Raw genomic sequence first — 121,896 nt, 5'->3', positions numbered from 1 at the left:
AAATATATTTTGGTAGATAGGGAAGCATAAGCACAGCATTGCTCTAGAACAGCTAAATTATTTTTCAGCCTCCTATGGAAACCTGAAAAAAAGCTTGCTGCTTGAAAGAGGTGTTATGCCTGTCCATGCTCCATTGCACCTGTACCAAGTCATTTTTTAAAAAATATAAAGATCCAACACATCTTTCTTAAGATCTCATGTTATATTCAATAAACAAAGATCTGCTTCTACATCAAATACTATAGAATGGAGGTTAGGAAACATATGAAAGCATATTGTGAGAATAGGAGCACAACATAGATTATTATTTTCAGTATAAATGCCAAGTTTCTTAGAACATCATAAAGATGCTCTATTTCTGAAATAATATTCACCACTGCTTTAAGAGTCATGCAAGTTGACTCATTAAAGCAGCTGCATCTTTTTTTAGGCTCACCTATGAGCTTGGAAAAAATGAATAGTGGCAGTAATTAATAGTTGTAGAAGATCATTTTCTGAAATATCAGGATGCTAAATACTGGTTCATCATGTACAGGCTATGGCTATGCAAACTTTGAAAACAATTCAGAAGGAATGTTCATCATACCACTACTATTAATTACTGCCACCATTCCTTTTTTCAACCTCATAGGTGAGCCTTAAAAAAAAGATGCAGCTGCTTTAATGAGTCAACTTACATGACTTAAAGCAGTGGTGTCTTTTTCAGACTTTCAGAAATCTGAGAAAAAGATATGAAAGTTTTAAGCGGAAACAGAGAGGAACTGTATTTCTACTCACACAAGCTCTGCAATATTTCTTCCAAAGTGGTTTTGGCATATATGGTTAATATCAATATAGAATCTATACCTAAATAGAATCTTCCTATGTTGTTAGGCAGTACTCTCCAAACAGTTTGGACAATAACTCCTATAATCTCTGATTACTCATGATAATTGTCCAAAATGCTGGCATTTACTTGAGTCCATATCCTAACTCTTTTTTTAAAAAAACAAGTTTTATTATGTCCTTTACTCTAATGCTTTGATTAAATGTTTACTTCCAACATAGGAATATATTCAGTCTAAGCATTCTTTTTAAAAACAAACAATCGAAAAAGACTTGAATATCTAGATGTGAGGATATGTTTCCTATTCAAGGACAAATACTAAAAGACTGGAATAAATGTAATTCTATATATTGTATTGCAAAGAGACAGGAGATAACTGGTATTGTGTATAGATAACTATTCAGCTATAATATTTTGCTGCATTAGTACCTTTTAATTTTTTTTTAAACTTATACTGTGAGAATTAAAATGGCAATACCTGAAAATGGCAAGTGCAACCAGCCAATGAAAATCTTGCACTGTTTTCATATGTTTTTATCCGTGGCCTGTCAGACTCCTGAATGCAACATAACATCATAAATATGTAGTATGATAGACTTGCAGGGCCAGCACAACATTTTCATAGTGGTGCAATATATTATGATGTAATATTATGCACATATATGTATAGATAGAGGATTGTGTGTTGTTAGTATGATTTATTGGATTAGGGATTTTCTTTCTTTCACTGTGAGTTATTGATATGTATTTATGTTGGGGGAGTGCACGAAGGGAGGCTCAGCCAATCTCATTGTACACATGTTGTGCATTGACAATAAAGGTTGAATTGAATATGTGTTGCATGCACTGCACACAGGTAGAAGAGGGCAGGGTTTTGATTACCTACGGTAGTTGTACCTCTTCCCATTTTGAAGCAGTGGCTGTTACTATCAATGTTCCTGATGCTTGACAGACATTGTTTCTGAAGCAACACTAATAGCAGGAATTAAATATTTAAAATCTCAAATTAATTCACATTGTAATGTAACTATGACAAAGATTAGCAACTAGAGACTTTAGGGCTAAATCTGCCCTCTTTGCCTTTTCCCAGTTGTCAAATAATGAGAAATCAGTTGAGAGTGGTAAGTGCTGCCTGTGACAAGTGTAGAACTAACTGGTGACTAATTGTTTCTATTATTTTGCTAATCTGCCATCATTCAACTTTTTTCCCAGCATGCACAGTGAAGCTCTATTGTTGTACAGATCAAATCCTAAGTGCGCTTTTTTCTGTTGCACGACTAACAGCAAGGCGACATATTTTACTGTTGTGGATCTATAGGAAATGGAGAAATGTAGCCATAAATATTCTTTTCAGTTTATAACACCTCTGGGATATAGGATGCTAAATGTATAACTGACAGAACATGCTATCAATTATTCCAACATGTTAAAAAAAGAGATATGTAATTATGCAAATTTATTTAATGTTTTTTTTATTTCATGCACTGAACTGAAATAGAATGATGGCTTATCATCAAAATAATTGCCTATGCAATTAAAAGGTATTTGTGCAGTTTAGAGTTCAAAGAATTATAATCTAAAAATATTTTAGTTCTCAGGATTGTGAACAGCAGTTAGAAAACAGGATGATGAAATCTGAGCAATGAGTTAGTAAATTTAAATAGTAATTTTGTGGGAACGTTTTCAAGCAGCCAAAAGCATAGTAGTTGTTCTCTGCTCTAGCTGGAGAGTTCTCTTCCTGCCCAAAATGAGTGCCAAATTTATTATTTTGTGGTTAATATTATCTGCAGCTGCTCTGGAATCTGCTAATGCAGCTAATTGCAAACTTTTAAAATTGTTTTACAATATGTGATTAGTTATTCAGATTGTGGCACTTACTTTTAATAAATGAATTAACTTATTTGCCTTTGCTCTCAATTTTAAACACTGTACTTTGTGGCCATCTGCTAGCAGTTCAACCAGTCTTACTGCAGTGGATTTCCCTTTCTCCTATTCCAGGACACGAGTCAGAAAAAAAATAATTCTAGTCAGGTAAACAAAAATTAGTCTTAGCCCTTAGAATGCTCTTTTCAAATTGAGAGTCAGAGGACTGGAGTTATAAATGCCCTGTCCTACTCTGGAAGAGTCACTGAATATCTGAAGCCCTCTTGTTTGTAGACATAAAAAGGGAAAATAGGCAGGCATTATTCAACTATGCTGTACATGAACAATTAAAGACATTCTGGTTTCCAGTCTTCTAGCCAAATTAGTTCAAGAGCTTTGGACTGATCCAATGGCTTACTACTACTTCTTGTCTCCTTAATTAGCACAATCAGAATAAATGATCTCAAATAAATAACAAAGAAATAGTCTTACAGATGCAGAACTTGTGCAGGAATAGAATTCAATATTAGGAAAATGGACTGCCACGATACTGAGGTCTGAATTATTAATTATTGGCTGGCTTGCTTCTGTTTCATTTTTGTGCATGGCACAAGTTACAGTAAAAATTTGTCATTCCCTTTGAAAAAAAGCAGGTATAAAGTGCTCCGCAGAGGGTGTAGAAAAATAGGATAGAAAAATCTGTTCCAATTATTCTGGTAAATTTTAAATATAGCAACAATAACAATGGTAAAAGAAGAGAAATTAGTTCTCTCCATTCTCAAAATATCTGCCAAAGCTTTTAAGTACAAAAACAATAATATACTTATGAAAATTCAAAACACTATGTACAATTGTGTTCCATAAGATTCCAGTAAGATAATTTTATTATTACTTCTGTTAAAGATTTGCTTTCCTTTTTTCTTTATTATCTATCACACAATATTTTTTTCTCTCTTGCAACACCTGATTTTAGCACTTCCTTCTAAATTTTACTGAGAGTTACTGACACCTCATCCACAAATAGATCGCTCATTGTCCATAGGGCAATCAATATTCCCAATGAACTGTGTTTTCAAAAAAATAGGAAAAGCTAAACATTCTGTCAAGTTATAACTGGTAGTTTGCAAAATTCTTCACCACTTGAGTGATGATTCTTTCATGATTCACTTCTGAATGAGTAAGTGACAAGAAGCAGCAACTGGCAGAAGAGTATTATTCAAACAATACAATTTTTCAGGAAGCCACAGGTTCAAATTAAAAGTTGGCTCTCAAGTAGGTTGTGAATTTTGAATAAGTCTCTCCATTCTAGTTTTAAGGAAAGTAATCATAACTTGGGCTCAGGCTTTAAATTTACAAAATTCTATTTTGTAAGTGGTTAATCAGAACAGTCGCCCTCAGTATTTTTTTCAACTTTCATCACTTTTAATTATATCTGCAGCATCCATTTCCAGCAAGGACTCACCTGCTTATTAAGAATCACCCCCTTGATCAAAAGTGACATTTTCGGAGTCCATGCTTACCACATTGTTAACCTCAGTTTCTTTTACTTCTAAGGAAACTAGCAGAGGGGGTGCCTCAATGTTTAAAGATTCTGTATGCAACATGCATTCTTGAGTTTCAACAGAACAGCTCAAGAAGGGTGATATCTCTGTTTCCCTCTGGACAGATTGCAGAAGGGACAATTCTGCTTCCTGAGAATCTGCTTTAATACATTGTCCCATTTGAGAATGATCTTCTTTTGGAAAAGAATGGAGAGAGGAAAATTCTTCTCTTATCTGGTCAGGTTGTTCACCTTCAGCATGCTCTGTTTGTGACTTCTGTTCTTCAGACACAACATCATGGGGTGAAGGGTCTATTTTACTCTGGTCAGATTGATCGCTTTCAGTAGATGGCGCTGTTTGAGACTGGTCATATGTACCATCGTTCTTTTCATCTGGGTGTGTGATGTTTGGCTCTGTATTCAACTCTTCTCTTGAGATATCACTGGGACTCTGTTTTTCAGACGTTTCAGAAGCATCCTGATGAATTATGATGTTTGTTTCCCCAGAGCTACTTACTAGATTTGTATCATCTGCTTTTACAGTGGGAGAAAAGGGCTTCTGCAAATCACCTGTTTGATGGTCCTCTTTACTCTTTTCTTGTACTTCTTCCTTTGGGTTTGACATTCCACACTCCTGTAAATCTTGCTCTTTGTTTGTAGACTGTTCATATTCTTTCAGTTCAACAGTCAAGGTCAACAAATTTCTAATTTCATTCACATCGTCATGAATTGGAAGCTCTTCTTCTTCTGCTGTTCCTTTATTTTGTTTTATTGTGATTTCACTGGCATTTGTGATTGGAAAGACTCCCTCTACAACAGTAAGTATTTTTGGACAAGATTCACTGCCACCAAAATCTGAAATTATTATCCCCTCTTCTTCTGTCTTCCTAGCCTCATCACATTCCTCTTCTTGATGCAGTTTTTCTGTTAAGAAAACTTCATAACTTCCAAGGCCAGCATCTGATTCATCCATCAAATTGGGGGCTGGTCCTCTAGCTGGGCTAGCCTGTGCTGATTCTACAGGAGTTTTTAGATCACTCAAACTGGACACGCTTTCAGAAGGCAGGTTTATTTCCTCATACAGATTATGTTTCTTCAGATGGACTGCTTCTTTTATCACTAAGCAAGAGATGGACAGAAAAAAACAAACAGAGAAAAGATATTCAGCCATAGAATAAGAGCACAGAAACATGTTGAGAACAAGGCAATATTATCTTGGAAGAACTAAATGGAGGAAGAGTCTCTTCTAAAATCATCCATAAAGTTAATAAAGCACCTTCCTCAATCCTGTATCCCCAAATGTATTAGTCTTCAACTCTGACAATGCCCAGTGAAGGTATAGATAATATATTTTGATTTTTCAACCCTGTTTTAAACCTATTGGTTTTTTGGAAGAATCCAAAGACTGCTGAATGAAAAAAGATCAAGGTAAAACTTAAAACTCCTTGAATTAATCAGTTCATTTTTATACTTGCCAAGACAGATTAATATGAATCTCAGAAGAAACAAAGTTACCTTTTAAGGATTCATCAAGCAATGTTTGAAACAATATTTCTTCATAGACATTTTCAACTTGTATCAAACTGTTATATTCAGCAAAGATGTACTGTTCATACTCCTGAAGCATCTACACAACAAGATACAATTTAAAGTAATAATGGCTAATTAGAAAATAACACATTTACAGGAAAAATAATAAACTCTAATATAAGTGAGGTTTATTAGAATATCTGAGAGTAAAGGTGTCTTAATCTATCTCTGCAACAAGATGAATTTCACTGGGAACTGCCACAAGTAAGATCCTCAGACACTGGAAAGACAATGTGGTTTGCAAAAATATTATGAGTACAGGATATTGGTAATTTCTTCATTTACTAGGAAAACAGATAGATTCTTAATTTTTTTTTCTAATCACTCTTTGATGCACCAAGAATGTGGCTATCAATTTTCTAAATGGGTAAAATTTTATCCAAATTGATTTAAAAAATCATGCAGCCTTTTGCAAACTGCCCTCCTCTTTCTCAAGCTCTGAGAACTCATTGCAAGAAGATGTTACAAATACTATGTACATGTTTCTGTCTTTCCATCTGTTTTTAAAATATCTCACTCTTACATATATCTGTTTCTTAACAGAATGTCCATAAGAAGAACTGCATGAATTAATTTTTCAAGTAAACATAACACATGCTTTATACACGGGATTATATAAATTCTAACTCATTTTTATACCGTTTCCCTGAAAATAAGACCTCTCCTGAAAATAAGACCTCCCCTGCAAATAAACCCTCCCCCAAAATAAGCCCTCCCCCGAAAATAAGCCCTCCCTGAAAATATTTAACCGCATGCACAGCCAGTCCCTGCCATTTCCTCTGGTTAGGGTTGGGGAGACAAAGCTGGAAATCAGGTAAGATGGCAAGAGGATCCCCATCTCTCTCCATGTGCCCCAAAATAATAAGACCTCCCTGAAAATAAAGCCAAGCTTTATTATTTTGGGGTTCAAAAAAAAATATAAGACAGGGTCTTATTTTCGGGAAACATGGTAGGTGTAATATGCAAGGAGTTCTTTGCAACACCTTATCATTTTGCCCAAAGTAACTTTTAATTATCTTTTAATATTTCAGAAGAATACAGATCCTCTCCAAGGTCCCCTTCAATTCTTGTATCTTATGATTTGTTCTAAAATGAGAATATAATCATATCCTGCACCCAATATATTCCTTGGGCTGTAAAAAAAAAAAAGACTAGCTTTTTTATTATAACCTTGGAGTTTTAGGAAGAGAGCTAGGTTTAAGAAAAACTTGTCATATGTAATCTAGATCTGTGAAAATCAACAGGATTTAAACGAATTGGCCCTAAGAATAACTAAGGCCAATTCCAACTTATTGTTACTGTCTTGTCTCTATTATTTCATTTCCACAGACTTTAAAATTAAAGAACCATTCCCTGCTGACATTATTAGCATTTTCGTTTTGATTTCCAAATCCTTTTGAGTCATATATGTCAGTATATTAACCTACCGGTTTACATGTTGAAGCCAATGTCCGCTGCAGTGTGGGCAGAGTGATCTGGATCAAGATATCCTGAAATATCCTCTTCCGGATAGTACTGCTGTCATAATCATATTGCTGCCATATAAATTGTGTAAAAAGAAGAATCAGGTGTGAGATTTTGGAGAGCCAAACACCTACTTCCCAACTTCCTCCCCTGCTAATGTACACTAAAATCAAGCATCAAGCCAATAACTATCTCTATTCCTTCATATTTATCTGTAGGATCAGAGCCAAATTTGATGTCATCTTTTTTATAAATATATAATTTTTACTAAGGAAGTTTTCAACAGAATAAAAACAGTGCTGCAATTTAAAAATCGGAAGATAAAAAAAAATAAAGAAGTAATAATGAGAGAAATAGAAAAGAAAGATAAAGAAAAAGAAAAAGAAAGGAAAGTTACAAAGATCTTAAGAAGGTAGGAAGTTGCTTCTTTGTAGCAAAATTGGAATAAACTTATTTATTCCTAGTGTGTTTATTCGTTAATTTATTCATTCATTTATTCTCAATATTAGATCCAACTAGATATATGGTATTGTATCAACAATAAAATACACACATGCCTTTTATGTCATCATTCTAAAATGTGCCTCTATGGGTGTCTGGGTTACAGTTCCCAGAATCCCCAGCACATCTAAATACATCAGGTTAGTGAACTGTCAGCCCTACAAGGGTAGAACCAGACCAGGCAATAACTCAGTGGAAAATTCACAGTTACTTTTACTAAGATTGGCTATAGTAATGTAAAACTGCAAGTCTGATTATGCTCCCTCTATTGTTTTAGGGAAGTCTCTGCAATGTTTGCACACACTTTCTACAAATCCCAAACTTTATCTTTGTTTTCTCCCTTTCTTTCGCACTATAACATTTCCCCTTTTCTTCTTCAAATCCATTCTCTTTATCTCTACATCAGTTCAAATTTGACTAATCTTGAAAATCTTAGGAAAGATGGAAATGGCTAAGTACTTCAGTGGGGAAACCATTAGGAAATATCAGAATTATAGATTGGGAAGTTTTAAAAAATGCAAAAAAACCAGTGGGAAACTATTTCTGTATTATTGCCAAGAACATTACATGGACTTGTCCGTTAAGACCTCCAAGAATCAAGTTTGATTTCAACAAGACTTTTTATTTTATACAGTGGCTTTCTAAAAAGCAGATTTCTATTTAGTGACAACTTGGTTTGCTCTGAACTCCATATCCAAAATTCTGTATTTCAGCCAACCTCTACCAGGACACTCTGGAGTGTATTTAAGCTTATCAACAGATATGAAGGGGAATTGGAAAAATAGTCATCTGACCTTCCATAGTGTAGCATAGGATGGAAATTCAAAGGCATACATATATATACTTTCTATATTTGCTGCTCACTTTGTCAATTCTCTCAATTATTTTTGGTAAAAGTGACATTAGGCCCATGTTGCACACATATATATGATAGTATATGTCCATTCAGGATTGAATTAGAAGTCAGACTTCTAATTATTCAGAAAGTCAACTTCAGATATACTAGTTAATGCAACTCAGACTCCATATAGAAATACATTTAAATAGGATGTAATGCATATTTTGCCTAGCAAGAACAAACCCAAGTTTCCCCTTCCTTCAGTAAGTCCTTAATGATTTCAAAATGGTAGCTGTTCTACTTTTTATTTGTCTCAATTTCCAAATTTCAATTTTCAACTTCTTCCCCTTTTAGATGTATCATTAAATTTATTTTCTCACAAAAGCAGCACTACTCAAACAGGTCTACTGTGTTTTTAATATATTATCATGATCACCATAATAATAACTTTTATTTGCGGTCACAGACCAAAATACAAGTATAATTGCAAAAGAACATGGCGAAAGTAACATCATAAACAGTTGGCTATCATGATCACCATTCTCTCTATCAACACAACACAGATTAAAGACATACTATTACAAATATGTGATATTTTACATCCAGACAATTCAAATAATTATCTGTATTTTTCATTAACAGAAATACGGAGAAAATACCTTGTTTGGCATTTGGATTTTATAATGAACATTATAACCCAACATTCCTACTTTGAGAACAAGCAAAAGAAATAAATACTTCACCTTAAGAACACGAAGTTTGACTTTTTCTATGGCTGTTGCCATTTTGGTGATGTCTTTGGAGTGATTTAAACCCAGTAGCTGCTCAAATGTATATACTGCATTTTCCAGAATCTAAAAACAGATAAAAAATAGTTGCCTTATTTACTTTCTTGCAGAGGTCCATCTGCCACTCAGTTTTTTCTCTTTGTCAACGTCTAGTTACTTTATTTGTACATTGAAATATTTATTTACAAGACATGTTGGCAATGTTTTTTCTTCTTATTGCAAATATCTTTGTCTTTATGAATTATTCCATGAATTGGTTTGTACACAAAGTTATAATGCAGGGTTTTTTTTTGTTTATGTTAGTACATTATATGAACCCAACCCATGTATTAGATATTTTACATCATGCTCAAGAAACTGTGGTTTAGCATAATCCACAACCCATGGTTTATATCATCAGAACCTTGCAAATGGGAGTGAATCTACCTGTCAGCGTTCCAGAACAACCCAACTTCATGACTATGTGATTCAGAGATTTGATTTAAGGGGTCTTATATCTCTAAAGGGAGTTCTAACTTGCATTTGGAAATCCAAATCATTAGAAATCAAGAAAGGGGTAACCAAGTATTGGTTGGCAAGTAATCCAAACCAATATTAAACTCCTCAGAAGATCGGCCTGCATATTGCTGATGGTCAAAGTATATATGAATCCTTATCATACCTCCTGCATTACATTATGTGTCCTCTGAATAACCAAGTCAATGTTGTGGAATTTGAAGCGGGTCTTGAGATCCTGAAGTTGCTCTTGAAGAAAATTGACTTTTAGATAGCAAGGCTCCATTTTGACAGAGTCGTGCGGCAGGTTCATCAGGTGATTCACATTCTGTCAGAAACACAAATTGGGAAGGAAGTAGATTTTCCAGTAGTGGTACATTTACTATCCCTATAAGGGCCTGGTGGCTCAGCAGACTGATAGCATTGTGATTAACACCAGCTGTCTGCAATTACTGTAAGTTCGAATCTCACCAGGCTCAAGGTTGACTCAGCCTTCCATCCTTTCTAAGATAGGTAAATTTAGGACCCAGTTTGTGGGGGCAATAAGCTGACTTTGTATAAATGTACAAACGTATGAAGGCTATTGCTTAATGCATTGTAAGCCGCCCTGAGGCTCCGAAGAAGGGCGGCATATAAATCAGATTAAAAAAAAAATTCAAAAATTAGAAGGTTGTATAACCTGGTAGTTACACAATTACAGCAGCCCTTGGTGTCATATGGTAAATGAGAAAGGTTTCTGGAGTTCTGCTGGCATTCCTCAGTAAAAAGGAATGATTAAGTTATCATGGAAGGAAAGGGAAGGCAATTCTTTCCAAAGGCAATTCCTGAATTGTATCCTCGTGTTACATGGTTGACTAGTGTCTTCTGCTGTGCTGCAGTTTATCTATATTATCTATATATTATCTACATCTAAAAATTACCTATATTTTTTGTAGGCTGTTTTGTACAATATTTTTTTTCCTTTCAAACATGTTGTTTCTGAGATTTTATGGGGAATTTGATTGTTTAACAATAAACAAAAATATGGCAAGTCCAGGTTATGGAATGTAGTTTACCAACTTTTATAATCCTGCTCTATACATTTCGGGTGAGACAGGTTCTTATTTTTAATGTAAAGATAGAAACTAAGAGGTACCCCAAAAGGGGGTGAAAATTTAGGTGCGTCTTATACACCGAATGTAGCCCTGCCCACCCACTGGCTCCCCCCACTTTTTGGCCTCTGCCTCCCAGCAATTACCTCCTTGCAAGCAAACAGCAAGAAAAAACAGCCCCATTCAGCTTCAGCATAGGCTAATTAGCACAAGTTGATTAGATCGGCCTCCTGACTCTCAGCTGATTTGCTCTCAGCTGTTTTGGGCAGGCTCTTTTGCAAGCTCTTGTTTTGCAAGCTCTTTGCTTGCTGCAAAGAGTGCTGGAGCAGATTTTTTTTTTCCTAGCTAAAACGAAACTGAAAGTAAAACAGGCTCTGCTGCAATGTGACAAATGAGGCAGGGAGAGAGATTTCTTTTTCTTTTTGCTCACCAAAAAAGGTAGGTGCAAACAATGGGAAATTTAGAGCAAAAGAGGAGAGTTCAAAATTTTAAAACACAAAAGAAAAAAAGGTATATTTAACTAGGGAATTATAATAATTGAGATGATATTAATTGTATATTGTGTTGAAAGCAGAAATGGTTAAGTTATAGTTTGGAGGAATATATGGGGAAAATTATTTGGTTTATTATTATTGGTAAATATAATTAATTGATTTGTAAGAAATTGGATTGCATGGAAATAATTGGAATATTCATGTTCATATTGATTAATATACAAAAAAGATAGTTATAACTGATTTATATAAAAATGTTGAATTTGTATTAAACAATTGTAATATTAAATAATTAATCAATGTGAGGATGGATATAAAAATAGATGACAATTGGAAGGGGTATAATATAGAATAGAAGGGAAAAATTGAATTTGATTAAGATTAGAGATGAGGATGAAGAGTAATATTGGTTTTTTAAAAAAATAGATGAGGAATAAATGTGGCAAAAAGGAAATATAGAAATTGTAAATTTAATTGAAATGACTAAACACTGTTTAAATTTGTGAACCAGCCAAATACGCTGTTCAGAGAAAATACATTGTATGTTTGTATGTGTGCTTGTCTAAAAAATTAAAAAAAAAACTTAAAAAAACAACAACAACCAAAAAAGGTAGGTGAGTCTTATACTCCGGTGCATCTTATACTCTGAAAAATAAGGTAGTTATTTGCCAAAGGCAAGAGTATGGGCTCTCACTCAGACTTGGAAACAACTGACCAAGATAAAACTATTATGCCTCAGAGGATAAACTGAAGGCTGATGACCCCAAGTGACTCCCATCCATGCAGAAGGCAAACAATTTAGCATCCTGGCTTCCTTACCTCATTTAGTGTTGCAACATCATTTGTTGCTTGAAAGGTTTGGCTGATTGCATTGACTTCCTTTTCAAACAGCAGACAGACTTCGGTGAATCCAGAGCTCACTGGCCCCATGAGTTCCTCTAGTACAGAAGCTAAAAAGGGCTGAATACTTTCACTGCAACAGATCTGGATAGGTTCAGTTATGCTCCCTGAAGATTTAAGATAAACCTGAGATGAACTCTAAGAAGGAAGAAGACTTTAAACAAAAAATGCCATCTTATATAATTTATTACACGTAGTCCACCCTTACTGTCTGTGCATTCAGCAAACATTTGGATTTACAACAGCACTGAAAAAGTAGATTTAGAACTAGTCTTCAAACTTTTAGCATCTCTGTTAAACACCTATCACCAGTTGGATTGCAGGACTGGGACTACTTATGTATGCTTGTAGACATCATATTGTAGAAATGCAAAATTTATGAGTTGATGCATTTTACATACTAGCATACCACTTAAATGAAAAACATAACAATGGGACTATTTCACTGTTAGAGAATACAAGTACAGTATAAAACTACCAGGTTAAATATGTTTAATGCAATGATGCCTCCCTACTATGCAATTACATTTCAGAATTAAGAAAATATATTTTCTTTATAAAGCTGAAAGCAGCTGGTCATTTCAACAGACTCCTGATACAGAATAAATTGCGCCAGATGAGCCCAGTTTGCATGTCATATTAGAATGCAGTATTGGAAAAACTGATAGTATCAGAATCTAACCAGTTCTATCATTGTGCAAGCTTTTTTTACTTGAATTAGAAATAATTATTTTTTGATTAATTGATTGATTGATTGTGTGTGAATGTTTTCAACTCCCAGTGACCACACAGGGAGTTTTTCTCCGTGGTGATCTACCCATAACCTGCTCTTTCAGGTTTCCAACAGTGTGCTCTTTGCCACTGTGTCCATCCACATAGCTAATATTCTTCTCTTTCCTTCTACCTTTCCCAGGATTAGAGACTTTTCCAGAACCTGGATCTTTGCATAATGTGTCCGAAATATAATAATTAAAGTCTGGTTATTTGTACTCAAATGACAACTTTGAGTCGATTTGTTCAGAGGTCCTTTGATTTGTTTTCTTGGTTGTCCACACTATTCTCAGAAGTCTTTTCCAATACAAAAGTTCAAAAGCATGTATACTCTTCTATCCTTCTTCTTTAAAGTCCGACTTTCATTTCTATAGAGGACAGGTCCCCAACCCCCGGTCCGTGGACTGGCACCGGTCTGCGGCATGCCAGCAATCAGGCCGCGCAAACAAGAGAAGCCCCATTCATGGGATGCAGGCAGCACACAAAACCATGTCCCTCCAGTCCGCAGAAAAACCTCTCTCCATGGAATCAGTCCCTGATGCCCAAAAGGTTGGAGGCGCTGCCATAGAGTATCACAGGGAGTATCACAGATTCTGATCTTCACAGTATAGACCAATTTTTCTCAACCTTGGCAGCTCACAGATGTGTGGACTCCAACTCATAGAATTCCCCAAGTAGCCTGGGGGTTGGAATCCACCCAAATGAAAGCTACCAAGGTTGAAAACACTGGTATAGTGTTTGACATCCCAGTATTTGACATTTTTCCAAGGCCTTCATGACTGCTCCACAAAGTGTTAGTCTGCGGTATATTTCTTGACCATATTGTCAAGAAATACTGGTATCATTAAAACAGCTACAAATGTTGGGTTTCAGTCATCGTAGAGATACTCCATAGCAGGTAACTAAAACCTTTTTAATGATATTACAATATGATAATTAATTATTTGTAATTCAAACTAATAAAGTTTGCTCAGTAATGGAATTGATTTGCAGATTCTGCTACTATGAAATTTTCCAATATTCTGACAAGACATGCAACCAGGGTAGATTTGATTTAAATCAACTCGATTTAAATCACGACTTAAATCATAATTTAAATCAACTTGATTTAAATCATATTTTTAAAGAGCAACTGTCATCTCTGTCCCGCAGCAGCTCCTCCTCTGACCTGCTGTTGACTCACCAACAGTCCCAATTCAGTCCCTGAATATATAGCCTCATGCTACATAACTAAGCTCCATTTCATGCTGAATAAACTAAATTATTATGTATCTTAAATAGAAAACTATCTTTAGATATTTTTACTCAAAAAGCATTTTATTAAAATAAATTTGATAAAAATAAAAAAATTCAATTTAAATAAAAAACATCTGATTTTTTATTTTTTTAAAAAAACCATTGATTTTCATGCAACCCGATTTATACTTTTTTAAGAAAAAAAGCCCTAATTGTTCAATGAGGCTAGTCTTGATAAATGTGCACAGAACTGCAGGCCAAAACTGGAAGTGCTATTGATCATCTTCATTTGTACTATACTGTTTATAGTTTTGTTTTGTTTTTTGCTTTTTAACAAAATAGAATTAGATCATCTACAACAGTGATGGCTAACCTTTTTGCCATCGCGTGCCAGGAGCGCAGGGGGGAGGAAGGGGGGGTCACGCAACATGTGCCCACACCCATAATTCTATGCGCCCCGCCCCCACACATGTGCGAGCAACCCCCTGCTCTCCCCCTGCTCCAGGCACGTGATGGCATATGCCTTTCCTTTCCAGAGCCTTCTTAGGAGCTTGGGGAGGGCAAAAACGGCCTTCCCCACCCCCCTGGAGGCCCTCCGGAGGCCAGAAATGGCCCGTTTGCCAACTTCCGGTAGGACCGGAAGGCCCGAAAATCACCTGGCGCTGAGCTAGCATGCCCACCATTATGCCACCTGTGGCACACATACCATAGGTTTGCCATCACGGATCTACAATATTAATCATGCATTTGTTGCGTCCACTTAAACAGGGATTTCCAATTCTTTCCATCTCAAAAGAAACATGCAATGTGAACATATTATGAAATAAGCTTAGGCCCATGCCATATAAATGTAGATATCCTCAAAAGGGGCAAAAATAAAAAAGTCTGAATTAATTTTCTCTTAGCCATATGCAAATTAGTATTGTCAACTGATACTGTGATTAATAGATGTAAAAAGGAAAAATACAAAATGCTGATTGTGTGACATTCAATTTACCATTTATTTTCGCAGCCAGAAAGTCTTTCGAATTCACAATCTGGTCTATATTTGAACGAATAGTTCCCTCTAGTCCTAGAGTGACCTCTTTGCATTCTTCTTTCAGAGCACGTAAACCTTCTGATACCTGATCAAGTACCAAATAGTATGTTTCTTCTAGAATCTATAACAAAAAGAATGAATGAAATTATTTACCAGCTATACAAACCAGCTCCAAACCAGCTTCATGAATTAACAATGAAGTTAATGAATGTCTTGTAATTAATGTATTATATATATAAATATGTAAAGTAGAGAGTCACATATTTTGTTAATACAGGTAGTCTTCAACTTTTGACCATAATTGAGCCCATTTCTGTTGCTAAGCGAGACATTTGTTAAGTGAATTTTGCCCCATTTTACAACCTTTTTTTTCCCACAGTTGTTAATTGAATCATGGCAGTGATTCAGTTAGTAACATGGTTGTTCAGTGAATCTGGCTTCCCCATTGACTTTGCTTGACAGAAGATTGCAAAAGGTGATCACATGACCCCGGGGCTCTGCCTAGCATCTGAATTTTGATCATGTGACCATGGGGATGCTGCAACGATCGTAAGTCTTAACACTCATAAGTCACTTTTTCAGTGCTGTTACAACTTCGAATGGTGACTAAATGAACTGTTGTAAATTGAGGACTACCTATAATCTTTGTCTCTCAGTGGCTATTTCCAGCTGCAACACCTCTTGATAGATACTAGGTTCCAGATTAAAGAAAGAACAAATGGTTTGGAAATATTTAGTGAAAAGAAGTCTGAGTTTTGCCATTTGCTAGCAAGGAACATCTTAGAGGAGTGATGGTTTTAATGTTTTCAGCTAATTATATTTATAAATAAACTGCTTAAATTGAAACATACTATTTTTAAAAAAAAGAAGGTAACATCAATCTTTGAAATATTCTACTTTTCAAAAATTTGAAAACAGTCTCCTTTTTTTTCAGCTCAAGACCTATTAACTTCATATACACATCCACATTGAAAAGAAGTGGTTGTTATCAACTTATGGAGTTTTTTTTTTTTTTTAAAGAACTTCCTGATCAGGAAATATAATATAGTACTTACACCAAACCATGCCCGCTTTCTGTCATTTCTTTTTCCTTTCATTTTAGGGAGCACCATGCTCTGAAGGCTAGATAGAAGCTCCTCCATCACAAGGTTGCTAAGAATCTGGAAAGAGATAAAATTTAATAATCTTTTCTTTAGCCTCAAAAGCACAGAAATTGGTTTGACCTGAGAATGGTTGAGATGAACATCCTTTTCATAAAAATATTTCCATAAAGAATGGATTTCTGTCAAAAAGAATGGAAGACTTTTCATAAAAGTTTTCTATTCCCACACTTCCTGATGTGTAATTACCTGATTTTCATTTCCTATAATCATTTCCGACAGTCCATAATGGCCTTTCTCCTGACGGAAAAACTGGACAGCTTCTAAAAATGCTTGACTTTCAAAGGAAGGCTGTTTGAAAGGATCTGAAAGACACAAGAAACAACCAATTTGGATAAATAAATGTGATGTTGGTTTTCTTTTTCATAGTGTTTTAATGAAAATAAAAACCTTGAATGCTTCTTTAGCTAATCATTCTGGATAGCCGTAGCAAAAGCACTTAGATTTATATACCACTTTACAGTGTTTTACAGTCCTGTTTAAGCTGTTTACAGAGTCAGCATATTGCCCCCCAGCAATCTGGGTCCTCATTTTACCGACCTCGGAAGAATGGAAGGCTGAATCAACCTTGAGCCGGTCATGTTCAAACTCCAAACTGTGGGCAGAGTCAGCCTGCAATACTGCATTCTAACCACTGCGCCACCAGGGTTGCTATCTGGAGTGGAGTTTTTTGCAGTTACTTGTTTTTTCAGTTGCTAGATGAGAAATAATTTTGATAGGCAAAGTCTATTATGAAACCAACCAGACAAGTAATGTACCAGCTCAGCCTTGGCATCTTGCACCCATGTTTAACTTGTCATTTGTGTGTGAGAGCATTCCTCTAACATCTTCTCTAAGACGTTTTTTTGTTCTAGGAAAGCTTTAGGAGCAAAAGCCTCACAGCATGCCAGATCAAAAGGATCCTGATATTAATATATCATTTAATTGACTTTCATTAGATTTGAAATTTATTATTTTAATTGTACAACCACACAGATAAAAAAAAACTTTCTGACTACCTGGACCAGAAATCAACATAGATATCTTTAATTTGACCACTATATAGCTGTTAACCTCCAAAAACTCCTCACCAAAGTAATGGAATAATTCTAATAATATAAGAAGAAGAATGCATTCTAGACAGCATGTACATTTCAATGTAAGCAAGTGTAAGTTGATACAAGTTGGCACAGAAATCCAAAATTTCATTTATTTATAAGATCTAGTTATGGCAGTGAGTGACTAGGAGCTTTTCCACATTGTTTGAATCCTACACATAAACTGGTTGCAAATGAAGTCGATGGAACAAACCCTTTCTGAATTTCAACTCCTTCCTCTATTTTGGTGATATTCTCGTGAAGGCTTGCTACTGTACAGTTTGTGCTTCAACCAGGAAGGTTCTAATTCTTTCTGAAACTAGAACGTGAAACTTGAGAGAACTCTGGTCAATTTCATCCAGTGTCTTTTTTTAAAAGAAACCATCCTTTCTCTGCTGACCTCTTTAAAAAAATAATAAACGTGATTTCACTGATCTGCTATTAAACCTATAAAAAGAAAGGGGAGGGGGATTCTGCCTTTCGGAGCAAGTAGTCCAGCAAAATGGCCACCAAATGCAGAGAATGGGTTCTGGAAAGCATGCCTGCCAGAGTACACATTAGCCAATTTGAAAGGAGGCCTTTGTTGAGGATGGAATGAGGTTGAGCAGGTGGACTGGATTGTCCCACTTGAATTGTAGAGGAGGATCCTTTTGTTGCAAAACCAGAAAATTCAGGTGACTATCACCATCCCGGAAGAATAGGGACATGTAAAAGATGACATCATCCATCCCTTTGCTCTCCAAATAGTAATGAAGCTCAAGCTCATGCTGAGGGAAGCAGGAAGTACAGATCAGCCTCTAGAAAAAGATCTTAGGGTCAAAGTGGACAACTCAATTATTTCATGCTTGGAAGCCTTAAGAAAAGGAGTGAAAATATAATTGTTAATACTGCACAAATCTATGATAAGAACACATTTCAGAGTGTTGTGTAGCTGCGCTTAAACATATTCTGTAAAATATATCTGCACGTTTACATGAAAGGGCAATCAAAATGATTAAGGAGTTTCAGCTCCCTACAGAGAAAGATTATTTCACTTAGCACGAAGGAAGATAAGGGAAGATCTGATAAAAGCATATAAAAACATGAAAGAGAAAGAAAATGTGACTAAAGAACATTGATTATTCTCTGACAGTGCTAGGACTTCAGTTCATGCCTTGAAACTTATGCAGAAAGAACTACTTTGCTTACTAGCAGAAGGAACCACTTTTTCCTAAAGTGCACAGTTGAACTGTAGAATTTGATAGCGACGGTTCTGATAATAGAAATTTGGATAATTTTTAAAAGGGTCTAGACACATTTGTGAAGAATGAGGCTACAGTAGCTACTAATTCTGATATTGGTTATTCATTGCCTCTTCTATCAGAGGTAGTGTGCCATGAATACTATAAAAAGAAAGTAGGAGAAGACTATCATATCCATTGTTAAATCCTGCGAGGCAGACACACTCATGAAAAAGTATCACATGGATTTCTGAAAAGGGTAAAATACAGAAGTTTGACAGCCGGCTTTAGAAATTCTTAGATTAATGTACATATAGCATAAATAATCCCAAATTTCTTTGTCACATTTCTTTTCTTCCTGAGTTGAGATGTCTTTTTTGCAATGATGCAGTTTCCATCTCCAATTAGCTATGGGAAAGAACAGGGATGTCCCACATGGCTCCCACTATATTGCCAGTAGAACTGTTAAGCAAATATGAGATTTAAGTCTTATTTCTGGGCTCTGCATTTCCACAAACATATAGCAAACACTTGGTGTTTGATGCTGAAGAGGAGAATGGAATGGAATTGATACACACACATACACACATATGTACATATATACATATAGATGTCCTTGTCTTATAACCACAATTGACCCCAAAATTTCTGTTGTTAAGTAAGAGTGTTGTGAGTTTTATCCCATGTTATGACTTTTCTTCCCACAGTTGTTAAATGAATCATTGCAGTTGATGTTAGTAACTTAGTTGTTAAATGAATCTGGCTTCCCCATTGACTATGCTTGTCAGAAGGTCGCAAAAGGTAGGTGTTCATATGACCCAGGACACTGCAACTGTCATAAATACAAGTCAGTTGCCAAGCATCCGAATTTAGATCATGTGATCATGCAGATGCTGCAAAGGTTGAAACTACAGAAAATGGTCATAGGTCACGTAAGTTTACTAAGTGAACTGTTGTAATTCAAGGACTACCTGTATTAGGTTCGGGAGGGGCGGGGATGGCTGGAAGCTTCCACCAAAAGCAGAAAAGAAGTCAGATGAAGACCCAGAAGATTTAATCATTGCAGTGGTAGGACTAACATATTTTCAAATTGAATTGTGATGCTCATTCCTAACAAGGACCATTTGTGGAGTGCTGGTATCTGAATGCAAAGAAGATACAACATGCTCATCCCTTCTGCCTTAGTCACTGTCATTGTAATGGGTCTTGTCGCGCATCCACATGCTTTCAGAGATAGGAGTAGCACCCTTTCTGAATCCTAAAATGGCAGGGGGCCCGGGATAAAGAAAAGTAGCTTAGTTAGAGAATATCATTGTTCACTCTCTGGGTATTATGGCAGATTCTAAACACTAGCAGAGCCAAAGATTCTTTTTACTTCCTAAAGGTTCCAAAGGAAACTGATTTGAAATGTTATGAGGCTCATAGTCTCAAAGGCCAAAAATATCAATTTTGTCAAGGCCAATAGAATCATCAATGACTAGATTCACTTGTAACTTTGGGTAATCAGAATGAATAAAGGTATTCAAAATGCCTATTATAATATCACTAAAATGAAGGAGTTTTTGTTTTAGTTTTTCTGTAAAAATAGACTAGCAAGCATTTGGCAATATAGTATTTTTGGAATAGCCCTTACCAATTGGGAATTCATTCTGTCACCACTGAATTTAATCCAAACAATCTTCCATAACATTATTCTCTACCTCTTCTAAAAATTGGAATAAGATCCTAAAACTAATCTTTGGAATAACAAAACATGATTATTTATTGTTTTCATTAACTGATTCTAATAACCAGGGAACGACTAAAATTTATTAGCTTTGCCTGCTATATAGCACAACATAATGACATCATCATTCCACAGGGATGAGACAATTATACTTTTTCTTTTTTTGGGAACAAACTATTAGCTTGATACAGTACAATGCTAGTAAACATGAGACTATTTTGTGGATTGTGGCATCTGAACCAGAACTAAGCATATTATCTGCAGATTAATGAAAAAATTAGCTACTGAAGAATAAAAAAGGATCCTGGTATCAGAGTTTGTTTCAATTTATGGCTTGAGAGATACCATGATCCTAAACTCCTATACCATGACCCTAAAGTTTGCTCATGATTTAGTGTGACTCTTTTAACATGTTATAATTAAGTGATAATTCTGCTGCATATTTGAAAGTCTCTATTGTAAAAGCAAGAACTTTTAGACAGCTTAAAGGTTCCCAAGGGGATTTTCCTAGGATGTCTCATCAAGCAAGGTAATCAACTGATACGGTACATTAATGAGATTTCTCTCAGAGACACTGAACGTCTTCTATTTGTTTTTGGTAGTAGAACAGTATTTTTTCTGTACAAAATCCATATGGATAAGCGAGGGATCTTTATTTATAATGAAAGTGAAGTATTCATGATCTTTTCTTTGCACTAATACAGAAGGGGTTTGCCTCTATTTCTATAATTATTGTTGCCCTACTTTCCAGTCTAGTCTACAATCCTAGCATTTTTTGGTGAAATTTCAAGTACTAAGCAGACCCTGCTTAAGATATTTTTAGTATCAGCCAAAGTTGTCTAGAGGCTGCCACTGCTGTAACAAGGATAAAGATTCCCTTGAATCAAGCTTAACGTTGGTAACTACATTTACGAACTTTTCTTGCCAGCTTTGTGGAAGTAATCCCCCTGGATTGTTCAAGACATTTTTGACTTTCCAGTCTAGCCCACAAGCTCTGGAATTCCTGGATTCCTGCATTCAAACATGCATAAATATATCCCAGGTATCCAAAATAAATCTAATTCTCTCACAGATATGTGAGAAGCGATTATTGTAATATATAAGATGTTGATCGTTATGAACGCTTTTGTGTTGCAAAATCTTTCTTGGAGACCATTTTCACAATGTAAATAGACAAATGAGCAGGAGAATCATGTGGTCTTATCTTCAGCATGAATCCAAGCACACAAGAAATAATAGATATATAATGCAAACTTAAGAAATTTTTCATTTGGTTTCATTCCGCTTTGGTTTCTTTCCAGCTACGAAAGACAAGAGATTTGAAGATGAAAGTAAAAGTCAGAAACTTGAATTCAATATTACTGTAGCTTTCATGGTAATTACCTTAGTAACCTTCTGAATTGCTCACTCACACATATCAGGGAGGTTTTTTGGAGCAACTTTGTTACTGTCCTTTTCAGTGGGAGACCAAGATTTCAAAACAATCACCTGTAGAGGTGACTGCAAAATCACCAAAAATTATTTTTTAAAAAATCCTTCAGATGTGTCAATCTACTGGAAGGGACCACCTTAATATCCTGCATTTCAGTAAAGTTTCTAAATTTCAGCAGATCCAAGTCATGCCAATTATGGATCCTATCTATACCCAAATCTTTGCTCTACCATTTAGTATAAAAACTATATCAGCATGCAAACTGCTGAATGAGTAAAATCAGATAGCAAATGGGACAATGCATTGCATATAGATTTAATTCTCTCCAACACAAGAAGCCAAGAGAATCCCTTCATTATGCCTAAGATCACTCTGGCTAGGTCAGGAAGGGAAGTATTTGTTTGTGAAAGAGAAGAACAACAAAGATGATTAGGGGACTGGAAGCTAAAACTTATGAAGAACGATTGCAGAAGTGGATATGTCTAGTTTAATGAAAAGAAGGACTAGGGGAGACATGATAGCAGTGTTCCAATATCTCAGGGGCTGCCACAAAGAAAAGGGAGCCAACCTATTCTCCAAAGCAGGACAAGAAGTAATGGATGGAAACTAATCAAGGAGAGAAACAACCTAGAACTAAGGAGAAATTCCCTGACCATTAGAACAATTAAACAGTGGAATGACTTGTCTTCAGAAGTTGTGGGTGCTCCAACACTGGAAGTTTTCAAGAATAGCTATTTGTCTGAAATGGTATTGGGTTTCCTGCTTGAGCAGGGGTTTGGACTAGGAGACCTCCAAGGTGCCTTCCAATTCTGTTATTCTGTTTTCCTGTTAAGTCCAGTACACTCCGCATTTTATCTTGAACAGAGACTGATCAGGGAACCCAAACAAGATCACCCATTGTAATATCAGTTCCCCTCCAAAATCCTGCTCTTCTTTTCCACCTTCTCTCTTCTGATTTACAGAACATTCAAAAAATTAGATCTTCCTTTTGGTTTTTGTTTCATCTTAGCTCAGTATGATATAGTCAAGTTTACTTTCTTATGTCTTTTCTGGTAACTAATTAATCTTTCAGAGGCTGGGTTTCATTTTTAAGCACTTGATCAGCCAACACTAAAAGCATTAACCTTAAAACTAAATGGCAAAACAGTCATGCAATGCTTTCCAGCTTTACAAATGTCAAAACACAATGCAAACATCACAGAGGAAGCAGTGGTGCAACCTGTTGGGCAACTTGCAAGTAAGAAGGAAAACTTCAATCCATGTCTGTGTAACCTAAACCCAGATGCTTAGACAAATAGACATAGAAAACACTGGGCTTTCTGTCTAGGTCTCTCTTCCACAAATGAACCACTGTGTGAAATAATAAGCCCGGAGTTAAAAAAAATAAGCCTTGCTCTGCTCTGCTGTTTATTTATCACATGGAAATCTGGATGACAGTCTGTGGGTGTGCAGATCCATTTTTCCTGCTCTTCAGCCTCTCATTTTCCAAAATGCTACAAGAGAAGAAAGGACTGGGTTATCCAATAGATTGGAGTGTCCAATTACTACACTCCTGCAGTAGTGAGAACATTATTTCCTCCATTGTATATAGAAAGATCATTGCAAAACTCAGAGCTTCCTGAAATAGAAGAGGAAATGTTTTTGGGTCCATGAACCTACTCCCATAATTCTGGAGAAATAAGAGCTATGAGCTGGCATTTAAACATACAACTATCTATTAGTCTTCTTTGCTTCTCAGCAAACGATGCCAATGTTGCAATTACTCCTGTTCTTTATTCTGTCTGCCCTCCCCTTTTTATTACTAGTTCCCTCTGAATAAGAATCAGGACGTCCAGTAAAAGTATATCAAATTTCCATATTCTTGGCTTTAGGAAATCTAGAGTAATAGGATAGTTAACTAGTTATCAGTTAGTTTTAATCACTAGTTTTAATAGAATAGTCTAAAGGGTCATAGCAACAATTAGAGATAATTATTTATGTTGGAGCAGATTTGGACATTTTCAGATGGTAGGAGTGATGATAAAATGACTTCTGTATCTTATTAAGTCATGAAATTGCTACTCTAGCCAGTTCCAGAAAACAAATCAGTTTGTTATCTCCAGCCCAGAGGCTGGTGCTTTGCTTCACAGCATCCAATTTAATTTTATGATTAAAGAACATTGAAAAAAAGATAGTCAGGGACATAGATTCTTATTGGCACCAACAAGCCATGTATTTATAAGTTGCCTATTCAGGATGAAGATGTATCAGGTCACTTTCATACTGGGCAACACAAACTGTGCTTTAACTCTCTAGTTGACAAGTGTCAAACCCATGGCATCATGTTGCCATCACGTGACATTTCATAGCATTTTCCCCTTTGTGGAGCTGGGGTGAGTGTGGCCTGCGTGTGACACGTCCGGCCCATGGGCCACCAGTTTGACACCCCTGAATAGTTGCTCTGAAATCAAGGGAAGAAGTGACAAAAGACAAATAAACTCAGTTAAAAGAGACAGATATGATGAATCACCAAACCTATGCACTGCAATTTCAGGTTACACAGTCCATCTTTGGAGGAACAGCATCAACTGGAATGGGATCCATCCACGCACCTCTCACATAGCAAAAAGGAGATGAAGTGCCTCAACTATACAACAGAACAACCATTCCTTCCTCTCTTAGTCAATGTGCTTGCAGGAGTATCAATGCCCCGCAAATATTAAACAATTTGTTATCTTTTAAATACTATTTATAAAAGTCCAATGCATTTCCCATGGACTATCCAGTGATATTTGCAACAGACACTTAAAATATTTGTTATGATTTCCATACTATAAATAAAAAAGTGGAAACGGATTTAGCTGCTTCACAGCACTTAATACAAGCAAAATTTGAATTTCTAATTTGGAGCTTAGTCCTCATGCTATACTAGCTTCTTAAACAGTCTGTCCCCCCCCACTTTTCTTTTTAATCAAACTTTGGTAGTCAACTCATTTTTGTGCTTAAATCATGTAAACTAGAACCATAAGCTATAAAAGGAAACAAGAAGATTAATTGTATTTCATAGCTCTGGCCCACAGGCTTTGTTGCTTCCATGTATGATGCCATGAATTTTTCTTGTGCTTCTTGGAGTTCAACCTATAGGACGGTATCCTTGTATTTAAACTTTGTAAATTAAAGACATCATCTGGCTTTCCAAAGATAAAATTAGAATCCTAATTTGTCCTGTGCAATTAGATTGGAAAGGGAGCACAGTGGCTCACGTGGTTGGGTTGGAGATTAACAAGCCCACATTCGAGACTTGAGTGCTGCTGCATAGTGGGGTGAACTCCCATCATTCGCTCCAGCTCCTTGCATGGACATGAAAGGAGCCCCCACAGGTGTCTCTCAGGCAATGGTGATGTCATTGGCTAATCTTTCAACCCAAAAGCACCTTGAATAGTTCCTATGACATGAACAGGATGATTAGGGAGAATTATTCGAAATTTTAAGATTTTTGTACTCTGAAGAGTCCTGTTAGGAAAACTGGGAATCAAGAATACTGTGTTTTTTTTTAAACAAAATCAATGTTTTATTCTCGTAGAGGGAAGTTTTTTAAAAAAGTAGGAGAAACTATGGAGTATTCAGCAAAGGATGCAAACTCCAGTTATGTACATACATTTATAAAAGATTATTTTAGTTGAGAATCCAGCTGCATTATAGGAAGTCTTGGCTGCAATCATTTCCCCGTTTTTTACTTTTAATGTTGGAGAATTCTATAGTGTTCTGAGATTTAATTTTGAATAGCAGCTTTGTGGTTCAGCATCTGACTACAGTTTGTTAACCTGGAAGGCTGATTAAGAGCAGATTTTTGGAGAGTTTGATTTTTTTTTTTTAAAGAAGCTTCAATGAGTATCATCTATTGTTAAGAAGAGCTGACTTGCTTAAGAATGCAAAGAACCAAGACTCAGAAGTTTCCTTAGCCACATCATGTGATAGAAAAGCTGCTAACCACCAACAGAAATTAGATGAGGTCACTTCCAAACAGGATACAGGCCTGTATTCATATGCTGTATTTATAGCCACTGAAAAATTGCATACTTCATATGCAGAGTTACACATTATTGAATACAAATGTTTCAGATTTTGATATTTGCATGAACACTTTCTAATAATTTGCAATAAGTGCTGCCTAATTTCTATCCTGGAATTTTCCAAAACCTGGTGCCCAAAGTAATAAATATGAATGCATTTTAGGAATTAAATCTTTTAGTTCTACAATTTCAAGGGCCCAAGGATGATAACAACCAAATGTATCATAGAAATCTCTCCAAGAATAAATCCAAGAATAAATCCCGAAGTGAATATTTCACTGTTTCCTCTTGAGATAAAGCATCTGAAGAATTTTAGTCACAATGAAAGAGAAGTTTAGCAAAATTTCTCAAGAGAAGAAATACAATTCCATGAATAGCTTTTACCTCTGAAGAATTGGTACAGCATCTTTAAAATGCTCTAGAAATTCTAATGTTAACGTATCTAACAAATTATTTAATTTTAGATTTTTATCCTGTCTGTCTTCAATCTCTCAAGATGATAATAGAAGGCACCTTCAGTTTTTCCTCACACAACTGGCCTAAGAGAAAGTATTTGTCTAAAGTCCAATGAGCTCTGAGGGTTGAAATTGGCCTTGGATTTTGGTTTCTCTAATCTTAATTCAACTGCACCATACTAATTCTCCAGTCAATGCTCACAAAAAGTCTGTAGGTATGTATAGCACCACGTACTGTAGTATTTGGAAGAATGACTTGAACCAAAGGTTAACTGAATTAATCAAGTAAACAGAAACTCCACACTAAAATAATGCATACTTACAGAGCACATAAAAACCTACTTCTTCCGCATATGCAATAAATGAACTTTTATGCCTCTAGTACAGGTAGTCCTCAACATATGACCACAACTGAGCCCATAATTTCTGTTGTTAAGTGAAACATTTGTTTTTTCATCCCGTTTTATGACCTTTCTTGCCACAGTGGTGAAGTGAATCACTGCAGTTATTACATCCGTTGTTAAGTGAATCTGGCTTCCCTATTGACTTTTCTGGTCAGAAGGTCGTGAAAAAGAATCACATGACCCCAGGTTGCTAGGCAACTATAATAAATATGAATCAGTTGCCAAATCTGAATCTTGATCATATGACCATGGGGATGCTGCAACCATCGTGTGAAAAACGGTCATAAATCACTTTTTTCAATACCATGCATTGTAACTTTGAATGGTCACTAAACAAACTGTTGTAAATTGAGGACTATCTGTATTTTTTTGCAGATAAGAAGCATGCATGAAGAATGATAGCCATGGGTGCTGGAAATTTCAGTTGACATTAGCCATTCTTCTTTATTATTAAATTTATATGCCGCCCATCTAGCTGTTCATTATGTTCACTCCTGCATATAATATAAGGATTTATAGCCCAACCTGATCTATTGTGAATATGCTACTGCACATGATCTGTTTATTCTCACTTTGTTCCTCCATTCATGCAGGTGGACAAAATTAACCAAAAAGGGAGATCTTATTTGGGGATCTGACTTTAGAGATCTTTACTTTTTGCTTATGTGCAATCTTAATCTGTTTAGGAACAAAAACCTACATGCCAAATATAGATGCCACATTGAACCTTCGTTTTCACATTATGCCATCTGAAATCCATTGATTCCAGATATGACCAATCCATGCCATGCTATATGCACTTCCCATTTTTCTGGGGAAATAATATCATATATCCTTGCCATTACTAGATTCTGGTTATAATTTCAAACATTTCAGCCAACACATTAATAAGAAGTAGGTCTGGGAGGAAATCTAATCTTCTGCTATTGTGAAGAACTTTTTCACCTTTCACTTTCAGAAACACTACAATATTGATATGCAACATGACTGAGCTATAATGGGAATGTTTTGAGCAAAAGCAAAGCTGACCTTCAGCCTAATTATTTCCTACAGTCTTAACAAATTTTGAACTTGTTCTTATCAAATCATATCAAATTTAACTTGCTTAGAATTATCAGACTGGCATATAAAACTACAATGCCTCTCAAGGGAACACAAGCTATAACAGGAGGGCTGGGGGTGTTAGCTGCAATGTGTCTATACTTGCTACAGATAACTGTTTAGCTTTTAAATAGACTTAAGATTTTATTGGTGTTATTTTCCTGAGGTAGCATATCAGCCTTACTAGGTTCACCAGACAGGAAACGCAACCAGATGAGCTAATTCTATTTTATTGTTAAGTTACATTAGCAGAATCTTGTAAATCTGAAACACAATTCTCTATCTCACCCCAAGCTCCTTTACAAAACTAGGGAGGGTATCTTCTAAATTCCTTGCCCCACCCACATTCCTGTTGCAGGCTCAACTGACTTCTCTCCTGGCTGCATCTTTTTGCCTTGTCTCCCAAGGTCCACCTCATACATAACCATCCTGAGGTAATTGATGCCAGAAAAGGAAATCAGTCAAGGCACTGCCATCTTGTTGCTAGATTCCATACCAATCTTCAGTTAAAAACATATTGCAATGAACTTCCTTCCTCAAAACAAGATCACATGATTAGGTATGCTGAAATGTCACTTTGTGCAACAAATATATCATAAAAAGCAAAACAAAAGGCACCTAAAAACATCTAGCCCAGAAAATCTTTAATTCAATGTATCCAAATGTTTAATAAGTAAGAGAACTTTCTAGAGTATGGTAGTTCCACCCTTCTGACAAGAAGAAGTAAGAAGAGGAAGAGAAGGGGCAAACATTTCAGGAAAGAAATCCAAAACTGTTCAAAGATTGAAAACACTACTTTGTTCATTTTGCAAATACCCTATTGTCCTCCAAACTGATGGTTTGGAATTCAATTTAAAACAGAAACTACCAAGAGGATTGCACGCCTGGAATCAGTTCTGCCTTTTGAGCAAACTAAAGCATTACTGAAGATCTAGAGTCACAGAAGATTCACAGCGTGCCAGGAAAAACTGAGCCCTTCTATTACTTTCCCAGGACAAAACAAAAGGTATTAGACTCCACACAGATGATTTTATTACCGAGGTTTTGAGAAATGAATAAGAGAATTATAAGCCATGAAATGGAAAACTTTCCCTTTAAGAATGCTTTACAGGAAATTGACTTCAGCTGACTGCTTTACCAAACATGTTCCCTGAAGCTTACAGATTCAATGGTTTGCAAAATGCCAGATCATGTGTTCCTCCTGTGGGATTTGCAGCACCATATGTAGACTTGGACTTAATCTTCCTTAACCTTTTGGTGCCAAATACACTGTATATTTCACAGTTCTGCTTACAGAACTGTAGCTTGGAAGGAAAGGGCCTCATTCATGAAGAGGGAAGATAAAAGTGGTAAAGGAAAATATTCTGGTTACCACTCCTGAATATCAGGCCTCGAGATTTTTAAAGCATGTTTTGGCCTGCCATGGAGGCCAAAATTTACATCCAAAATTTAAATCATTTACATCCTGACACTGACCATGGAGTGAGGGTTACTCCTTACACTACCAGTTCCTTCCACCAATTCCACTAGAATTGTGATGTTTTGAAAATCAGTCAATACTTGATAGACATTTCAAAATACAAATGAAATCATCTCAACGCTGAAACTTGAGTGTGTTACCCTTTTGCCATATGTTGATGACAGAATGCACTGTGACTGAGATCATCTCAGTTTTATGTTCCAGTCTGGGTTTCCCAGTTGGTTTTTAAAAGGGCTCAGAAAGAATAGTGTTTAGCTATTTGCCACCACTTATTCCCCATTTGCCTACACAAACTAAGAGAGGCTTCCTCAAGCCAGAAAGAAAGAAGTTGAAACAGCTAAATACACATTTTCCCTTTGCCTGGAGAAGTGTAAGTTTAGCCATTTCAACTTGCTCCCCTTTTTTCCTACACAGGCAAAATGGGAGAAATTTAATCAAATGGCTTAATGCACACTGTATTATTCTGCAAATCCTCCTGATTGAAAAAAGATGGAAAAAACTTTCTTAAAAGCTGAATGGTCAGGGAACAAATCAATCCAGGCATTTTTTAAGAGATATGGCTAATTTCTCTGCATGAGAAAAACAGGAGTCACATATTCTCTGTCAACAAGTACAGCAGGCTTTTTCTGGGGAGTTTTAACATAACTGTTACGCAAATTTCAAATGCATATGAAAATTGTTAAAGGACAATAGTTGGCATTTTTTTCTCCTTTCTGCTCTTTTGTGATATGCAGTATATCTGTATGTAATTTAGGAAATTAAAAGCATATCGGGCTTTCTGAATAAGAGTATTCTACGTTTCAACATAATGTTCAGAAGTAGCCATAGCATTTGGAGGTCTCATCAGAATGACAAACCATTGTGATGTCACAGTGCAAACTCTACTGCTTCTCCAGTATCACCTCTTTCTGGCAAATCTTATGCTCTGAAGAGCCAATAAGTAAGAAATGAGAAAGTATTTTCTCTAATGTTAACAAAGTTAGTGTAATTCACTTTGTCAGGTTGGACTTTTGAAGCTCCAAACTACACTCTCATAGCAACTCTACAACTCTCTTTCCTGTATGGCTAGGCAAAATGACAGGGTAAGGAAATAAATTATAGGATTCCTAACCCAGCTTTTGCCTTCTTGATGTCTGACTGAATTACCAGCCAAGTTCTCCCCACAATATATAGGATGATTTTCCTAATGTCAACACAGTTGGTTTCTCCATCCAGCACCCACTAGCTGATGCTTAAAGAGATAAGAGTGTATATAACATGAAACCATATCTCTCTCATTTAGAAGTTGTTGGGTCAACTCTAAGCATGTCATTACTTACCAGGGTAATACAAGAGAAAGGTAGATTGTAATTTTGCTACAAGGATTGGTTAGCAACCAATGGTCAAACTGATTTTTTTTCCTGAAAGGCAGAACAATAGCAAAATTATCAGATTATGTCTGCTAGACTCACCATGATTTAAGTGCCTGATACAATCATTCAACATGGTGCTGAATTTCTTCTGAGCTTCTGAATCCGGAAAACAGTAATAACTATGTCTAAGGAAAGGCTGCCACAGGTAGACTGGAAATTCCTTTGGAGGGACAACAAAGGCCTGGGTATTCTCTTTTTCACTGGAACCTTAAAAATATGCATACATTTATGTTTTTAGTCATTCCATCAGGTTTACATATAATTATAGACAAATTTCCAGTAGACATGTAATCTTGCCTTAACATTTGTGCCACCAATGCTTAGTTTTCATTGTAACTCTATGTGCTCTGGACACCACCCAGGTTGTAGCATCAGCCTATCTGAGCATTCCAGTGAACAGATTCCTTAGTCTGGACTCACAATTACCCAGATTCAGAATGTATAAGTTATGTGCATCAGATGAGCAGTTATATAAATTTAATGCATGCATGCATGCATACATGCATATCATCCCTAATCTATGTAATTTGTCTCTGGCATCAGGATTGTGCCTCTGTGCCTGTTTTCTTGACTATTAGTTTTTACTTGACTTTGATTATGACTCTGTCTCTTACTTACTTTGCTTCTATTCAGCTTCCATTGTTGCTCTGGGTTTTGAGTTGATATGACTCAAACTATATGTACATTTCAGGACAACTATAGAATAATACTTTACAGTGTAAGATAGGCAAACTTATTAAATGTATGCCTTTAAACTATGTGTAACTCTTTATAATAATTAATTTATAATATAATAATATATTGTTTATAAACTAATATATAAGTATATAAATTAAATTTATAAAGACAATGCAACACTTGAAAGAGAACATCAATTAATACGCAAAGTAATATAAAATATAAAGAATAGGCTATACCTTACCATTAGGTTCTGGAAAATGCTTATCAGATAGTGTGTTATATTCTTCCCCTGTAATTAGCACTTTGCCTCCAATAGGGAGAATGCAAGTTTTTGAACTTACTCCTTTCTGGAATGCCTAGAATTAAGAAAAATTAGTAAATATTTTCTTTTTTAAAAAAGCACCCTCAACTTATAAAGTGGCTGCTAAAAATAAATAAGAAAATGTGAACAACACTTTAAATTTCAAAATCCAGAATGGGAGGTAATTCAGTTATTCTGTTAAATGTTCTAACTAACCACATACCTCATTTACCGCACCCTGACTTAAAATTTCCATTTATCTATTTTTTTTAAACTGGCATTTTCTCTTCCAATAAGATTCTAGGATTCTATTGGAAGATAGGATCATTTATCAAACATTAATATAATAGTATATGTAAAATAAAATAAATTGGACAAGTAGTATGTATAACATTTATTATACATTAAATATGAAATCAAGTAATAGAATTGAACTATTTTTTTTTGTATGGTATAGATTTTTTTCCCTTAAAAGTAAATAATGATGATGATGATGATGATGATGATGAAGGGTCTCTTTGATACAATATTGTAAGACCTTCTCCTGATCAATATCATTAATTTAAAAACTAGATCTGTGATGGCGAACCTATGGCACATGTGCCACAGGTGGCACACGTAGGCCTCTCTGTCGGCAGGTGAGCCCTCGCCCCAGCTGAGCTGTATATACATCCAACAGGAACAGGAAGTGCCTCACAGGAGCAGATAGGGGTTAATCCTAGAGAGGCAGGAAATGCATCACTGAACAATGGAGATGAATGCTAGAGAGGAATAAAGCTGCATACAAGGCAGACATAACACCTGTAACAGTGTAGGCATGCAGGGGGGGAGCACAGGGGGATGCAGCGCACCCCTCTGCCCCTTTTTTGGTCACAGAAGGCTTCAGGGAGGCCTGCTGGCCCCAAAATGGGTTGCGGGGGGGTTGCGTGCACATACACAGGGGGCAGGGGAGCTTGTGGGGGGGGGGGGTGGCATGTGTGCATGCGTGTGCACGCTTTCGGCATGCAAGGACAAAAAGGTTAGCCATCACTGAGCTAGATAATGAAGCGGCCAGAATGCAACTCTGCTTGATGCTTTGAAAAGTGGAAATAGGATTCATTGGGTTGTGCAAGCATTTCACAGGTATAAAAATATTTTTATTTAGCATCATTATCAAATAGAGGATCATTTGATCTTCAGTAAAAGTCAGTAAATGAGGCTGATTGTCTCTTTAGCCTCTCTAGGGAAAGTGAATCATTAATTATACCTTTCGAGTCTCACTAAATGAAATTTCTATTGTTCTCCCTTCCCCCACTCCTATCCTCTAGCCTATAAATCAATCTCCATTCTTCACCCTGCTAATGTTGTCATGTTATTGGCCTCCCAGATTGGTGTCCTAACTGGGCTTCTGCAACATGCTGAACACGGAGCTGCCCTCAAAAACTGTTCAGAAGCTTCAGCTGGTGCAAAATGCAGTGGTACAGGCAGTCATGGATGTCTGTCATACAGCACATGTACCATCTCTGCTCTGCAAAGTGCATTGGTGGCTAGTATGCTTCCAGATTTAATGCAAGGTGCTGGTCTTCATGACTTGGGACTGGGTTAGTTATAAGACTGTCTCTCCCTGGTTGTATCTACCTGTCTTATAGATCTGACAGGAGATGAATGCTCCTGGTCCCGTCAGGGAATGTCATCTGAAGAGACTCTTTTCTGTTGTGGCCCCTGTCCTCTGGAACATCATTCCCATGGAGATCAGACTTACCCCAACCCTACTGACTTTTTGTAAAGCCTTGAAGACTTGGTTTTATCATTGAGCCCTGGGCCCTGATGATGCAAGTGAAGCCATTTCTTGGTTTTATTTACTGTTGTGAATTCACTATTGCTATTGGTTGTTTTTCCTCAGCTGCTATTTATAGTTTTCTTATATTGTTTTTATTCTGTTTTAGGTATCATTAGCTGCCCAGATTCATGTAGGCTTAAGGTGAAGCCCATGTGCATTAGTATCTTATTTTCAAGATGAAAAGCTGGAAAGTAACCATTCCAAAATTAAAATATTGTATTCATCATCATATTAATTATGGAAACAATTAAATAATGAAATAAAGTCTTTTAAACATCTACGCATTAACTGGAAGATTCTACCACAGAAATATCAAATTTATGACCTCCCAGGATGGCACAACACTCTGCTAATCACCAATGGTAACTTCGTGACTTTCAGTAATCTTGCTTACCTACAGTTGTCTGATTCTGAAAACATCTATCTCTAAACACATACTGAGAATACATCAAGCTACAAAGTGGAAAAGAATGCAGACAAATGGGATAGTTTTATGGAAAAGACTGATGTCTTTTGGATGTGTTGATTTCTCAAAGGCACAAAGGAAATCCGAGACACAAGGAGGATTGGAAAATGGCAATACTCATATACAGTACATGTTCTTGGAGCAGACTTGAGATCTGGATAAAAAGACAACCACTTTAGAATACCAACATCTTAAAATGTTTTTTTTTTTAATGGAAAATAATCTATTATAAACTGCCATTTTGTTTTATCCTCTTTATTTTTAAGGTTGTCTATAAATGTTCTTGAAGAACAGAAATCATGGATGGCTATAGACCAAGGCTTTTAAGGGAAGCATGTCCAACTTCCCGGGTGGGGGAAGGGGGAGACATCAATGTGGGTTGATAGAAAATCTCCAGAGTGGACTTCACTAATGAATTGGCAAAGCACCTCAATTCCCATTTTGTCAATGTGTAAATTAGTATTTCATTTTACACATCTTCCTATAATATGCTCTGAGAGTTAAAAATGTGCTCAGTGGCTCAGAAAAGTATGGTCATTCACTAGTTTTGATTTCAGAATAGAACCCAACAGATCAGCAGTGCTAAACCTCATGAGTGTGTTAGCACTTAATAAATCAACAGATTACCTCTTTGCTTTCAAAGCTTTCCACAGCGTAATTATTTTTAATTACTATGTATCTCTCTTTCCATTTCTTCAGGTCTTCAGCAAAATGTGATACCTCTCCTTCATAAAGGACTGTGCTGGATGATCCAGGTGGCTGTAGAAAAATGACACCAAGAAACAGAATGAGCTTCTTGCAAGCATTATGTTCCTTTTCTTTTGTAAAATGGGGGAAAGGATCTAGCACCTTGGAAAGATTGGTGTAGAACTTCAAAGCACAGATATGAACGTATGAGATTTTTCATGCTACTACAAGAAGATTACAGTATACTGTGTCTGAGGCCTGTATCCTCAAATTCAGCTTTCAAATGAACCCTGAATGTTCTGCTTTCAATATTCACTTGAGAAGAAAAGGACTTAGAAACAAAATCAATTTAAAGTATTTATTTACCAGTAGCTAGTTAGTTAATTCATTAAATTTATTAGCCGTCCAACTCCAATAAACTCTTGGATTGTTTCACAATGAAGCCTATTTTTAAATTTTTGTTTTCTCTACCCTATCCATGCTGATACTTTTTGCTCAGGAATCTAGGTATTTTCATCTATTGTGATTTAACAGAGTTCTTGGGAAGCATAACATGTGTTTCTATTTGTGTGTGGAAATACAAATATGGTATTTTAGGCTCTTGTGAAATAGCTGCAACTCAAAGAGGATAACAGTACTCATACATTAAACCATGATTTCCGCAATACTGGTTGATTAAATAAACCAAATCTAGATAAATTGGCATCTTGACTAAGGCATAAATTATCATTCACATGTCAAAATCATTTTGCATAAAGGGCACAAAGGTGAAACCAAATGAAATCACATTCTGGCTTATCTTGATATGTGAACTAGACTACAAATGAGGGCATGAGCAGCCAGTAACTTTCACAGCCGACTGGAACCTTCAAACACAGTTAGCCAGATTGTGATATAACAACAACTACAAAGAGTCTGAATTATGGAGGGTAGGAAGGAATTACTAGTGCATCTGAATAATTGAAACATGCACAACAAAGATATGGCCAATGCTAATGGTATGTGGGGATGATCTTGGGAGAATGAGCAAAGAGATGAAGCCAAGGAAATGGTCAGGTAAAAGACAGCTTAGCCTGCAGCAGGAAAGTAGCTGGGGCAAATAATTCAGAAGGGACTCTCCTGAGTTTCATAGGCTGTAAAGAGGGACAGGAAAAGAAATGTATTTTGAGACTTATGAGACTATGTTTATGTAACTTTACGATAGAGTAGAATTAGCTCATCTGGCTGTGTTTCCTGTCTAGACCACCTTGCAAGACTGACACCAACTGCCTAAAGCATGGGGTGGAAACATCAAAAGACAACAACAATAACAATAATAACAACAACAATAACAACAACAACCCAGGAGATGCCAGAGTTGAAGAAAAAGAACTGGAAAAAAATCACAAAATATCGTGACCTGTCCATTGAAACTACATGGCTATGGATGAAACATGTAACAGTGATACCCACTGTCATCGGGGCACTCGGTACCATGTCCAAGAATTTTATAAAACACATCAAGAAATTGCAGCTTCCTGCAATAACACCAGCAGAAGTGCAAAAAACTGTGCTACTCGGAACATCATACATCTTAAGAAGAGTTTCATGTTTAATGAATAAAAGTGATGATGATGATAATAATAATAACAACAACAATAATAATAATACTTGTTACCTTTATTTTTAAGAATTGAGACTGCAGATCTCTGTTTTGTTCCAGCTCATTCTGAATGTGCTTGCAGAAGGATATGGCATATTGGCGCTTATAGTGTGGGCTGAAGTTTCTGATCACCGCTTCAGTCTTTCCTGAAAAGGCATGTTAAATATAGCATATTTAGGCTCCATTTTGCTTAGGCTTCACAAGGGCATGAGGCCCATCCCCAGATTTTTAGAAAACATTTTCTGCAAAAGGACTATAGAACTACAGTGGTACCTCGGTACTTATTATTAATTGGTTCTGGAAAGTGCAATGAGTACCAAAAACGATGGGTACCAAACACATTTTTCCCTTAAGGAATAAGGCAGTGAGTCACAAGGCACCCGACACTGTCAAGTTTTAGCTTGTGCGTTGAGTATCAAACGATGAGTATTGGGAGAAAATGTTAACTCCAAATGTGTTCAGTACCAAATTAAATGAGTTTCAAAGTACCACTTTACATGTATCTGTACTGAGAATAATAATAATAATAATAATAATAATAATAATAATAATAATAATAATAATAATAATAATAATAATAATAATAATAATTTTATTTCTATACCGCCCTTCTCCCGAAGGACTCAGGGCGGTGTACAGCCAATTTAAAAACACAAGACACAACAATGATTAAAAATTAAAATAATTAAATAGATTTGGCCGATTTAAAACCCCAAAAATTTAAAATACCCCAATTTAAAATTATTATGTTGATAGCCCGGCCTGGCGGAACAACAGGGTCTTCAATGTGCAGCGAAACACCCGGAGGTCGGAGATCCTACATATTTCCGGGGGCAGTTCATTCCACAGGGTTGGGGCTCCCACAGAGAAGGCCCTCCCCCTGGGTGTCGCCAGCCGATATAACTTGGCTGATGGCACCCTGAGGAGACCCTCTCTGTGGGAGCGGACTGGTCGGTGGGAGGCTATTGGTGGCAGAAGACGGTCTCGAAGGTACCCGGGTCCTATGCCATGGAGCGCTTTAAAGAGAAGCAATATAAGATTCTATTATGAATGCTAATATTTCCTGACAAATAGCCTTTTGTTTTAACTGACTTAATCCTGATTCTGGCCTTAAAAACATAATGAGACAGGATAAGAAATCTCCTTATTTTTGTACCAGTGTATTTGATTAGTTGCAGAGGCAGATAACGGTCCTTAAGCATAACACTTTTACTTATCTGATTCCAGGTGACAAGCAGTTACAAATCGATTTCCCTCCCGCTTCTAAAAAGAGAAGTACTATAGCTATTGAGAATCTGTGTGGTATAGAACTCAATTTGGGATTCAAACAGGAGAAACCATGGTTATAGAAGCCCCATGGGGAACTTTGACCAATCATGTTCTCTCAGTCCAGCCTTGCTCACATTATTGATTTATTTCAAGCATGCATATAGTTGCCCCATTCAAACAATGCAACTCTGAATAGCATGCAGTAAATTGGTAAATAACAATATCCCAGGAACAAAATATCACCAATTATAAATAAATATAACAAGTAATTAACAATCAGGGATTCGAATTTATCATACCCTTCTGTGTACGAACTCTATTCATCTTGACCCAAAAGAAACAGCCAACTTTTCATTGCTTTTCTACAGGTTTCACGCTGTATGTATAATCTGAGTTTACAGTAGTAGGAAATCAGATTTAGGGTAGGAATATCATATATGTAACTCTATATATCTCTCTCTATAAAAAATGAGTCTTCTTGTTGGGACATGAAGTTTGTACAAGGAATGGAAACATCCATAAAATTGACCTTCCCTGTTGCAGTTGAAATATTTCCTATTACTGTAATCTCTCAGATTTGATTTCCTACTACTATAATCTCTCAGATTTTTAAATAATAAACACCAAAGAAAACATTACGAGAACTCTCCATGTCTTGAAAATAGGTGTATTTCTATGCATGGACTGACTGTACTTGATCTGCACAAATACAGCAAGACATAATAGCCAATTAAAGGTTTGTTACACCAGAATATCTTGATGCAAAAATGTCTGAGGAGCAAACTTCTATAGAAACAATCGATAGAAGCAATCTTTTTAATTCCATATATATTTTAAAAGATTGGAGAAATGAACTCTTCCCACCCCACACCCCAACCCCCTGTGCCCCCTTACTTGCACATTTCCAAATTTGGTCTTGAATCTCTGGCATGCATATTGCAGTTGTTTAAGGTGAACTGCAGCCAAGTTTTTCAATTAATGTGCTTGACTTCTCTGCTTGTCCCCAGCTGGGGAGGGAAAGGAAAGCCAAGAACTAAAGGAGGCAAAGATCTCCTTGGAAATCTTGGGAGAGGCGTGACATGGTTCCCAAAGACAGGGTCCAGACTGTCATCTCCAGATGCAACTGAATTACACATGCCATGGTTTTTAAGCTCTCAAACAAGAACCTTCCTAAATGGTAGAGCAATTATTCTTTTACAAAGCACACGCCTATGGAATTCTTGTTCTCATATTGCTCTATTTCTCAAGTAGCATCCCAAACAAATGTTACGGTATCCCTGAGCGCTGCAAAATACCAAGAGGGTAAAGGCCTAAAATGCAGACAGAATTTTATTGCTTGTGGTCAAGGATCAGCTTGCCTTCCCACTTCTGCATATAAGAGCGATCGTGCTGGTTTTGGCTGAAACCCAGTGAGCTGAGCATTCGATATCAATCAATGGCCAGCAAAAGATAGTCAGAAAGTTTCCAAAATTAGAGAAGAGGACTGTAAAGGATTATTGCACTAGAACCGTGATACAGGTAGTCCTTGACTTACAATAGTTTACCTAGTAATCATTTGAAATTACATGGCAGTGAAAAAATGACCGTTTTTCATACGTATGAGGGTTGCAGCATCCCCATGGTCACATGATCAAAATTCAGACACTTGACAACTGACTCGTATTTATGACGGTTGCAGTGTCCTAGAGTTACAAGATCACCTTTTGCAACCTTCTGGCAAGCAAAGTCAATAGGAAAGCCAGATTCACTTAACAACCGTGTTACTGAATAACAGCTGCAGTGATTTCTTGCCACAGTTAATGACTGTGGCACGAAAGGTCATAAAATGGGGCAAAATTCACTTAAGTGTTTCGCTTAGCAATAGAAATTTGGGGCTCAATTGTGATCGTAAATCAAGGACTATCTGAAGTCTATACATCATGATTCAAGTGCAGTAACCCGTGATCATTTTCTGAACCAGAGAAAAGTTATCAAGTTCAACTCTAACTGATGCAAATCTTCTGTGAGACTCATCAGGATGTAAAAGCCAGGATTTATAGTCATATGCATACACAAAGTGTCTGTTAAATATCTTGCTGTATGGTCATTGTGAGGCCCTTCCTAGGGTTGACATTTCAACATTTCCATTCCTTGGAAATATCCTAAAGCTAATCCAATTGTTTCTTGCTATTTTTTCCCCTTAATCTTAAAACAATGCATATAAACTGAGATACATACATCCTGTACTTTTCTGGCACTGAATGAAATCAATCCGCTGCAATATATGATAATATGGAATAAAACACCCTGCTCATTCAAACCTATTTTCTTACCTCTTTAAAAAAATGGTTATTCAAATGTAAAGCAACACTGCAGCTGCATTTTTGTTGTGTGTTCCTAAACTAAGCTTTGTTAGCTTTCTGTGAGACAAATTATAGAATAAACTACAGACATTGGAGTTTATTCAATGAATCGTGGTTAAACAAGCGACAGCTTAGTAGGTCAGTCATTTAAAACAAGAAGTTGCAGTTGCTGTCTAAGTTCAGAACTTCATACTGCACTGAAATTCTAAACTGATTTCCCATTCCCCACTGACTCACTAGGATATGCATGAAACACACATCTGGGCTCTGATTTTTATTAAATGCAAACTCACCACCCTTTCCTTTTTGTCATGCACACTAGACTGGAAATTCTCCATGTTTAGCAATATCTCACAAGGGTAAAAAATGTTGCTTCTCTGACAGGGTGAAAAAGCAAATTTTGCAGGTTCAGTGAAAACAGTAAATCTAGATTTCCTCCAGTTTTTTTCAAGGCTTTAAGCAGCAAACCCCAAAATTATAGTCTTCAGAAAACCCATAGACTATTTCAACCCTTCAATATTGGAGGGTGAAGGAGTTCTTTGAATAATTAAAACAGTAGTACTCAAGCCTAGAAGTTTTCTCCAGTTTTGAATGTTAGAGTTTTACTAAATTTTTAGGGACTTGGAACCTTTGGGCAAACTAGATAATAATTTTGTTTGCTAGAGAGAAAACTGGGTCCTTGAACTTAAATATTTGCATGGTAATTATTTACTCTATTGCTAAATTTAAGTCTTTGCAACATTAACAATGATTTTTATTGCTACAGCAACTGTTCACCCACAGCGTTATGTGAACATGGAATAACAATACCTGCATTAATTCACCAGTGCACATATAATGGGCATTATATGAAAATCACTTTTAAACAACTCCCTTTGATGGCTGTCATCAATCCAGGGTACATAGAAGTCTCGGTGGTACCCAGAAAACATAGATGGTAGCAAGAGATGCCCTATTGTTTAAAAAATAAAATGGTCAAACTTTTATGTGATTCTTAATATGAGAGGGTTCTGCTTTTAATCTTAATTAAAATTTAATTTTTGATTTTTAAAAATTGAAAACTTCATTTTTAATTTTGTTTTATACAATTAAATTTATCTGCTCTGAGCTTTGCTCTCTGCTGCAATTTTTCAAGACTTGCACAAAGCAGGAACTAATTTTGACAGTGTTCCTACTTTGTTTTTCAAAGTTTACCATTGGCAGTTATCCTAACAGAATTATTAGTTTTACACATGGGATGGACATATCAACACTTCATTTATCATTTTATATGTCATAAAAGTTAGAAAACAGTACAAAAATAAGTATGATCTGTTTGGGTGCTGCCAATGTCCACTTTTAAAAATTCATTCGGCATGATACTTATTCTCAGTCTTGTTAGTAAGGAGGAAGACTACTCTTGCAATCAGTTAAACATTAAAATGTTTAATTCATATCTCAGATCTTGGTTGAAGACCACAGTAATAGTAAATCTAAACAGAACTATGAAATTGGAATGGACATTGTGCAAACAGTTGGATAGATAAGCTTAATTTGTTTCTTACTAGATCAATTGCAATTATTTGCATTTGTAAAGACATCTGTTTTCTGTTTATACATAAGTGTTTATAGTTCCGCATTTCCATATTTTCTAAAAATACTTTACACTTTTTCAACCAAAACCTAAATTTCAAATATCTTACATTTCCCCAGTCCTTTGTAAAAATGGAGAAACCACTTGAAAGAAAATGGAGTTCTATGTCAGGCAAATTGTGAATCAATGTGATTAAAATGGGATCTTGGTCTTCAACCACTAAAAATAAAAATAAAGGAAGAAATTACATGTTGCTTGTTTAGCTCATGTAAACGACTATTGTCTTTTTTATTTTTTAGAATTTTAGTTCTCTCTTCACCTTTTGTAATGGTTGAGCAGCCATTGATAGATATTTAATTTTGAGCAAAGTTGCATTAAAATTGTACCGTAAGTTTCTCAATTTGGTTTGCCCTCTTAGAGAAAGTTCATATGGTTGGCTGCAGAAGGTAGACATTAACTCTGATGATTTAACTCTGATAAGCAGTACTGAGGCAGCATGCGTATTTTGGTAGCTAATGACATAAGGACTGCCCATCTCTGGTTTGCTTAGCGTGATACATAAACCTGGTTCCCTAATTTGTTTATCTTATTTACTTGTTTGTACAATTTCTATGGGCGCCCATCTCAGTTAATGACACTTGTTCTGGCATTTACCGTAGTATCTGTTAGCTCCTTTGTTCTCAGCTTGCAGCTCTTGATATGTTTCAACTTGAAGGATATGTTTGGAGTTATTAAGTAGCATTTAGTTTTATATTGGCCTAGATATGATTACAGTCTTAAGGATTCTGAGTGAAGCTTGTTTTAGAGTTGTCCGCAACTGCATATAAGTATAGTTGCATACCTAAACTGTGAAGGGGTTGAGGGATTAGCATAAATTGCAGATGGCTGCAGATGGGCTGACATACACACCTCCCAAATCCCAACTGTAGGTTGCGCAGAAGAATTCATCTTGCATGCTGATTGGTTGATCCAACTTCCTTTCTGTTTGAGTGTCCCCTAGCCAGAATGCTACATTTGCAGAAATATGAATGGAACAGCTATTTAACTGTCCCCAAATGACAGACCTATGTTCCCTGATGTTCATTACCAGGGAATTCTGCTTGACCCTTTACTGTCACATACTCCAAAAGCTAGAAATAGGGCTTAATAAATCTTATTATATAAATTATGTCTCATGGTACCACTGGAGGACATTTGCAACAGTCTGTTTTCTTAGGCTGTTATTTTCAACATTCTGGATATTTCACGTTAACAAAATGTACTAAGGAAAAAAATTGTAATAATCATAAATGATAGAGCTTTAGACTTTTTACATTCCGCTGTTATTGTAACAGGAAAACAGCCTTAGCCACAACAGCTGGAAAAGTCATTGGGGTGGGGGTGGGGATTTGTTTTGAGGGAGAATCAGACTGGCTTGCATATTTCCATTCTCATATAGTAAATTAAAATAGTGATTGCAGATAGAATTCTATCCTAATTCTAAAAACATGTCAGGCAAAGCATCTGAGGAAGTTAAAATTAGATCTAAGTTGATATATCAACTGAAGAGTAGTTTACTCTTGTTTTCATGTCTACAACAGAAATTGAAAACTAGCCAATCACTAGTCCATCTGAAATTTAAATAATATTGTGTCAGGAAAATGAAGGCCAATACACAACGTGTAGCTTTTTTGTCCTCTGACATTTCTTTTAACAATTACAACCTGATTTTTTCTTAATTAGATAGAACTAAAACTATCCTAGTAGCAATTCAGTGTGTCTTTTTTGGGTTATCACAATTTTCTAAAAGTGTATAATGTGTGGGGGGGATTTAAAGCATAGCACTACCAGATTGAAGGATCTGCTAAACTGCTCTGTCAGGTTCCTCTAGTAATTCTTTCTTTCAAGAGCACCTCCATTTGCTTTGACACAAATACTTCCAGTGGTTCCAATGGCTTATTCTAATTATCACACTGACCAATACTGCTGCTTTTAAAAATTAAATGTTAAATCAAAGGATGCATTCCACATCATAACTAGTTTAGCTCTTACTGTTGTCATTCAGTCGCTAAGTCATATCCGACTCCATGGACCATAACATGCCAGGATCCCCTATTGTCCACTATTTCTTAGCTCTTGTACTGCTATACAACAACGTACGTTTCCAAAATTTTAGTGGCCTGGCCACACTAGGCATGTACCAGTATTTGTTTTGGGTTTAGCAGTAAGAATAGTATGTGCATGTGCATTCCTTTATTTTGCAAATATGGGATTGGTGCTTCCTACATATTCTAGAATAACAAATTTAGATTGATTCTTATATTAGTGACATAGTTAGAATGGATGGCTTTCATTTGGCTGCTCCATAATAAATTTCAATGCAGAAAAATGGGATCAAAAGTTCTTTTGAATCTGAAAATACTATAACTAATGCCATTTCCTAGGGCATAGCCCTTGTTAAGCAGTTGGACGCTTTTCTATCAATGCAACTAACACCTGCTAATGTTGAATCTTACAGGAAAAACAGAGCATTTCAGTTGACCACATTTCCTGTTACTAAAATATAAGGCACGCAAAGAGGAAAGCAAGACCTTAATCCTTTTTAGACTGCTTGACTAAGACTTTACTCAAGTTACCGAATAACAATTTTAACTCATAAGGGTGTATTTCAGCTTGTTTACATTTTGAACCAACTTGTATCCAAGCACAGTTTTTGAAATGATTCATGGTCAATATGGTTAGGGCATATATGAAAACACGTCCATTTCCCTTCATACAGCTAGGCAACCAAAAGAAACAGGAAGAAAACAACAATATAAAAGGAATATATATCTAGAGAATAAATTCATGACCTCCACACTTTCTGAAGCCATTCTGGTTGATGTGGAATGGAAGCATTTAGTCTTACATTGATTCTTTTGCATCAGAGGTTATCAGCGTGGTACCTAGGACACTCCTAGACAAGGTTTCAGGATAAATAAAAATTAATTTAAAATTAAAAAGCTAAAATCTTAAGATGATAAATCACCTAAGATTTCATCATGCTTGCATGCCAATTCACATTAGAATGCCACTTTGTAAAGTTCCAGAACCAGAGGGGCTGAAAACTCAAAGACTGCTCAATCTTGCCAGGGTTCAATTGAAGCCTGTGGTTCCCCATCCAGCTGCTCACAGCTTCTAGATACTAGTATAGGATGTCTACAGGGTCACTTAATTTACCAGTGGCGCAGATGTACAAATGAGTATAATCAGCATAGTGATGTTGCCTCACCCCATGGCAATGGATGAGCTCACCCAGCACCCTCATATTGATGTTGTATAAGAAAGGGGAAAACACTAACCCTGTGGCACTTCACATAGTAGAGAGAGGGTGGGAACTCACCTTCCCAATCACCACTGACTGGAACTGACCCTATAGAAAGGAGGTCGCACAATACTCTGCTAGCACCTCCAATCCTCTAAATCAGTCCAGAAGGATACTGTGCTATAGAAAACTTCCAAGAGGTCAATTAAAGGAAAGATAGATACCATTATCCCAGAGCCACTATCTTGTTCATGCCATAGTTCATCCAAAAACATGACCAATGTCATTTTCATATCATATTCAGGTCTACATCCGAACTGAAAAAAATCCAGTTAATCCGCTTCACGCAAGGCCCTCTGTGTTGTAGCTCCATTACCTGAGCCTGTGACATCGGCAGGAGAGGACTCTGAGAGTGAAGGAGAGGAGTTGGCAAGGCCTCCCTCTCCAGGACCCTCCTCTCTGGCAATGCCTTCGGTGTCCGCCGAAGGGCAAGAGATAGGGCCGGGGCCAAGCACGTCCATGCAGCCACAGATGGACAGTGATGAGGGTAATGAGTCTTGGCTGGATCCACGCCAGCGTCGCAGAGATAAGCGCGCGAACAGAAGAAAAGGCGTGCCCGAGATTAGGCTGAGTCACTGGACCACACCCCACAGGATATAAAAGGGAGCGTGGTGGCCAGTCAAACCTTGTGACGAACAAAGCTGAAAGCTTCCACGCCATTCTGCATTGCTGGACTTTTGCTATAGACTTTGCTGGATTATCTCTGGACTAGATTGACTCTGTAATTATTGAGCTGTTTCTTCTGATGTACCAGAAGTGGGGAGAAGTTATCTCTCCTCTTTGTAAATAATAAACTCTTGGCAGGCAGCCACTAGGTTGTTGCCAAGTTCTGTTATCATAAGGAAAAGGATTTTGCCGGCTGGTTTGGTCTTTAACTCTTGAACGTCTGTTGGTGTGTGTGCGTGAGGTTGGGGACAGAACACTCTGAAGTTGCTGCACAACCACCTTCTTAATCACCTTCTCCCAAAAGTGGAGGTCAGATACTGGATGAAAGTTGTCCAGAATCATGAGGTCAGCAATTACTTTTTGAGAAGCAGGTGAGCCAAAATCTCCTTAAGAACGAACAACCCCTCACTTAGAGAAGAAATCACCACTGCTAGAACTTATCCTCATGAAATTCCCTGGCTGCCTTCACAAGCCAAGAAGGTCATGAATCAAGAGCCCCAGCGAGTTTGGATGTTTAAGGCTGCATGTTTCTTACTTACATTGAATGTGTTGGAACAGGGTGTAGAACCACTGAGTTTAACAGATCTACTCTGTTAAAATCAATTGTCTATTCCCCAATGTTTGCTATAGAATATATTCATGCGCCACAACAAACAGGAGTGGTACGTAAGGGATGTGTCCTCTAGGATTTCCAAAGGCCAGGGGAAAGAATACCAGGTCTCAAATGACTTCCATGCAATATGGCACATGCAGATCTTCAGGCTTTCTGTATCTGCACAATGGGAAGCTCTTAAGAGAATGAGCTCAATTTAAGGGTTTTCTAACACATATTGTGGCTTACAGTAAAATGTAAACTCAACCACTTTGACTTATTTACTGAATGGTTGCTTAGCATGATGTGTTAATCCAGTTTTTTAGTTCCCTATTTTGTGGACTTTGAATGCAACATTTCAATTTTCTGTTGTTATCCACCTAAAATAAAGGACAAATCTGTTCCTCCTAAAATCTGTTCCTCCTTAGCTAAACCTAACAATAGTTAAGTTTACCATAATTTTACAGATCTGGTATTTTTACAACATTCCCCAGCAATCTATGTACCCTGTAAAATGACATCATTTAATTACAGTAGACATCATTAAAAGAGCTGGTTAAAATCAGGCTATCATAACTATGTGTTGCATTCAACCACAATTCTCAAAATGTTTACTTATCAAATCAAATTTTTACAGTTTTCAGCAGATGTTTATTCACAAGATGTATTGTATTCCAATGAAATCAGTAGGGTGAATTTCATCTAATTTGATTTCTAGTGGATAGGCCTGTCTAGTCAATAAATAAGTTATATGAACTTCTGTGACTTTTTGGAATTGTTCCTGTAATATTATCACATTGAATGATGACAGACAGACACCAATCACCATGAAAGTGTGCATTTATTTGTTAAAGATCCCATCTTACTCCAGGAACTCAAGGCAGTTTATACTAGGGGTTCCCTTTTTTCAGTCCTCACAAAAGTAATCTTATAAAATAGAATAGAATAGAATAGAATAGAATAGAATAGAATAGAATAGAATAGAATAGAATAGAATAGAATAGAATAGAATAGAATAGAACAGAATTTTTTAAATTGGCCAAATGTGATTGGACACACAAGGAATTTGTCTTGGTGCATATGTTCTCAGTGTACATAAAAGAAAAGATACAGTTGGACCTACTTATTTTCAATCAAAGTCCTTAATCATTACTCTTTACACGCTCTGATTTATTAAGACATTAATAAAAAGACTGCATGCTTCTGCAGGATAAGGGATCCTATTTATTTAAAGCAAAATAGTTTGGCATATGCAAATGTATGCAAGCTCTATCTTCTCCATCCTAATGGAGTGCATCTACTAAAGGCCTTAAACTCACTTCAAATCAGTAGACTAAGTAGGTAAACCATGTCTTCTATCATTAGTCCTGCACACTATTTTGCAAATCTGGATATAATTGTAGAAAACAATATTGTGTGTGGCTTTTTAAAAATGCCATATTCTACACGGGAGATGGGAAATGTCTGGCCTACAAGGTAATTTTCTCACCTTCTGACCAGGTACTGATTTTGATTAAGGCAAGATATCTATTTGGTTGAGAGGGAAGAAAACAACCTATAGGAGACAGATATTCCACGTCTAAACAGGTTTACATCCTGTTTTCTGTTTTGCAGCTAATATCCTGGCCATAACCATTAATACTCTGTAAAGAATTCTGAAGATACCAAATACAACTATGAGGAGCATGAGGGACTCCATAATATCAACTTCAAATGCCAACTCTGAGACCCATTTGAGTGAATGGATTAACATGTTGCTTCCTTAGAACCAACTTGTTTCAGAAGAATCAATCCATTCGAAGCCAGCTATTCCTCTATGTCTGCATGGGCTGGATCTTCCCATACTGTTATTATTTTGCAAACAACCACAACTGGAGTCATCACATATAATGGGAAAGCAAAACACAAGCAATGGAAACAGTGCTGCAGAGACAGATCGCCTTGGGGTTATCTTTGCCTGCTTTAGGACAGGACTAGTAGATGCAAAGCTATAACTGAACCTTAGTTTGGGTTAGGATGACATGCTAACCATAGTTAAAGTAACCAGACCAGGGGTGGGTTCTACTTACCCTACCAGTTTGCAACGGAGCCGCACGCACTTCTGTGCATGCGTAGAAGCTTTCTGATGATGTCAGGGTTGGTGGGTGGAGCCTCCCACCGGTTTTACTACCGGTTCTATAGAACCGGTCTGAACCGGGGATAACCCAACACTGAATCAGACTTATAACCACCACCACCTTTTATCAATTCTGCCTCAGGTGCTTCTCCTTAAACGTCATTTGATCCATGGCCTGAGGGCAGACTTTACAGTAAACGAACTATATAAAATGGTTTACTTTGGGATGCAGATAAACAAGTCAGTTATTTCTGAACCTCTCAATTTAAGACTTGGGTGTTAATAGACTGTCCTCAATGCGACTATCAATTAAGGGTTAATCTGCTATTTGTAGTTCAATCAATCAGAATAGAGCAGGAAGTGATTTTGGAGGTAAGTGAGTCAGTGGGGAATGGGAAATCAGTTTAGAATTTCAGTGCAGTATGAAGTTCTGAATTTAGCAAGCAACTGCAACTTCTTGTTTTAAATGACTGACCTACTAAGTTGTCGCTTGTTTAACCACGATTCACTGAATAAACTCCAATGGCTGTAGTTTATTCTATAATTTGTTTCACAAAAAGCTAACAAAACTTAGTTTAGGAACACACAACATAAATGCAGCTACAGTGTTGCTTTACATTCGAATAACCATTTTTTTAAAGAGGTAAGACCAACCCCCTGCTCAGGCAGGAGACTGTATACCATTTCAGACAATTGACTGTCTAGTCTCTTCTTAAAAACCTCCAGTGATGAAGCAGCCACAACTTCTGAAGCTAAGCTGTTCCACTGGTTAATTGATCTCACTATTAGGAAGTTTCTCCTTAATTCCAGGTTGCTTCTCTCCTTGATTAGTTTCCATCCATTGTTTCTTGTCCTGCTCTCTGGTGCTTTGGAAAATAAATTGATCCCCCTCTCAAGCCTCTCAAATACTGGAATACTAGACTAGTCCTTCTTTTTTCTAGACTAGCCAAAACCAAATCCTGCAAACGTCCTTCATATGTTTTAATCTCCAGGCCTTTAATCATCTTAGTTGCTCTTCTTTGCACTTTTTCCAAAATCTCAATATCTTTTTTGTAATATGGTGACCAAAACTGGATGCAGAATCCCAGATGTGGTCTTACTAAGGCTTTATAAAGCGGTACTAATATTTCATGTGATTTTTATTCTATGCCTCTGTTTATACAACTAAGGATTGTATTAGTTTTCTTGACTGCTGCCACGTACTGCTGACTCATGTTTAACCTGCAATTTCTGCAGGTTCGAATCTCGCCAGGCTCAAGGTTGACTCAGCCTTCCATCCTTTCTAAGGTAGGTAAATTGAGGACCCAGTTTGTGGGGGCAATAAACTGACTTTGTATAAATATACAAAAGGATGAAGGCTATTGCTTAACGCATTGTAAGCCGCCCTGAGTCTCCGGAGAAGGGCGGCATATAAATCAAATTTAAAAAAAAAAAAAATTTATTGTCCACTGGAAGTCCAAGGTCCCTCTCACAATTTCTCTTTCTGAGCCAGGTTTCACCTAATCTGTACTTGTATCCTTGCTTTTCTCCACATTTTCATTTTGTTGGATAGGACCCATTGTTCAAGTCTGTCAAGAACTTTTTGGATCCTGAGCTTGTCTTCTGAGCTGTTGGCTATTCCTGCCAGTTTAGTGTCATCTGCAAATTTGATGAGTTCTCCTTTTATTAATCATTTATGAAGATATTGAAGAGTACTGGGCCTAAAATGGAAACTTGTGGTACCCCACTACTTTTTTTTATTATTTAATTTATATGCCCTTCTCCGGAGACTCAGGGCGGCTTACAATGTGCTCAGCAATAGCCTTCATCCTTTTGTATATTTATACAAAGTCAGCTTATTGCCCCCACAAATGGGTCCTCAATTTACCTACCTTAGAAAGGATGGAAGGCTGAGTCAACCTTGAGCCTTGGCGAGATTCGAACCTGCAGTAATTGCAGGCAGCTGGTCTTAATAACCAGCTTAATAACAGGGTGCCTTAGACCACTGTACTACCAAAGCTCTCTTTACTTACTTCCCTCCATGTAGATGTAGTACCATTAAGAACTACTCATTGAATACGGTTTGTCAGTCAGTTACAAATTCATCTGGTGGTGATACTGTCTATCCCACATTTTTCTAGCTTACCAAGAAATAGGATGTGGTCTACTTTGTCAAATGCCTTGCTGAAGTCTAAATATACTATGTCCACAGCATTTCACTGGCCTACTAATTTAGTTACTTTGTCAAAGAATGAAATAAAATAGTTTAAGTTCTTTTTTTTTTTTTAATAATTTTTATTAATAATAAAAAGAAAAAACAAAACCAACATAAATACATTGAAACAACATACAAAACGAACAAACATCAATTCAGTCCAATGACTGACTCTTAGAAGTTACTACAACGGTGGGTTATTTTTCATATTTCTATTTGTATCAATATCTACAGTCACCTGTTTACTTGGTTATATATGTATATATATAATTGACTCCTTATTTACTTCTATGCATTTCTATTGAATAGTCGAAAATAGTTTAAGTTCATAGCTTCAGTCCAATTACAGCAGAGGCTGAATTCCCAGCAGCATGATTCTGATCATAATTTACAGAGTTACCTAAATTGAACAGCCTTGACATGAGAATAGACCATTTCTAAATATATTTTTAGTGATGATGGGCTTGTGAGGCTGCATAATTCAGACCAACCTCTCAACCCAAAGCATCCTACACATATTAACATTAAGTATTCTTGTAAATTCAATCATTTTTCCACTTCTACCAATGCACAGTATGATTTCATAAAACTTTTAACATATAACATGTGTTAAGCTGCAATAATGTTATCCTATTCTATTTTTAAGTCAATTTGCCAACATTGCTTTTTCTGATAGTCAGACTTTTTTTTGTTCATTGTACTGAATATGTGAATTCAGTTATATCACAGCTTCCTAATACTAATTTACATATATTTCTTTGGAGTCACATCCATTCAATATTATGGATGGTATAATTCTGATTTTCTCAAAACAAAATATTGGAATTTAATGCAATTGTTCCATTAAAATTTCAGAGCCAATCAACCCCGCAATTATAATAGAACTTATAATTCTATTTTGAATTTCTTTTGACTTCTTCAGAATAAGTTAATTATTATTTATTTACTTGTTTAGGATTATAGGCGATTTCAATAAGCAGTTGATAATCTCAAGGACAGCCTTAAAAGCATGATTTCTAAAATAAATAATGTTGTAAGTTAAAATTCCTCACATGAAGAAAAACTTTGGTTTGCAGGGTTTCTCCTCATCCCAGATGCATCCATTGATTTTCAAACTGCATTAAAAAAAAATGTCTTCGCTTTGCAAATCTTATTTAACAATCCCCGGAAAGTTTACTTTTTTCTATGAAACACTGTGGATAGTAACAATTAAAAGAGAAGTTGAAAACCTTTGCTTCTGCTTCTTATCCAATATTTATCCAGAAAAGGAACTTTCTGCTTAAATTTGGCAGCAGAAGACCAAGCAGAATAAAGACAGTCCATTTCTGCTAGATTTATGTAATTTCTTTTGATAATTTTCTGCAGATACAACATTCAGAAGAGATGTATCTTAAAACAGGTCTTCAAACTTGGCAACTTTAAGACTTGTGGACTTCAACTTCCAGAATTCTCCAGGCAGCTATGCTATGCTGGCTGGAGAATTCTGAGAGTTGAAGTCCACAAGTCTTAAAGTTGCCAAGTTTGGGGACCCCTGTCTTAAAAGAATGGAAAATTGCTTCTCCCTACCCTAGCATTTTATCTGCTGTTATAATTTAAGGATTATGGTTTCCTCCAAAGTCTAAATTACAGAAGAGTTACAGCTTGCCCCAGAAAGTTTTCTGATAATACATGAATAAGATCAGATACACTGGGGGTTTTTTCTGTCAGCAAACAAACTTCTCCTTTCTGTAATATAGAATGCTGCTAGTGTAATTTTTTTAAAAATAGAATCATTGTGAAGGGGCAATCGGCTTGGAGACCAAGTCAGCCTTTGTGTTTCACACAGATACACATTAATGTACAATCAGAAATCCCAGTGTCAAAGCAGAGACAGGTACAGATAGGTACAATCCTGGAACAGGACTGATTTTTCTATTCAGGAGAGGAAGACATAAAATATGTTAAAAACAAAATAAAGCTGTTAAAGACAGTACGTTTTAATTTCTCTAAATTCCGTTGAATCCCTGTTGATTAAATGAAAACCAATCACTTCTGCAATGCAAGTCTATGAATAGTTTCAGCAGCAGACCCAAAGGTGTGCTTTTTCAGGAGGCGACTGGATTTACTTATTTTTTCTTTGAAGATGTTTCGCTTCTCATCCAAAAAGCTTCTTCAGCTCTGACAGGATAGTGGGGAATCGAAGGAGCTCCTGTCAGAGCTGAAGAAGCTTCTTGGATGAGAAGCAAAACGTCTTCAAAGAAAAAGAAAGAAAGTCCTGTTGTCTCATGAAAAAGCACCTTTGGGACAACCAGGACCTGGATGACTGAGAATCTTTACAGACTTTCAGCAACAGAGTGAAACTCATTGCTGTCCAGAGAAATTTTTCTAGTGCTCTCAGCCATGATGTGATCTCTCCAGTTTTGGTTTAAGATTTTGTGCAAATCCAGGCAGTGTGGTCTGTAAAACAATTCAATTTAACATGTTGTGTGAAGCTGTCAGTTATAGGTTAATAAATGATGGCTAAACAATGGCTTAGCTCCATGCGTGAACCCAACGTAACAGGATTTCAGGCACCACCTGCTCAGACTTTTGACACTGTCCATGGAAGCATCCCTCACTTTTCTTTCCAGTAAATAGAAGCAGCACGTGGAAAGGAAGGATTGACTATAGAAGAAATGAGCTTAAAGATACTAATACGGGAAAGCTGAATTGTGGGGGAAGGGGAGGGAGAGTTCTGAAAGGTGCCTAAAGGTAAGAATCAGTTTTGTATTAGACAGATGTAAAAACTATATTTCCACCAGCATGTAATAATGAGACATGACTACCATTTTTTTAAATTTGTCTGGTTTCGCAAATATTTGAGGACTTCATATTATACATTATTCTTCACTATCATATATATATATATATATATATATATATATATATATATATATATATATATATATATATATATATATATATATATATATATATATATATATATATATATATATATATATATATATGAAATTCAGAATACCAAGACAAACTCAGCTCTCAATCAAAGCTGAAAAGGCACAATGTGTTACACACATCAGAAGGCAGAAAGATGTGATCAAGATGTTTTCCACTACAGACCTTTGCTTCATGGATTTTCACCATTGGAATTATACAACAAGAGATCCAACCGGTGGATTAAGAGATCATTTACCAAACCGGGTATCCTGGGAAAATATTATTTCTTACATGAATATACATGGATTTACTTAGAATGAAGTGGTGCTAATTTCAGATCCTATTCCAAGCACCCATTTAAAAGCAAGCACAAATTGTGTGTGACTGATTTCTGTGCATACAGTAGATTATAAAGATTGGCACCTTCTCCAGATTTCAGATAACCCTCTTCACCATCTGGAGTCTACAGACAACAGAGCTCTGCTTTTGATGGCCAAAATACTTGACATTTCTTTCAATGTTCAGCTTTGTGCCTTGCCAAAATTATGCAATAACACATCCCTTTACCTACAGGCAAAATAACCTGGAACTCATCTGAACAGCGCTACAGACATTTTAAAGAAATAGATCACATAATCTGGTGACAATTTAGGAGTCCTGAAGGTCAGAATGTATTTCAAGGGGCCTCCTTTATTTTCTTAGTCACAACATATGAAGCTTAGATGTGTAAAGTGAAAAATATACTTAAGTGTTCTTTGCATTGTGGGGTATGGATCTATGCAAGGCATGAATATCTCTACAAATGCCTTCACTAGTATTTTGTACTCTTCAATGACTATTGACTGAATTGACATGCTTTGATCATAAATTGTTGGGACACACCCAGTAACTCAGGAGGAGGACTCAAATGGGGATTAGCCTTGAATCATTGAGCAGCCACAAGAGATCCAGGACTGACACCCCCAAAGCTCCATGGAACATCTGTTCCCAAGGGAAGGCAAGCAGCCTTGGGAGATTCCTGTATTATAGGCAGAATACAATGAAATAGTCATCTTAAACTGTGGATCTGGTTCCTTGCTCCTGACACAAATCTATCCCTATACTACAGGTTCTATTCAGAACAATTACATATGAGGAAAAACTAAATGTATTTATTACAGCCCTGAGGACAGATAGAAATAAGGTATTGAATAGAAGTACTACATTCCTTAATACATACAATATGTGCATTATACAGTATGTGTATAAATATATGTACATACGTATAAAAACGGAAAACTATTCTCACTATGACTTCATTTTATCTCTTATGAACTGACTGACGTTCAGCTATATCAGCCAATTAGTTGCTGAAAACATCTATTTTCCTATCGGTACATTGTAGGCCAAAGTCAGTCAGAGTACAAGTATCGTTGTCCATTAATTTAATAATGACTAGCAGGTAGAAAGACACAATTTAGAAAGGTTAAGCAGTTTTGGACTGGGCGAAACATGGGTTAATAATACTATTTAAATCCAATGAATATAAAGAGATTGCTGTGGAATAGAAGTTAATTCAATGGGGCCTAAACATAGAGATTTAAATAGCTGTAAAAATCACCCCTAAAATGGACTTTAATCTATTAAATATGATCTGTGCAAGAGTTTATCTTTCCCCTGTCCTGATCTCTCTGCCTACACATTTGTATCATTACCCTACCAACATTGGAACAGGAACAAAATGATACAATAAAATACTAAAAGGAAGACTTCAGGTTGGTTCCTAAAAATTCTATTTGCCAGCCTAAAACTGTAGCAATCAAAAAAGTCTTTGTCTAGGACAAAAATACTGAATATAAAATGTAGGTTTAGGAAAAGCATTTCCTCTTTTTTTTTTTTTTTTTGTACAAATCAAGCTTTGACACCCCATAATTATAAAACAATGCTTACAAATAAGATTTTAGAATCCTGAAGCATTATTAACAATTGTCAAATAATATTACATTGTGCTGAATAGGCACATGACCCTGTAATGACTCCTCCAAAGCAGTATATATTATAACTATATCTGTGCAAAATAAGAAATTATTCAACTCTCCCCTTTTTACATACGCTAATTGATATAAGTGGCATAATTGATATAATAGAGGTATGCAAGAAAAGATGAGAAGTCCTATTGTATTCGGATGTCTTCCAGAGTCTTCAGCAAGGTATTTCTAATAGTGGTGAATACAGTAGCTGAGGGTTGAGTTTTAGGGTTCTTGGAATTTCCGAACTTGATTCTTTTCTTGCAGACATTACATGACTAGGCTATGGAACATCTTTAGTGCCTCATCAGACATTCCTACCCTGGTCATAAAACATCTGCAAGAAAAACAAACTCAGATAACACCAAGAACCCAAGAGATAGGAGCCTAAATAACATCTAATGAACTAAGGAGAAATTTCCTGACGGTTAATCAGCAGAATGTGCCTCCAGAAATTGTGGGTGCTCCAACACTGAAGGTTTTTAAGAAGAGATTGGACAACCATTTGTTTGAAATTGTTTAGGATTTCTTGCTTGAGCAGGGGGTTGGTCTAGAAGACCTCCAAGGTCCCTTCCAACTCTGTATTCTGTTATTCTTACACAATTTCTCTTCACAACTTCTCCAAGCAGCTAACAGAGTTACCTTTAAATATGGAGCATTTCTATAGCTAGTGTGGATAATTACTGGCGGTACAACTATTACTAGCATTTATGTCTGATTCTTTTCTAAATCCACTAAAATTAAATTTCATCATATCTATCTTCACACCATCGTTTCTTATAATTCTTTGTGTCCTTTTTTCCTTCCCTGAACTAAGAAGTTTGAAAAACAAATTATTTGCTTTGTTTTTTATGGAGGAAACTAATTATTTTAATTGGTTTTTTCCCCCCAATTGCAGTACACTCTTATCTTGGGACAATCAGAGCTGCTGTACACAATGTTTCAAATAGAAGCAAAGATTTAAATTGTATATTTCAGTTTCTATTGTTTTTAACCCTGTTCTTCATATTTTTTTTGCATGGAATTTATCTTTTTATCAAAGATATTTTGGTTTTTTTTTTAAACAAGCCTGCTTGGCATCAAAGTCTTTTTCCTGGCAGTCAGACCTGACAAAGGTAGGATTTTAGCCTTGCAATTTGCATCATTTCTTACTTGTCTGCATTAAATAATTGACCCCTCTCCTTTTAAAAATCTCACTCCAAATCCTTTGAAAAAAGTGACTTATGACCCTTTTTCACACTTATGACCTTTGCAGCATCCCCATGGTTGTGAGATCAAAATTCAAATGCTTGGCAACTGACTCGCATTTATGACAGTTGCAGTTTCCGGGATCATGTGATCACCTTTTGTGATATTCTGACAAAGTCAATAGGGAAGCCAGATTCACTTAACAGCCATGTTACTAACTTAACAACTGCAGTGACTCAGGTAACAACTGTAGAAAGAAAGGCCATAAAATAGAGCAAAACTCACTTAACTGTCTCATTTAGCCACAGAAATTTTGGGCTCAACTGTGATCATAAATCAAGGATTACCTGTAATTCTAAAACGTAAGAATAAAAGGAGTGTTATCTTTCACATATGCATCTCCATATATACAAACATCTCTTTCAGCAACTAGGCAGGGAACCAACATAAACTTCTGCCTGTTTTTTGGTAACAGCTATTTCATGAAAGGCCTTGCCAAAGGAGATCTTCCAGACTCAATCTTAGAAAATTAGTTTGGTATCCCTATCTAGAATTAATTGTGCAATAATAGTTTCAAGTGCTTTTGTTTTTTAGTTTAGCATGCTCTGCTGGAATTGTAGCAGAATTTATTGCGTAGAGGTTACACCTCTATGTTCTTTATGGACCTGACATAATTTATGAGAATGTCAGTTCTTTAAAGCGATCTGAGTTTCAGCAAATCAATCTCTCAGTGGGATTCATTCAGTTCACCTGTCTTTTAGTAACAGAGGCTCCAACTCTAACATTATGTCATCGAATAATTTATAGTAATATGCACCATCCTTATTTGAACTCCTGGACTAGAGATATAAAGCTATATTTTATCTTATTAGATTCATCTAACTCAATAATCATAGGAGAGACTCCGTGTTTCTACTCTGTGGGTTTACACAATACTTATAAAGCTAGGTGCATTGCATACAGAGGGGGTAAAAAGTACAGTGACCTACAAGTTCAATTCCCAATAGAATAATTTGAACCACATAAAATCTAATACTAAGTATAATGGCTTGCTTGTCTCAATAAAGTCACAGGATATAAATCAAGAAGAAACGGTGTTTCTGCCACTCCTGATTTTTTTGCTCTAAAGTTATGAGTTTGCTCAAACTCTTTGACTAATTAGGAGCATATCTGAGGGCTTTGGTGAGGGCATCCAGAGCCACTTAAGATCTTTCTTCCTCTCCTTTTTGCTTCTCCCAATATGTTTATGTTATGTGGGATACTTTTACAAATGATATCAACCTAAGGAGCAGATTCATCTAAGTCAATAATTAACAAGAGTCCTGTAGATTTGGAATCTAGACAAAAGTTTCTAAAATCACCTTTGAAAAGTTCAGGAACTTTATTATATGACTGACTTTATTATATGACTGACAGCCCTTCTTCTCTCAGGAAATCACAAGCAAATTGTTCATCCCAGCTGAAGAAGCTTCTTGGATGAGAAGAGAAATTTCTTCAAAGAAAAACTAGAAAATGCAATTGCCTCTTGAAAAAAAAAAAAGCACCTTTGGGACAAGCATGACCTGGATGGCTGAGAATCTCCATAGACATTAAGCAATTTCTTCCTTCATGGGGAGAATATGACAAATGAGAGCTATATCCCCCCCCCATATATTATCTAGCAAAATTCCCATTCTCCTCTTTTCCCCCAGCTGTTACAGCCTCTAAATATTCTTTCCCACTTTAGCAGCTTCCAGAAAAAACAGCAGCCCTCTTCCCAGTTAACCAACTCTACTTTCTATTGTTCTCTCCGAGCAAATCCTTAAAATACAACGTGTGACCCATTCTGTACTGTACTGACAACTACCAGTACAGAACTCCCTAATCTAATGCTTTAGGAGTGCACAGGACTCCTACACGTGGCTCGCCTCCGTTGGGCAGGCAGCGCTCAGCCCTTAAGTCACATGTCCGGGGTGACTTGAAGCAAACCCCCACCAAGTTCAAAGAGAATTACCCGCAAGTTTAGGCGCCTCAGCCGCCACGTAGGCTGTTAGTAACGGATTTCAGTTTTCGTGCCCTTCGCATAAGAAAACGAGGGGCGACAGCTGTTCGGTTGAATGGCAAATGATGTCTTACAACTTTATCTCGCGGCGACCGACCTTAGGTGGCTGTGCGTAAAAACGCGCTGTGCGTTCTTCTCGGCGCGCAGCACTGAAAACGCTTCGCAAGTTTGCAGGCGATCCCCGTTAGCGCCCAGTGGCACAAGGCCCGCGTTCCCAAACACGGAGCGACAGCTTCGCAAACTTTCCCCGCGGGTCACCCCTTGCTAGCCAAAACAGACCCCGTCGTCGTCCTCCCCACCCCCCGGCCCACGAGGGCGCTCGCCCCTTTTCCCGACCGCTTGGCCAAGCTCCTTCTCTCTCTCTCTCGACTTTGGCATCGGACTCGCCCGCGCAAACGCGCGCCAAGTGAAGGGGACACTCGGCGCCGTACCTCGGATGTAGGTGCACTTGCTGTCGTCCAGCAAACTGGAGCTCGATCCGCCCATCCCGCCGGCGATCGGAGCGGCTGAAGGGGAAAGGAACTGATGCGCGGCTGAGCGAAGGGAGCTGGAAGCAGGATGGGTTCGAATCCAACCTTTCCTCTCCGCGCTCCGCTCTCGCTCTCGCCCTCAGGCGCTCCTCTCTGTCTCCCCCTCTGCAGCTCAAGTGCAAAACTTCCTCCAGCCCCAGGCACCGCCCGATCAGGCGCCTCCTTCCCCGCTCCTCCTGGCAGCGGGTCAGGCCGCCGAAAGCGCCCCGGTTCCGAGGGAACGAATCCTCGCTCGGAGCAAACGAAAAGCAGAAACCAGCTTTCTTCTGGATTCCTAACTCCAGCTCCCACTTCTCTGCCTTGTTCTGCAAACTGCTGAACTGAAGTCAGGGCCCTCTTGATAGATGCCGAAGGGGCGGGCAGAGGTCTTGTGTTACCGGTACTTCCATCGCCAGCCAGCGAGAGATAAACAGAAGCGGCTGGTCTTGACATTCCCATTAAAAGAAGACCGGTTGGCGATGGAGCGTCGGGAGATCAGCTGAGCTCTCAACAGGAAGATCAACTCAGCTGCTTCAAACCTCACATCTAACCTGTATGAGAAAGACCTTTCTCTCGTGGCTTTTCTGCCTAAAGCAATGGTCTTTTGGCCTCCTAAGGTAGCTTGGCCCATATTCTTCTAAGCATGAAGATTGTTGGAGTGGGGTGGGGTCTGAAGGGCCCCAGCACTGATGATGTTATTTAGTTTGCCCAGTGAAAGAAAACAACCAAACTCAAAGAGCACCAAGAATCTCTGATTAGCAGCCTTAGAATTTTACCTTCATAAATTTGAAGGAGCCCCTGAGATTCTCTAGCCTAACCCCTCCTCTCAGCCAGAACCCCAGTTTTTCTGACTGAGGGCTCTCAATCTTTACATTATGACAATCAGAGTTGAAGGGGAGAGTGAACTCTCACTTACTGGCTGGGCTCTAAAACTGCTCCTCTTTTTAGCATGCAGTTCCTCTTGTTCAGCCAGAATCACCTCTCCTGTAACTGAATTCATTTTTCCAGGTTGGATACTCTGGAATAAGAGTGAGCAGATCCTAAGCTTAGGATCTTGGGTAACATCTTTCAGTTATTGGAAGAGTGCTGCATCCTGCCCTTCTCCACTAAGAGATTGTGTTAGTTGGAAAAGGTGCTTCCAGACACCTCCTGATTTTCGGCTCTTCTCCTTGTCTTCCCTCAAGGCTAAGAGCAGCTGCTTTGATCTCTTCCTTGGCTTCATTGCCCTTCTCTCAAATTGATGCAGATTGTGTGCAATTTCTTGTTCAAGTGTAGTGCCTGCAAGAGGATCAGGCACTTGTGTTGGGATCTCCTCAAAACTAAAGGCTCACTTCTTGAGATTCTTATGGATCCACTGGCCTTCTTCCCATGATGATCATCCTGCTGACTCAGATTCAGTTTGCAACTGACTGCTATTTTGAGGTTATTTTAATAAATATTTTAATTTTTATTGTTATGATCTAAATATAAAATACAAATAGAAATTAAAATAGTGGGTAAAAGGATAAGATGAAAAGCAAAAAAGAGCATAGAGAGGAAAAGAGGAAGAAATAAAAAGAGCAGTTAACTTCCATCTTTTTTTGATGCAGTAAATTATATACTGGTAATAAAATTATAATCTCAACTTTTTATTACGTGCATACATACACAAACACACACACACATGTCACTTCTGTAACAACTATTTACTTAATCATCCAAACCCAAAGTTAGAATATTATGTTTATCTCTTTCGCTCAGAAAGTCCAGAAGCAGTTTCCAAGTGGAAACAAAGCCAGTTCCATTCTTTCATTTAATCAATGTTGTTAACTTTTCCATTTCCACCAGTTCCATCAATTTCTCAATGTATTCTTCCATTCTGGGAGTTGATGCCTCTTTCCATTTTTGTGGGCTTAAAATTCTCACTGCAATCAGCATATATGATAACAAAGTTCCATTTCCCCCACTATTCCTTGTACAACAGTCCTAAGAGAAAACAATATGGTTTCTATTGTATACTTATTCTAAAAAAATTCTGGATTGAAGCATAAATCTGGTCCCCATATTTCTTTGCCTTGTCACAAATCATCCACATATGATAAAAAGTACTTTGTTTACAAGTACATTTCTTTACAATTATATTTCCAACAGACTTTTGAAACACCTTTATATATCTTTGACAATTAGGCAACATAAAATGCCAACAGTACGTCATTTTATACAAACACACTATAAATATTTTATAATTACGTTATAATTCAACCTAAATTTCCAACAGATCATTTTCATCACTATTCTTTTCAAGTTTTATCTTTCGTTCTTCTTACAGTGCATCACTAATGAAATTATCATGTTAAAGATATGATTATATGTAATAAATTAATTACTATCACTAATTTATTATAATCAATGACCAGTATACATATATTAAAAAGTACAAATGAAACCTTAATGATGGAACTACATTGTAGCTCCCATCTGTAGCTCTCATTGTTCTTATTCAAAATGCCATAGTTCAGGGGTGTCAAACTTGCGACGACACATCGTCACATGACGTATTGCAACTTTTTTCTCCTTCACTAAAACTGGGGTGGGTGTGGCCAGTGCGTGATGCATCTGGCCCTCCGGCTGCAAGTTTGACACCCCGGCCATAATTTGTCAAATCCAAATTGCTAAACATCAGATATTTTTGTCCCAAAGGTTATTTTTCAAAAGACAACTGGATTTTCTTGTTTTTTCTTTCTGTTTTGCTTGTCATCCAGAAGCTTTTTCAGTTCAGTTCAGTTCAACTGAAGAAGCGTCTTGGATGAAAAGCAAAAAAACCAAGAAAGTCCAGTTGCCTATTGAAAAAGCACCTTTCAGATAACCATGACCTGGATGACTAAGAATGTCCATAGATATCAGATATTTTTCTACTGAATTTTATTTATGCACCACTCTCTATTGAGAAATGACAAAGAGATTGATGACAATTGTTATCAATCTGTTCCCAGTTCTTTGAGGAACATCAAAAATTATTTGAGTATAGCTTAAAGAATTTTTTCCACTTAATTATACTTCATTTGAAGTTTTTAGAACAGAACAGAACAGAATAGAATAACAGAGTTGGAAAGGACCTTGGAGGTCTTCTAGTCTATAACCCTGGGAAAAATACTGATAAAACAGAGGAAAAAGTGGAAATAAATAACACCTGGAGTACTGCCATGCTATCTACTGCTCTATACTTATCTATTTCATGACTACTGGAGCTCTAATGGTGAGAACATGGAAGACATCTAAATAAAGTGACTTTCAAATACAGGAGTTATAATTGAATTTATAGAATGGACTTAAGAAGACATTTGGAAATCTTCCTGGATTACCTAAAAAAAACTAATTGACTAACTGTGGGACATAAAGAATTATAATTACTATATTCCCTGAGGAGCAACATCAGGATTGAGTAAATGGTTTCCAGATCGACCTTCTGAGGTCAAAGATAATTGAGACTCTGGGGCGGTGATAGACCATTGACAGATTACTGAGCAATATTTGGACTTATCAAAAGAAGACAAGATGTTTCAGCAGGGGTAAATAAGTGGGTTGCAAAAAGAAATGGTGTCGATGTTTCAAAGCATTTATGATATTATGATAAGGAATCATAGGGAGATAAAGGATCTAATGAATAACATAGGTGGGAAGCTAGAAAGTGTTCAAAAAGGAATAATGAACAATGATCAAAAAGCCCAGGAAAGAGAGGAGATAATAGAAAGACCAGGGGAAAAGATAGAACAGACAAATCAACAAACATAGATTTATATATTCTATTCACCAGTAGGTGGCGCCTTCAGCTTAACTTTCAACATTGCACAAAATCTGACAGGTTCCGTTGCTATTTATTCAAACAAATAATTAAAATTAAGACAAGTAATTCCAGCATTTTAAAATGCCTTATTGCCAATAAAAATTAGAAATCCAATCTTTCTATGTTTTGCATTCTCCTCTTAGAATCTTTTTTTCCGGATCTGTGATTTTTCTGTCTGTAATTGTTTGCCGCTTAAATAACCTTTTCGAGGAGTCTCTTTTTCAGAATTTATTTTCTTTAGGATAAATTTTAGATTTAAAAAAAAAGAATCACCTCACCCATTTTCAGCCACTGTTCATCCACACTGCTCCAGCACATTGTTTGTTTCTTCGGCTGCTCCAGCTTCACGGCAGCCATAATGGCTGCCTCTCCTCTTCGTTGTTAGATGAGAGGGAATTAGCCCTGGGTCAAGCAGGAGAGCTGCCACTCTCCGTGACCTGCAGGGCCCCTCCACTCTTCGTCACCTCTACAGGGTGACTTTAACCCCTTATGGGGCCCTCCAACAAAGGGATTCGGTGCAAGTTCACAGAGCCCTCTCCTTCCATCCGATGGCACCACAACGTCAACCAGAGGTCCGAAAGAACCACAACTTAAAGAGCACAATTACAAACTGCATGCATTTGCTGACTATTTGGTATTGCTTGTGCGAGACCCGCTAGAGAACATTGAATATGTTACAAGGAGGATCAAAATGTTTGGAGAAATGACGGGTTTAAAAATAAATAACTTAAAAATGACAGTGCTGACTAAGAACATAAATGTAGAAGATCGGAAGAAATTGGAATTTAAAACTGGTTTTAAAGTTGTGAAAAAAGGTACAGTATTCAGGGGTGACTTACTGACCAAAATTCTAAGCTTTACCCAAAAAAAAAAAAACAACAACAACAACAACAACAACTGTAAAATATGGAAGGAGATAACATTGGATTTAAATAGATGGGAGAAATTAGATTTGTCATTAATGAGAAAAATTTCAGTAATTAAAATGAATGTACTACCTAGAATGTTATTTCTATTTCATTACCAATATTGATTAGAGATGCCACTTTCAAACAGTGAAAGAAAGATATATCTAAATTTATTTGGCAAAATAAAAAACCAAGAATTAAATATAAGCTACTATAAGATTCTAAACATAGAATCTTACAGTAGGTCTGGGTATACCAAATTTTAGATTACATTATGATGCTTGTTGCCTGGTAGGGTTAAAAGATTGGATAACTTTAAAAAATTCAAGGCTATTAGAACCGCAAATGGTTTGATTTGAGATTTGGGTGCCATGCCTATTTGTGGTATGACAAAATAAAAGTTAATCTTGTTTTTAAGATTCATGGATCTCACTTGGATGTGTATGGTGGAAGTACAAAAGAAGATTAGCTGATAAAATGCCACTTTGGTTATCACCTCATGAAGTACTACATAGAACAGATAAGATATCGGAATGCAAATGGATGACATATTGAGATTCATTGATATTTGAAAAAAGGGATTCAAAATAGACAAGAAAACAATTAGTAAATGAAGGATTTGTTTGTGATTAGTTCAATTATTATAGAATTTTTGTAAGATTTAAATTTGATTTTTAAAAAATTGTTTTCACAGGAACTAAATCTGAACTAGATGCTAATTTATGTTCTGGAGATGACCACTTTATTGTTAAAGTATATAAAATATTACTCCAGATGAATCTGGAAGATGAATATGTTAAAGTGTGTATGGTAAAATGGAGAAAACAATTTGGTGTAATATAATGCTAGATAAATGGGAGCCTGTATGGATGAAGGAGTTAAAATTTATTATAGCTTGAAAGAAAACTTTTATAAAATGATGTATCATTGGTATTTTACCCCAGATAGACTAGCAAACATGTATAAAGGGACTTCTAATAAGTGCAGTTAAAATGTTAAAATCCAAGTTCATTTTGTCATATGTGGTGGTCTTGAAAATATGTGAAAACATATAGGACAAATAGATGGATCACTTTATTTTTTTGTACACCATTTTTTTTCTTTTGTTGTTGTTAGTGCTAGATTATGTTTTTGTTTTGTTTGGTTGCTTCTCTGTTTTATATTTTACCTTTTATGATAAAACAAAATAAATTTATTTAAAACATCTTCTTCCAAAATGGATACCAAGGCAAGTTTATAAGAAAGTGCCAGGCAACTAAACTGACTAGAGTACAACCAAAATAAGCTACAGAAAGGTTACCACAACCGCACATGAAAAACATATCTGAAACAATCCACACTCTACTGCCACCGAGAGACTTCCGGTGATATGGTCTATGATTGACACGCCCAGAGAATCTTCTTCCTCTGGACTGTTGTTTTTCCACCTTAACAACAGAAGGAACAGGCTTTCCTTTCATCTATATGACTCTCCTGGGTTAGGGAGAGTCCTAGAATCACCCCACAAAATCCTCCATACAGCAACAATCTGCAAGTCATTTCAGCAGTCATGCTTTGGAGTAGCTCGTGAGCTGGTAACTGGTGAGGGTGGGTGAAGGGGCTGCAATCACTTCATTTTTAGACAAAACAGCCATTTGGGGTTTATTTTTCAAACAGACAATAAGTCGTGTCTTTCATTTCTTAACCACTTTATGAGACTATTATCTTTATTAACTAAAAGAGGCTCTCTTTAATCACAGCCTGGAGCTCTGTGCCATTTTTGGGACTTTATTGTTAAACGACAAGGAAGAGGGTTGCTGGAGGCAAGTTAAAATAAGGAAGTGTGAAGTATCTTTTCGTTTTAATTTTGATGGAGAAACACAAGGATAAAAAGTTGTGGGTTTATTTTACTATTTTTAAAGTAATCTTGGATTGTAACCTAAAGTAGCCTTGGGTTGCTTTGTTGCGGGTGGTTGAAATTCTCCAATTTCCATGAACTCTGATTGGCCATAAACATGAAAAACGTATTTCTTGACCACAAGAGGGAGCTACAAAAATACTTAAACCTGAGCTGTCATTAGGGAAGTCTCTGAAAATTCTTTACAGAGAATCACCCATATTATAAATCAATTGGGTACAAATTGATACAAATTATACAGATGATATAAAAAAGAGCAAGAGATGCAATTAGGTGTAGAAAACTACCAACCCACTGAGATAATTCCAATAGCAATAGCACATAGAGTTATATACCATTTTACAGTGCTTTTACAGCCCTCTCTAAGCGGTTTACGAAATCAGCATATTGCCCCCAACAATCTGGGTCCTCATTTTACCCACCTCGGAAGGATGGAAGGCTGAGTCAACTTTGAGCCGGGTAAGATTCGAACTGCCGAATTGCAGGCAGCCAACAAGTTGGAGGGAGTGACTTAAATTTAATGAGTTAATTAGAATTAGGATGGATTTTTATAACTCTGATATATGATTGAAATAAAGTTTTAATGTACTTCTGTATTTATAAAATGGGTTTGTACATGTTACTTTCTGTCTTTCTACGTAATGTTTGAATAATTCCCAAAGTCTGAAAAATATTATTGATCAAATTTGAAAAAATAAAAGGTTGGACAAACCTTTAAAGAGAAGATTAAAGATTTTATTCCATGAGGATAAATTGGAGGGAGAGATTTAAATCTAATGAGCTAATTGGAGTTAATTGGATTTTTATTGGTGTGTTATATATAATTGAAAGAAAGCTTTAATCTAGTTTTCTTGATAAAGTGGCTTTGAAAATAATCATTTTTTTCCTTTATAAATGAAGCTTGAGTAATTTTTAAAGTCTGTAAAATATCACTGAAAGTGAACTTTAAAGTATGTATATTAAGAAGAAGTTTAAAGAATAAAGTAATGTGATTGTAAAAGAAATGACTAAATGATTTAATGATGAGAAAATAGACTTCTCTAAAGAAACAGACAAGATTTACAGAATAAACTCGGCACATGCAGTCAGAAAATCTATTAAAGAGCAAGTAATTCAGAAGCATTACCATCAGAGATTTAACATTTCTGGAAAAGAGGTGTAAATATTCAGAGAAATTCCAATTACAATATTAAGGAAATGCAAAGAATATTTTTACCTGACAGATCTCCTGAAACAAAATAATATTCCCTTTCACTGGGATAAGCTGGAAGGGGTTATCTTTACCTTTAGAAATCAACATATGGACTAAACTCAGGCTTTAAAGCACAAGAATTTTTGGAAAAACATGATACTATTTTTCAAAAGATAAAGATCAGAAAGAAAAAGATAAAAAGAGATCTGATGCTTATCAAGGACAGGCTGTGGAGATGGGAGCCTCAGCTGGATTCACTGGAACTTCCTCTTCATAACAGATGGATTGCAAGATTTTGACATGTGCAGGGAAACCAAAGAAGTTCATGGAACTAAAAAAAAAAAAGTACAATCAGACCTTCCAACTTCTCGTGAAAAAAAAAAGATCTTGTGAAGTTGGAAGGTCTGACTGAACTTTTTTTTTTAGTCCACAAACTTCTTTGGTTTCCCTGCACATTTCTTCTCTTTGTAACACAGCTTTTCCATTTCTCCAATGAAAGAAGAATGTCTTGAGCTGCAGGGAGACACACAACAGAGATGGAAAGCAGGATTGTTTGGAAACCCCTCTTGCAATTTAGAGGAGTGCTTTTGGCAAGCAAGGGGAGCTGCGCAGTGGCATGCCAAACTTTCCAGCTCCATGGCGGCAGGAAAATGTGATGGAGCTGGAAAGAAGGTTTGTTTCAGTGGTGGGATCCTACCAGTTTAACAACTGGTTCACTGAGCATGCGCTTTGCACTTTGAAGAAAATTGAACTTCCATGTTGCTGAGAGCAAGGAAAACAGCTGAGGAGTGGCAATTCACTCTGTCACCCTGATCAGCTGGGTTTCGGAAGCAGAAATATAGGTAAGTATAATGCAGGGGTGGGGGTGGGCCCACTTCAAAGAAAGAAAGAACTGGTTCGCTCACGGCTGAAAGTAGGAGCAAACAGTTCTCCCGAATTGATCCGAACTGGTAGAAACCCACCACTGGTTTGTTTAGGAGCTCCTCTTGCAATTTGGAGGAGTGCCTTTGGCAAGTGAGGAGAGCAGGGCAGTGGCACCAAGCTTTCCAGTTCCACGCAGCGCAATTTCTGAAACTCCGATGGGTTCAGCACTTCAGCAAGTAGCAGGGCAGGGCAGCGCCTGCTTATGAGAATGGCTGGGGCTCAGCCAGGAAGGGGAGAGAACGGGCTGGAGCTTCTCCAATGGGCTGCACAAGGGGTTTGGCACCTAAGGCTGTGCAGGAGGTGAACATGGGTAGTTTGGGACTCTCAGGGGTGGCACCAAAGTAGCATGCTGCAGCCTTTGTGTGAAAGACCATTGTGATGCTGCAACATACTGTATGTAACTTTGGGACCCAGTTGTAAGTACTTCTGGCAGAGATGTCATAACTTTGAACATTCACTAAGTGAACGTTTGTAACTCGAGGACTACCTGTAATATATTTGAATATAAGAAACTTATATTGGGACTTCCGGTGGCACCGCCGACATTGCTGAATGCTCTCTTTCGGAGCGCCAGCCCTGTGATCTTGTAAAGCCGCCCTGACAACGCAAATCAGATGTCTGGTGGCTGGAAAACCTTTACCCCGGGAGAAGAGGGAAAGGAGAGTAATTGGACGGGGGTAGAGCACCCCGAAAGCCCCTGAAATAGTTTTGGGGGCTTGGAGGGTGAGAGCTCCCCAGGAAGTCCGGTGAAACTCCAAGATCCAGGGCGCTTCTGCTTTAAGCAGAAAAAAATGTTGTGACCACTTCTGCAATCTTTACTGAGATCTAAGTTGATTATCTATGCAGACAGAGTGAAGACAGGAGAGCAGACAATCGCAAGTAACAAACCCTTAATTCCACGCTTAAATTGCCACCTTTTGAAGTTGATTAAAGGAGTCAAGAAAATGGCGCTTGTGCTTAATAGGGTGTGAAAGTGAAAGTTAACTCTCGTTAAAGCTGTTAACACCCAGTATTGTTCAAGGTGGTTGGATAAAAAAAAAACTGGCTGGCTTTTTTGAAAGTGATGGAAGCTCACTATTACAAACATCAGTAAATACACAAATACTGATTGTGGATCTCTTTAAAGAAATTTTAGAATCATTTACCTCCGTGTTAGCGGAAAGAATGGAAGGGCTCTTCAAGAAGGATTTTACTCAAGTTCGAAACAAAGATACAAGTGAAGACACTGTATCGGTATTTCAGTTGCCAAATAATAATGAGTCGCTGAATGAAGAGGTGGAAGAAATAATCCAGTTTAATGTGCCTTTTGAAAATGGAATGGATGTTTTTCAAATTAAGAAGGAAAGGCTGAGAGGTTTTTTATTTTTTATTTATTTTTTATTTATTTATTTAAAACAATACATCAAAAAAAAAAGAAATAGTCAAACAAATGATCGCGACAGGAACTTTACATGATATTTACACTTTCTACGGTATGTAGATTTCAGTCAGATTTAACATATATTAAACATAATCCTGGTTATACTTGACTTTTTGGGTGTCTGTTGTTCAACCAAACGTACCATTTGTCCCAACATTGGAAATATACGGAGTCCTTTTGATCTCTCAATGCTTTAGTCAGTCTGTCGGCTTCCGCATAATCCAAAATTTTCTCCAAAATCAAATCTTCAGCCGGCAAGTCTTTCCCCTTCCAATGTTGGGCGAAACATATTCTTGCTGACGTGGTGATAAATACACACAGACACCATATATTTGTGCCTATGTTGTCTGGCCTGATGTTCAGTAGATAGTACTTTGGTTTCAGAATTAGATTATAACCTGTGATTTCCATGATCCATGCCTGTATAATTTTCCAGAATTCAGTCATCCTGGAGCAGGTCCACCACATGTGGAAATAGGTGCCAATCTCCCCACACTTCCAACAGTTTGGTGAGAGATTTGAATACATTTTAGAAAGACGAGCAGGTGGAAGGTGCCATCTATACAGCATCTTGTGCATATTTTCTTTGTATGATGTTGCCCACAGGAATTTCATATGTTTAAGCCAGATTTCTTCCCATTTTGTCAAATCAATTGGATAGCCAATATTTCTCCCCCAGGCAATCATAGAGTCTTTAACTATTTCATCCCCTATCCAATAGTCTATTAAAAGTTTATATATCCGTGATAACATTTTGTCCTCTTTTCCTAGAATGATATTGTCCAGATCATGCTGATTCAAATTAATACCATCTTGTTCCCTATCTTTTTTAAATTTCGAGCAAATTTGGGCATAAGCCCACCAATCCAGTTGTCTTCCCTGCAACTCCAACTCATTTCTTGATTTCAGACTACCATGGGGGTCCAAAAGTTCCCGGTAAGAGAGATGATTTTCTTTGTTATATAGAGGCCTATACGTTATAGCTTCGAGTGGGACCAGCCAAGAGGGGATTGAAGAATAAAATTTACCCTTAATTTTCCTCCAGGACTCAATTAGAATATTCCTCACATAATGTCCTGCAAGGCACCTGTGCTTTGGGATTCTGTTTTGCCAAAGAAAATAATGCCAACCTTGATGTAGCCCCTCCCTTTCCAAGATCAACAACCTCCTTCTTCTCAACAATATCCAATCCCTGATCCAGACTAAATTTGCAGCTTGATAGTAGTATTCCCATTTTGGAACACCAAATCCTCCTCTTTCTTTAAGCTCTTGAAGCATTTTAAGTTTGGTTCTGGGTTTTTTATTTTGCCAAATGAATTTAAGGACATAGTAATTTAGTTTTTTAAAAAAATTATTATCCAGTCTAGCTGGTGTTGTATAGAATAGGTATATCCATTTCGGGAGTATGTAAGTTTTTATAATTGCTATTCTACCTAGTAGGGATATCTACATGTTCTTCCACTTCTCTAGATCCTGACCTGTTCTCTTGAGAAGGTTCAGATAGTTGTCTTCTTTGATCGTGGAGCATTTGGCTGATATAATAATACCTAGATATTTTAGTTTATTTACAATTTGGAACCCCAAATTCGCTTCTAATTCTTTCCCTTGCTTTACTGTCAGATTTTTCTAACCTAGCAGTTAGAAAGCAGCTAAATGCAGGTATATGAATAGGTACAGAATCTAAGCACCTTTCTGTGTTCCACCATATGTTCTGTGCTGCACCACGTGACCACGGACAAACAACTATGAAAACACCTCCAGAAAACACTGGATCTTTGGCTTAACAAATGGAGATGAACAATGACCATTAAAGTCAGCCACAACTAGTGGGGGGAAATCTGCAGGGACACCTTTCTTCTTTGAAATTCATTGCATGCAATCATTTGCTATGTCTTCTTCCTATCCAGTTCCTCCTTGAAGAAAACTTGCTACTCAGAAGTAGAAACAAAACAACTCTCTTTTTGATACAATATAAAACGAATAGAAGGAGAAAAAATCAGAAATAATTAATCCACCCTGAATATAATTATTTAGAATGGAATGGAATGGAATGGAATGGAGTGGAGTGGAGTGGAGTGGAGTGGAGTGGAGTGGAGTGGAGTGGAGTAGAGTAGAGTAGAGTAGAGTAGAGTAGAGTAGAGTAGAGTAGAGTAGAGTAGAGTAGAGCAGAGCAGAGTAGAGTAGAGTAGAGTAGAGTAGAGTAGAACAGAACAGAATTCTTTATTGGCAAAGTGTGATTGGACCATAAGGAATTTGTCTTTGGTGCATATGCTTTCAGTGTACATAAAAAGACAAGATACATTCATCAAGAATCATAAAGTACAACACTTAATGATAGTCATAGGGTACAAATAAGCAATCAGGAAACAAACAATATCAATATAAATCGTAAAGATACAAGCAACAAAGTTACAGTCATGAAGTCATAAGTGGGTGGAGATGGGTGATAGGAACTATGAGAAGACTAATAGTAATAGTAATGCAGCCTTAGTGAATAGTTTGACAGTGTTGAGGGAATTATTTGTTTAGCAGAGTGATGGCATTCAGGAAAAAAACTGTTCTTGTGGCTAGTTGTCTTGGTGTGCAGTACTCTATAGCATTGTTTTGAGGGTAGGAGTTGAAACAATTTATGTCCAGGATGTGAGGGGTCTGTAAATATTTTCCCAGCCCCCTTTTTGACTTGTGCAGTATACAGATCCTCAATGGAAGGCAGGTTGGTAGTAATTATTTTTTCTGCAATTCTAATTATTCTCTGAAGTCTGTGTCAGTATTGTTGGGTTGCAGAACCAAACCAGACAGTTATAGAGGTGCAGGTAACAAACTCAATAATTCCTCTATAGAACTGTATCAGCAACTCCTTGGGCAGTATGAGTTTCCTGAGTTGGTGCAGAAAGAACATTATTTGCTGTGCTTTTTTGATGACCTTTTTTTATGTTAGGTGTCCATTTTAGATCTTGAGATTTGATAGAACCTAGAAGTTTGAAGGTCTCTACTGTTGATACTGTGTTGTCTAGTATTATAAGAGGTGGTAGTATGGGAGAGTTTCTCCTAAAGTCTACCACCATTTCTACGGTTTTAAGTGTGTTCAGTTCCAGATTGTTCCAGTTGTACCACAAGGCTGGTTGTTCAACCTCCCATCTGTATGGGGATTCATTGTTGTCTCGAATGAGACCAATCACTGTTGTATCATCTGTATCATCAGTAGTTTAACAGATGGATTGTTTGAGATGCACTCATTGGTAGAGAGAGAGAAGAGAGAGCACACAGCACTGGGGGGCTCCTGTGCTAACTGTACAGGTATCTGATGTGGTTTTGCCTAGCTTCACTTACTGCTTCCTGTCTGTTAGGAAGCTTGTTCTCTTCACATACTTGTTTTCTGTGAGAAGAAATTCCTTTGGAAACTTATAGTTTTGTCCTCCATATTTCAGGATCTTTCCTCCTTATCATCTCTTGAAGTATTTCCTCCTGCAGGCCTTGCCCAGATTACTCCTGCCCTCCTAAAAGTTTAGATGGGATGTTTCAGGCCCTTACTCATGGAGGGGATATAAGGTAATTCCAAGCCATTTCTTCACATGTTGCTTGGATCCTTCAGGACATCCCATTTGAACATTTTTTTATTGATTCCTGGAACCATTTCTCCAGATTGTTTCTGGAGTCTTCAGGAATTCTCATTTGAGTTTGTTGAGACATGTGTGCTGCCATGTTTGCACATGTGTTCTGGACGTAGTAGGACAGGCACCCAAAGCCAAGCTCCATAGACTGATCTGATCCCCAGCTGGATAGGAGCCAGGCCGCACACCTGGATGTGAGCTGAAGGCACGACTTCCACCTCCAGGCATGCAGTGACTCTGTTTGAATATCCACAATAGAGGCCTTTTCTTATCTCGTAATACTTAGAAAGGAACAAACTATTAGGTATAGTGAATTATTGGATGAAAAGGGTGAATTCAAATTAAAACAGGAACTAGAGGAACAGGGATTTAAGATGGACTAGTTTTCATATGTGCAAATATTTTCCAGGTATCGAGAAGATTGTAAGCAAGAAGGGTTTTACAATGCTTTGACTAATTTGGATAGGATTTTAATGGGCCCTGATGATCATATTATTAAAAAGCTATATGGGTTTTTGATAGAGCTAAAACTGGAAGAACAAGTTAAAGAATCGATGATAGCTTGGGGAAAAAACTTTGGTTATGGGATTGATTTAGAAAAATGGCAAAATTTATGGTCTCATAACTACAAAATGACAATGTCTACAGCATATAAGGAAAATTTGTATAAGATGTTTTACAGGTGGCATTAATCCCCATCGAGAATCGCCAGAATGTTCCAGAACAAATCGGATAAGTGTTGGAAATGTCATCAGACCCCAGGATCCTATTACCACATGTGGTGGACATGCCTAGAAGCAAGGAAATATTGGACTAAGATACACATGTGGTTGGAAAAAATGACCAAGAGACACATAGACTTTAAACCAGAGATATTTTTATTAGGGATTTTACCAGAAATGTATAACAAAGAACTGCAGTATTTAATTGTGAATCTTCTAACAGCAGCTAGAATTGTATTTGGTAAAAATTGGAAAGAAGAAATGACACCTACAGATGAAGAAATTATTAGGAAAATGTTGGACTGTGCCGAAATGAGTAAACTGACATTTGAAATAAGAGAGCAGGAAGAAAAACAATATTATTTGATATGGAATTTATTTTACCATTGGGTAGATAATAAAAAATGGTGATATGTAAGTAAATGTTGAAACACTTTAAATGATGATACAAATGATATATTTTATATAAGAATAAGTTTCTTATATAAGAAACTAGGGATGTAAACCGACCGATGTACTATCTGTACTTGATTGAATGAATGATGTTTGTATGTATTCTTTTTCTTTTTCTTTTTTGTTTTAAAATAAAAAATGATTTGGGGGAAAAAAAACAGTCTTGGGCACATACAGTTTTAAGGAGAACGCATATTTCTGCTGCTTTTGGCAAAAAGGCAAAAGGGGTTGGTAGAATTAGATTTACGATCCCAAACTAATGGAAGGATGAGATCTTGGTGAATGAGCCCCGGTCGTAAAGAACTGGATTCCAAACCAACCCGGGGGGGGGGGGGAGGGGGGAGCTATTGGAATTCTTGGGAGGAGAAATGAAAGTAAAACTTTGCTGCAGCGGTTTTCTTTGAAGCTGGCTGATAATGTCTCCAGGTCAATGGTCGTGGCATAGCAAGAGGATGACACTGCCAGACGTTTGCTCCTACATGACCCCTGGGGAACCTGTGGATTGGATGATTTATGATGGACAGTTGTGGGGGATGTTTTCTATATGTGATTTTCGCGCCTTTGCTTCAGACCTTGCTTTTCTTTGACTGCATTCAGTTCTTATCCAGTAAAAGTTACCTTTCCCTATGAAAATGGAGTCGGGGTTTTCCTTTCTTGGATAATGAAAGGAGGCCATCCTGACATTAAGCAACCAAGCCCTCCCGGCCCCTCGAATGGACTATGGACTGTCAGGTGGCGTTTGAGAAACTAAAATGGCTGTTTGCTGCTGAACCGGTCCTTAAACATCCTGACATGGACGCCCCTTTTGTTGTACAGGCTGACACCAGCGACGTAGCAATAGGGGCAGTGTTACTACACACCAGTGCAGAAGGAAAGCTGCAACCCTGTGCTTATACCTCTCGTAAACTAACGGAGACAGAGAGGAGGTGGGCCATATGGGAGAAGGAGGCTTTTGCAGTTCGTTGGGCACTGTTAACATGGAGACAATTCCTTGAAGGAGCTAAGCACCCGTTTGAGGTGTGGACTGATCACAAAAACCTAGAAGCTTTGAAAACACCACGTAAACTGTCCCCAAAATAAGCCCACTGGGCTCAACACTTCAACCGATTTAGTTTCTCCCTGCACTACCTTCTGGAAGGAAAGAACTTAATGGCAGACGCCCTTTCTAGACTGCCACAATACAATAGTGTTAAGAGAGGAGGTGATTCAGCCAATTATCCCCTCAATACAAAACTAGCTGCACTAGAAGTTACTAGAGCCCAGGTGAAAGCAGATCCAACTTTGTCGGACGACTTGGCTAAGCAAGTATAAGAAGCCCTAAAGACTGATGAGTGGTTTTTGGCCCATTCGAATGAGTGTACACTTCGGGAAGGACTTGCTTGGGTGGGAGCCAAGCTGTATGTTCCCACCAGTCTGAGAGCAACAGTTTTACAGCACGCTCATGATGCCACAGTTGCTGGACATTTTGGGTTTGTGAAACCGTTACATCTAGTTAAGCGGCAATTCTGGTGGCCCGCACTCAAGAAGGACATAGAGATATATGTGGCCAGTTGTCCCGTGTGTGCTTCGGCCAATGTTGTTGTGATGAAGAAAAACGCATAGGCAGGAAGAAGGTTAATGGGAAGGCACCCCGAACAGCTTCTGGGAGCTCCCTTTTATTGTTATCCACAGTCTCCGTGGCAGAAGCTGATTCATTGATAAAGATTCACTTATCCCAATTGGCTAAACAAAACTCATGATATCCATGTGGACAGCTCATGCTTTCCTGCTGCAAACAATGTGATCTGCCTACGTGCCAAATCTCTCATTTCCTGAGATAGGATCATTATGCTGACGTTGCATTCCTCAGCGTGGTTTGCCAGCCACTGAGAAAGCAATCATCCAGGGATGACAAAAATCTCTTTTTTTCCTGCGGAGGATCGAGGAAGGACCAATCCCACAGTGTTAGCAGGTAATGGTCCTTTCAATTGTGATGACATTAAGGTAACAACTCCAGGGAAAGGAATGAATTTATCTTCTTGATTAATCAAATCAATACCTGCACTACCTCTCGTAGCTGTTTTAGAATTTTTGATAGTAGTTGCGGCAATTGAGCCAGGGCTTGCCGTGAGCCCGAACTCTAGTTTCCCTGACTATTTCCCTGATTTCTGCACTGATTAGCCCAGTGAACCCCCTTCTTACATTTAGGGCAAACAGTTTTTGGTTTAGTTACTTGACCTCCTCCTGGCCCATTGCCTTTGTGGGCTCCACCACCAGGGGCTCTGCACTGCTGTTTAAAATGGCCAGGTTTATTAGAATTAAAACAGTTACCTTTGGGCTTGCCAAACTTTCCTTTTTGTAAGGCAGCTGCTAAGGCATCCATTTGATGAACATTTGTGCCTGTATCAGCGCATGCTTTCAACATATCAGCCAAGGTGTAATCCCCTCTATTAACAACAGATTGCAATGCGCGGCAGCAATCAGTATTAGCATGTTCATAAGCTAGCCTTTTCATTAATTCTCTGCTAGCTTCCTCATTATCTACTTGCCGCTGAATAGCTTCTTGCAATCTATCAATAAAATCAGAATATGTTTCACCAGCACCTTGTCGAATTGCTGCAAAAGACTTGCTAGGTTTGCCTGAGATTGGCACTTTCTTAAATGCTTTGAGCACACAACGCCCTATCACAGAGTAAGCTGGCGGGGGTGTGCCTGTGGCTTGTTGCTGTATTGTAGTAAAAGCACCAACTCCGTACAGTTGGTCTGGTATATATAAACCTCCTGAATTGTTTCCTGCATGAATTGCCTCTCTCTGATATTCTGAATCCCAAACAACATACTGTGCTGGTGTGAGAAGCATGCAAAACAAATCCTTTCAATCTTGTGGGATCAAATTATAACCATTAGATATGCCTTCCACCATTCCAACAGTATAGGTGGAATGCAAACCTGTCTCTGTGATACCTTTCCGCAGCTCTCTCAAAATTTGATATGGCAAGGGATTCCACTGATATGAAGCTTGCCCTTGTGGATTGACTGCCTGTGTGACTGGAAAAGCTTGGAGACCCTCTGCAAGTTCTATCCCAGTGAGGGTTCCTTTTTGCTGCTCTTCCCGCAGTCCTGCTCTGACTGTGCTAAATGGCTCCTGTGAAAGAGCGATCGGTAAGGGAGCAGTCGGGCAGCTAGGCTCCACTGGCTTCAGCGTAGTTGCTGCCGGCAGAGTCAGCTGCATATATGGCAGAGGGGGAGCAGAGCCCTCATCAGGAAGCAAAGAGAGAGATGGTAACGGTGCCTTGAGTTTATGAGTCCCCATAACCTCAATTGCTTCCTTACATTTTTGCCACAGCAACAAATGTTGTATTGATGCTCGTGGTGGAGAATGCAAATGTATTCCAAGATTTATTTATTTATTTGTTTGTTTGTTTATTTGTTTATTTATTTATTTATTTATTTATTTATTTATTTATTTATTTATTAATTATTTAAATTTGTATACCGCCCTTCTCCCGAAGGACTCAGGGCGGTGAACAGCCAAAATTAAAATACATACAATATAAAATTTAAAATAATTTAAAAACAGAATTAAATCAAATTGGCTTCCCAAAAAATTAAAACCCATTACCCTTAAAATAACTCATTAAAATTTTAAGCCAGCTCAGCTTGCTGAAATAGGAAGGTCTTCAAAGCTCGACGGAAGGTCCGGAGGTCCAGGATCAGTCGTATTCCTGGGGGTAGTTCGTTCCAGAGGGCGGGTGCCCCCACAGAGAAGGCTCTCCCCTGGGGGTCATCAGTCGACATTGCTTGACCGACGGCACCCTAAGGAGGCCCTCTTTGGGAGCGAATTGGCTGGTGGGAGGTTATCAGTGGCAGAAGGTGGTCTCATAAATAACCGGGCCCTAAGCCATGGAGCGCTTTAAAGGTGAGAACCAATACCTTGAAGCGCACCCGGAAGACCACCGGAAGCCAGTGCAGCTCGCGCAGGCAAGGTGTCACATGGGAGCGCCATGTCGCCCCCATAATTACCCGCACGGCCGCATTCTGGACCAGCTGGAGCTTCCGAGTGCTCCTCAAGGGGAGCCCCATGTAGAGAGCGTTGCAGTAGTCCAGGCGGTAGGTGACGAGGGCGTGAGTGACCGTGCATAGGGAGTCCCGATCCAGAAAGGGACGCAACTGGTGTATCAGGCGAACCTGATAGAAAGCCCCCCTGGCCACGGCCGTCATATGCTCTTCTAAAGACAGCCGTGCATCCAGGAGGACACCCAAGTTACGAGCCCTCTCCGTGGGGGCCAATGATTTGCCCCCAATAGCCAGTGATGGCACCAGCTGGCTATATCGAGACGCCGGCATCCACAACCACTCGGTCTTGGAAGGGTTGAGTCGAAGACTGTTCCTCCCCATCCAGACCCGCATGGCCTCCAGGCACTGGGACATCACTTCAAGGGCATCGTTGGGGTGGTCTGGAGTGGAGATGTACAACTGAGTATCATCAGCATACAGATGGTATCACACCCCAAATCCACGGATAATCTCACCCAGCGGCTTCACATAAATGTTGAACAGGAGAGGCGAGAGGACCGACCCTTGCGTCACCCCACAGACAAGGTGCCTCGAGGTCAACCTCTGCCCCCCAGCCAACACGGACTGCGACCGGTTGGAGAGATAAGAGGAGAACCACCGTAGAACGGTGCCTCCCACTCCCAACCCCTCCAGCCGGCACAGCATGATACCATGGTCGATGGTATCAAAAGCCGCTGAGAGATCTAATAGGACCAGAACAGAGGAACATCCCCTGTCCCGAGCCCTCCAGAGATCATCGACCAATGCGACCAATGACGTTTCCGTGCTGTACCCAGGCCTGAAGCCGGACTGGAATGGATCCAGATAGACAGTTTCATCCAGGTACTGTGGGAGCTGTCGCGCAACCACACTCTCAACAACCTTCGCCATGAAGCGAAGATTGGAGACAGGACGGTAGTTTGCCAAAACAGCCGGATCCAGAGAGGGCTTCTTGAGGAGGGGCCTCACCACCGCCTCTTTCAAGGCGGGAGGTAAGATGCCCCCACTCAGAGAAGCCTTAATAATCCTCTGGAACCAGCCTCGTGTAACCTCCCGGGTAGCCAGCACCAGCCAGGAGGGACACAGGTCCAATAAACATGTGGTTGCGTTCAATCTCCCCAGCATCCTGTCCATGTCCTTGGCAGTCACAGGATTGAACTCCTCCCAGATGACATTCTCAAGACCTGCCTCAGACACATCACCTGAACCCACCCAGTCAGAGTCCAAGCCGTCCCGAATCTGAGCAATTTTATTGTGCAGATAATACGCAAAATCCTCAGCACGCCCTTGCAAGGGGTTTTCCCGCGCTCCCAGATGGAGAAGGGAGCGGGTCACCCTAAACAAGGCGGCTGGGCAATTATCTGCCAATGCGGTAAGAGCGGAGAAGTAGTTACACTTCGCCGCTTTTATCGCCACTAAGTAGGTCTTGATATAAGACCTCACTAGTGCTCGGTCAGATCCAGAATGACTAGCTCTGCAACTACTCTCTAGGCATCTTTTCTGGCGCTTCATCTCCCTCAGCTCCTCGGAGAACCAAGGTGCTGGGCCGATTCGGCGCTGAGTCAGAGGCCGCAAAGGCACAACCCGATCTAAAGCACCAGCAGCCTCCCTATCCCAGACGGCCACCAGGTCTTCCATTGAGTCGTGAGCCAGAGTCTCAGGGAATGGCCCAAGCTCCATTTGGAACCTATCAGGATCCATCAGGTGCCTGGGGCGGAACCACCTAGTCGGTTCCGCCTCCCTGCGGCAGAGTGTGGTGGTCAGAAAGTCAAGTCTAAGGAGAATGGTCTGACCATGACAGGGGTTCAATGACTATATCCCCTGTATCTAGACCATTCAACCACTGACCAGAGATAAAAACCAAGTCCAGAGTGTGTCCTCCTATATGAGTAGGGCCATGAATTAACTGGGTCAGGTCCATGGCTGTCATGGAAGCCATGAACTCCCGAGCCACCTCAGACGTTTCACCGATGGACGGCAGGTTGAAATCCCCCATGACCATAAGCCTGGGGGTCTCAACCGCCACCCCGGCTATGACATTGAGGAGCTCGGTTAGGGCTGCTGCCATGCAGCAGGGAGCCAGGTACGCAATCAGCAAGCCCACCTGCATCCCTTGGCCCCACTTCACAAGGAGAGACTCACATCCGGCAATCTGAGGTACAGTGGCCTCCCTAGGATTGAGACCTTCCTTTACAATAACCGCCACACCTCCACCCCTACCCTGAGCCCTCAGCTGATGAAATGCGTGGAAACCCGGTGGGCACATCTCAACGATGGGGACTCCCCCCTCCTGGCCCAACCAGGTCTCTGTAATACCTGCCAGGTCCGCTCCCCCCTCCTGAATTAGCTCACAAATGAGGGGGGCTTTATTGACCATGGACCTGGCGTTGCACAACATCAGCCTAAGACCAGGGCTCTGAGACTCTGGACAACCCAGGGAACGAGATGAGCATTGTGGGCTGGAGCACGTCACCGCTTGAAGACAGCGGGCACGTGCCCCCACAACACGATGTGGCGCCAGGCTCCCACCATATCTGCCCCTCCCACCGACAGTCCTGATGGAATCGCCCTTTTTATCCAATCCCGCATGTCTAAGGTTCCTTCTTCAGGATACCATGGGCATTGACAACCTATTTCATTTACTAACTGCTCTAAATCACTTAAACTAATTCCTGCTATTCCATTATTCTTAAGTATTTTCTGTAGCTCTTTTGCATGAAGCTTCTGCGGAGCTGACAGTTCCCCCCCCATACTCACGTATTTTTGGGAGTGAAGTTCGCTGTGGTGCACCTGGGCTCGTCCGGCTGAATGAGTGTAGAGGGGTATCACGTCGGGGTCACCAGATGTTGTTGTGATGAAGAAAAACGCATAGGCAGGAAGAAGGTTAATGGGAAAGCACCCCGAACAGCTTCTGGGAGCTCCCTTTAATTGTTATCCACAGTCTCTGTGGCAGAAGCTGATTCATTGATAAAGATTCACTTATCCCAATTGGCTAAACAAAGCTCATGATATCCATGTGGACAGCTCATGCTTTCCTGCTGCAAACAATGTGATCTGCCTACATGCCAAATCTCATGTCTCTCACTTCCTGAGATAGGATCATTATGCTGACGTTGCATTCCTCAGCGTGGTTTGCCAGCCACTGAGAAAGCAATCATCCCCACAGGCCAAAAGGCTTCCGGGAAAGCCACCTGGATTGCTTCAAAGTGTTGCCAGACCAGGTGCCCCATGGAAGGAAATCTCCATGGATTTTATTGTAGAATTGCCCGGAAGTGAGGGGAACACAGTTATTTGGGTGGTTACTGATATGTCTATTTGAGTAAAATATATATTGACTTTTCCCAGGGTGCATTTCTCGCCAACCATCTTGAATACCTAATTCTTCCACCGTTTAAAAAAAAGTTTTTTTGGGGGGGCGATTATCTAATGTTTTTGTTTATTTTTCTAGTTTTATAATCCAAGTCTGCATCCACAATTGCATTCAAACACATACAATGCATATATTTTCATACTCCAATTCTATTATTTTCTTCTGCAATTTACCATAGAAATCTTCTTGATTGTTATTTGGTGCATATATTGCCACTAAAAGCATTTGTTTATAGTTTATCGTTATATCCACCATTAGAATCCTCCCTTCCTCATCCATAAAAATTTCTTTGGCTTCTAATGTCTCTTTAATGTAAAGCATCCCTCTTGTTTTGTTGTGGAAGTGATGCATATATAACTTCCCAATTTTTGGAAATTGCAATACTTTTTTTATGTTGCTTTTTAATGTGTACTTCTTGTAAACAAATTATATCCAATTTTAATTTTTCTGATTTATTGAAAATCCTTTTCCTTTTTGTTGCCAAATTCAATCCATTTAGGTTAATTGACTTTTAACTTTATTTCTTCTTCCATGTCTTTACTTATAAATAGGTTTTGCTGTTCTAGTCGTTCTTATCTCTCTTGGTTCTTTTGCCGTTGCCCCTTCTCTTATTGCTATTTCCTCCCGATCTCTTGCGTCTTCTTTTTGTTGTGTATCTCTTTCTTCCATGATTTCTTCCTGATGTCTCACCTCTCTTTCATCTCTCAATCTCTCTTCCTCTTGTAGTCCCAATTACTGTTCATAGAATTGTTCTGCCTTTTCTACTGAATCTAGTCTATGTCTTTGCTCCTGCCAAGTTACCAAGATACCATCTGGTATCAGCCATCTAAAATTCACTCCTTTTTTAATTAAACAATTTGTCAAGAACTGATATTCTCTTCTTAAATCTCTTACTAGTCTTGGAATTTGTTTTAACACTACTATTTCTTTCCTTTTATACTTCAGAGGGTCATCTCTTGCTCTCTGCAAAATTTCTGTTTTTATTGCTTTCTTGGTGAATCTACAATTCACTTCTCTTGGAAATCTGTTTCTCATCACATATCTAGTATAGACTCTAAATATTTCATCAATCTCAGTCAGAAATTTTTCCTTGGTCACCTCCATCACTCCGCTACTTTTTTTCCTCTTTTTTTCTTCCATATTCTGATATCTCAAATAATAATCTGCCCGATCCATCTCTAGAGAGATGCATGGACTGATCCGGTCCCCGGCCAGATAGGAACCAGGCCGCGTAGCTGGAGGTGAGCTGAAGGCACGACTTCCACCTCCAGGTGTGCGGTGAGTCTGCAGGGCTGGGGGCTGGGGTGGGAGATCAGCGGGGCCAGAGCCATCTTGCCCTGTGTAAAGGTTCCCTGCTGGCTGCATTTGCAACTGGCTTGCCACTACTGGTCTCCGCGTCCTTCCTCCTCTTCCTCACCCTGCTCTTTCTATTACCTCTTCCTCTTCCTCCTCAGGAACCACAACAGTCTTAGGCACATACAGTTTTAAGGAGAACGCTTGTTTCTGCCGCTTTTGGCAAAAAGGCAAAAGGGGTTGGTAGAATCAGATTTACGATCCCAAACCAATGGAAGGATGAGGTCTTGGTGAATGAGCCCCGGTCGTAAAGAACTGGATTCCAAACCAAAGGCATGGTATGAGAGGCCACATGCTTAAATTGCTTCCAGCAACTTAAGGCTGTTTTCATGAGACTTAAATCTCCTCCCTGCCCAGCATGCACAACTGTCTCTTAAGCTTGAGTGGTTCGTTCAGCACCTTGATACTTCCTCACGAGCCGCTGACTTCAGCAGGATGCAGAGATCCTTGGGGGAATAGCTGTTATGAAGCAGGCAGTGTCGTAGTTGAGTCTGACTCTGAGGGCTGACATCAAGGACTCCACAGACCAAAATCACTCTAAAGCCAACAAAAGCTTTTTCATCCTCGAACTGCCGTGTTACCAAGGTCTGAGACCCTGCTTACTTGCTGCATTGTACAATAGAGAAAATGACCACTGCCAGAAGGATGACTCTTGAAACTCTGCTCTAGATACTGAACAGCTTGAGTAGATACTTCAAGCCATTGCTAAGTATCTAGTTGAGGTGCTTCAGGTCTTTCCTCCTCAAGGTTCCTTACAAATATTTCACTTTTGACATCTTGTTTAGATGCCGCAGGATCTTCCTCACGCAGGAAGGATTGCTGAAGCCCTTTTTCACGAATTGATAGTTTTTTTCAGAAAGTGAGAGCTTTTCTAAAGATCCTTGAAGCCATTCAAATATATTCTCCACCCATCCTTCAGAATCTTGATTTCTCTAATGATTTTTGAAGCCATCTCTTCCTTAGAGAACTTTCAGATTTTGCTTCAGACTTTGGTAGGTTTCTTCATTGTTATTCTTTCTTCTAGTGCTATTTTAGTTGTTTCTGGTATTGTAGGTAATTCTGCTTTTTCTAAGTATTGTATTATTTTGCCTTCTGGAATTCTTTTCTTGATCATATAATTTTTCATAATTGTGAATTATTTTCTTTTTATCGTCATTTTGATAATATGAAATCCCTTCATCATCTGTTCATTGGTGAATCAGGTTTTTCTCTCTCTCTCCTTTTTCAGTCTATATGCCAAGCATCTTCCTGGTTTATTTGTGTTTTCAAAAAACTTTGTTTAGAGCTTCTAATTTTTTGTGCTACATCTTCATCCTCTATTAAATTCAATTTATGCTTTTTATAGTCCATTTGATTTTTTTAGATTTTTTTTTTTTGGTGGCTCTTTTTGTAATTTCATTTCTAACTTCTTATACTCCTCTTCTAATTTCTTTCAAGCTTGTCTCTTTTTTTTTAATTCTTCTTTCCCACATACATTACAGTTAGTCCTCTAATATATAATTTTATGTTATATTATATAATATAATTTTAATGGCTTCTGAAAGGGGGGTGGGTATAAACAGGGTGGATCATGTGGATTTGGGGGGCAATCCACAGAGGGAGGGATTAGCAAATAATTTTCCAAAAGTGAAGCCAAAGTCAACACAAAATTACATCATAGGAAACTCGGAACTGGGAATAGGCAGACTTAATACTGGCATGGAAATGGGCTGTTCCATCAAAGTTATGGTTGGGAGGGGCAGATATGGTGGGAGCAGGAGGCCACATCATATCAGGGGGGTACGCACCCACTATCTTCAAGCGGTGGCATGCTCCAGCCTCCAAAGCTCTTCTCGTTCCTTGGGTTGCTCAAAGTCTCAGAGCCTGAGTCTTAGGCTGATGTTATGCAATGCCAGGTCTGTGGCTAAAAAAGCCCCCCTCATTTTTGACTTAATTCAGGAGGGGAAAGCGGACCTGGCAGGTATTACGGAGACCTGGTTGGGCAATGAAGGGGGGGGTCCCCCTCGTAGAAATGTGCCCACCAGGTTTCCGCGCATTCCATCAGCCAAGGACTTGGGGCAGGGGTGGAGATGTGGCGGTCATTATAAAGGAAGGTCTTGACCCTAGGGAAGTCACTGTCCCACAGACAACCGGATGGGAGTCCCTCCTCGTGAAGTGGGGTTATGGGTTACAGATGGGCCTGTTGATTGCGTACCTGGCTCCCTGCCACGTATCAGCAGCCCTGCCTGAGCTCCTCAACGTAATAGCTGAGGTGGCAGTTGAGACTCCTAAGCTACTGGTTATGGGAGATTTCAACCTGCCATCCATTGGTGAAACGTCTGAAGGGGCTTGGGAGTTTATGGCTTCCATGACGGCCATGGACCTGACCCAATTAGTTCATGTCCCTACTCACATGGGGGGACACACTCTGGATTTGATCTTTATCTCTGACCAGTGGCTGAATGGTCTAGATATAGGGGATATAGTCATCGAACCTTTGTCATGGTCAGACTATTCTCTCCTTAACTTGACCTTCTGACCACTACAACACACTGCAGTGAGGCGGAATCAATTAAATGGTTCTGCCCCAGGCGCCTGATGGATCCTGATAGGTTCCGGATGGAGCTTGGGCCATTTTCTGAGACCTTGGCTCATGACTCGGCTGAAGACTTAGTGGCATCCTGGGATAGGATGGCCGCTGGTGCTTTAGACCGGGTCATGCCTTTGCGGCCTCTGACCCGGCATCGAACCTACCCAGCTCCTTGGTTCTCTGATGAGCTGAGGGAGATGAAATGTCGGAAAAGACACCTAGAGAGCAGTTGGAGGATCAACCGTTCCGAATCCGACCGAACACTAGTGAGATCTTATATTAAGACCTACTTAGTGGCGATAAAAGCGGCAAAATGTAACTATTTTTCCGCTCTTATTGCATCGGCAGATAATCGCCCAGCTGCCTTGTTTAGGGTTACCCGCTCTCTACTCCAGCTGAGAGACCCTCTGCAAGGACGAGCTGAGGATTTTGCACAATATCTGCATGATAAAATCGCTCAGATTCGGGAAAGCTTGGACTCTAACTGGGTTAATTCGGATGAAATGACGTGGGCAGATCTTGAGGACATTATCTGGGATGAGTTTGATACTGTGACTCCTGAGGACGTGGACAGGTTACTGGGGAAGCTGAATGCGACCACATGTTTATTGGACCCATGCCCTTCCTGGCTAGTCCTGGCTACCCAGGAGGTTACACGTAGCTGGCTCCAGAGAATTATTAACGCTTCTCTGAGCGAGGGATTCTTACCTCCCGCCTTGAAAGAGGCAGTGGTGAGATCCCTCCTTAAGAAGCCCTCTCTGGATCCGGCTGTTTTAGCAAACTACAGTCCAGTCTCCAACCTTCGCTTTTTAGCGAAGGTTGTCGAAAGTGTGGTGGCATGACAGCTCCCACAGTACCTGGATGAAGCTGTCTATCTAGACTCGTTCCAGTCCGGCTTCAGGCCTGGATACAGCACAGAAACAGCATTGGTCGCATTGGTTGATGATCTCTGGAGGGCTTGGGATAAGGGATGTTCCTCTATTTTGGTCCTATTAGATCTCTCAGCGGCTTTTGATACCATTGATCATGGTATCATGCTGCACCGGTTGGAGGGGCTGGGAGTGGGAGGCACCGTGTTACGGTGGTTCTCATCCTACCTCTCTGACAGGTCGCAGTCAGTGTTGACAGGTGGACAGAGATCGACCTCGAGGCCCCTTACTTGCGGGGTGCCACAGGGGTCGGTCCTCTCGCTTCTCCTGTTCAACATTTATGTGAAGCCGTTGGGGGAGATCATCCGTGGTTTTGGGGTGCGATGTCATCTGTACGCTGATGACACTCAGCTGTACATCTCCACCACAAACCACCCCAATGATGCCCTTGAAGTGATGTCCCAGTGCCTTGAGGCCGTATGGGTCTGGATGGGGAGAAACAGGCTTCGACTCAACCTTTCCAAGACTGAGTGGCTGTGGCTGCCGGCGTCCCGGTACAGCCAGTTAGTCCCATCACTAACTATTGGGGATGAGTCATTGACCGCCGCAGAGAAAGCTCGCAATTTAGGCATCCTCCTGGATGCACGACTGTCTTTAGAAGATCATGTAACAGCCGTGCCAGAGGAGCTTTCTATCAGGTTCGCCCGATTCGCCAATTGTGTCCCTTTCTAGACCGGGACTCATTACGCACAGTCACTCAAGCCCTCGTCATTTCCTGACTTGACTACTGCAATGCTCTCTACATGGGGCTCCCCTTGAAGTGCACCCGGAAGCTCCAACTGGTCCAGAATGCGGCCGCGCAAGTAATTATGGGAGCAACATGGCGCTCACATGTAACATCTCTTCTACGCGAGCTGCACTGGCTTCTGGTGGCCTTCCGAGTGCGCTTCAAGGTGTTGGTTCTTACCTTTAAAGTGCTCCATGGCTTAGGACCTGAGTACTTACGAGACCACCTGCTGCAACCGATAACGTCCCACCAACCAATACGCTCTCACAGAGTAGGCCTACTCATAGTACCATCGTTAAAACAATGTCGTCTAGTACTTCCAAGGGAGAGAGCCTTCTCTGTGGGGGCACCTACTCTTTGGAATAAAATACCCCCTGGAATACGAATAATCCCAGATCTTCGCACTTTCCGACGTGCCCTGAAGACCTTTCTGTTTCAACAAGCAGGGCTAGCATAAACATCTAAATTCTATGCCAAGGTCTTAGCAGATACACTAAGTTGACTCAATTTATTATTTACTGTTTATTAAAAAAAAATAAAAAATTATATGTATATGAAATCTTATTCTGTTCGCCACCCTGAGTCCTTCGGGAGAAGGGCAGTATAGAAATTCAATAACTAATAATAATAATAATAATAATAATAATAATAATAATAATAATATGCCTTTGCTGTGTCCCATAGATTCTGTAATGAAGTTTCTTCTTTTCTGTTCTCTTTAAAGAAAAAGTCCAATGCCCTTTCCATGTATTGTATAAATTCTTTATCTTGTAAAATTGTTAGATTCATTGTCCGCCTTACTTTCTTCTTTTGTCCCTTCCATATAGCATCTATCAGGTTATGGAAGCCATCTCTTTCTTAGAGAATGTTCAGATGTTTTTTTGGTGGTGGATAGTTTTTGAATTGCTAAAATGGATTTTTCAACCCATTTTTGGGGTGTCAAGCGGCAAGTGGTTGGGCCTTCAAACGTAATATGACAGAGGCATATTTTGACCCACTCCTCGATTTCTTCGTCAAATACTTCCGGATTTTTTTGGTGGTGTTTTAGCCAGGTGTTTAGGATCCATGGTCCTAGGGAGGGCTTGTTTGGTTTATACACATCTTTTTTCAAAGTTTTCTGGCATTCATTTAGCCACTCCAAGAGTTTTTTCCCTGATTGTTTTGATCTTTTATTCTGTAGATTTTGTAATGCTACATTGAGCCATTGTGTTTTTATGTCAGCTCCGAGACCATGCTTCTTTGATGGGTCTGCTTTGATGTCTCTCGTTCTATACAACTCTGGGCAACCGGTGTAATTGCTTAGTTGTTTCTCTCTAGAAAAATCAGAAGGTTATATATGAGTAGGAGGAGACAAGAGCAACTTTGGGCTTGTATTGAGGATTTATACCTTCCTCCCTCATCCCATATAGGGTTGACCCACAATTTTGCACTCTGCAGATCCATTGGGAATTTTGCCTAATTGCCCCACCAGATATTTGTGGCAGGATTACTAGGACTGAAGGGGAAGCATAATTTATTTCCTTATATTTCCAATGAATTTACTCAGAATGATTAATTTCTCCTTGTCAATTATAATTTGTCTAGGATGTTTAGAACTGGGTGAAAAGAGTCAACTTTTACTTTCCCCCAACCTTGTTCCAGGCAATGTAATTCAATCCAAAACATTGCCAGAAAGCAAGGTGGTGACAACATTAGACTTACGCAACGTATTGCCGTTCTTCTCTTCTTGCTTCCAAGGCAGGAAGTTTTAGATCTTCTCCCTGCAATATGGGGAAAATGCCCTATGTTAAAAAGATAAATTTACTGACAGTGATTAAAGACAATTTTTTTCTAACAACAGGCTCGGGGTGGATTTTGACCATTATTTCTTCATCCTTAAATCTTAGGTACCAACTGGTGCCACTGTTTGGTGGTATTTTAATCATCTGAATAAAATTAATATTTATCTTTTCTCTCAATGAATTGAATGGTTGCTTGTCCGTCGTCTGTCTGTCTCTCTCCATCTCCCTCCCTCCCTCCATCCATCCACCCATCGCTGTTTCTATTTCAGATGTCTATATAGCCCATCACACAACAAAAATAATTTTTAACGTGACCCATGAACATGTGTCCCTCTTACCTTTTTTTTGCGACATACAGAGTTTGGAATATATATTGTGTTCTTCTTCTGTTGCAGAGGAGGAAGCTTAACAAACTTTTCCTGAAATATAAACAAAACAGTCTATTTAAAAAAACCAAACTTACTGACAGACATTAAAGACCCTATGTTTTCTAAAAACAACTTTATCTGGGTTGGGGTGATGATTCTTCATTCTTAAATCTTAGGTGACAACTGATATCATACTGGAATAAATAAAGGATTAAATAAAAGATTAAAGGGGGTACAGTCTGGGTAGGTAGGAATGGGACAGATAGAAAGTCCTTGTACTATAGCCTCAAAAAGCAAAAATATGAATGAGTCCTTGAACTATTCTAATTGTATTACTCCTCTATGTATACTCTGGTGTGCCTGTTCGTATGCATGACCTACATTCATTTTTCTTTCCCTTCCTCATTTTTACTAGCTTAATGAGAGTTAGATGATAATGGGTGCCCTAAAGGAGGAAGAACTATTGTGCCCTTTCATTTTAAGTGGAAAGTGCAGAAAAGATGAACAGTTTTCTTGCTAAAAGTGATGTAAAATCTCCATTAGTAACTTGGCCTATTAAACCAATATTTACCATGACCTAAGCTAGATCTGAAAATTCACTGATTCATTCAACTTATATGGCTGCCCAACATGCAATAGAGACTTCAGATCTCTTTGCTTTCCTTCCATTTGTCTGTGTTTAATTCTCAGGGACTGGCTGGACAAATCCTTGCAATTTGCTTGGCAAGGTTTGTCAGAAGTGTTTTGGCATTACAAATTTCCTAGGGCTGACAGAATGTGACTGGCCCCAGTTCATCTAGCTGGCTTGTGCCTGAAGTGGGATGAGAATTCCTGGTCACCCAGTTTCTAGTCACATGGACTAACCCCAATACCAGACTGGCTTTTTTGGGTAGCTAACATAAGCTAAAAACTTATTTAAAAAATACAGCACAGAATAGAAACTTATAAACCTAGAGTCCAATTGCCTCTTGAAGAAGCACCTGTGGGACAACTATAATCCGGATGACTGAGATTCTCCATAGACATAAAACACAATTAATGATCTGTCTGTCTGTCCATCCATCCATCCATCCATCATCCTCTATATCTATTGAAGTGTTTTTTCCTACCTCTTCTTGGAACCTTCTGCGCTCCATCCTCCCTTGGTTGACAGCTAGAAGATAAAGATAATTCCTATAATTATCTGTGTTTAAGATGAAGATTGGCAACTACAATTTTACAGACATCCACCAAAGTGTCCACCATCCAAGCATCAAAAACAACAACATAATTGGGACTTGGTGTGTTGCAAAGAAGAATGCCTTTGTCACTTTTATCTCTGTGAAGGCTTCTATGGTCTATAAAAGCATTTTAGAAAATACGGATAGGCGCAGGTGCTTTCAACAGCTCCAAAAAGGCTCCATACTCATTTGCACCACTCAAGTGACCCTGACAACACAGATAAACCTCCAGGTGGCATTTACGACTCACTAAAACAGTGATGGCTAACCTTTTTGCCATCACGTGCCAAAAGCGGGGGGAGTACGGGAATGGGTCATGCACGTGTACGCCCATACCAAGAATTCTATGCATCCCAACCCCCCGCACACTACCTCACCATTCTCCCCCCGCTTTTGGCACGCGATGCCACGGTAGGCCCGGTAGGCCTGTTTTTCTTTCCCCAGGCTTCAGAGCCTTTCTAGGAGCCTGGGGAGGGTGAAAATGGCCTTTCCCACCCCCCAGGAGTGCGTCCGGACGCAGGAAATGACCCGTTTGCCAACTTCCAGTGGGATCAGAAGGCCCATTTTTTACTTTCCCCAGGCTCCAGAGCCTTTCTAGGAGCCTGGGGAGAGTGAAAACGGCCTTCCCCACCATCTCTGGAGGCCCTCCGGAAGTTGGCAAATGAGCTGTTTTTGCCCTCCAGAGGGCCTCCGGGGGCTGGGGAAGGCCATTTTCACCATCTCCAGCTCCTAGAAAGGCTCTGGAGCCTGGGGAGAGTGAAAAACGGGCCTTCCAATCCCATCGGAAGTCGGTATAATGGCAGTACTGCTGACTTATTAGAGGCTTCTGTTGCTCTTGCTTCCTCAAGTGCCGTTTTAAACGTGAGATTAGGTTTTGCTAGTAATCTTCTCTGTAGGCTGATGTCCCTCAATCCCAGAACAAGTCTATCTAGCATAGTTTCCTCTAAATTGCTGAATTCACAACAGGCTGTGGTTTTTCGTAGGGCAGTGACGTATTGGTTAATCGTCTCACCTTCTTCTTTATTCCTACAGGAATAAACCTAACCCTAACCCATTCAGCCTTGTATCATCTGCATCTTTGATTGTCTTTATTTTCAAAGCGATTAATAAAAGCCTGAACAGAACTGACAGAATTTTGTTACATTCTGCTCAAATCACCTTTCAGTTCATAAAGGAACAGTGATGAGCATTTTCTGAGTAGTTTTTGAAAGCTCACCTGTCATGCCATCCAGTCCAAAGCTAAATGGTTGCCAATCAGAACGTCATGAGATTCTTTCTAAAATTTACTAAAAACAAAATACTTTAACTCATGTTTTTTTTAACACAACAGACTTCAAGAACTTACTGAATACTGCATAAGAGCAGTGGTGGGATTCTGCCGGTTCTATGGCCGAACTGTCTGTTAAATTGCTGGCTCGCCCCACCCCTTGCCCCGCCCCGCCACACAACTATTTATTGGCCTCGGCCCTTGCAGCACACGAACTGTTTGTTAAATTGCTGGCTCGCTTGGCCCTCCCCATCACTATTTATTGCCAATAAATAGTGGTGGGAGGGGCGCGCGAGCCAACAATTTAACAAATGGTTCGGTGTTTTTTTGTAATTTATTGACCTCGCAGAACACCAAACCATTTGTTAAACTGCTGGCTTGTCCACCTCGCCCACCACTATCTATTGGCCTCGCACGTAGTGTTGCACGGCTTGCCTGCAATTATTCTTTAGCTCCTCGACCACATGGCCCAGCCTGCTTTCCTAACTTTGCCCGCGGCGGCCTCCCACTCTGTTCCCAAATGCCCATCTTGTATTGCCTCCAACAGCTCCAGCAGCAGAATAGGCAAGTACAGCCGAGTGCTGCCCTCGGGGAAGCGGGGCTGGGAAACAGTGGTGGGTTGCTCCTGGTTTCTAGTAGTTCGGCGAACCGGTAATAACATTGCATGGCCACACCCCCGAACCAGTCCCCGACCCGGTCGCCATTCGCTTACCCCGCCCACCTCATCAGAGGCTTTTTTAAAAAAAAAATTAAAAGCATTTTTTCTACAACATCTTCGGCTGAAAAAATGCTTTTAAAAGTAAAAAATAAAAAGCCTCCGATGATTGCGCAGCTCAGCTGGGATCGTCAGAGGCTTCTAAAAGTATTTTTTTCTGCAACCTCTTTGACTGAAGAAGTTGTAGGGAAAAAATGCCTTTAAAAGCTTCTGGCGATCCCAGCTGAGTTGCCTGATCGTCAGAGGCTTTTAAAAAAAGAGGGGGGGGGAGATAGAGAGATGGAGAGAAAGAGAGATGAAGGAGAGAAGGGGGGAGAGAGATGAAGGACAGAAAGAGAGGGGGGAGAAAGAAAGAGATGAAGAGAAACACAAGAGATACCTTTTTAAAAGAAAATACTGGGAGCCACAAAACCTGGGTGGGAGTAAGTAATATGGAGTTGGCAATGCCCACCCAGGTTTAAGTTTGTGTTTAAGTGTTTACATGTGTTTGAGTGTTTAAAGTTGCAGACCCCTGACCTACCCTATCCGATCGCTTTACCCTGCAGCCAGCCCTGTAGGCCTGCGCCCTCCTCCCACCTGGGCAGCAGCGGCCTACCTACCCCGGTTGTATCACCTTGCCCTGCAGCCGGCCCAAATGCCCACCTCGGACTGCCTCTGACCACTCCAGCAGGTCATTTTTATTTAATTAATTTAATTAAGTGCTGCAATGGGCATAAATGATGACCGGTCAAAAGTGCGAGGACCTGTCAGAAATAACTTTTTTCAGCCCTCTGGGTAGTCCCTATGTGCATACGGACTACTCAGAGGGCTGAAAAAGTTATTTTTGACCAGTCCTCGCACTTACAACTGTCTTCACATTTTACGTTTTGCGCCCTATCTTGTCACCGTGGTGAAGAGAAGTAGTTGTAAAATGAGTGAAACGGTTGTTAAGAATGCTGCAACGGGCATAAATGTGAGAATGGTTATAAGTGTGAGGACCGGTCAAAAGTGTAGGGACCTATCAGAAATAATTTTTTTCAGCCCTCTTGAGTAGTCCCTATATGCATACAGACTACTCAGAGGGCTGAAAAAGTTATTTTTGACCAGTCCTCGCACTTTTGACCGGTCCTCGCACTTACAACTGTCCTCACATTTTACGTTTTGCACCCTATCTTGTCACCGTGGTGAGGAGAAGTAGTTGTGAAATGAGTGACACGATTGTTAAGAATGCTGCAACGGGCATAAATGTGAGGATGGTCATAAGTATGAGGACCAGTCAAAAGTGCGAGAACCGGTCAGAAATGACTTTTTTCAGCCCTCTGAGTAGTCCCTATGCACATAGCTATGCCACCTAGTCACATGACCACCAAGCCACACCCCCAACTAAGCCACGCCCATAAAACCATTTTTTTAAAAAAATTGAATCCCACCACTGCATAAAAGTATTAGAGAATATCAGTTCAACTCTTTGCATTGCATGCTACAAAGAAGAAAGGTAGAGAAGTATAGGGCGAAGGTACTCTGACTCACCATGACTCAGAGATATATTGAATAGTATGTCAGATGCAGAGATTTGGAATAAGGAAATTATATCAAAAGACAAATTCAGTATTATAAATTTTAAAAAGTATTAGAATGGGTAGATAGAAAGGGAATTTTGTAGGATTAAGGTATCAGATTAGAAACTGGGAGACTGTGAGTTCTAGTCTTACTTTAGGCACAAAGCTAGCTGGGTGACCAAGGCGGTAAGGACAAACAACTTCCAAAATCTTGCCAAAAAACTGCAAAGATTAGTCAGGAGTCCAGACTGACTTGAAGGCACCAAATGTAATATGTATAATATGTACAGACAGAGCGAGAGGTAGGAGAGAGAGAGGGTGGGGGAGACAGCAATTATTTACATATATGTACACACAGTGAGAGAGACGGGGGGGGGGAGGGTTGGGGGGGGTTAGGGTAGACAGTGAAATTTAAAGGATTTAGAACAGCTAGGGTAGGTAGAGTGAGCAGTAATAGAAAGTAAGAAGAAAGAAGTTATAGAAAGTAGAAGGTAAGGGGAATCAAAGTTGAGGAAGTTGTAAAAAAGAAGTAAGTGATTTTGGAAGAAGGAATAGGTGATTTTGAGAAGTGAACAATACAGCAGGAAGGCAAACGACCGTTGAACTGCCTAGACCTAGGACACAGCAACGGAACCCCACACCAACCACCGCCAGTCCCGCAAAGAAGCTCAGGACAAGAGAGCCGAGAGGGGCGTGGCCAACGGGCGGAGTAGGGGGCGGGGGCGCCGACGGCGGGGGCGGTGACGGCGACCACGACGGGCAGGAGAACCAGGCGCGCGGCCGGGAGCGGGCCGGCCTCCGAGACCTCGCCAGCAACGGGGCCGGTGAGTAAAAAGGGGACGGGGCGGCGGGGCTCTGGCTGGGCTAGCTCAGCTGACGAGGAGAGCGGGACGCGGCTGGAAAGGGAGGCTCCCCCGGCTACAAAAGCCTCCGCCTGGTTCCCCTTTCGGGGCTGAAAATCTCGCGCCCCCGCCCCCCCCCCGCGGAGAAGTCGTTACTGGGGCGCTCAGTGGGACGCGCCTCCCCTTTCTACCGCCCCCCCTTCCTTTTCAGACATCCCCCTTTTCAGGCTAAGAAAGGCAGTCGGCGCTCTGGAAGGGGGCAGTCAAGATGTCAGCCGCGGTGGGTAACCTGTCTCCGCTGCTCCGGCTGCCTTCACCTACCTACGCGTAGCCTAAGGCGGTCGGAATCGCTCCGGCCCCCCGGATGGCCCCGGCCAGGGTTAGCGGGAACAAATGGCGATTGTTTCCCCCCCCCGAGGGACTCTTGCATGTGTGCATTCGCCCAGCTGCTTTCTCTTGCCAAAGCTTTGGGTCCTCGAACCTTTAAGGAAAAGGTTTGCGTTTGTGTGTGTGGCTCTTTTCTTACATAGAAGAAGTGCAAGTGGGGTACTTGTTGCCACCCGTCCTTTCGTTAGGGAAAGTGAAAGTTAAATAAGATAAGCTTTATTCTCGGTGTTTTTTCCCCCGTGGGACTCTGGCAAAAATTAAAAATGAAATTCTGTGGCCTGCTCTCAAAAGTGTACACATACATAACACACATATAGATATTTTATAACAGATTACCAGAGTTGGAAGGGACCTTGTAGGTCATCTAGTCCAACCCCTGCCCAAGCAGGAGACCCTCCCTACACCATGGCAGTCCAGTGATGAAGGCAAGCTGTTCCGTTGGTCACTGTCAGAAAATTTCTTCTTATTTCTAGGTTGAAGCTCTCCTTGATCAGTTTCCATCCATTATTCCTTGTCTGGCCTTCGGGCGCTTTGGAAAATAGCTTGGCTCCCTCCTCTCTGGGGCAGCCCCGCAAATATTGGAACCCTGCTATCACGTTTCCCCTGGTCTTTCTCTTCACTAAACTAGCCATGCCCAGTTCCTGCAACCGTTCATTGTATGTTTTAGCCTCCAGTCCACTAATCATCTTGGTTGCTCTTCTCTGCAGCCTTTCTAGAGCGCATAATAAACACGCATATGTATATACCTACACACTAACTATTTTGAACATTATTGAATACCTACAGTACCATAATGAGAAACAGGCAGCTTTAATGTTTTTGGATGCAGACAAAGCTTTTGACATCTTAAATTGGGTTTTTATGTTTAAAGTTTTGGAAGATAGGGACTTTGGGGAAAAATTTATTCAAGGGATCAAAGCAGTTTATACATCACAATAAGCAAAGATTATTAATAGAAATTTAAGTAAATAATGTGAAATTCAAAAGGGTACGAGGTAAGAAAGCCTCTTATCTACCCTGCTGTTTATATTGGTGTTGGAAGTTTTGAATATGGCTATTAGGCAAGATGACAAAATAACAGACATAAATGTCAAAAAGGAAGTTGAGAGCATTTGCTGACGATTTAGTTATACTTTTACAAGACCTGAAAATTAATATAGAATATTTAATGAAGAAATTAAATGTTTGGAGCTTTAGTAGATTTTCAAATAAATAAACAGAAAACAACAATGCTTGTTAAGAATATGACCTCTCAATATAGTGAAATATTGACTAAAAAGTTGAGTTTTAAGGTAGAGAAAAATGTGAAATACCTGGGGTCAGGGGTGGGTTCTAAATTTTTTTACTACCGGTTCTGTGGGCGCGGCTTATTTTGTGGGTATGGCTTGGAGGTCATGTGACTGGGTGGGCGTGGCTAGCTGGTCATGTGACTGGGTGGCTATGGCTATGTGTATAGGGACTACTCAGAGGGCTGAAAAAAGTCATTTCTGACAGGTCCTCGCACTTTTGACTGGTCCTCACACTTATGACCATCTTCACATTTATGCCCGTGCAGCATTCTTAACAACCGTGTCACTCATTTCACAACTGCTTCTCTTCACCATGGTGACAAAATAGGGCAAAAACGTAAAATGTGAGGACAGTCGTAAGTTCGAGGACTGGTCAAAAGTGCGAGGACCAGTCAAAAATAAATTTTTCAGCCTTCTGAGTAGTCCATATGCATAAAAGGATACAGCAATAGAGAGGGATGAAGGAAGGGAAGGGAAATTAGAGTAGGAGTGAGGGTAAGAGAGAGAGGAGGAGAAGGAGAAAGTAAGAGGAAGTAGGGAGGAGAAGAAGAGGGGGGGAAGAGAAAGTAAGAAGGAAAGAAAAGAGAGAGGTGGTAGGTTTGAGGAGAAAGATTGCTGTACAATAAAAAAGATGAAAGGGAAGAAAGCCAACCCCAAACAAATATAAAGATATTAAGATAGAGAATGAATTGTTAAACTTTAAAGAATAAAAGAGAACAAATATGAATAAATAGCAATAATTAGAAACACACATACAAACATACATTGTATTTTCTTTGAACAGAGTATTTGGCCGGTTCACAAATTTAAACAGTGTTTAGTCATTTCAATTACATTTACAATTTCTATATTTCCTTTTTGCCATATTTATTCCTCATCTATTTTTTTAAAAAAACCAATATCACCCTTCATTCTCATCTCTAATCTTAATCAAATTCAATTTTTCCCTTCTATTCTATATTATACCCCTTCGCATTGTCATCTGTTTTTATATCCATCCTCACATTGGTTAATTATGTAATTATGTAATACAGTTGTTTAATACAAATTCAACATTTTAATATAAATCAATTAATTATATAACTATCTTTTTTGTATATTAATATGAACATGAATATTCCAATTATTTCCATGCAATCCAATTTCTTATAAATCAATTATATTTACCAATAATAATAAACCAAATAATTTCCCCCATATATTCCTCTAAACCACAACTTAACCATTTCTGCTTTCAACACAATATACAATTAATAGTATCTCAGTTATTACAATTCCCTAGTTAAATAGAGCTTTTTTCTTTTGTGTTTTAAAATCTTGAACCTCCTCTTTTGCCCTAAATTTCCCATTGTTTGCAATTTTGCACCTATCTTTTTTGATGAGGAAAAAGAAATCTCTCTCTGCCTCATTTTGTCACGTTGCAGCAAAGACCCTGCTTTACTTTCAGTTTTGCTTTTTCAGCATAGCTAGGGGAAAAAAATCTGCTCCACAAATTTACCTCTTTGCAGCTAGCTAGCAACAGAGCCCTCTGCAAAACAGCTGAGAGCAAATCAGCTGAGAGTCGGGACGCTGATCAAATCAACTTATGGTAATTAACCTATGCTTAAGCTGAAAGGGGCTGTTTTTTTCTATTTTTGCAGGCACCGGTCTATGCATTTGTTTTCTTTTAACACTGATCAGCTGTAGGGCGGCCCTTCGAAGCCCCACGGCAAGAATTTAAACATTTTTTTTCCCTCTAGCCATCAGCTGGGACTCAGGAGGCAGCAATAGATTGGGAGTGGGCGAGGTAAGCGACCGGCGACCAGCGACCCAACAGAGGCAGAGGGTGAGTGTGAGTGAAGGCGTGGGGGGGGGCGAGAGAGGGCTTTGGCGACCCCTGTGAAATGGCCGTTCGACCCCCAAAGGGGTCGCGACCCCCAGGTTGAGAACTGCTGCTCTAGATCCTTTCTAGGGGCTTGGGGAGGGCGAAAATGGCCTTCCCCACCCTCCTGGAGGCCGGAAACGGCCCGTTTGCCAAGTTCCAGTGGGACCGGAAGGCCCGAAAACCAGCTGGCGCTGAGCTCGCATGCCCACTGATATGCCATCTGTGGCACGCATACCATAGGTTCGCCATCACGGATCTACAATATTAATCATGCATTTGTTGCATCCACTTAAACAGGGATTTCCAATTGTTCTTTCCATCTCAAAAGAAACAACATGCAATGTGAACATATTATGAAATAAGCTTAGGCTCATGCGATATAAATGTAGATATACTTAAAAGGGGCAAACATAAAAAAGTCTAAATTAATTTTCTCTTAGCCATATGCAAATTAGTATTGTCAATTGATACTGTGATTAATAGATGTAAAAAGGAAAAATACAAAATGCTGATTGTGTGACATTCAATTTATCTTTTATTTTTGCAGCCAGAAAGTCTTTTGAAGTCACAATCTGGTCTATATTTGAATGAATAGTTCCCTCTAGTCCTAGAGTGACCTCTTTGCCTTCTTCTTTCAGAGTATGTAAATCTTCTGATTCCTGATCAAGTACCAAATGGTATGTTTCTTCTAGAATCTATAACAAAAAGAATGAATGAAATTATTTGCCAGCCATGCAAACCAGTTCCAAACCAGCTTCATGAATTAACCATGAAGTTAATCAATGTTCTTGTAATTAATATATTACTATATATATAAAAATACCGTATTTTTTGGAGTATAAGACGCACCGGAGTATAAGACGCACCTACCTTTTTTGTTTTGTTTTTTTTTATAAAAAGTTTTTCATTTTTTAGACAAACACACATGCAAACATACAATGTATTTTCTTTGAACAGAGTATTTGGCCGGTTCACAAATTTAAACAGTGTTTAGTCATTTCAATTAAATTTACAATTTCTATATTTCCTTTTTGCCATATTTATTCCTCATCTTATATTTTTAAAAAACCAATATTACCCTTCATCGTCATCTCTAATCTTAATCAAATTCAATTTTTCTATTCTATATTATATCCCTTCCCATTGTCATCTATTTTTATATCCATCCTCACATTGGTTAATTATGTAATATTACAATTGTTTAATACAAATTCAACATTTTAAAATAAATCAATTAGTTATATAACTATCTTTTTTTGTATATTAATCAATATGAACATGAATATTCCAATTATTTCCATGCAATCCAATTTTTTACAAATCAACTAATTATATTTACCAATAATAATAAATCAAATAATTTTCCCCTCTTATGTTACTCATTTTCACATCTTAAACTCTCCCAATAACCCACAGTTTTGCAAAATCACAGCTTAATCATTTCTACTTTCATCACAATATATAATTAAAAATATTTCAATCATTACAATTTCCCTAATTAAATTTTAAAATGTTCTAGCTGTTATCCAAGCTATAATTTAATCCTTATAGTTTATCCAAGCTATAATTTAATCCTTTTTACTTTCACCACCATATACCATTAAAGGTATTTCAATTGTTACAGTTTATACTTATTCATATTTCTTAAAAAAATAAAAACCTATCATTGTCTAGATTTCAAAAATACAAAGACAAATATTCCAATTATTATTCATTTCATTTTTACAATCATGATTTCCCATTTATTTCTTACTACTATTCATATTTCAATTCTAAATATGTATACCATTTTTCTCTTTCATTTCTTTTTCTCCCTTCCCATTTTTATTTTTGCCTTTTTCTTTCTCCTTTTTTTCTTTTGTGTTTAAAATCTTGAACTCTCCTCTTTTGCCCTAAATTTCCCATTGTTTGCACCTACCTTTTTTGGTGAGGAAAAAGAAGAAAAAGTAATCTCCCTCTGCCTCTGCCTAATTTTGCCTCGTTACAGCAAACAGCCTGCTTTATTTTCAGTTTCGTTTTCAGCATAGCTTGATTAGCACAAGGGGGAAAAAAATCTGCTCCAGCAATTTACCTCTTTGCAGCAAGTAGCAGAGTCCTGCGCAAAACAGCTGAGAGCAAATCAGCTGAGAGTCGGGAGGCCGATCAAATCAACTTGTGCTAATTAGTCTATGCTGAAGCTGAAAGGAGTTGTCTTTTCTTGCTGTTTGCTTGCAAGGAGGTAACTGCTGCGAGGCACAGGCCAAAGGGTGGGGCCAGTGGGTGGGCAGGGCTACATTCGGTGTATAAGATGCACCTAAATTTTCACCCCCTTTTAGGAGGGGAAAAGGTGCGTCTTATACTCCAAAAAATACGGTAAACACTTTGTCAATAACTGATATTCTCTTCTTAATTCTCGTCTCGGAATTTGTTTTAACACTACCATTTCTTTCCCTTTATACTTCAGAGGGTCATCTCTTGCTCTCTGTAAAATTTCTGTTTTTATTGCTTTCTTGGGGAATCTAACATGCACCTCTCTCAGAAATCTGTTTCTCATAGCATATCTAGTATGTACTCTAAATATTTCATCAATCTCAGTCAGAAATTTTTCCTTGGTCACCTCCATCACTTCCGCCAGTAACTCCACCATTATCTCCGCTACTTTTTTTCCTCTTTTCTTCTTCCATATTCTGATATCTCAAATAATAATCTGCCTGATCCATCTCTAGAGAGACGCAGGTTCATGGACTGATCCAGATAGGAACCAGGCCGCGAGGCTGGAGGTGATCTGAAGGCACGACTTCAACCTCCAGGCATGCGGTGAGTCTGCAGGGCTGGGGTGGGAGATCAGCGGGGCCAGAGCCATCTTGCCCCGTGTAAAGGTTCCCTGCTGGCTGCATTTGCAACTGGCTTGCCACTACTGGTCTCCGCATTCTTCCTCCTCTTCCTTACCCTGCTCTTTCTGTTACCTCTTCCTCCTCCTCCTCAGGAACCACAACAGTCTTGGGCACATACAGTTTTAAGGAGAAGGCTTGTTTCTGCTGCTTTTGGCAAAAAGGAAAAACAGATTGATAGAATCAAAGCCAAAAGCCACGGTGCAACAAAGAACTCAGCTGGGTGAAGGCAAATTCCAGGTCAAGCAGTCCAAAACCAAACTGCAGATTTATGATCCCAAACCAATGGAAGGATGAGGTCTTGGTGAATGAGCCCCGGTTGTAAAGAACTGGATTCCAAACCAAAGGCATGGTATGAGAGGCCACGTGTTTAAATTGCTCCTAGCAACTTAAGGCTGTTTTCATGAGACTTAAATCTCCTGCCCACTGTGCACAACTGTACCTTAAGCTTGAGTGGTTCGTTCAGCATCTTGATACTTCCTCATGAGCCGCTGACTTCAGCAGGATGCAGAGATCTTGGGGGGAATAACCGTTATGAAGCAGGCAGTGTCGTAGTTGAGTCTGACTCTGAGGGCTGACATCAGGGACTCCACAGACCAAAATCACTAAAGCCAAGTAAAGCATTTTCGTACTGCAGTGTTACTAAGGTCTAAGACCCTGCTTACTTGCTGCATTGTACATTCTAAAAAGTACATAAATACTTTATGTACAGTTATGGAAGCCATCTCTTTCTTAGAGAACTTTCAGATGTTTTTTCGTTGGTTGATAACTTTGTAATGGCTGAAATGGATTTTTCAACCCATTCCTGAGGGGGTCAAGCAGTAAGTGGTTGGGCCTTCAAACGCAATATGACTGAGGCATATCTTGACCCAATCCTTGATTTCTTCCTCAAATTCTTCCAGATATTTCTGTTGGTGTTTTATCCAGGCATGTAGGATCCATGGTGCTAGGGAGGGCTTGTTTGGTTTATAAATATCTTTTTTCAAAGTTTTCAGGCATTCATTAAGCCACCCCAAGAGTTTTTTCCTTGATTGCTTTGATCTTTTATTCTGTAGATTTTGTAATGCGACTTTCAGCCATTGTATTTTTATGTCAGCTCCGAGACCATGCTTCTTTTTGTCACAATATTCCCACTGGATTTTTAATTCTTTGCATACAGTTTTTGTCTTGGAAGTCTTTGATGGGTCTGCTTTGATGTCTCTAGTTCTGTATAACACTGGGCAATTGTTGTTATTGCGTAGTTGTTTCTCTCTAGAAAAATCAGAAGGTTATATATGAGTAGGAGGAGACAAGAGCAACTTTGGGCTTGTATTGAGGATTGATACCTTCCTCCCTCATCACATACAGGATTGACCCACAATTTTGCACTCTGCAGATCCACTGGGAATTGTGCCTAATTGCCCCACCAGACATTTGTGGCAGGATTACTAGGACTGAAGGGGAAGCATAATTTATTTCTTATATTTCCAATGAATTTACTAAGAATAATTAATTTCTCCTTGTCAATTATAATTTGTCTAGGATGTTTAGAACTGGGTGAAAAGAGTCAACTCTTATTTTCCCCCAACCTTGTTCCAGGCAATGTAATTCAATCCAAAACATTGCCAGAAAGCAAGGTGGTGACAACATTAGGCTTACGCAACGTATTGCCGTTCTTCTCTTCTTGCTTCCAAGGCAGGAAGTTTTAGATCTTCTCCCTGCAATATGGGGAAAACGCCCTATATTAAAAAGATAAATTTACTGACAGTGATTAAAGACAATTTTTTCTAACAACAGGCTCGGGGTGGATTTTGACTGTTATTTATTCATCCTTAAATCTTAGGTACCAACTGATGCCACTGTTTGGTGGTATAGGGAACATTTCTGAAATACTGGAAAAAGATAAAATAGCGGTCCTTAGTGATATTAATGAGGTATTTCGGGTTTTTACTAATTATGCAAAGAGATATAACCACCCACGAGAAGTACATATTAGGTTTAACAAGTCGGTGTGGGAGGAGATCTATAAGAAATCTCGGGACCAAGCTGTAATATTTAGGGGAAAACAGATTTCAGTGCTGAGGCAAGTTCCAAGACGGGTTAGGGAAATCAGGAGGAATTACCAGCCTTTAACGCTACATCTGAGGAAGAATGGGATTATGTATAGGTGGTTATTGCCAGAAGGTCTCATGTTTACGTGGAATGATAGGAAAGTGAAAATAGAAAACCGCCGGGATGCTCAGGATTTTTATGAACACAATTTTAAATCCACACAATTAGAGCTGGAATTAGAAAGGGAGGAGGAGAGTAGAAGTTCAGAGGAATTGCAGGAAGAAAATAGTGTGGGAAACCAAGAAGAAAGGAAGGAGGAGGGGAAATTAGAAGAAAAAGGAGGGTGAGGCAGAAAGATGGTGTTACGAGAAACCCGGCAAACCAAGAAAAAAGTATTAGGAAAATAGGACTAATAGGAGGAGGGGAAGAAAGGTGGTGATGGGGGAAGAGGTGCGACTCATTTCTTTGAATGTTAATGGTTTAAATATTCCCTCTAAAAGAAGGAAAATACTAAATTTAGCGAAACTTAATTATGATATTACTTGCCTTCAAGAAATTCATATTAAAAAAATTCATGAGAAACTTCTGTTGTGTTCAAGACTTGGGAAGATGTATCTATCATTCATCGGCAGATAAGAGGAAACGGGGGGGGGGGCGGTATATGTGAAGGATCACTTAAATTCTAAAGAAATTTTTAAAGATGAATAGAATTAGAAATAAGACAATTGAAATGTCTATTGGTTACTATTTATCCTCCGAATGGAAATCAGAAGTCTTTTTATGAACGTATATACAAAAAACTGATTGAATTAAAATATGACCATGTTTGCCTGATTGGGGACTTTAATGTTATATTGGACAGCAATTTGGACTATTCACCAGGTACTAAACTGCTGGGAGGAGAGGAAAAAATACATAGGAGGGGGTTGCCAAAGGAAGGAATCATGATGAGAGAAAAATTAGGCCTTCGGGACATATGGAGAGAGCAACACCCAGAGACGAGACAATATACATTTCACTCTTGCAGGCATAAGTCATAGTCGTGGATCGACATGGCCTGGATGATACTACAATTAGGGGAATATGTTTCTGAGATAGAGATTGGGGTTAATTATTGGGCTGATCACAACCCCTTGCTTGTAACATGGAGGGCCCAACAGAAAAGGAAAAGATGGAAGATGGCTGTGAGGGTGCTGAAGGATGAGGAAGTTGTGACCTGGATTAAGAGAGAAACAGAATATTTCTTTAAAGAGAATAAGAGGATACGAGCCTGCAAAATAATTGGGATACTTCTAAGGTGCTAATTAGGGGATTGGTAATAAAATATACAATAAGGAAGCGAAGACTGGAAAGGAAGGAACGATCAAATTTGATGGATGGGTTAGAATAGGTGGAAAAAGGATTACAAAACAAACCGATGATCAGGCATTATTAGAGGAAAAAAATTCAATTCGCCATAAAATAAATTTAATGGACCAAGAAGAAGTAGCTGAAAAATGCAGGTGAGCCAAACAAGGTTATTTTGAAAACACTAACAAGCCAGGAAGATGGATAACCTATAGAATTAAAAAGTTAAGGGAAAGAAGTAAAGTAGGTGGTTTGAAGGATGTTAATGGAAGATGGGTAACTGATGGGGAAGGTATGAAGGGAAGGGACGTTGGTCTTACCGTGATACGTTCCTTCTTGTAGTGTAAAATGGGAGGTGCCAGGCTGGGATATTCTATGCTCTAGTTCTATGTCCTGAATTGAAACTTCTGAAGATCCGCCTCCCTGGTGACGTCTCTTCATTTTGCCAACGAAGCCAAGGCGAATGGTACACAGTCCAGGTGAATGGTACGCAGTCTGAAAGACAGAAACAACACGCTCCATGAAGGGAGCCGGTCCAGGCAGCCAGGGTGGGGCTGGCACCTCCCATTTTACACTACGAGAAGGAACGTATCACGGTAAGACCAACATCCCTTCTCCATAGTGTAGAAATGGGAGGTGCCCGGCTGGGATATACCAAAGACTGGCCAGCCCTAAGGGTGGGAGGTGTCCTGGTCCGACGACCCCGGATCTTCATGAACCCTCTGTAGCACTCGTCTCCCGAACGCCGTCTCCGCCAATGAGAAGGAATCCAGTCTATAGTGGCGGATGAAGGGAGTGGGAGTAGTCCACGTAGCTGCCCTACATATGTCCTCGACAGACGCTTGAGTAGCCCAGGCCGCAGTTGTGGCAGCACTGCGGGTGGAGTGAGCCGTTATCCCTTGAGGCACCGGGAGAGCCTGAAGCTCATATGCGGATGAAATGCACATACGAAGCCACCTCCCCACCATGGAAGAGGTCACCCTGTGGTCAAGAGTCGATGGCTGAAAGGAGACAAAAAGAGCCTCCATCTTCCGGAAAGAAGAGGTCCGAAAAATGTAAATACGGAGGGCCCTCCTCACATCCAAGGTGTGCCAGGTCTGCTCCAAGGCGTGCCTAGGCCGAGGACAGAAGTCTGGCAGGACCAACTCCTGTGCTTGGTGGAACAAGGAGTTGACCTTAGGAAGAAAGGCAGGGTCCAGCCGTAGGACCACCCTGTTGGAGTGAAAAATACACAGGTCTTTCCGCACCAATAATGCTGCCAACTCCGAGATCCGTTGGGCAGATGTGACGGCCACAAGGAAAGCTACTTTACACGAGAGGAGACGCAGACTAGCCTCCCTCAATGGTTCAAACGGTACCTTAGTCAATGCTTGTAGAACCTTAGAGAGGTCCCATGTGGGATAACGGTGAAGAGGAGGGGTTTTTTAATTAGCTGCTCCTCGTAGGAAGGTCCTCACCCTCAGATGGTTAGCAAGAGAACCCCACTCCCCAATTGTCAAGACAGACCCCAGCGCAGCAATCTGTCACCTTAAGGTGTTAATGGAAAGTCCCATGTCCAACCCCTCTTGTAAAAATTCCAGCACCTCCACCACCAATGCTGAAGTTGGAATAAAACGTCTTGAGGCACACCACACTGTAAACTTGTTCCACGTGGCCTCGTAAATGCGCGTGGTGGAGGGCCGCCTGGCCGCCTGCATAGTCCGGATGACCCTGGCCAGAAAGTTCTCCCTCCTCAAGAGCCCCCGCTCAACCTCCAAGCGACTAACTGCAGTCTCTGAGGGTCCGGGTGTTGCACCGGGCCCTGGCTGAGGGAAACTCTGTCTGTGGGAATCCGCCATGGCCTGGTCGGCGAACCACGGCCGTCCGGACCAGTGAGGGGCCACTAACACTATCTCCGCCCCCTCCAACAACTCCTTCCGAATTACAGCTGGGATCAGGGGTAGGGGAGGGAAGGTGTATAAAAGACCCCTGGGCCACGGGATCCGTAGAGCGTCCACTGCTCCCGGGGCAGGAAACCGGGATAGGACGCGGGGGAGCTGGGTGTTCGTTGGCGAGGCAAAGAGGTCCATCACCGGGCGACTGAACCGGTCGACTATGTCCGCAAACAGGCTGGGATGTAACCTCCACTCCGAAGGGGGCAAAGTGGCCCGACTCAGCCAGTGGGCTTCGACGTTGTCCGTTCCGGCGATGTGGTCCGCTGTCAGGGACAAAAGGTGATTCTGCCCAGTTGCAAAGCGTCTCTGCCTCCCGCATCAGAGGCCGGGAACGAGTTCCCCCTGCCTGTTTATATGGGCTTTTGTTGTTGTATTGTCTGTGAGAAGGAGCACATGCTGCCCCCTCACCTGAGGAAGAAAGGCCTGCAGAGACAGACGGGCTGCTCGGAGGTCTAACCAATTGATCTGCTGGGACAGTTCTAGGTGGGACCAATGGCCCTGAGCTACCTGAGACCCGCAATGGCGTCCCCAACCCCACAGACTGGCATCTGATATCACAACCACCCTGTGGGGGTCCCTGAAATAACAGCCCTTCTGGATGGCCACTGACATCCACCATGCCAAAGAGCGCCGGACCCATGGAGGCACCTGCACCCGGATCTTGGACGAGCTCGTGCCCGCCTTCTGGAACGGGAGCAAGAACCACTGTAGTGGTCTCGCATGGAACCTGGCCCAGGGAACGATCTTCAGGCAAGAAATCAATTTCCCCAATAGTTGGGACAGGAGGTCTATCTGCACAGTCTGGCATCCCTGAACCTGCTGGATTAGTGCCCGTATGCTGTCCTGCCTGTCGTGGGACAGGATGCGTGTCTATCAGGGCCCCTAAGTGAACTAACCTTGTTGAAGGAACTTTGGCAAGAGAGTTTCATGAGAGAGACAGAATCTGCAGCCCAGCATTGGCTAATTAGGTCACGGAGAGCCAGTTGACGGTCTGGGGAGAGGAACACCCTGGAAGAGACTGTGTCAATTGAGGCCCCCAGATGGATGATACTTGTGGAAGGTGATAGGTGGCTTTTGGCCCAATTGACAGAGAACCCATGGGATTGGAGAAGAGAAAGGACAGAGTCAAGGTCCTTGGTGGCCGAAGAAAGGGAAGTAGACATAATAAGGATATCGTCCAAATAAAATTGAAGCCTAATAGGAAGGGACCTGATATGACCTATAATTGCAGCCATGACCTTGGTGAAAACCCTCGGGGCCGAGGAGAGACCAAAGGGCAGGGCTCTATACTGGAAATGGGACCCCATGAAATGAAAACGAAGAAACTGACGGTGGGAAGGGTGAATCGGAATATGGAGGTAGGCCTCCGTTAAATCAATCGAAGAAAGAAAATCCCCTGGGCGGAGGCACTCCAAAATGGAGAACAGGGTGTGTATCTTGAACCGGCGATAAATTATGTACCGGTTCAGAGCTTTAAGGTCTAAAATGGCCGTCCATCCCCCCGAGGACTTAGGGACGACAAAAATACGGGAGTAAAATCCCCTGCCCTGTTGATCAGGGGGCACCCTCTGAACAGCCCGAATAGCCAGGAGGTGATTGATGGCTGAGGAAACCAGGGCCTGCTTCTGCGGGTCTCGAGAGAGAGGGCATGAAATAAAAACCGGGGGGGTGGGCTGAGGAATTCTAACCTAAGGCCCGAGCGAATAGTGGAGAGGACCCAAGCGTCGGACACCGAGGAAACCCATTGGGAATAGAAAAAGGACAAACGACCCCCTATAGGAATATCATACTGGAATCTATCTGCCTCTCCTGGTGAAGCGACCGTGCCCTCCCCGAATGGATCTGCGTGGCTGGAAACCGCCCCCCGATCTAACCTGGGAGTCAAGTTGCTGGCTTCGAGGAGGGGTGGGACGGTGGAAGCGTGGCTGAAACGAATTGGAGTCCGGAGCACGAAAGGGCTGGGACCGTGGATACGGAGAGTAGCGTGAAGACGACCTTCGAAGTTGAGAAGGGAGGATCTTGCGCTTGTCCCGGGTTTCAACCAGGAGAGGTTCCAGTGGGGGTCCGAAGAGGGAGCCAATTGTATACGGGGCTGAGGCAAGCTGCCACTTACTGCGGATTTCTGCCTGCCAGTTTCGGAGCCAGAGAAGGCGGCGGGACGTGATGGAAGAGCCAAGGGCCCTGGCTGCAAATCTCGTAGCGTTGAGCGTGGCATCCGCTGAATACTCCAAGGCGGCGGCTATCTTATTGAGGTCTTGATGAGCCCTGAGATCGGCCCGGGGCAAGCGATCTTGCAATTGCTTCAGCCAGAGAAGAGCCGCCCGGTTGAAAAAGGATGCCGAAGATGAGGCACGGATGGACCAAGCAGCTGCAAGGTGTCCTTTGAGGAGCGTCTTCTCTGCTCTCTTATCCTCCGGGCGGAGGGAATCTTCGGGTGGTCCAGTGGGATGAACCGGATTCGTCAAGGCGATGATGGGAGGATCCACCGTAGGAGGTTGTAGGAGGTCAGCCAAAGCTTGAGCCGAGTTATAAAGACGTTTGTCTAAATTATTGGGGCTGGGGCCAGCGCCCAGAAGAGACCACTGTCGTTGGAGGACATCGAGGAAAAGCTTCGGGGCAGGAACCATTTCGGGAGCCACAGTAGGTTCTGCAAAGAGAGCAGAAGCAGGATCCGATGGTGCAGGAGTCGCGGAAGTAGAAGGGAGCTCTCCTAGGCGTGTGGTGGCAATGGCTTTGAATAGTAAGGACCGGAACATTTGCGGGTTAAAGAGACCAATAAATGGAGATTGGTCCGGGATTAGGCCCTCATCATCCGAAAGGGCAGCATCTGGTGCATCTTCATGGTCAGAGGCCGTGGTTAATTCCCCGGAATAGGCATACTCATCAGGTTCCAGGTCGAGAGATCTGTCATCTACGTTGTCCTGGTGGATCTGGGCGGGAGCTGAAGGAACTACCGGCAATCCCACCTGTTGCAGACACTGAGCAAATCCATCTCTGATGACCCTTGTCAGCATAGCCTCCAAGGCTTCTGGTGCCTGGGCTGGGGCTACGGGCGTGGGGGGAACCTCTGGAGGAGCAGGAGAAGGACTCCTTGAAGAAACGGAGTCAGATAGTGTCTGGAACAAAGGTTCCTTGCCTGGAGGTGGAGCTGGCCCCACAGATGGAGGACGATCCGGGGAGAGATCCCTGGGATTATGGGAATCAGACATGCCCTGAGAGTTCTGGGACGGAGGCTGAGCAGGATGGGTGGATTGGTGGGCCGCTCTGGAGAAGGCCTTCTCCATAGCCCGATGGCGGCGCTGTTCATCTCTGGATGTGGAATGCGCCTTTGAGGCCTTGGAAGCCTTGGATCGTTTGGCGGGGGGGCTGTGTTGAAGGGCCCTCTAATGGGTCAGAAATGATGGTAGCTGGGCGCCTAGATGAGCCAGAAGCTGAGGCCTTGGATTTATCCCCCATTGCAACAGGAACGAAATTCAAAATGGCCACCGCCAAATTCGCGCCAAAAATAAACGGTTAACTCACTGTCTCAGCGATCTGAAGGATTCCTCACAGGCAAAGGCAATGCAGCTGAGAAGAGAAATCGCTAGCTCAAGGCTATTAACGCGATTTAAACTGCGAGGCAGAGGGACCAGCTGAGGAAATTTAGCTGCTGGGCGAAAGCCTTTGAAACGCAGCTGCAGTTTTAAATGAAAAGGACAGCCAGGCGTTTGCAGATCTCCAAGGCTGCCGGCAAGAAAACGCTGCTGGGCAGAAGCCTTTGAAGCGCAGCGGGGGCTCGTTAAGGTGATCGGCTTTAAAGATAAGATTGTGGGGGAGGCCTGACAGCCGTCAGGCTCCTAGCCGGCTCCCTGCTGAGCAGCTCCGATCGAGCGAGCAGGAATAATTAGCCGATTGGTCTCAGGAGAAAAAGGGAACTAAATTAAAAGTAAAATAAAATAAAATAAACCAAAGGGAAGCCAAAGGAGTAGCGAAAGGCTGGAGAGGATGGAAGACACGTCTAAGCAGCATAGATCGAGTCGAAACACTGGGGGCGGTTTCCAGCCACGCAGATCCTTTCGGGGAGGGCGCGGTCGCTTCACCAGGAGAGGCAGATAGATTCCAGTATGATATTCCTATAGGGGGTCGTGCAAAAGTTGGCACTTTTGCAAATTCACAGAGAACCCATGGTCCCTCAACACACCTATTGTCGTGGCCAAGTCCTGTTCCGCTCGCCGCTGTGAGGATGCCTGTAGGAGCAGATTGTTGAGATAGCATTGTATTCTGATGGGAAGAGATCTGAGAGACGCTGCCAAGACAGCGAGGATCTTGGTAAACGTCCGGGGGGGCGGAGGCCAGCCCAAACGGCAGGGCAAGATATTGGTAGTGGCGGCCTGAATAACAAAATCTCAGGTACTGACAATGCTCCGGCCGAATAAGGACGTGGAGGTAAGCTTCGGTCAAATCTGTGGAGGCTAAAAAGTCTCCCTCCCTGATCCCCGCTAAGATGGAATGCAGGGAGTGCATCTTGAACCTCCTGTAGACTAAATACTTGTTGAGTCTCTTCAAATTTAGAATTGCCCTCCACCCCCCCCCCCCAAGGCCTTTGGGATTACAAAGAGGGTGGAATAGAATCCGTGCCCCCTTTGCCCCAATGGAACCGGCTGAATGGCCCGGATATCCAGCAAATGCCGAATGGCCGACTCCATGAGCCCCCGCCTGAGCGGGTCTCCAGAAACAGGGCAACGGAGGAAACGCCTCGGAGGGGGTGAAAGGAATTCGAGGGAGAGCCTTGTTCTTACGGTCTCCCTCACCCAATTGTCTGTTGTCAGGTTGTCCCAGCGGTCCGCAAACAGGGCAAACCTGCCTCCAGTAGGGGCCTGAGGCAGGCAGTCATTTCGATCTTCTAGCCCCTCTGCCACCTGAGCCCCTGAAGGGCTTGGTGGGCTGTTGTTGTCTACCCCGGGAGTAGGTAGGTCTATCGGCCTGGAAACTAGGCCTAGAGTAGTGGAAAGGCTGCTGTTGACGGGGGAAGCTTGGCCCAGCTCCCCCCTGGCGAAAGGAGGGCCGTAAGGGGAGGAACAGAAATCCGTTCGCCTGCTCTGAGAGGGGAGTACCTTTCTCTTATCCCTCGTCTCTAAAGCAAGGGATCTAATGCTTGCCCAAACAGGAAACCTCCCTCAAATGGGGCTGAAGCCAGCTTCCACTTGTTCTTCCCATCCATGCACCAATGACGCAGCCAAAGCATGCGCCTAGCAGTGACAGATGAGGCCCTGGCCCTGGCAGAGAACCTGGCAGCTGCCAAGGTTGCATCTACTGTATACTCAGCAGCTGCTAGGATTTTAGAAAGGTCTTGATGGGCCCAAACATTATCCGGTGCCAAGTGACCCTGCAGCTGACGAAGCCATCGAACCGACACCCTGATGAGGAAGGAAGCTGCAGAAGATGCTCTCACGGCCCACGCATCCGCCTGATGCGCACAACGAAGTGCCGTCTCCTCCCGGCGATCCTCAGCCGTCAAGGCATCCTCAGCGTCAGGTGGCAACACGGAAGAAGAGGTGAGTGCTGCTACTGGGGCATCTACCTTGGGAACCTCCAACAGGTTAATCATAGCAGAGTCCACTGTGAACAATTGATTATCCAAACCTGAGGGCCGGGGGGGTGCGGCAGGGGCTGTCCAATGCCTACGTATCATGTCCAAAAACATTCCCGGAATGGGAACAGTGTCTGCCTCCACTGCTTGTTCTGTGAACAAATAATCATCCTGCTCGCCACTACCCGGGCTAGCACCAGAGAGCAATGGATCAGGCCCCAAGCGAGCGGTAGCCCTGGCTTTTGACAATAAAGGCTTCAACAGGGCCGGATTAAATAAGCCGTTAAAGGCAGGCTTGGGGGGTGGTGGTGGTCTTGATCAACATCAGAAAACTCCCCCTCCCCTTGATAGTCTGCGTCATAATCTCCTAAATCAGAATGAGAAGGAGAGTATTGATAGTCCTCAGGGGCTGCAACATATCCCTGAGCCTCAACCTCCGGTCTGAAGGCATACATTTGGGCAAAGGCCTGCGACTGTAACTGCATACCCTCTGCAATGCCCCGTCTAATAGCCTGTTCCACCCAGGACTTCATAAAGTTGGGGACATCCTGCTCCCCCCCTTCGCCCTGACGGAGGCCAGCCGCAGTGGGTGTAAAAGTGGCCTCAGGTATCTTACTGGGAGCCACAGGAGGCCCCTGGGGGGGCTGAGGTTCTGCCCGTATCTCCGGAGACCACTGACTATCATGGCTAGCCACTGCAGGCACAGGCAAGGGAAGTGTAGCTGCTGATTCTGTACTCTGAGCAGGTAGGTGATGTACAGCCACAGGCACCTGAGAGGGTTCTGGAGGTGGATTAGTGGCAGAGGCCTTTGCAAATTCTCTGTCCAAGGCCTTTTGCCTGACTTGAGCTGTCTTTTCATCGGCCTTGGAAAGCCCGGTGTGAGCCCTGGCCCTGGCCTTAATCTTGTTGGCTGCTGCAATACTTGCAGTACGTAGCCTACCTCTGTCCTGAGGAGGAGACCAAGAGTCCTCAGCTGAAAAGGAGGCCCGTCCATCCATATACCCCATCTTGAAAACAAACTTTCCAGTCCAAATTTAGAGAGTTAATGAAAGGCTTAATGAAAGGCCTGAGTGGAATAAGGTAGATATACTGGCCTGAATGAAGACAAAATGGCCGCTGTGCTCTTCAAAATGGCCGCTCGCAACTGCCAGAATTCAAACCAGCTCCAGAATCTGAGGGCTTCGCCAAGTCTGTTCAGGCTGCAATGCAAGCCCGCAGACCTCAATGAGACTGGTCAGTAGTCCAGGCTCCCATCTGCAGCCGCGGAGAGCCTACCAGTCTGCGCTTCAGATAACGGCCTGCCTCAAAAGATGCCGGGGGAGCAAAGCCGCCCGGACTTAATGGCCTCCAATTGCGTGGCAACAATGGCCGCTGCGACTTACAAATGGCCCGCTACTGCAGATAGAAAGTCCAAGCGTGGCCAAGCAACTAGCACTCTTGCCCAGACTGCTCTCGATGTAATTGAGGCAAAGCAGCCCACGCCCAGGCTGAGCAAGGCTGGCGCGGCTGCAGCGGCTTCAAAGTGCTCAGAAGAGGCAAAAAAACACCGCTCCGCCTCACAGCTGAGAGGCGGTGATCAAAGGGGCGCCGCGGCAGCGTTAAAATGGCTGCGCGGCTCCCGCGGCTTGAGCAGAGGCTTCTGTCCCTTCTGGGGGTGTTAAGAGGCAAACCGGGGAGAAAGCCAGCCGGCTAAGCCTCACAGCCACTATCAAAGCAGGGGAGGTTGGGGAGGGGGGAAACTTCAGCTACCCCCTCCACGCTCAAGACGGCAGGCAGAGAGCCCTCCCCAGCCGTACCTTGTAAACAAGCCATCTTCCAACACAGTCTTAAAGAAACAGTACACTTGCCAGAAAAAAGAGGAAAAAATAAAAATAAAAAATACCAAGGAAATACTACTAAGCTCAACTCACAGCTCAGGAGCTGAAAGAATTGCAACCATGAGCTAGGCTGAGTTAAAATAAACTGAAGAGACGTCACCAGGGAGGCGGATCTTCAGAAGTTTCAACTCAGGACATAGAGCTAGAGCATAGAATATCCCAGCCTGGCACCTCCCATTTCTACACTATGGAGAATCGTACAGAAGTTTTTTACAGATTTATACAAGAGAGAGGAAGGGGCAGAACAAGAGATGGAGAAATATATAGAGGGGCTGGATCTTCCAAAAGTGCCGGAAGAGGTAAGACAAATACTTAATAGGGAAATTTCAGAGAAGGAGTTGGAAGAGGTAATTGGGAGGCAGAAATTAGGGAAAACTCCGGGGACAAATGGGATCCCTATGAATTCTATAAGGAAACCCTTGATATAGTGGCACAATATATAACTGAAGTCTTTAATGGAATCATCGTGGAGGGTCGGATCCCAAATTCCTGGACGGAGGCATATATTTCCTTGATTCCCAAGGCAGAAACAAATTCATCGCTGATCCACAATTACAGGCCTATATCCCTTTTGAATACCGATTATAAGATCTTCACTTCAATTTTAGCAGGGAGAATGAAATTTTTTTTAAACCACTACATACATAGAGACCAGAATGGGTTCTTGCCACATAGACAAATAAGGGATAATGTGAGGACGATAATAGATGCAATGGAGTACTATGAGACGTTTTCGGATAAGGAAGTAGCATTTATTTTTGTAGATGCTCAGAAGACCTTCGATAGAGTTAGGTGGAAATTTATGTTTGCCTTGTTAGATAAGATGGAATTTGGAGATAATTATATATGGGCGATAAAATCGATCTACTCAACTCAAATAGCTAGAGCTTTAATTAATGGGGAAGAAACTGATAGGATTGAAATTGGAAAAGGCACAAGACAAGGATGCCCACTGTCCCCACTTCTATTTATATTTACACTAGAACCTCTGCTACGGGAAATTACAAAGAATCAGGGAATAAAGGAGCTGAAGGTGAGATCTGAAGAATATAAAACTCAGGCATTTGTGGATGACTTGGTTTTTATCGTAGAGGATCCATTAGAATCAGGTAAAAACTTGTTTCAGTAGATAGAGAAGTATGGTAGAGTTGCAGGTCTCCGAATCAACAAAGACAAGACGAAGATTATAATAAAGAATATGACACGAAATTGTTCAAGTGAGTTGGAGAGAGAATTGGGCCTTCAAGTGACTAAAAGAATAAAATACTTGGGTATTTGGATGTCTTCTAAAAATACGTCTATTATGGCAGATTATTACACAAAGTTGCTAGCCCAAACAAAGACAGACCTAGAAAAGTGGGAGCACCTGCAACTCTCCTTACTTGGTAGGATAGCTACGATTAAAACCCACGTACTTCCGAAATGGAACTATTTATTTCAGAATGCTCCCACGAGACTGGATAGTGGTTTTTTTAAACTGCTAAATAGTTATGTGAGGAAATTTGTGTGGCAGAAGAAGCAGCCCCGGATAAAATTTAAAATGCTCCAAGAGGCCCCATGTAGAGGGGGATTTGGTTACCGAAATGGGAGTTTTACTACCAAGCGGCTAATTTAACTTGGATCAGAGACTGGATGCTTTTAAATAGGAAGAGGACTTTTACATTGGAGGGTTATGATTTGTGTTAAGGTTGGCACCATTTTCTATGGAGTGAGGGGGGCAAGAAATGTGGACAGTTTAAGAGACACTACCTTCGGAGAATATTACTAGAATCTTGGGAAATGGTTAGGAACAGGCATTATTCAATGATTCCGATTTGGTTTGCCCCATTAGAGGCAGTAACACATGCGGCACTATATAATAAGGAAATACCATTGACTTATCAGGATTTGCTTGACCCTCAAGAGGAATTGAAGACCCGAGAGGAGCTTACGAAACAAGGCAAAAAGATACACTGGTGGGCGCATGCCCAAATACAATCAAGAGTCAGAAGGGATAAAGGAAAGGAGGGAATATATAAGTCACTACAGGAGTTAAATAAAATCTTATTGGGAATCGAAAAGAAATTACTTTCAAGGTGCTACCAGTTTTTGGTATCACGATGGATTGGTGAGGAGGTGATTAAGGACACTATGATTGCCTGGGGGAGGAACCTCGGATTTTCTTCAAATTTGGATAAGTGGGATGAGATATGGAATAGAAATATGAAACTTACTTTGTCAACCTCCTACAAGGAAAATATTTATAAAATGGTCTATCGTTGGCATATTCCCCCCCCCCCGACAAGAATCGCAAGAATGTTCCTGGGAGTTTCCAGAACATGCTAGAAGTGTGGGAATGGTTTGGGACGTACTACCACCAATGGTGGATGTGCCCCAAAGCAGGCAAATATTGGTCCAAGGTCCGGAACTGGATAGTGGAAATTACAGGATATAACATAGAACTGAAACCAGAGATTTTTTTATTAGGAATGAAACCAGACAAAATAACTAAGGAAAAATGGTACTTGATCCTCCACATCACTACTGCAGCTAGGATATTATATGCGCAAGAATGGAAAAACGAATTAATACCCACAGAAAATAAATTGATTTGGAAAATTACAGAATGCACAGAGGCAGACCGGTTAACGAAATTACTTAGGAACCAAAAAGATTCTGATTATTACAAATGTTGGAATTTATGGTATAATTGGGTGAAAGAAAAGAGAGGGAAATGAAATGGATTGTATTAGTGGTATAGGCGCAGATTTGTGTACGTTAGTTGCAATAACCTTGTATGTATATATGTAAAATATTGTATTTTTAAAAATGAAAATAAACTTTGTTAAAAAAATAAAATAAAAAATAAAATTAATATTTATCTTCTTTCTCAATGAATTGAATGGTTGCCTGTCCGTCGTCTGTCTGTCTCTCTCCATTTCCCTCCCTCCCTCCCTCCCTCCATCCACCCATCCATTTCTATTTCAGATGTCTATATAGCCCATCACACAATAACAATAATATTTAATGTGACCCATGAACAAGGATCCTCTTACCTTTTTTCTGCGACACACAGAGTTTGGAATATATATTGTGTTCTTCTGTTGCAGAGGAGGAAGCTTAATAAACTTTTCCTGAAATATTAACAAAACGATCTATTTCAAAAAACCAAATTTACTGACTCATTAAAGACCCTATGTTTTCTAAAAACAACTTTATCTGGGTTGGGGTGATGATTCTTCATCCTTAAATCTTAGGTGCCAACTGATATCATACTGGAATAAATAAAGGATTAAACTAAAGATTAAATGGGGTACAGTCTGGGTAAGTAGGAATGGGACAGATAGAAAGTCCTTGTACTATAGCCTCAAAAAGCAAAAATATGAATGAGTCCTTGAACTATTCTAATTGTATTATTCCTCTGTGTATACTCTGGTGTGCCTGTTTGTATGCATGACACAGACATACATTCATTTTTCTTTTCCTTCCTCATTTTTGCTAGTTTAATGAGAGTTGGATGATAATGGGTGCCCTAAGGGAAGAAGAACTACTGTGCCCTTTCATTTTAAGTGGAAAGTGCAGAAAAGATGAACAGTTTTCTTGCTAAAAGTGATGTAAAATCTCCATTAGTAACTTGGCCTATTAAACCAATATTTACCATGACCTAAGCTAGATCTGAAAATTCACTGATTCATTCAATTTATATGGCTGCCCAACATGCAATAGAGACTTCAGGTCTCTTTGCTTTCCTTCCATTTGTCTGTGTTTAATTCTCAGGGACTGGCTGGACAAATCCTTGCAATTTTCTTAGCAAGGTTTTTCAGAAGCGTTTTGGCATTGCAAACTTCTAGGGCTGACAGAATGTGACTGGCCCCAGGTCATCTAGCCGGCTTGTGCCTGACGTGGGATCAGAATTCCTGGTCACCCAGTTTCTAGTCACATGGACTAACCCAGAGGTGGGTTTTAAATTTTTTTACTACCGGTTCTGTGGGCGTGGCTTATTTTGTGGATGTGGCTTGATGGTCATGTGACAATTCTTTAGGATTTAGCAGCGGTACTGTTCTACCAGGCTTTTAACTGCTTGCAGAGCTATACTGGTCTACCCATTTATTTTTGCAGGCACCGGTCTACTCATGTATTTTTGCAGGCACTGGTCTACCCATTTATTTTTGCAGGCACCGGTCTACCACCAAACTGCCTTTTACCACTAATCAGCTGTAGGGCGGCCTTTTGAAGCCCCGCGGCAAGAGTTTAAACAGTTTTTCCTTATAGCCCATCAGCTGGGACTCAGGAAGCAGCAAGAGATTTTGGGGGGGGGGGAAATAAAAGGTAAGAATAACGGGGGGGGGCAGAACTGGTTCAGTGATGTCATATCGTCACCAGTACTGGCTCGGCGGAACTGGGCGGAACCACTGGACTAACCACAATACCAGGCTGGCTTTCTTGGGTTTGTTTGTTTTATTAGATTTATATACCGCCCTACTCCCGAAGGACTCAGGGCGGTGAACAGGCACAAAATAAAATACATAAATACAAAATTTAAAAGCAGAAATAAAACCAGATTAAACAATTTAGCCCGAGACAAATTTAAAACATCCCAATAATTTAAACACAGATTTAAAATTTTCAATTTAAAAGAAAAGGGGAAAAAGGTTAGGCCAGGCCATCTTGCTGGAATAGGAAGGTCTTAAGAGCGCGGCGGAAAGTGCGCAGATCCAGGATCCTCCGTATCTCCGGGGGGGGGAGCTCGTTCCAGATAGTGGGTGCCCCCACAGAGAAGGCCCTCCCCCTGGGAGCCGCCAGTCGACACTGTTTGGCCAACGGCAGCCGGAGGAGCCCCTCTCTATGAGAGTGTACAGGCCAGTGGGAGGCTATTTATGATAGTAGGTGGTCCCGTAAGTAGCCAGGTCCTAAGACATGGAGCGCTCTAAAGGTGGTAACCAAAACCTTGAAGTGCACCCGGAAGACCACTGGGAGCCAGTGCAGCTCGCGCAGGAGAGGTGTTACATGGGAGCGCCATGTCACCCCCATAACCACCCGCGCGGCCGCACTCTGCGTCAGTTGGAGCCTCCGGGTGCTCCTCAAGGGGAGCCCCATGTAGAGAGCGTTGCAATAGTCCAGGCGGGAAATGACGAGGGCATGAGTGACCATGAGTAAGGAGTCCCGATCCAACTGGCGAACCTGATGAAAAACCCTCCCGGTCACGGCCATCAAATGCTCTTCTAAAGACAGCCGTGAATCCAGGAGGATGCCCAAGTTGCGAGCCCTCTCCGTGTGGGCCAGCGATTCGCCCCCAATAGTCAGCGATGGCGTCAAATGACTATATCGGGACATCGGAAACCACAGCCACTCGGTCTTGGATGGGTTGAGCCTGAGCCTGTTTCTCCCCATCCAGATCCGCACGGCCTCCAGACACCGGGACATCACTTCAAGGGCATCATTGGGGTGGTCCGGGGTGGAGATGTACAGCTGGGTGTCATCACCCCAAAACAACGGATGATCTCGCCCAGCGGCTTTACATAAATGTTGAACAAGAGGGGCGAGAGGACTGACCCTTGTGGCACCCCACATAGGAGGGGCCTCGGGGTCGACCTCTGCCCCCCTGCCAACACAGACTGCCACCGGTCAGAGAGAAAGGAGGAGAACCACCGCAATACAGTGACCCCCACCCCTAACTCTTCCAACCGGTGAAGCATGATACCATGGTCGATGGTATCAAAAGCCGCTGAGAGGTCTAATAGGACCAGGACAGAGGAGCAACCCCTATCCCGAGCCCTCCAGAAATCATCAACCAACGCGACCAATGCCATTTCCGTGCTTTACCCAGGCCTGAAGCCCGACTGGAATGGATCCAGATACGTCGTTTTATCCAGGTGCTGGGGGAATTGTCGTGCAACCACACTCTCAACAACCTTTGCCACGAAGCGAAAGTTGGAGATAATTAACCAACACTGCCGGGTCCAGGGAAGGCTTCTTGAGGAGAGGCCTTACCACCGCCACTTTCAAGGCGGCGGGGAAGTCACCCTCACCCAATGATACATTTATAATCCCCTGGAGCCAGCCTCCCATCACCTCTGGGGAAGCCAGCACTAACCAGGAGGGGCACGGGTCCAATAAACATGTGGTTGCATTCAGTCCACCAGAATCCTGTCCATGTCGTCAGGGGTCACAGGATCAAACTCATCCCAGATAATATTCTCAAGACCTGCCTCAGTCATCCCCCCTGACACTACCCAGTCGGAGTCCAAGCCTTCCCGAATCTGAGTGATTTTGTCATACAGATATTGAACAAAATCCTCGGCTCTACCCTCCAAGGGGTCCTCCCGCGCTTCCTGGTGGAGCAGGGAGCAGGTCACCCTAAACAGGGCGGCCGGGCAATTATCTGATGACGCAATAAGAACAGCAAAATATGTATGTTTTGCTGCTTTTATTGCCATTAGGTAATTCTTAATATGAGATCTTACCAGTGTCCAGTCGGATTCAGAAAGACTGGCCCTCCAACTACTCTCTAGGTGTCTTTTCCGGTGCTTCATCTCCCTCAGCTCCTCGGTAAACCAAGGAGCCAGGTGAGATCGGCGCCGGGTCAGAGGCCGCGAAGGCACGACCCGATCCAGAGCTCCAGCGGCTGCCCTATCCCAGGCGGCCACTAGGTCACTAGTCGAGGCATGTGCCAGAGCCTCAGGGAATGGCCCAAGCTCCATCTGGAACCTATCAGGTTCCATCAGGCGCCTGGGGCGGAACCATCTTACCAGCTCTGCCTCCCTATGGCGGGGTGCAGCGGTTCGAAGGTCAAGGCAAAGGAGAGAGTGATCTGACCATGACAAGGGCTCGATGACTACATCCCCTATCTCAAGATCACTCAACCACTGTCCAGAGACAAAAACCAGGTCCAGCGTGTTTCCCCCTATGTGGGTAGGGCCATGAATTAGCTGGGTCAGGTCCATAGCTGTCATGGAAGCCATGAACTCCCGAGCCACCTCCGACGACTCACCCACGGACAGCAGGTTGAAATCCCCCATGACCATAAGTCTGGGGGTATCAACCGCCACCGCGGCGATAACGTTGAGTAGCTCGGGCAGGGCTGCTGCCACGTGGCAGGGAGCCAGGTACGTGATCAGCAAACCCATCTGAACCCCATGACCCCACTTCACAAGGAGGGACTCACAGCCGGCCATCTGAGGAACAGTGGCCTCCCTCAGTCTCAGACCTTCTTTAATGATAGCTGCTACCCCCCCGCCCCTGCCCTGGGACCTCGGCTGATGGAATGCATGGAAACCTGGTGGGCACATTTGAACGACGGGAACCGCCCCCTCCTGGCCCAGCCAGATCTCCGTAATACCTGCCAGGTCTGCTCCCCCCTCACGAACAAGATCACAAATGAAGGGGGCTTTATTTACTACGGACCTGGCATTGCACAACATCAGCCGAAGGCCCAGGCCCTGAGGGTCTGTGCAACCTGGGGAACGGGTGGAGCCTTGAGGGCCAGAGTGCGCCACCACTCGTAAACAGTGAGTGCGCATTCCCCTAACTCGATATGGCCCCCTGCTCCCGCCATATCTACCCCTCCCACCCACAGTATTGATGTTCAAAGCACTATCCGGACAAACTCTGACTCCCCCCTCGACCCCAGGATCCCCACCCCCCATGCCGCGCTTCCTTGCCAGCCCCAACCCTCCCCTTGGTGGGCTATCCCCCATACCCACTGCCCGCATTCCAATCAAACCCTCCCCCTCCCTAGAGCCCATTAAAAGTTTAACTAAAAATTTGGATAAAAAGCCCC

The 121,896-nt window shown here is 40.5% G+C and overlaps 3 protein-coding genes and 2 long non-coding RNA genes across 8 annotated transcripts in view; 2 read left to right on the top strand and 3 right to left on the bottom strand.

Annotated features, from left to right (window-relative positions):
* Positions 1–4,089: 4,089 nt before the first annotated feature.
* Positions 4,090–59,944, bottom strand: NIBAN1 (niban apoptosis regulator 1). 3 transcript variants are annotated; one of them, XM_034409622.3, is made up of 14 exons: positions 59,228–59,944; positions 36,566–36,696; positions 34,849–34,980; positions 31,877–31,991; positions 30,994–31,161; positions 16,786–16,901; positions 16,492–16,596; positions 15,395–15,557; positions 12,310–12,497; positions 10,072–10,233; positions 9,366–9,476; positions 7,247–7,354; positions 5,745–5,856; positions 4,090–5,348 (listed from the first exon to the last, which is right to left on the bottom strand). In XM_034409622.3, the coding sequence occupies exons 1-14, from the start codon at positions 59,280–59,282 to the stop codon at positions 4,159–4,161; spliced, it is 2,856 nt and encodes a 951-aa protein (XP_034265513.2). In that variant the 5' UTR covers positions 59,283–59,944; the 3' UTR covers positions 4,090–4,158. The 3 variants fall into 3 exon arrangements, with proteins under 3 accessions (XP_034265513.2, XP_087746223.1, XP_087746222.1); XM_087890097.1 differs by lacking the exons at positions 34,849–34,980; positions 36,566–36,696; positions 59,228–59,944 and adding an exon at positions 32,526–32,615; XM_087890096.1 differs by lacking the exons at positions 31,877–31,991; positions 34,849–34,980; positions 36,566–36,696; positions 59,228–59,944 and adding an exon at positions 31,252–31,352.
* On the top strand, positions 30,419–35,344 carry LOC117661106 (uncharacterized). Of its 2 annotated transcripts, none has more exons than XR_004589879.2 (3): positions 30,419–30,482; positions 33,862–34,117; positions 34,921–35,344. It is a non-coding gene; the product is annotated as an uncharacterized LOC117661106 (long non-coding RNA). The 2 variants fall into 2 exon arrangements; XR_004589878.2 differs by having other exon boundaries at positions 30,425–30,624.
* A 27,961-nt stretch (positions 59,945–87,905) lies between the features above and the next one.
* On the bottom strand, positions 87,906–92,290 carry LOC117661277 (uncharacterized). The gene is made up of 5 exons (XM_034409942.3): positions 91,824–92,290; positions 90,497–90,540; positions 89,358–89,438; positions 88,940–88,998; positions 87,906–88,551 (listed from the first exon to the last, which is right to left on the bottom strand). Exons 1-5 carry the CDS (start codon positions 91,828–91,830, stop codon positions 88,077–88,079), a joined length of 666 nt encoding a protein of 221 aa, XP_034265833.2. The 5' UTR covers positions 91,831–92,290; the 3' UTR covers positions 87,906–88,076.
* A 2,539-nt stretch (positions 92,291–94,829) lies between these two features.
* On the top strand, positions 94,830–104,244 carry LOC117661103 (uncharacterized). Its single transcript, XR_004589874.3, has 5 exons — positions 94,830–94,951; positions 98,385–98,470; positions 99,057–99,186; positions 101,215–101,305; positions 101,475–104,244. It is a non-coding gene; the product is annotated as an uncharacterized LOC117661103 (long non-coding RNA).
* Positions 104,245–118,463: 14,219 nt separating this feature from the next.
* Positions 118,464–121,896, bottom strand: part of LOC148114703 (uncharacterized) — a 3,674-nt gene continuing 241 nt past the window's right edge. Inside the window, exon 1 of the mRNA XM_087890095.1 lies at positions 118,464–121,896. This exon is cut by the window's right edge and continues 241 nt beyond it. Within this exon, the coding sequence (XP_087746221.1) occupies positions 120,248–121,896 (1,649 nt within the window). The 3' untranslated portion in view covers positions 118,464–120,247.

This window comes from Pantherophis guttatus, chromosome 3, assembly GCF_059756535.1.
Source record: "Pantherophis guttatus breed Tessera chromosome 3, ASM5975653v1, whole genome shotgun sequence".
Classification (NCBI taxonomy): Eukaryota; Metazoa; Chordata; class Lepidosauria; order Squamata; family Colubridae; genus Pantherophis; species Pantherophis guttatus.
The sequence above is the reverse complement of the archived record's forward strand: the minus strand, read 5'-3'. Positions and strand labels throughout refer to the sequence as shown.

Bases quoted from the DNA above. Each gene is read 5' to 3' on its own strand.
- NIBAN1 (XM_034409622.3), bottom strand. From the start codon at position 59,282: ATGGGCGGATCGAGCTCCAGTTTGCTGGACGACAGCAAGTGCACCTAC. The intron at 36,697-59,227 runs GTACGGCGCCGA...ATGCCTTTTCAG, and splicing joins CAAGTGCACCTACATCCGAG to GAAAGACTGAAGCGGTGATC. The intron at 16,902-30,993 runs GTGAGTCTAGCA...TGTGTCTTTCAG, and splicing joins TATCAGGCACTTAAATCATG to ATCCTTTCAAACAGCCTTCC.
- LOC117661277 (XM_034409942.3), bottom strand. The intron at 89,439-90,496 runs GTAGGAAAAAAC...TTTATATTTCAG, and splicing joins GCAGAAGGTTCCAAGAAGAG to GAAAAGTTTGTTAAGCTTCC. The intron at 88,999-89,357 runs GTAAGAGGGACA...CCCATATTGCAG, and splicing joins CTGTATGTCGCAAAAAAAAG to GGAGAAGATCTAAAACTTCC.